The following is a 142861-nucleotide window of genomic DNA, read 5'->3' as shown; positions in this document are numbered from 1 at the left end:
AATGTCAGAAACCAGTGAGTTCAGAAACTGGTCACCTGGACAACCAGATAACCAATTCACTATAGAAAACTGCGTATATATGCTTGATGGACTGTGGTTGGATGGCCCTTGTGGGAATGGGTACAGATTCATCTGCTCTGATAACAGAGGTGAGCATTTTTCAACAAAGCAGCTCATTTTTTAAATTTTTGTTGCCGAGCTTTTATTGATGTTTCAACAACGGCCTAATTGTTTAGACTTACAAATGCATTTACGGTTGTACACAGCACTTGAGTATGGTCTGTTTTCAGGGTCGACTAGGACATTTGTCTACATGAATAACAATATTCAGTCATGGGCGAACGCCCGGAGCTACTGCAGACATCATTACACAGACCTGGCCAGTGTGAGGAACATGACAGAGAACCAGAAGATAGATCACCTGGTACCTCTAGGGGTAAGGGTGTGGATCGGCCTTTACAGAGATTCCTGGAAGTGGACAGATGGAAGTAAACCCTCATTTACATATTGGAAAACAAATGAACCCAATAACAATGATGGAGCAGAGTCTTGTGTGGCAGCAAACTTTGGAGAAAATGCAAAATGGGAGGACTGGACCTGTGACTGGAAGAAGGAGTTTGTTTGCAATGTTGGTAAGCATTACTACCTGAAACATTGGCTGCTATTGGTCACAATTTACAAACGACACCCTAATGTAAATAGAGCAGGTTGTAGGTAAAAGGTTCTTGCTGTACATCAACTGTTGTGGTGGCAGCTGCTCAATATGTGAAAGTAACTGTATGTGAGAAAACAGTCCTGTACAGTGAGCTCCTAACTGCTGGCTTCACATTTTGTCACCCAGAAACCTCAAGTGGTCACACGGTTTATTCTGCCAGATCCACATTTGTGTTGTGATGGAAGCTGCATCAACCGTTGTGTTCGGTGCTGTTGGCCTTTGTTTTATTTTAAGTTTTTTTTCCAAAATGACCTTTAACAAGAAAGCCTCCTTTCTGCTGTTTAATAGCAAAGAAATGTAAACGTTTTAAAAGTATGTCAAATTGTGTCTCTAACTAAACCTCTGTAACTTTGGTTTTCTGTATTTTGTCCTCAGTTACTCTGACACAAAAGCAGCTGCTGTGAAGTCTCACAGTGTCAGCTTTGTTTTTATACATAGATATAAAAATATGTACTGATAAATGATCAGAATTATAATATTTCTGACTGAATCAAAATTGAAATCAGTGACGACACCCAGCCCTATTTACTGTGTAGTTATTTTTCTAAAGAGAAACGCTGTGTTCCACCTTATATTGTTGTTTATATTACACATCAGCAGAGGTTTGAAGTGAGCACTGTAATATTATTGTGAATATTAGTATGACAGGATGGGTCATAACAAATGGGCCATTTCTGTGTTCTGGTTGTCGCTTATATATGAAATTAAAACAACAAACCAGGAAGGTTAATCTGAGATTTTGGCACTCATAAGTGTTTTATGGCAAGTAAATTATGTATGTAAAAGCAGAATATGAAAATGCAAGTGAAAGATGATGAAGGATGTAACAATTTGTTCTTATTTTAAAAGCACCTGTTTATGAGGAAGTGGTGAGAGTGAATCTGATCAACTCCGGTCTGGATCTGACCCACCCTGATGTGATGGAAGCCATGCTGAACCAGGCAAGTCATGTTTATTTATTAATATACATGAGAGAGAGATTATACATGCACACATACATCTGTGTATGTGTGCATGTATAATCAGCTTTATCACAACACTGAATGTGGATCTAACAATCTGTCTGGATTCAGTTGCATGACTGTGTGAGCAACCTAAGACTCTCACTGCTTCTGGGTCTGTCCTGGTGATGTGTCACTGAAACTGCCAGTCTACTGTATCTGCTTCACAACAATATAGAAACAAGAATTTGTCTCAAATCAAACTTAAAGCAGTGTATGACTTCTACTTGATCACTAAACAAGTGCTTTATTACAGCATATAAATACATTTTTCTTCAATATTCAAAACACTGAATATTAAAGAGGATTTCATCTGTGTATTAAAGTTGTCTACACAAAAGACACCTCAGGATGTTAAAGTTGCAACTCCATTTGGGGGGATCATGTCTAAGGAAGGACCGTGGTTCCATCCTTGGCTCCTTCAGCTCATGTACCTTAGGCTGAGTCAGGTTTTGAGTTGTCAGTTAGACTATATGTAAGAACTAGGGATGCAACGATACCAATTTTTTCAAACCGATACTTGCCGATACAGAGTACAAAAACCGATACTTCTACCACACACACACACACACACACACACACACACAATTCACAAAATGAATTGGAAGACAGGTTTTATTTTATTCTCTGCCGATAATAAATAATTTCTTAATAAAAATGACCACAAAAAAATTTCAAGTGAAAAATAAGCACTTCTGTTAAATTATTGCAGAGTCTCCACATTGTAATTTTACAAAATATCACTGAACTATTGGCACTGTCTCGAGCTTTCAGAATAATAAATAAACACTTCTGTTTGGAATAAAATAAATACAAATTAGGTTTGAGAATAAAATAAACTTTTAAATTGTTGCAGAGTGTCCATATTGTAAACAAACAAACAAAATAACAAAAGTATTTGGCATTGACGAACTCCTCATCTGCCCGTGGATCATCAGTCCACTGTGCCGTTAAACCAAGGACTGACATCGCGCAAACACTGCTTGTCTTTACCTCTTCAGAAAGTTTTGGCACCATTATCTCCCTGATGTGTGGGCGGTTGGGAATTTCATATCGCAGCTCGAGTATGCTGAGAAGACGGTTCAATCCTATGTTTTCCACGACCGGCATTGGCTGGTCATCCGGAGCGATAAAATGAGTCGAGCCTCTGTTATTTAAACTGCCTGTGGATTTTCTCTTGACATTTTCATCGCTTTTCCAAAACCTGAGTTAAAGTTGGCTGTTCCACACTGCTGACATTTTGTTTAGCCTAGCTACAGCAGCCTCCAGTTTCTCTTTTTTATCTGGAGCCGCCAGTCTCACTCGCCTAACCCTGTGCCTGTTTAGCGCGGGATGTCCCCCTAGTGGCCAATCTAAAAAACTACAACAGAAATGACAAGCCACCCTCTGATTAATGAAATAAGTTGGTATCGGTTCATGGTATCGGCTAACTTTTACGAGTATGAGTACACACATATTTTACAGTATCGGCCCCGATACCCGATACCAGTATCAGTATCGGTGCATCCCTAGTAAGAACCATGAGTCTCAGTCTGTTTCCTCCTGGCGGATGAAGCTGTGGGGAGTAATCCTTTGAGTACTGTGAAAATCATCAGCCCAAAGTGTTCAAGCCAAATGCCTCAGGTTAGGACCATGATCCCGTTTGGCCTCTGGTTTGTAGCTTGTTGTAATCCTGGTTATGAAAATGAGGTTCGATTTAATCCACGAGTGCTTGCTCTGTGCACGAGTTTAAGATCCACTGAAGTCACAGATATAAAAGTACACGTGGTCAGTACGACGCTTGCAAAGAGCGATCAAAAAATAGTAACCTGAAAAGTACACGGTGTTCAAACAGTCCTCCTTTAAGAGTAGCTGCGCCACATTTACATCTGGGATTGTTTTATTTTCATCACACATTATAATAACTTTTATATATATTTCATTTCCAATATTTGGACCAATCTCATGTGCTTTTGTAGTTTTATTAGACATTATTATTAGTCATCAACTCTCTTGTGAAATATTACTGCAAATTTAAATATCTTCTCTTAAAAATAGTTTCTGAAGAATTTAGTGTATATTATTGTCTGAGTAATATTAAGTATTTTTGTGTGTCAGATCCAACAGGAGCTGAAGGAGCAGGGAGTACAGGGGGACGTCAAACTGAGCTGGAGGAAGCAGTCAGATGGATCAGTCTTCCACAAGGACGAGGAAACGAAGAAGAAGAGCATCGTCTGAAAATAGTTCAAGAAATGTTGTTTTCGCCTTTGACCTTTCAAGTGCTATTGTGCCATATTATCATATTATTCTATGCTTTGTGTGAATATCATCATCCAAACAAAACAAAAATCTAATTATGATGTGTTTGCATAGTTTTACATACTTTTATTCTTACCTGTTAACATTTCAAACACAGGACGTTTGCTGGATATTTGGTGACAGTTCACTGTAATTTTAATACATGCGGTTTTTCACTGTTGCGCTTTACAGACAGCCACTGAGTGTTTGATGCAGTAGAAACAGAATTAGAAGCTGATAGAGGCTGTAAAGATGGCGCATTCTTCATAAAAGCAGGTCAGCCCCACGCACCGGGCGAACTTGCTAACGGAGATTTGCCACATTAGTGCGGTTATAGTGTTAGCGTAATTTTAACTAGATTAAAGCTGACAGCACTAATACATACATATATATATATATTAGGGGTGCAACGATACACAAAATTCACGGTTCGGTTCGATACTTTGGTGTCACGGTTTTTTCGATACAAAAAAAATGTTCATGCCTTTTTAATTTGTCATTTATTAAAATTATAAATATATATTTTAACTCAAAAGTACAGTTTTTAAATGTAATGTTGCTGAAACAACAAAGTAATAAAAAATAAATCTATCTGATGGAGAAATCACTCATCTTTGGAAAAGAGAGTTTATTACAGAGAAATGTCTCTTTCCAAAATAAAAGCTCTACTATACGCTTCTTCTGGGCTATATTCTCAGCAGCATATTAAACATATCAGGTCCCCATAAGGAGAATCATGTGCTAACGGCTGTCTAAATGACTCGGGTAAAGTTTGTAGCATGCGTGCTTGTTGTTTTTGTCTGCTTCCACTTGTCTTTGCACTAGGATGATGTCGGCGTAAATGTGTGTTACACCACTCCAGGACAACTTGGTGTAAACAGCAAACCGAGTTTATTTGGGTACTCCAGAACCGTGGCTTTCACATACAGAACCCAAGAATACTCTCTTCTCTTCTTTTTTTACAGAACTTTTATTTTCTTTTTGCCGTGACTGCCCTCTACTGGTGGAAAACATGTAGCAGCCAAAAACCCAAACATATAGCTGAATAGCCCAAATACCAACAGATTTATGCAATGTTTTAGACATATTTTAGCTTTACGCTTTACCAAGTGCTACATTCCCCCCCTGCTAAATAAATGTTGTCCAAACATTGACAAAACATGACAATAAGAAACAAAAATAAACAAATATACTTCTTTTTTTCTTGTGACAATGTAGGGATGGCGTAAGTTGGGATAGGGTTTAGCAGTGCTTTAAGATCACTTTCACGATGCACTATTGAACCTCAGGTGACAGAATCACGTGTTACTCACTTACCAGATAAGCATAGGCTTATAACAATGCTGAGTTGTTTCCAATAGTCCACATAGAAATATTACCCTCTAAGACATTACTATCACTTTATCACGTGCTACGGAGCTCGTCAACTTAGATAGTAACCATTTAATCACAATAAGCTTCATCAAACATAACACAATCCAATGTCTTACGCTACCATCCCAAAAGCATCAAATACTTGTGTCACCATACTGGTAAGACCTTGTAAGTACTCCTACATTTTTGAAAAATAACACCATTTAAATTCAGAAAAACTCTTTCACAGTTCAATAATAACTAACTGGTACATAAGCTGGATAGAAAGGCATTTGTAGAGCTGCCCAAGGTACTCCAAACTGTTCATAGAATGGAGATGCTGTTGCACTGGCATACAATGGGTTAACATTGTAACCAATTACTCTTTGAACTGGTTGGCCAAATGCATCATAAGTCAATATTTTCCGTGGACATCTCTCCCTTTGAGATCTTCTCGGCTGCGGTTCCGACAGTTTTGGGTTCGTTTCACTGGGCTGATCTGCGAAGCAACAGTGTCTGATGATGCTGAGATGCCATGTTCAGTGTTATCCTGTCCATTCACCATATCTGCTTGAAACTCTTCAGCGTCCACGCTATGCTCTTTCGCTGAAAGTCCTGGTCAAGTTCAGTAGCAGTTGCAGACACCATCGAATCCCCTTGAGGCTGACAGTGGTGGTGCCTCACTCTTTGAGACCAATACTGCTCCTCATCATCTGAACTCTCTATATGGTTCAATGCATCTTGTAGGTCTCTTTGTTTTTGTGTCTGTGTAGTTTGTTCAGTTCTTGTTATTTTGGGAAGCGGTAATGCATTATAGGGCATTAACATGTTGCAGTGGAGAATACGGCCTCGTCCAGTAGCACGCTCTGGCTTGACCTCATAAACAGGGCTATTTTCCCCCTTTTGACAGATCACTATGTGAACTTGACCCTCCCAATAGGAGCGTAACTTTCCCGGGCCTCCCCTCTCCGACATGTTCCTGACAAGTACCCTGTCCCCCGGTGAGAGTACAGCACTTTGTCTCTTCTGGTCATAATGTGATCTTCCTCTTGAGTCTTTTTAATGTTTTTGGATGCAGTGTCATATGCTTCTTTCATCTGTTGTTGCCATTTGTGAGCATACTCCTCATGTGATTTGCATTTGTTTGTCTCACTCAGTCCAAAAATTACATCAATAGGGAGATGTGGATGTCTACCAAAGAGTAAATAAAAGGGCGAGTATCCTGTCGAGTCACTAGTTGTGCAATTATAGGCATGCACAACTTTGTTTACATAGTCACTCCAGTTTTCTTTCTTTTCCTCATCCAGGGTCCGCAGCATTGACAGCACGGTGCGATTAAACCTTTCCACTGGGTTCCCCTGTGGATGGTAGGGTGTAGTCTTTGAATTAGCTATCCCTGTGTACTTCTGCAGCTGTTTGAATAAATGGTTTTCAAATTCTCTGCCTTGATCATGATGTAATTTACCAGGAAAACCAAATTTCAAGGAAAAGTCATTAAGAATTTTACCTGCTGCTGTTCTGCCAGATTTGTTGAGTGTAGAGTAGACTTGAGAAAACTTGGTAAAGTTGTCCTGTAACACTAAAATATACTCATACCCTCCCCTGCTCTTTTCGAGATGGACATAGTCTATTGAAACCATTTCAAAGGGTGCAGTAGCCGGCACGTGACACATGGGGGCCCTACGCTGAACTGTAGGTATTTTCTGAATATTACATTTGCACACGTGTGATGAAAAACTCAATATCTTTGTACATATTCGGCCAATAAAACCTACTCCTTGCCAGATTCATCACACAGTCCACCCCTGAGTGACCCATTTCGCAGTGAAGGTGTTTGTACACCAGTTCTTTGTACGATTCTGGAATCTGAGTATAAGTCACAGTCTTTCGTATCAGCAACCCATCATCTGAAATAAACAGCTTTTTCCACTCATGTAGTAGCTGTTTTACTTTAGGATTTTTGGTCGCTGATGTTTTGTCAAAGCTTGCACCTGTGCTCTTTAAGTTGAGAACATAAGCTACGGCAGAGTCCTGCTTTTGAGCTCGTAATAGCTCCTGCGTTGTGATTCTCACATCTGGCTGAGTTTCTGTAAGTATTTTTATTTACTTCTCGATTGCACGTTATAGCTGATATCCAATCCAGTTGTTTTTCTTCCTGTGTTTCAATGGCATTCAGTACTGCGAACACAGCTCAGTACATTCTGACATGTATGAGTCCATACTAGAAGGTGTTCTGGACAAAAAGTCTGCATCCACGTTACTTTTTCCAGGTCGGTATTTCAGTGTTATGTTAAAATCAGCCCGCTCTGAAACCCATCTGTGTCCTGTCGCATTCAGTTTAGCTGTGCCTAAAACATAGGTTAAAGGGTTGTTGTCACTGTATACTGTCACTGAGGGAGCATAGAACAAATAGTCTCTAAAGTGCTCAGTCACCGCCCATTTTAGTGCCAAAAACTCAAGTTTCCCTGAGTGCCACCTGTAGTTCTTCTCAGCCTGTGTTAATGTTCTTGATCCATATCCAATTACTCTTAACTTACTGTCCTGCCTCTGGTACAAAACTGCACCAAAGCCTTCTTCTGATGCATCGATGTGCAGAATGAAGGGTTCCTCAAACTTAGGATAAGCCATCACGGGTGGATTAGTCAAAACATCCACCAAATAGTCTGGTGCTTTTTGGTGGCTGTCACTCCATATCATTTTTTGGGTGGGTGCAGCATGCCCGCCTTGGCTGACCACGCTGGTGTTTGGGTGTGGTCAACTGAGAGTAAATCATATAGGCACTTTGCATGTCTTGAAAAATCTTGTGCATAGCTTCGGTAGTATCCTAAAAATCCTAAAAGCTTTCTCAGCTCTTTAATGTTTGTTGGTGGGTTGTCCTTCAAAGCTCGTCCTGCTTGTACCTCTTTTTCATCCATTTTGTAACCGTCTGCTGAAATGATTTTGCCCACATAGCGGACCTCATTTTTAAACAAGTCACATTTATCAGGTCTTAGTTTTACTCCCCAAGCCTGCTGACGTTTGAGAACTGATCTCAAATCTTCAATTTGCTGCTCAAATGTTTGACTGTACACTAAAACATCATCTAAATATGGAGTGCGTATTTTGTCCCTCAAGCCTTCTAAACTTTCCTCCATACTACGTTGGAAAGCTGAAGGCGCATTGGTGAGTCCAAATGGAATTCTGTTCCATTCATACAGCCTCCAGGGTGTTGTGAAGGCGGTATATATTTTCGAGTCTTCGCTGATTTCACCTTGATAGTACGCTTTGTCTTGGTCAAGCACACTAAACCACGTATTGTTGCCAAGTCCATCAAGGATTTCCTGTATTCGTGGAATAGGGTGTCTGTCTGGAATGGTCTTTTTATTGAGGCCCCTATAATCAGGCCTCCATCCCACCTCCTCACACACACTATTAGAGAGGCATATGGTGAGGTTGATTTGCGAATAAAGTCTTTTTTTAACAAGTCGTGAATGTGACTTTTTACTTCATCATAGAGAGCACGTTGTTATGTGATGGCTGCGTGCAGGCAGGAGAAGGACCCAAAGTGCAGACTCCTGAGACAAAACTCAAAACCGCTTTAATCTTAAACTCAAAATATAACATAACTGGAAAAAACAAAATAAACTTACACCGAAGGACTGAAAAACACACAGCTAAATAAACGGTAGATCGCGACAATGACAAACTGAAACACAGGGCTTAAATACATAGAGGGAGCAATCAGGGAATGGACAACAGGAGGGAAACACAGCTGGGGCAAATCAGAACTGACGAGACAAGGAAGCGTAAACTGAACACACTGAGATGAGACAGAAACCTTCAAAGTAAAACAGGAAACACAAAACACAGACTGAACAAAAGACACAGACTCACATGTAGGCACTACAACAGAGGGAACAGAGACGTGGGACCAGGGCAGACACAGACTGGACACGGGGATACAGCAGACAGGGGAGACAGCAACCAAGGACTACACAGAGACAAACCTTAAGACATGACTCACGAAAACCCAAAGACTAGAAAGGTCGCTGGACGGGCCCCTCAGACCCTCCAGCGGAGGCAGGAGGCTGGACGGGTCCCTCGGACCCTCCAGCGGGAACAGGCGGCTGAAGCGGTCCCTCGGACCCTCCAGCGGAGGCAGGCGAAGGCTGGACGGGCCCCTCGGACCCTCCAGCAGGAACAGGCGGTGGAGTAAATGACTGAGGTGAGAACTGAGCAGGTGACTGAGCTGATAGGTGAGCTAAATTCCGAGCTACGGAGAGAAGTTTAATATGTATCGACTGTTGTAAAGATGGTAGTAATGGTGGGTAAGGTGGTGGATTAGCAGTAAGCTGAGCTAGTTCCCCTGAGCCTCCAGAACCTGAAGAAATCTGCTGGACGGGTTCACCTGAGCCTCCAGCGAGGTCAGAAACAGGTGCAGGTACCTGCCGGACACCAGCCACTCCCACCCGAGGAGAAGGTACGGGTGCCGGAGCTAACTGGTTCCCGGTCATCCTCACACTGGGAGCCGGGACAGGCACCGTCAATGGCTGGGCAGCTGCTGTCCCCACCCGAGGAGCTGGCATGGGTGCAGCGACAGGCAGAGGCTCAGCCGGCCTGGACACCGGAGCAGGGACCAGCTGGACCTCAGCCTCCCTCACCTGAAGCACTGAAACAGGTGCAGGGGAATGCTGGGCCCGAGCTGCCCTGGGAGCAGGAACACAACGGTGCAAAGGAGCAGGCTCAGCAAACACAGACTCCTCTAAAATGTTTCTTAGCTTCCTACCACCACCACGTCTAACAGTCTTAACAGTTTTCACAGTCTCAGAATTTACAGTGTGCACATGATTGTCTTTTTCCAGCTCAGAGGGAGCAGAATGAAAACAGTCAATATACCTCACCATGGGGAGTGGCTCAGCAGAGACAGAGTGGCGACCGCGTGAGCGTCGCTTTCTCCGGGAAGTGGGAGGTGGCAAACTGGGCTGCGAATCCTCCAAAAGACCAGGCTGCGATGAGGAAGCAGAGAGTTTGTGAAGCTCAGAACATGGCAGACCCAAAAACAGAGCAAAGGACTGCAGTGGAGTGAGTCTAACGTCCGGCGTCCAGTAATCCTTCTTCCTCCGCTGCTTAACCCTCTTGTCGGACTGGTAATCCAGGGGTGGAGGCGGAGGTGTAGCGACTGGAGAGAATGAGCATGTGCTCAATCTGATCGCCCGAGGCATAGGCGCCGGCTCGGCTGTAGCCATGGCAGTTTGGAGGCTGCGGGGCCCTCCCCAAGCCAAACGTGAACCATAGAAAGGTGACTCGAGCTCCCGGGCATGCTCAGCCTCCTGCCTCACGCTCTCCTTGAGGAAGGCAGAAGCTGCAGGTTGCCGATACCACACGGAGTCTGCTGGGTCCATGTTATGGTCGCGATCTTCTGTTATGTGATGGCTGCGTGCAGGCAGGAGAAGGACCCAAAGTACAGACTCCGGAGACAAAACTTAAACTCAAAATATAACATAACTGGAAAAAACAAAATAAACTTACACCGAAGGACTGAAAAACACACAGCTAAATAAACGGTAGATCGCGACAACGACAAACTGAAACACAGGGCTTAAATACATAGAGGGAGCAATCAGGGAATGGACAACAGGAGGGAAACACAGCTGGGGCAAATCAGAACTGACGAGACAAGGAAGCGTAAACTGAACACACTGAGATGAGACAGAAACCTTCAAAGTAAAACAGGAAACACAAAACACAGACTGAACAAAAGACACAGACTCACATGCAGGGACTACAACAGAGGGAACAGAGACGTGGGACCAGGGCAGACACAGACTGGACACGGGGATACAGCAGACAGGGGAGACAGCAACCAAGGATTACACAGAGACAAACCATAAGACATGACTCACGAAAACCCAAAGACTAGAAATTATAAATAATATAATAAACTCAAAAGCCCTGGGTCAACGACCCAGGCATCCTAACACACGTGGGACCGCATTATAGGATTTGGCTACAAGAATCTGATCAGTGAGTTTGATATCCATTTTTAGATTTTTTATGTAACCAACTTCCTCTTTGTGTTTAACAAATGCGCCTGACTCCTCCTTTAACATTTCCATGACAGCTGCCTGTTGTTCTGTGTTAAGGTGGCCCAAATTGACAGGTGGTTCCCAAGGCTCTTCTGGTAAGCTAGTGAGTTCTGATTGTTTTTTTCTACAACCAAACCTATCTGAGCTTCTTTGAGACTCACAGGATAACTGTGTGTTACCCTCTCTATGTTACCTAGAAGAGTTTTAGGTGGCAAAACAATGTCATGTTTGGTAACATTAGTAACATAGATATTGACTTTGCGGGTATTGCCTGATACAGACAGCAACTGGCAGATTTCAGACCCTCGTCTAAAGACAGGTTTTCATCTGGCTCAGAAAGCATTTCACTTTTTACCTGTAAGTCTGTTTTGATGGAACAACTAAGGCCATACGACAATAGCTTTGCGTCCTGATCTGACAAGATAAGTAACTATCTCGCTGCTGATGGTGTGGATAAGGTTCAACAGTGCTTCCTACTCTTAGAGAGTTTCTAAGTAAAGACAAGCTTTCACTGGACTGAGTAGTGTCTTTTTTTTATCAGTTCCTCAATAGCATTAAACCCTATTATTGGTTTTTGCATCACATCCTGACTTACTAGGATTGGAACCCGAACCTCATTCTGAGCTACAGCTTTTCCTCTCGGATCACAAAGGCTAAGGCTAACTTCTACCCAACCCTGGAAAGGGACTTCAGATCCATTTACGGCTCTCAAGTCTAAAAGTTCATCCTTTCTTAGTAAATCACTGATGGGGTGAACTTCTAAGTGAGGTAAATTGTCTGATTTCCAGCATGCACTCATTATTGAAACTTGGGCTCCCGTGTCCCACAGTGCCTGTGTTTTGCAGTTGTTCATTCTACACCATACTAGACACTTTTCTTTTTTTGGTACTCAGATTGAACAAGTTTGGGGGTTGGTTCCTAATTTTAGGATTTCCCGAGTCAGTTGGTGATGCATGGGATAAGCTTTGGGCCTTGGGAATGTTGTCACACTGGGACACTGGTGCTGAAGCTGTGGCTTGTCCCGCAGTCACAGCCCCGCCCAGTTTCCCTGCTTCTGAGCTCACCTTACTTTACATCGTTTTGCCCAGTGAGAGTCACTGAGTCAGTGAGTGCCACATTTGAAACAATGGTCACAGTCCTTGTTTTCTTGTTGACATGCAGAGCATCGCCTTTTGACAGCAACATCAGGCAGAAGGAAGACGAGAAGCTCGAGAAATACCAAGGGCTCAGAGAAGAGCTTGAGAAGATGTGGAGGGTGAAGGTGACGGTGGTCCCAGTGGTAATCGGAGCACTAGGTGCGGTGACTCCCAAACAAGGCGAGCGGCTCCAGCAGATCCCGGGAACAACATCGGAGATCTCTGTCCAGAAGAGCGCAGTCCTAGGAACAGCTAAGATACTGCGCAGGACCCTCAAGCTCCCAGGCCTCTGGTAGAGGACCCAAGCTTGAAGGATTGACCGCCCGCAGGGGCGAGTGGGGAAATTCCCACTCAGAAATTCCCCATCCGGAACCGCTACATCGATCACTACAGCCGTCTTCTTCTGTTTGTCTACCACCACTATGTCCGGTTGGTTAGCCACCACCATTTTGTCCGTCTGTATCTGGAAGTCCCACAGGATCTTAGCTCGGTCACTCTCCACCACCCTATGGGGCGTCTCCCACTTGACCTCGGGACTTCCAGGTTATACTCGGCACAGATGTTCCTGTATACTATGCCGGCCACTTGGTTATGGCGTTCCATGTATGCCTTGCCTGCTAGCATCTTGCACACTGCTGTTATGTGCTGGATTGTCTGGAGCATCTTTATACAGCCTGCACCTGGGGTCTTGCCTGGTGTGATAGACCCCAGCCTCTATGGATCTTGTGCTCAGAGCTTGTTCTTGTGCTGCCATGATTAGTGCTTCCGTGCTGTCTTTCAGTCCAGCTTTGTCCAGCCACTGGTAGGATTTCTGGATATCAGCCACCTCCTCTATCTGTCGGTGGTACATACCGTGCAGGGGCCTGTTCTTCCATGATGGTTCCTCGCCTTCCTCCAATTTCTTGGGTTTCTGCTGCCTGAGGTATTCACTGAGCACTCGGTCAGTTGGGGCCATCTTCGTGATGTATTCGTGGATGTTCCTTGTCTCATCCTGGACCGTGGTGCTGACACTCACCAGTCCCCGGCCTCCTTCTTTCCGCTTAGCATACAGCCTCAGGGTGCTGGACTTGGGGTGAAACCCTCCATGCATGGTCAGGAGCTTTTTTGTCTTGATGTCAGTGGCTTCTATCTCCTCCTTTGGCCAGCTTATTATCCCAGCAGTGTACCTGATCATGGGCAGGGCGTAGGTGATGATAGCCCGGATCTTGTTCTTACCGTTCAGCTGACTCCTCAGGACTTGCCTGACCCTCTGCAGGTACTTGGTGGCTGCAGCTTCTCTAGCGGCCTCTTCATGGTTCCCATTTGCCTGCGGGATCCCCAGGTACTTGTAACTGTCCTCTATGTCTGCAATGTTGCCTTCTGGTAGTTTGATCCCCTCTGTTCTGGCTACCTTCCCTCTCTTTGTTAATCCAATCAGATCACCGCTCCATCCTGCTCCTTCCAGCCTACAGGCCAAAGCTGAAACAGGAAGCTCCAACCCTGAGGGCGGTGCACCATTGGACGGACCAATCGGAGTCTGCGCTGCGGGACTGTTTTGATCACGCGGACTGGGAAATGTTTCACGTGGCTGCTAATGACATCGATGAGTACACAGACTCAGTCTGCGGATTCATCAGGAAATGCGTGGAAGATGTCGTCCCATCCAGAACAGTTAAATCCTTCCCAAACCAAAAACCCTGGATTAATAGCGATGTTCGCGCGGCACGGAGCGCCGCTTTTGCCTCCGCGAACACATCGGACTACAAACACGCACATTACCAACTCCGGAAGACAATCAAAGCAGCCAAACGTGAGCACAGGGACAGGGTGGAGCAACAGTTTGACAACCCTCGGAGTATGTGGCAGGGACTAAACACAATCACAGACTTTAGAGGGAAAACCAGCACACCGCAGACCACGGCCTCTCTGTGTGAGGATCTAAACGTATTCTACACTAGATTCAACACAGCGAACACCATGAGACCGGACAGTGTGCACACCGCGGATGACGTCAGTGCGCACACCGTGTCTGAGGAGGATGTGCGGAGGTGCTTAAGGGAGGTGAACGCGCGCAAAGCTACTGGTCCGGAGGCGATTCCTGGCCGAGTCCTTAAGTCATGTGCGGCTCAGCTGGCTGGAGTGTTTACACACATCTTCAACCTTTCCCTCTCTCTGTCTGTAGTCCCAGCCTGCTTCAAAATGGCCACCATCGTCCCTGTACCCAAATCCTCCACCATCTCCTCATTAAACGACTGGTGACCTGTAGCCCTGACCCCCATCGTGAGCAAATGCTTCCAGAAGCTGATCAGGGACTTCATCTGCTCTGCACTACCCGACTCACTGGACCCTCTACAGTTCGCATAAGGCCACAACAGGTCCACCGATGATGCCATAGCCCTGACACTACACACTGCCCTGTCACACCTGGAGAAGAGAGACACGTATGTGAGAATGCTGTTTGTAGACTACAGCTCAGCATTCAATACCATCGTTCCCTCGAAGCTGGACAGGAAACTGCAGGATCTAGGACTGAGCAGCTCCCTCTGCAGCTGGATCCTTAGCTTCCTGTCTGACAGACACCAAGTGGTCAGGCTGGGCAGCATCACCTCATCCCCCATCACACTGAACACTGGTGCTCCACAGGGGTGTGTACTGAGCCCTCTCCTGTACTCACTCTACACCCATGACTGCACGGCCACTAACAACTCCAACATCATTGTGAAATTTGCGGATGACACTACAGTGGTGGGTCTTATCACCAACGGTGATGAGGCGGCTTACAGGGAGGAGGTCAGCGCCCTGACCCACTGGTGTCAAGACAACCATCTCACCCTCAACGTCGCAAAGACAAAGGAGTTGATAGTGGACTTCCAGAGGTGCAGAGAAGTACACACCCCCATCACCATCAACGGCGCTGCTGTGGAGAGAGTGAGCAGCTTCCGCTTCCTTGGTGTACATCTGGCTGAGGATCTTACGTGGTCAGGACACATAAACAAAACAGTGAAGAAGGCGCAGCAGCGCCTCTTCTTTCTCAGGAGACTGAAAAGATTCGGCATGAGCCCCCGCATCCTCAGGACCTTCTATCGCTGTGCCATTGAGAGCATCCTCACTGGATGCATCACCACCTGGTACGGCAACAGCACCGCTTACAACCGCAAAGCTCTCCAGAGAGTAGTGCGCTGCTCTGAACGGATAACTGGAGGTGAGCTTCCCTCCCTCCAGGACATCTACAGGAAGTGGTGCCTGAGGAAAGTGGGGAGGATCATCAAGGACTCCAGTCACCCCAGCCATAAACTGTTCAGACTGCTTCCATCAGGAAGGAGGTTCTGCAGCATCCGGTCCTGAACCAGCAGACTGAGAGAAGCTTTTTCCACCAGGCCATCAGACTGCTGAACACTTCATAGACACCTCAGCTCCACTACTGGAACTTCAACATTATGCACTCCACACTGTACATTAATGCCACTGTTTTGCACAATATCCAACTACAAACCTCTGTATATTTTATATATTTTATTGCTTACTCTATTTAATTTGTAAAATATGTATACACACACACACATAGAAAAACATATTTAGTATACACATCCAGAAACGCATATACTATTATATATTGTACATATATTTATTAGTCTCAGATTTAGCCATTCTTATATTTTGCTTGTTTTATGTTATTGTATTTTTGCACAACTCTGTTGCTTGTGAAGCTCGCACACAAGAATTTCACTCACATGTACTGTACCAGTGTACCTGCACATGTGATGTGACAATAAAAGTGATTTGATTTGATTTGATTTGACTTGACTCCTGCCTGATGATGTATACCTTCTATAAAAAAAGTTTGCATAAATACTTTGCATTAAGGTGTGGACAGTAAAAATCCATTTCATCAACAGTCACAAAGTGAAGGTGACAACCGATGCACAATGATGGACAAAGTTCTTCTGTACATTATAGCTACATCAGGCAAGTTTTCTCTAGAAATTATTAAATTAACCTTTAATAATTTGATCTATGTGCTGTCTTTATGATGTGTATACAGCAGTGAGACGTCAAACATCATTACTGTAAAGAGAAGTGTTTTTGTTTCTTTCCTCAGTGCAGAAGAAATAATGCATTGTTGCTGTGTTGTATAATTACAAAGTTTTATCTCAAATATAATTCATTTCTACATCTGTCACTGCAGGGCTGTGTGCCATCACCTTGAATGCTCAACGTGAGTACCATATCTTTACTTTTAAAAGGAACTGGACTGAAGCACAGAGTTACTGTAGAGAGAAATACACAGACCTGCTTATTGTTAGAGGCACAGAGGATGTGAAGACCCTGAATGACATAGCAGTCGCAAAGAAGCTTCTCAACTTTGTAAGTTCTGTTAGAGTTTTTACACACACACACACACACACACACACACGTACGTGTGTGCTGTCAAAATTAACGCTTAAAAGTAAATTAATCCCACATCATGGTCAGCGCGATTAAAATTATTAACGCAAAATTATTATTAATTATTAAAAAAATAACAACCGATATATATATATATATATATATATATATATATATATATATATATATATATATATATATATATATATATATCGGTTGTTATATATCGACCGATATAAAGTATTATGCACATTGTGCAAGAAGGAGTTTCCTTTTCACTGAAGCACTTCCAGCTTTAAATATCACATTGATGTGAAGCATACGATAGTCGGGGATGCTGCTTGAGACAAACCACTCACGGAGCATCGGGGGCTCAGTAAGTCTACCTCGGACATATTGACTGACGCCAAGTGGATTGCAACAAACTGCAGACCTGTTAATATCATTGAGAACACGCGCTTTATATAGCTTTGGTTCCTTGTTTCAAGGACTTGAAGTGCCTCCCCAAGAGTGACAGAGAGATTGGATAAATGTTTACAGAGTTTTTTGTTAACATGAATGTTCAAGATGTTCAATAAACATGTTAAGTTTGTATATTTTTCCCTTTTATCTCGAGTCTGTTTGCTCATGCAAAATGAAATGTGATTAATATAGAATAAAAGTGAATAGTATTTAATAGTGATTAATACAAATTAATCCACAGTAACCCTGTTATGAATCTGATTAAACATTTTAATTGTTTGGCAACACTAATATATATATTATATATTAGTGTATACTTAACTATTATTATATAGTTTTTTTAAGTTGTATTTCACAGGAGAGAACCTGTGCTAAAAGATTGAAGAAAGCTATTCAAATTTTCTTTGAATTTAAGCATTTAACATTCTTTGAGTTTAAAGTTGAAAAAATGTAATTGCAACCAGGCTATTGATCAAGTAATTGCAATTAATCGTGATTACAGAATATTCTGAGAATAATTAGTTAATTTTTTAAATCTAAAAACAGCACTAATATGTATCCCTCAAGCTCGGGTCCTCTACCAGAGGCCTGGGAGCTTGAGGGTCCTGCAGTATCTTAGCTGCTCCTAGGACTGCGCTCTTCTGGACAGAGATCTCCGATGTTGTTCCCGGGATCTGCTGGAGCCGCTCGCCTAGTTTGGGAGTCATCGCACCGAGTGCTCCGATTACCACTGGGACCACCGATACCTTCACCCTCCACATCTTCTCGAGCTCTTCTCTGAGCCCTTGGTATTTCTCGAGCTTCTCGTGTTCCTTCTTCCTGATGTTGCTGTCATTGGGAACCGCTACATCAATCACTACGGCCGTCTTCTTCTGTTTGTCTACCACCACTATGTCCGGTTGGTTAGCCACCACCATTTTGTCCGTCTGTATCTGGAAGTCCCACAGGATCTTAGCTCGGTCACTCTCCACCACCCTATGGGGCATCTCCCACTTGACCTCGGGACTTCCAGGTTTTACTCGGCACAGATGTTCCTGTACACTATGCCGGCCACTTGGTTATGGCGTTCCATGTATTCCCTGCCTGCTAGCATCTTGCACCCTGCTGTTAGGTGCTGGATTGTCTCAGGGGCATCTTTACACAGCCTGCACCTGGGGTCTTGCCTGGTGTGATAGACCCCAGCCTCTATGGATCAGAGCTTGTTCCTGTACTGCTATGATTAGTGCCTCGGTGCTGTCTTTCAGTCCAGCTTTGTCCAGCCACTGGTAGGATTTCTGGATATCAGCCACCTCCTCTATCTGTCGGTGGTACATACCGTGCAGAGGCCTGTCCTTCCATGATGGTTCCTCGCCTTCCTCCTCATTCTTGGGTTTCTGCTGCCTGAGGTATTCACTGAGCACGCTGTCAGCCATCTTCGTGATGTATTCGTGGATGTTCCTTGTCTCATCCTGGACCGTGGTGCTGACACTCACCAGTCCCCGGCCTCCTTCTTTCCGCTTAGCGTACAGCCTCAGGGTGCTGGACTTGGGGTGAAACCCTCCATGCATGGTCAGGAGCTTTTTTGTCTTGATGTCAGTGGCTTCTATCTCCTCCTTTGGCCAGCCTATTACCCCAGCAGGGTACCTGATCACGGGCAGGGCGTAGGTGTTGATAGCCCGGATCTTGTTCTTACCGTTCAGCTGACTCCTCAGGACTTGCCTGACCCTCTGCAGGTACTTGGTGGTTGCAGCTTTCCTAGCGGCGTCTTTATGGTTTCCATTCGCCTGCGGGATCCCCAGGTACTTGTAACTGTCCTCTATGTCTGCAATGTTGCCTTCTGGCAGTTCGATCTCCTCTGTTCTGGCTACCTTCCCTCTCTTTGTTATCATCCGACTACACTTCTCCAGTCCGAATGACATCCTGATATCCTGGTGGTGTGGATCAGTGAATCTATGTCTCGTTCACTCTTGGCATACAGCTTGATGTCATCCATGTACAGGAGGTGGCTGACAACTGCTCCACTCCGTAGTTGGTATCCGTAGCCAGTCTTGTCAATGATCTCACTGAGGAGGTTCAGGCCTATGCAGAACAGCAGTGGGGACAGAGCATCTCCCTGGTAGATCCCGCACTTGATGGGGACTTGTGCTATGGCTTGATGTTGGCCTCTAGTGTTCCCGCCACATCCCCATTGAGTTCCTGATGAATACTCTTAGCGTCCTGTTGATCTTACATAGTTCTAGGCATTCCTGGATCCATGTGTGGGGCACTGAGTCATAGGCCTTCTTGTAATCAATCCAGGCAGTGCACAGGTTGGTCAGTCTGGTCTTGCAGTCTCGGCTGATTGTTCGGTCTGCCAGTAGCTGGTGTTGTGCGCCTCTGGTATTCTTGCCCATCCCTTTCTGTGCCCCACTCATGTATTGACCCATGTGCCTGTTCATCTTAGCCGCTATGATGCCTGACAGGAGCTTCCACGTGGTGCTAAGGCAGGTTATTGGTCGGTAGTTTGAGGGGACCAGTCCCTTCTGGGGGTCCTTGAGGATCAGGACCATCCAGTCTTTGGTTAGCCATTCCGGGTGTCTCTCGTCAACTAGCAGCTGGTTCATTTGCGCTGCCAGACGCTCGTGGAGTGCAGTCAGCTTCTCAGGCAGTAGGCGTGAACCATGTCGGGCCCTGGTGCTGTCCAACTCTTCATACTGGAAACCCTTTCTTGGATATCTGCCACTGTGATGGTTACTGGAACCTGTTCGGGGAGGTCGCTGTGGTCTGCCACTGAGCATTGCCGTTATGGGTTGCGTCCTTCTCCCATATGCTCTTCCAGTATTGTTCCATCTCCAGCCTTGGTGGTGCTGTTCTCATATTGTTCCCCTGCCACTGAGAGTACACCTTGGTTCGTTGCATGAAGAACAGATTTATGTTGTAACTCATCAATCTCTAGCTGTGAGAGCAGTCCCTTCTTTCGAATGTTGGAACACTGAGCTACTAGTTGTTTCGCCGTCATTGTGGATGTTGGGTATCAAAGAATCCATAGGTCCCTCATCCTATTCATGTAGCCCCTTCCGCCAGGGTTACTTGCGTAGTAGCATTCCAACAATGCCCTGTTTTCGTCTCTTGCCCACCGATGCCTTCTTGTTCCAGTAGCCCACTTCTCGTCAGGGTGCCCTGGTTCCTCAACACCTGACGCGGACCTTGTTGATCAGGGCGACGTCCGAGCTGGCATGCCTTCATATTTATGTCTTGCTCATGTCTGCGGTAGGCTCGCATTGCATGGGGGGTCTAGCCTTAGGACCCTTACTGGATACAGACACCCCAGGCGGGAATTGAACTTGCCATCTTGGGGTGGCTGTAGCAGTGGCAGAGCAGGTCAGCCACTAATCAGAAGGTCGGTGGTTCGATCCCAGGCTGCCAGGCTACCCTCCTGGCTGCATGCCAAATATCCTTGGGCAAGATACTAACCCCATGTTTGCCTACTGGTGGTGGTCAGAGGGCCCGGTGGCGCCTGTGTCCGGCAGCCTCGCCTCTGTCAGTGCACCCCAGGGCAGCTGTGGCTACAATGTAGCTTTCCATCGCCAGTGTGTGAATGTGAGTGTGAATGGGTGAATGACTGAATGTAGTGTAAAGCGCTTTGGGGTCCTTAAGGACTAGAAAAGCGCTATACAAATGCAGGCCATCCTCCACTCCAAAGGCCTATATATATATAACTTTAATATACTGTGTGTGTGTGTGTGTGTGTGTGTGTGTGTGTGTGTGTGTGTGTGTGTATTCATATCTTTGTGGGGACGAGAAATAGGAAGTTTAATATGCATGGGGGGACCAAACTCCCACTCCCCACAAGTTTGAAGGCATTTTTGAGACTTAAAATATGGTTTTATTGTCAGGGTTACAATTAGGTTATGGTTAGGTTTAGGGTAAGCGTCAGGCATTCACTTTTGATGGTTAGGGTAAGTGGCTAGGAAAAGTATTATGTCAATTTGATGTCCCCACAAAATATGAATATGCAACATGAGGGGGGGATCGAGACAGATGTTAGCTATGGAGGCTAAAAAAGTCATTTTAAAATTTGTCTTTGCAGTATGGCTGGATTGGGTTATACAATAAGAAATGGTGGATGACAGGCACAGACGTCTACAAAAACAGTGAACTTGAGTTCAGAAATTGGGCACCTGGTGACCCAAACAACCAGAACGGTAATGAAGAATGTGGACAGATGATCGGTACCGGAGAATGGAATGATGTACCTTGTTATCTAAATGTTATGGCAGTCTGCTCCAGTGTCAGAGGTGAGGATTTAAACTGTTTAAAGACCACAACACAAACCAGTTTCAGCTCTTCATCTATGAGTTATGCCTGTTGCTGCACAATTTTATCTCTTTTCATACAGCTCATATTGATAACTAAAGATCAGAGAGTTGAAATGTAAGCAATAAAACATGACTTGTGCATGTAAGAAATTAAGTGCAGCCTGTCTAGGACTGAGGACTGACACAAGTGGATGTAAAATATTATGATGGCTCAAAGGAGCAAAGAAAAGCGTCTGGACTTCTTTAAGTTGCTTGAAGACGTTTCACCTTCATCCGAGAAGCTTCTTCAGTTCTAAGGTCAAATGGTGGAGAGTCCCAGATTTAGAGGGAGACCTTAAACACTTAATATGATTTATTTAGACTGTAATGCTTTTTGTTTTTTTGTTTTTTTACATATTAATGTATTGCAAAAATATTTTATGATATTATATGGCACTTCACTTTGATCTGTTCAGGGGCTGATGTGACTTTTATCTTAATCAACAATCCCATGACATGGACGGAGGCCCAGAGCTTCTGCAGAGCTCATTACACAGACCTGGCCAGTGTGAGAAACATGTCAGAGAACCAGAAGATAAAGGAGCTGATACCTGCAGGACAAAAGGTCTGGATCGGCCTTTTCAGAGGCTGGATGTGGAATGATGGAAGTAAAGCCTCATTTACATACTGGATGGTCAACGAGCCTAGACGTTACGCGTCGTATAATTGTGGAGCACTATACTTTGGAGATGCTGGAAAATGGGAAGCCTATAGTTGTGATTTTCTGAGAGGATTTATTTGCTACAATGGCTCAGGTACCCTCCAGGTTTACTTTGATTGCAGTTGCTGATATAACAAAACCCGCTGCACTAACAAAAAGTGACTTATTCTTAAGAAAGTGAGAAGATGGATTTGTTTGTGTTGTTGTGAGGTTCACGCTAAGTTACACTAAGCTTTCTCTGCAACTAACAGCCAACTTCAAAAGGTCTCACATTAATATCCAAACAGTTATCGTCCATGTCACTGATAAATCTGCTTTTTGTTAGATGAAGAAGAAAAGCAGAAGGAAGTCGTGCCAATCGTTTCAAAACATGTGGTGAAAGTGAGGCTGGAGAAAAGCCCGTCTCTCAGTCTGAAGGACTCTGCGGTGCAGGATGAGATGCTGCAGCAGGTAATCATATCTGTAACAGATGTTTTATGGATTGATTAGTTGTCTGTATTTAATGTGGGGGGGGGGGGGGGGCATTTTCACAAATCATACTGAAAACAGGTAGAGTCCTAAGTTTCCAGTATCAGCAAACTTAACGGCGTACACATGTTTCATTCTTCCTACTTTGATGTCTTCATGGGCTCTGAAAATGGGATGTGAAAAAAAAGAGATGCTTGAGAGAAGAAGTATGATATTTCAATTTTTTATGCAATTTATTTTAAACATGTTCCAACCATGAAGAGTGATGCATGGGACCAGGGCTGTGCAGAGATGTTTGAAGGGGCTTAAAGTTAAAAATGGGCCCATAGAACCAGGCTGAACAACAACACACATTCATCTAGAATCTAGTATGGAATCGCATCGTACTATATCACTGTCATCGGGCGGGGACAATGCAGAGCAAACATAGACTATGTCTGCCTGTTGGGTACAACGTTGCTGCTGCTCCTGCTGCTGATAGTGCTGGAGGGCAGGGCTGTGCTGAGACTGCAGACATGAAGAAGTCCATAGGAGAGATGGTAGCTGATTAAACCATAAGGCAACAAAACTGTAAGACATAAACGGGGCTCTGCCTGTGAATCACTCTTTGCCTCTCTTCCTCCTTCATCTCCTCATCTCATCTATCACTCTGAATCTGAGAACAAGGCACAATCTGCTATTGCATTAATCTGTTATTTCATTATTCATACTAATCCATAATAAAGTAATGATAGAAAAATGTTATAGAACCAAAACACTGCATCATTGTTTTTATAATAAAATATCTTCGCAATGCAACAGCTGGTACAGGTCTTATTGTTACCTGTGCGCTTTGTAATCCAGCTGCTGAGGGATCCACAGCCTTTAGCTCCTCCTCGTGTCCTTACAGGGCATGTCTGGACTATGTTATAACATGAATAATAATTTTGAAACTCTATACACATAAAACACGCACACGCACACACACACACACACATACATACAGTGACATTTTATACCTTCTGCAGAATACTGGATATACTTTCCATACTGATCCAGAATCCTTCCCTTCTTATTTTTTCCTAGTGCTTTAATAATAAAGTGATGAGAATTTTAAAAAGCAATAAATATAAAATAATGTATTTATGATGAATCAGTTTGTTTGACTATCCACTCTGTGCAGGCAGAAATCTTATTAAATGCTTAAAGTGCAGAGATACAATAATGTTGCTGCTGTAAAAATCAGCATTTTGTCATTTTGTAAATCTAATATAATCTCTTTCTTAATGTATTTTCTTTAAAACACAATGTTTGCATTTTCTAATATCACTGTTATAATAATCCATAATTATGTGGATTTGCATATTAGATTGTTTTTAGTGAAATATAAGCCCTCCAGAAAGGCAAACTTACTTTAAAATTAAATATGTTCCCTACAAAATGCAGTGAATGAACTAAGGTGAAATCTAAATCACATCACAGTTTTTGAAGGATCTTGGCTGGTAGGTCGTTCCATCTTGGAGAACTTACCACAGATCTTCTGTGGATGTAGGCTTCTCACATCCTTCTGCCTCGTCATGTAATCCCAGACAAACTGCATGATGTTGAGATCAGGGCTCTGTCGTACCATCACTTTCAGTACTACTTGTTCTTCTTCACGCTGAAGATGTTTGGGGTTGTTGTCCTGCTGCAGAACACATTTGGGGCCAATAAACAATCATTTACATTTCTGAAAGCATTTTTTGTTTACAGCATTTTTACACATCTGCTTGAAACTTTTGCACAGTACTGTGTTAACATTTCACCTTTGAACCCTGAGTTGTTTGACAGTTCATTAAGAGCTGTAATCGAACTCTTAGACAAACTTTCTTTTTCCGTCTTTGTTTCAGCTCAAAAAGAAGCTGAAGGACCAGGGAGTGAATGGAGACATCACAGTGAGCTGGAGGAAGCAGTCAGACGGAGAAGTTTTCCATGAGGAGGAGACGAAGAAGAAGAAAAACGAACATGATGAGTGTCAAATGTTGGTAGAAAATCAGCCTTAACGAGCGATTTGTGTCCTTTAAAAGTAAAAGAAGATTCTGCAGTTTGTCTTTTTTTTGTTGGAATCTTGGATAATCTTGGTTAATGCTAATGTGTGCTGTTTCTTTAATTCTGTTTATTTCACAACTCAACAGGAAGTTGTTGAATTTTTTGGCAAAATTAGTAACGTAATGTTGGGTTTTTTGACATATGTACACTGTACTTACATATAATAGAGAATAATGTCTTTATACAGCTCTTTGTTTTTCCACTGTTGTCGCACCGGTGAGTAAAACGGCCTCTTGTCAGTTCATACATCTGGTTAATGAAAGTTGAAGACAACAACATCAGGGAACTTAAACCGCTGCTCCTCTGTGCTCTTCCAAAAATTGGAAAAAGGTAAAACACGACTGATTGCCTCAAAGATAGTAAACTCAATTTGTAATCCACAGCAGGTTGGAGAAAGAAGACTTCACACACTTTTAACAATCACCCACTGTGCTGTGCAATCGCCTGATTCGAGCTATAACTTCACTATAACTACCCGCCCTCTCCTTTTCTCTGGAGCAAAAAAGAATAGAATAGAATAGAATTCAACTTTATTGTCATTGCACATGCACAGGTACAGGGCAACGAAATGTAGTTTGCATCCATCCAGAAGTGCTTTAGTGATATAGATATATTACAATATATATTAGCAATAATATAGATATGTAAGTATATTACAGAAATGGGTCAAAAGCTACTTTATCATATAATCATATTTATTGAACATATTTCACTTCAGTTTGCATAATTTCAACATTTTCATTTTCAAATTAGTTACTCAAAAATGACTTATTTAGGTTGTTCATGCATAATAAAATATAATAATATCAAAAACTTTTGTTTCTGTCTTTTTGTCTGCTCCACTTTTGTCACACAGGCACTTTATTAGCTCTCATTAGATTTCATATTTGATCAATTCAATTACAGCAGGAACAACTATCAGCAAAAGCACATATTAAACTGTCGCCCTGCATTGCACCCATAAGGGTGGGATTTTAGGCCTTTTACTCGTGGGAGTGATAACTGCTAATAATGACCTGAAGCAGGTGGTCCTTCCTCTCCTTCACGTTTCCATTCACTCTGGGAGAACAGCACATCCCTCACTCTTTCACAGCAAATGTCTGACAGTCTATAAATGCACCTATGTGTGAAATGTTTGGGTTTCTATTATAAATCTATATTTTTTAATAATATATTTATAAATTATAAATGATATAAAGTAGGAGGAATGGAGGGCTGATTCTGTTCTTCCACATTCTGCCTAAGAAGCAAGTCCATGTATTCTACAGTAATAATTCATGGCACTGTCCTTCCCCATTTAGCGTGGTGTGAGACAGGGCTGTGCGATATGACCAAAATCTCATATATCGCCCTGATAACGATATGTATCGCAAAATAGTGCATTTTGTGTTAATCCTGTGAATCTCGGGCAACTAGTCTTGTGTGAAGTGTTTCCAGCTGGGCGTCGTGTACCTGGATTCGAGTTTTTGACCAATGCATGAAATGATACATTTTTAGACATAAGTTGTAACGGCCGCCGTTTTCTTTGTGAGTATTACACGGCCTGTTCTAACGTTTGAGTCTTTATTTTTAGCACCTGGCGGCTCTTTTTTGCTCCTCACCCGTAAACTCTCTCCATACTCTTTCACCTGATTCCTGCACAGGTGGTTGAAGAGGTTTGTCTGAGTCTGGTGGGGACGAGTTTGCGGGATAATTTGCATAGTACAGCTTTATGGTCAGTGTCAGACTTTTCATAACCAAACCACGTCCATGCTACAGAGGGCAGGCTTCTTCTAAGGATTTGATGGTTATTATCTAATTCCAAAATATGTTTTCTTTTTATTTGATGAGAATGACATTATCTTACCTCACATCACAGCTTTGTCTGCTTCCGAGAGAACAGACGACGATGTTCCAGGTCATTATAATCTAACTATAAAGCCAAATTTAAAAATAAATATGTAATAAAATCCTCATCTTTAAGCAATGGAGTGTTAAATCTGCAGTTTTTATGGTTTAGAATTAAAGATACAAGCGTGTGATCACTGACAGCTATGGGTGTATCTCAGTGTCTGAAATGTCACTCGACAATGAGCTGCTCACTAGGAAATAATCTAGACAATATTAGGAGTGATGGGCATGTATATTCCTTACAGTTGGGGTGAAGGAAACGCCTTGTGTCACAAAATCTAAAACAGCTCATGTAGTGTTTAATTACATGTGGCACGGGTGTGGTCTCTGGCGTGGTCTCCAGGAACAAGAGAGCAATCTAAGTGTTCAGAGAGTGCACAAAAAACCATAGAAGAATGAGGGGTCATCAACATCTGGGCCGTATATGCTTACAATACCTACTTTATGTAGCGGTTGGCCACCCAGCAGTGGATAAACTAGTATCCTTCTGAGCCCCACTTACTGACAACACTATACTGGAGCCTAGTTATTTCACTGGTGCCTCATTACTCTCCTCTTTCTCCTCACTAATCAGTTTCCTGTGTACAACAACTGCTGTTGTGTAATTTAGAGACCATAGGTTTGACTGCAAAGGGACACATTTTGCATACTTCTTTGTAAGCCAAAGAGCAGCTCCATTTGCATGTAATGGTAGACAGATTGTGTTTTACAGGAAAGGCCACACCGTACAAAGCTCTGAACTACACAGAAACATGTAGATTATTGGTGCTGAAAGCATGCTGTGAAAACCAAACACAACTACTCACTGAAAGAGTGCAATACACTAACAAATAACTTATGACTCCATTAGCCACAGGTAAATATTGGCTTCATATATGATATTGTCTATTGCTGTATAATTGAGAAAGAGACGCCTTGTGTACTGGTCTAAATTGTGCTGTCTTTACAATGTAGCGCCATCACAAATCACTGTTTTACTTCCCTTTCCATGTTTGTCAGAACAGGTGCTTCTCTGTGCACAACTTGTTCTCTGCATTGGTTGATTCTGTTCATCTGGACGCAGCGTTTTCAGTAGGAGAAATGTTTCGTCCCTCAGCCAGGTGACTTCTTCAGTCTCATTTGACTGCAGGGTTTTCTATCCTTATAAACAGTACATTTGGACAATGACTGAAAGCAGCCCACTGAATGAACAATGGGCTCTGAGGTCAGTTCCTTGATGATTAATATGCAAATTGTTTGACTTGATCAAACGGCACTGATCAATAACCATGAGTACCATTCACACAGAGTTGGGGAATGGCTGCAATCACAGCATGTAAGATGGTGACAGATGGACCCTTAGGCCCCCTCCTCGATTCAGAGATGGTCTTTCCCTTTTCACGTAAATGGCCTCCTTGACTCCGCCTTCAAACCAGCGTTCCTCCCTGTCCAGGATGTTACATCCTCATCCTTGAAAGAGTGTCCACTGGCCTGTAGGTGTGAATAGACTGCAGAGTCCTGGTATGACGAGGTAGCTCTTCTGTGTTGTGCCATCCACTTTGCCAGAGGTTGTTTGGTTTCCCCGATGTATAAATCCTACACTATGTTACTCTGTTTGTGTCGGGGGACCCGATCCTTGGGGTGGACCAATTCTTGGAGCGGGGTGTTTTGGGGTTTAAAAGCCACAGAAACCCGGTGTTTAGAAAAAATGCGTCTCAACTGCTCCGATACTCCTGACACATATGGGATCACTACAGGTTTTCGCTTGGGCAGCGGTTGCTCTTCTCTCCTGGATCGGCTGGAGCTTTCTTTTGGCGCCTTCTCAGCTTTGACATATGACCACCTGGAAAAACCACATTCACTCAGAGCCTTTTTGGGTACGAAATTCCTCCTCTTCCCTGGCTGTGTCTGTGGGGATGGTTTTCACGTCCTGATGACACCCAGTTTGTGCTCCAGTGGATGATAAGAGTCAAACCTTAAATACTGTATATACCCTATGTCAGTGGTTCCCAAACTTTTTTTGCTGGGCCCCCCTTGTTTTACAAGAAAAATGTTCGCGCCCCCCCTCGCGCGTGCGCACACACGCACGCACGAACACATCCTCCAACCACACAGACCCATATTTTGCTCCATTGCGGTTTATTTTACACCTCAAACATTTAGTAAACAATTAAGCAAATACAAGTAATCTGCAATAAATTACAGGTAGTAAGAAAATAAACTACTAACTCTTTTACGCTATGTCCACACCTACATGGGTATTTTTGAAACGGCGTTTCGAATCACCGAGAACTGAGATTTTTTAAAACTCCTTTTTTGTGGTTACGTGTGGATGAGGAATACAGAGTTCGTCATGCAACATCAAAGGTATGTGCCTTTTTCCACGTCACGCTGTGTGCACGTTATTGTTTACATGAGATGAATTGCAGAATGGCAGATAGAGACAAATACTGTTAATCTGACTATCTGCAGGTTTTACACACTTACATATACACACAGTTACTGTCCCTCCATTTAGAAAGGCAGAGGGGTCACGGTGTAATTATTTTACATGTAGTTGTTTTTTTTCCTGTGTAATAATATTCAACATTGCTATCAATACATTTTTCAAAAAATCCCTCTGCAAAATGGGTTCAAAAACATAAACAACTGTTGGATGCTGTTTGTCCGTGATTTGAACCGAGAGAACAAATTGTGGCAGGATGAGCCTGATGTTATTTGTATCCTGCTGTAACTTTACTGTATAAAGAGCTAACATTTCCAAAATGTCAGGAGTAGTTAGTCATTACAACAAGTGTTTGTGAAATACAAATCAAGAATGTGGGATACTGTTTGTCCGTGATTTAAACAGCCCAGCGCTGCTCCCAACGAAGGGAAAACCAATTCTGCAGGGAGACCTACCTCGGCACTTGTGCAGGTGAAACCAAAGGGAAGATATGCTTCACCATATTTTCTAGTCTTTGGCTTAGAATGAAGTTGGTTTGGAAACATATTCAGCTATGCTTCATCTCCTGCTTTGCGTTTGCGTGGGCGCCCGTGCTAGCAGTGTCCAAGTGTTGTTGTTGTTGTTGTTTTTTTCCCTTTTCATGCCGCGCCCCCCCCTGCAATGGCTCTGCGCCCCCCCCTAGGGGGCGGGCCCCACACTTTGGGAACGTCTGCCCTATGTGCAGGTTTACGGTACACATCCTTTTAGATGTCCCCCACTACTGATGGAAATCTCACAGTCTAAGAAGGCTAACCTGACACATTTCATATCCTCCCTGGTGAATTTGATGTGTTGATCCACCGAGTTAATGTGATCTGTGACTTGTGGTACGTCCTGAGATTTGATTTTCACCCAGGTGTCATCCACATATCTGAACCAATGGCTTGGTGGTGTTCCAGGGTAGGATAGCAAAGCCCTCTTTTCCACTTCTTCCATGTACAAATTGGCCACGATGGGTGAAACTGGGAGCCCATGGCACACCCATGTTTCTGCCTGTAGAGCTGACCCTTGTATGTGAAGTAGGTGGAATGAAGACACAGTTCAAACACACTTGGTCGATGCTGAGAGCGGTCCTGTTGCTGAGGTTGGTGTCATCCTGTAATCTCTTACGGACTACCTCCAACGCTTCTGTGACTGGAACGCAAGTGAAGAGAGATGTAACGTCGTACGAGACCATGGTTTCGTCTTTCTAAATTGTTTCTTGTTTCCTGTTTTACTTTGAAGGTCCATGTCTGATGTCATTGTGTTCACTTTACTTCCCCCCTGTCTGTTAGCCCTAATCTCTCCCAGCTGTGTCTCCCTCCTGTTTCCCATTCCCTGATTACTCCCCTGTGTATAAAAGCCCTGTTTTCCTTTGCTCTCTGTTGTGTTGTTGCCATCTGCTCATCCTACGCTGTGTGTTCTGTTTACCTGCTTGCCTGTCTGTTAGTTTATGTCTCCCCAGTATAGCTAGTTTTCTGTCCTGTCTGCAACCCTGAATAAAGCTGTGTATTTAGAGTTCACCTTTGCCTCCGTGAGTACCTCCTCTTTGACTCCCATCACCCTCTGGAACACAAACTTGGAGTAATTAGGACCCTACACCATCGGGCAGAACATGTTCCCTCTAAGCCTGAAGGAAAAAAGAAGGAACACAGGGGGAGGATAAAAAGGACAGACGCAACAACATTGTCATCCCCTATGTAGCCGGTGTATCAGAAAAACTCAGGAGGGTTTTCTCCAAGCATGACATCCCGGTGTACTTCAGACCCAGCAACACACTCAGACAAAAACTGGTTCACCCGAAAGACAAAACGCCAAAACACAGACTTAACAATGTGGTGTATGCTGTACAGCAGCGAGGAATGCCCAGACCTCTACATCGGAGAGACCAAACAGCCACTTCACAAACGCATGGCACAACACAGAAGAGCCACCTCCACAGGACAAGACACAGCTGTCCATCTGCATCTAAAGGTCAAAGGTCACTCTTCTGAGGATGCCAATGTTCACATTTTGGACAGAGAGGACAGATGGTTTGAAAGAGGAGTGAAAGAAGCATCTATGTCCACTGTGAGCGACCATCTTTGAACAGAGGCGGTGGTTTACGACACCAACTCTCTGCCATCTATAATCCAGTTTTGAGTTCCCTCCCCAGACGCCTTAACGCCCACTCACATCCTGGGCCATCTGACCTCAGGAAATCACATGATAGGGTGGGGCCAGGTTTCACAATGAACTCACCTGAAACTCTGGCTGATTGTGACCCACACCCGCTTTCACACCTTGGCTCATGTGATTAGAGGATCATCAGGGGGTCCTTTGACCCTCTTTGGGGGGATACTCCCACAGAGTTTAAATCTGGGACTCTCCACCATTTTAAAGAAGTCCAGACACTTTTCTATCCAAGCTCCTTAGACTACAATGACCTGGATGACTGAGGGACACATTTTTACATACTTCTTTGTAAGCCAAAAGAACAAGGCTATTTGCATGTAATGAGAGGAAAATTGGGTTTTATTCGAAAGGTCACAGAACAGAGCTCTACACTAAACAAAAACATGCAGTGAAAAGTAAACACAACTACTCACTGCAATAGTGCAATACACTATATTTATAATACTGACTTCATATATGATTTAACAACAAAAGCAATTTGTTTATGGTTCAGAAAAGATCTTATCTTGGGTTAAGTTTTCTCTGTTAAATGCATCTTCTGGTATACTAGTAGATATATTGGGCTGCAGAATAACAGTGTCTGTGGGAGTAATTACAACTAACAACAGGTTCTCCTCAGTGTTATTACCGTGGTACATAAAAGGATCAAGTCTGAGCCCTGTCTACAAGGATTCATATGTAGAATCAATGAAGCTAGTTTAACGGTCAAGTGTGTAAGAAAGTGATGTAAGCAAATCAAAGACAAATTTACTATCAGTCTTTGCACAAATATAATATATTTAACTTTTTTTGTAACAATCAGAATTTATTTTGTATTCTGGAGTGGAGGAATTAGATGTCAGGAAGCATAAAAGCAATGCTAAACATGATATTCATGCTTTGTCTTTTCAGTGAGTGGTATAAAGTGTATATAAAAAATCTAAGAATCGTATTACTTCTGTTCCATCCTTCTTTTTCCCTCGTGTGCTAATTAGCTAAAGCTCCCCTCATGCAAATGAATGAAAGAAGGTAAAACTGATTTGACTTGTTTTGGATTGAGTTCTGCATACACACATGCATCCATAGCCTCTGAGGAAGAGGAGGAAATCATTTAATTTGCTAAATATCAACAGTTGGACCAAAGGAGAAAGCAGGGAATGTACAAGGATGGAAAAGGCTCTGTTCATCATAGTGGCATCAGGTAAGTTTAAATTATTATTATTATATATAAGTTTCCATTATCATATTTACGTATTATCCTACAGGAAACTATTACTGTAGATCTAAAGGATTCTCCCTTTCAGTGTTTTTCTTGTTGGAAATGAAAAAAAAAGAGTGCATTTTATTTAATATTGACATAAATTTTCTGTTAAAATAATAGATTACACAGAAATGTAATGTAACAGTGAGGCTAAATGTTTGATCCTAAATTGAGTCCATAAACTCGTTTATTTACTGTGTTTGCAGGGCTGTGTTCAGGCTCCTCATATGTTAAGCGTCAGTACCAGTTTGTTTATGACTGGAAGAACTGGACTGATGCTCTGAGTTACTGCAGAGAGAGATACACAGACCTGGCCACCGTAGAAAACATGGAGGATGTGAGGATCCTGCAGAGCATGGCAGACTCAAGTAAAATGAACTACATACAATACAAAAATGTGAGTACACTTTTTCTTCATCTTTTTCTTTTTGCCTGTCCTGTTTGGTTCTTAAGCAATCAGAATTATTGTCTGAAGGCCAAGAGAGATGCCCAACAGATTTACTTTACCAAATGGATCATCACAGCCTTTCTGTATTGGTCCATTTGATTGACCTTTGTTATTATTTTATTTTATTAATTTTGCAGAAATGGGAAAGACATGACGGAGGGATTGGAAAGGGAGAAAGAAAGAAAGAAAAAAGGGAGAGGAAGAGGGACAGTGAGAGAGAGAGGAAGCTTTAAAAAAAGAAGAAAGAAATCACCTGGGTTACCTGTTGAGAGAAAAAAAAGAGAAAGCAAGCAAACAGACAGCAACACAATACACACAACATCATTGCAATAAACTAAATAAATGTAAGTAACAGTAAATACTGAATGTTATTGTGCAGCACGCAGGACCAACAGTGCACAACGTGCTTTGAGGTAGCAACCAAGAAAGGTGTCGTTTTTGATCACGTGTGTGTTCACCTGTATGGATCAACACGTTTATATTCAAAAGGTTCGTCCATGTAATGATCTGCTTGAGGGTGTGAGGAGCATGAAGCAGGCATGCAGGAGATCCAGGCCCCAGAGTGCAAGAGCCAAAGAAGGACCAACAAAAGGGGCTCCTCAGCTTTTCTTTTTTTTGTAACGGTATAAACAATGAAAGGTGGTGGATTGGCCAGATGCTGGCAGATGTGTAAAAATAACTCAGTTGTTTGGTGGAGGCTATGGCGGAGCTTCCACGGAGGGCAGCAGGTGGATGAGGGAAAGGGGAGGCAGGAGGAGGAGAGACCCGAGGCGGATCAACTGGTCCCGTAACGGAATTGACACCCTGCTGGGCTCGGGAGAGCCCGATTGTCCTGAGGAGACGTTTGCTGCCGGATACTCGATGGTCGGTTGCGTGGCGACACTCTCGATGGAGGACATTGAACGACATCTACCAATTCGGAACCACGATAACAGAGTTCTGGCTGATTGGAGCTTATCGAAGAACAAGAAGCGGCTACAGCTGTTCAAAATCCCACAAGGCTGTTCGACATGATAGACGATGGGCTGTGAGTACTCAGACTGTGTTTTGAACACAATATGGATAACATCTTGAAGAAGAACAACAGGAATTGAGAGAATTAGACCAACTGTAAAAATTGGATGCAGTCGTTCGCACTGGCACCAGCTGAAGACCTGCCAAGGTTGAAGCTGACCGAAACAACCAAATTCTCCATGATAACAGGATTGTTGTCCTTCAAGGCCGTCCGCGTTGATCGAAGATTGTTGACTTTTGCTTAACCGTGTAAAGAGACACTTTCTCTCGGTTGAACACGGAACACACACACACATGAACACATACATGTACACTGACACAGACCTACACTCACCCCCCACCCCCTCCGAACGCCTTCGAAGCTTATGTCTTCTGTGTTGTGAGATGTGATGATTCATGTGCTGAGGTGGTTGTTTCTGTTCTCAGACTGATCTCCCTGTTGGAGCTCAGTCTGGGGGGGAGTTATTTTTTCTCCTCGTCTTTCCTCATGTGGTGCATTTTCCATTGTTATACCTCCCTGACCTGTCTTCCCCATGTGATGTTTGTGTAATGTATGTATGGTCGGAAGGGTATGATGGCGCTGGCAAGGCTGGCAGCCTTAACCCAATTTCCCTCGGGATGAATAAAGTATGATCAATCAATCAATCAATCAATGTTGCCACCACCCCTCCGACTTGGGCACCATGTGAAGTGGAGAGGCCCAGGCACTGTTCGAGCGCTGCGCAATGCCCAGGCGCTCCATGGCCTCAAACTCCTCCTGGGTGATGGACAGTTTCGCAGGGTAGCGGCTACACGCGCACGCAAACACCGGGGGACCAACCATGGCGATGTAATCCTCAACCCTGTATTTTGCTGCCGTGCTGGAGAAATTAGGAGTTGACAGCGACAGAAACTCTTACAGCAAACGCTGAAATACGTATCCAGAGGCCACCAAACTGGCCCCAATAAGGGAGTGAGCGGCCCGGGTTAGACAGGGTAGCGAAAAGAACGACAGAGCATCAATCAAACGTCTGTGAGCAATGTTGACTAACAGTCCGTGGGCACAAAAAAAATCGGTGCCGAGCTGGCAGCAACAAAAAAGTTCCACTGGAATTCCCGGCCGTGGAAACAAACAGTCACTAACCTTTCCCCATTAGTTGCAATACTAGAACCGTTAGCCGCAATCAGCTGCAGTCCGTGGCTTGCCGCTAAACTGTCCGCAGTGGTGGGTGGGATGAGGCTCTTCTGGGAGCCAGAGTCAACCAGCAAGAGTCTTCAATGAAGAGCATTGTCAGCGGCCGTGGCCGCTCCTGCACGGCAGCCCCGTTTCACTGAGCCAGAAAAAGAGCAGGATGGCAGGCAGCGATGTGCTCTGGCGCCAAAACCGCCATACCAAGCATGTTGCTGAATTTTGCAAAGGATGGATGGAGGGAAGGGAAGCTGGCAAGGATGATTGTAGCGAATGGAAGTGTGAGTAAAATTATGTTACTCCTGTGAGAAAGCTGTGTTTAAAGGTATCCGCTGAGAATGGACCCTGTTTGCACGTAAACGAGAATGAACAGCTAGCAGAACTGGAGCAACCTATATAGATGACAGCCGGAAGGAGCGTGTTTGGAGGCGTGGTCCTGCTCCTGAAATTCCGATACATAATCTCCAATAAAACTTTATTGACCCCGAAGGAAATTGGGTTAAGGCTGCCGACCTTATGCCAGCACCATCCGTGGTTTGTATCATATCTATCTAATAGACTCCAGTTTGTGCATGTAAATGGAGAGTCCTCTTCACACACTGAGGTTAATTATGGAGTTCCACAGGGTTCAGTGCTAGGACCAGTTCTGTTTACATTATACATGCTTCCCTTAGGCAGCATCATTAGAAGACATAGCATACATTTACACTGCTATGCAGATGACACCCAGCTCTATCTGTCCATGAAGCCAGATAACACACACCAATGAGTTAAACTGCAGGAATGTCTTAAAGACATAAAGACCTGGATGGCCGCTAACTTTCTGCTTCTTAATTCAGATCAAACTGAGGTCATTGTACTCGGCGCTGAAAATCTTAGAAATATGGTATCTAACCAGATTCTTACTCTGGATGGCATTACCTTGGCCTCCAGTAACACTGTGAGGAACCTTGGAGTCATTTTTGACCAGGACATGTCCTTCAACGCACATATTAAACAAATATGTAAGACTGCTTTCTTCCATTTGTGCAACATCTCTAAAGTTAGAAATATCCTGTCTCAGAGTGACGCTGAAAAACTCGTTCATGCATTTATTACTTCCAGGCTGGACGACTGTAATTCATCATTATCAGGAAGTCCTAAAAACTCCCTGAAAAGCCTTCAGCTAATCCAAAATGCTGCAGCAAGAGTCCTGACAGGGACTAGAAAGAGAGAGCAGATTTCTCCTGTTTTGGCTTCCTTTCATTGGCTTCCTGTTAAATCCAGAATTCAAAGTCCTGCTCCTCACATACAAGGTCTTAAATAATCAGGCCCCATCTTATCTTAATGACCTTGTAGTACCATATCACCCTATTAGAGCACTTCGTTCTCGCTCTGCAGGCCTACTTGTTGTTAGAATAGAATAGAATAGAATTCAACTTTATTGTCATTGCACATGCACAGGTACAGGGCAACAAAATGCAGTTTGCATCCATCCAGAAGTGCTTTAGTGATATAGATATATTACAATATATATTAGCAATAATATAGATATGTAAGTATGTTACAGAAATGGGTCTATTATGGTATGTTATAATGTACACGGTATGAAGTATGTTATGAATATTCTATAACTATAAGTATGTACAGGCTGTAGTGAGTACAAGCTATGTACAGGCTATGAACAGGATATAAATATGAAATAAAAAAAACTATACAGAAATCTGAGATATACAGTTATACAGAAATGTGAACTATGCAAGTTATAAACAGTTGTAGGATTAAAAATTATCGTATGATTATTTACACAGAACTATACAGTAGTGCAGTTAAGATAAGTGAGATATGTGGATAATTTCTACAGAGGTATATAAAGTGCTAGTGATTGTGAATGGTGGTTCAGTCCATGTTATTATTGTGTGTTTGAGGGTACGGTTGTCCATTGTATGTGTGTGTGTGTAGGTGGTTGTGGGTGTGTGTATGTCCAGTCCATGAGTTTAACGTGGGTCAGATGTCAGGAGGCAGAGTTCAGGAGTCTGACAGCTGTGGGGAAGAAGCTGTTCCGGTACCTGGTGGTCTTAGTCCGGAGGCTCCTGTAGCGCCCCCTAGAGGGCAGGAGGGTGAAGAGTCTATGTGATGGGTGACTGGGGTCTTTGATGATTTTCCCAGCCCTTTTCAGACACCGCTTCCTGTATATGTCTTTTATGGCAGGAAGTGGTGCTCCGGCGATGCGCTGGGCAGTTTTCACGACCCTCTGCAACGCCTTCCGGTCCGAGGCAGAGCAGTTCCCATACCAGACTGTTATACAGTTGGTCAGGATGCTCTCGATGGTACAGCGATAGAAGTTCACCAGGATGTCTGAGGACAGGTGGTTTTTCCTCAGAGTCCTCAAGAAGAAGAGGCGCTGGTGAGCCTTCTTGACCAGCTTGGAGCAGTTGGTCGTCCAGATGAGATCCTCGGAGATGTGGACTCCCAGGAACTTGAAGCTGCTCACACGCTCCACAGCCGTCCCCTTAATGTGGATGGGTGGATGTGGGTCAGCATTCCTCCTGTAGTCCACGATGAGCTCCTTGGTCTTCTCTGTGTTAAGCAGCAGGTTGTTTCTGTCACACCACTCAGCCAGACGATCCACCTCCTCCCTGTAGGCGGCCTCATCGTTGTCACTGATGAGGCCAATCACCGTGGTGTCATCTGCAAACTTAATGATGGTGTTGGAACCATCAGCAGGTCTGCAGTCGTGGGTGAAGAGGGAGTAGAGGAAAGGGCTCATCACACAGCCTTGTGGTACACCGGTGTTCATTGTGATTGTAGATGAGCAGCGGTTATCCAGCCGGACATGTTGGGGGCAGTTGGTCAGGAAGTCCAGTAACCATTTGCAGATGAGGGAACTGATGCCCAGGTCTGTCAGTTTCCTGATGAGTTGTGAGGGGAGGATTGTATTGAATGCTGAACTGAAGTCTATAAACAGCATTCTGGCGTATGTGTTGTTGTTGTCCAGGTGTGAGAGGACAGAGTGCAGTGCGATGGAGACTGCATCCTCTGTGCTCCCGTTCTGGCGGTATGCGAATTGGTGGGGGTCCAGGGTGGGGGGGAGACAGGATTTGAAGTGTGCTAGGACCAGCTGCTCTAAGCACTTAGTGATGATGGGGGTGAGTGCTACTGGGCGGTAGTCATTGAGGCAAGATGGGTTGGAGTTTTTGGGTATCGGGACGATGGAGGTGGATTTGAAGCAGGCCGGTACCACAGCGTAGGCCAAGGACAGGTTGAATATGTCTGTGAGCACTCCTGCAAGCTCCCCAGAACACGCTCTGAGAACACGCCCGGGGATGCCATCAGGACCTGCAGCCTTGTGGACATTGATCCTGCTCAGCACCGCTCCTACATCGGTGGGGGAGAGAGTCAGAGGTTGGTGGTCTGGCGTCATGTCTGTTTTGGTTGTGGTTGTTGGATTCCCTCGCTCAAAACGAGCATAAAAGTTGTTGAGCTCGAGGAAGGAGACATCAGAGGATGCGGGGGAGGGTTTGGTGGTCCTGTAGTCTGTAATGGTCTGGAGTCCTTGCCACATGCGTCGGGGGTTGGAGTTGGAGAAGTGTTCTTCTACCTTCTTTTTGTAGTGGTGTTTGGCTTTTTTGATGCCCTTCTTTAGATTAGCCCTGGCTGTACTGTAGGCGTGTGCATCTCCTGACCTAAAGGCAGTGTTGCGGGCCTTCAGGAGGAGACGAACATCCCGGTTCATCCAAGGCTTCTGGTTGGGGTACATGGTGATCCGTTTCTGGGTGGTGACACTGTCTGTTGTTTCGGAGATGTAATCCAGTACAGATGAGGCGTACTGGTCCAGGTCTGTGTGGGTGAACATATTCCAGTCTGTGTTTTTAAATCTGTCCTGGAGCACTGCGTCTGTCCCCTCTGGCCACACTTTAATTGTCCTCACAGCAGGTTTCACACGTTGGATGAGTGGTGAATACCGAGGTGTGAGGAACAGGGAGGGTCCGATTGTCCAATGTGGGGGAGGGGAGTTGCTTTGTAGGCTCCAGCCAGGTTGGAATACACATGGTCTAAAGTCTTGTCTCCTCTGGTGTGGCAGGAGACATGTTGGTGGAATCTGGGGAGGACTGTCTTTAAGTTGGTGTGGTTGAAGTCGCCAGCAACAATAAAAGCAGCCTCGGGGTGTTTATTCTGGTGTTTGTTAATGGCTGCAGAAAGTTCTTTCATGGCCAACCTAGCATTAGCGTCAGGGGGTATATACACTGCAGTGAGTATGATCGAAGTGAGTTCTCTGGGGAGATAATAAGTAGGGCTGGGTATCGTCACTGATTTCTAGAATCGATTCAATTCCGATTCACAGGGTCCCGAATCGATTCGATCCACGATTCGATTTAATTCGATTCGATTCGATTTAATTCGATTCGATTCACTTTGATTTGAATCTGGGAAATTTTGACAGTCAGAAATATTATAATTCAGATCAGTACATTTACATATTTTTGTATCTATAAAAAGGAAGCTGACACACGCAAGACTTTATTAAAGGTGTGAGCATCACAGCAGAGGCCTTTGTGTCAAAGTAGCTGATGATAAAACAGAAAAACATGAAGGTGATTTTCCTGTTCTGGGATTTTATAAAAATTTTCTGCAGTAGATCAAAAACGAAAGAAAACCGTTAATCAACACATGAACATCACCTCTGAAGTTACAGCGGTTTGATTAGAGACACAGCTGAGTGTTTTGCATTTTGCATAATTTTAAAAAGTTTAAATTTGTTCGGTATTGAAGGCAGAAATGAGGCTTTATTTTCGGAAGTATATAAAACGGAAAAAAAAACCGTCGGCCGACAGCCTGTAAACAACGGTAGACTTGTGCGTAACAAGCAAGCGAATAATGCAGAAAACAGTACAGAGAGAGAGAGCGCAAGAGAGCGAGCATGAGAGAGAGAGAGCTGTGCATCGTGGTCGAAGCAAAACAATAAACGTCAGAGTGAATTCATGACGTTGTTTATGTGAAGCCTAGTTTGGATCTTCTTTTGCTGCTGGTTCGGTCAATATTGTTTGGAGAGACATCAAACTAACAGCTTTAGAATCGGCGCATAAAGGGCGTGAACACAAAGCGCGGACCCGCCGACAGATCAGAATCAGCGTGCTGTCGGCTTTCAGCCCCGACTGTGAGAAAGGCAACATCTAACTGATTCTGATCCGCGGTCGCGCTGTGTTTACATCTTTGTGCAGAATCCATGTTCCTGCTCTCATTTACTGTCTTAGCTGTTTGGTGGTTGTTGAAATTTTGTGAGGTTTCACCTGAGATTCTGGCATTTCGGGCAAAATAAATTTATATTAAAAAATCGATTCAGGATTTTAATGAATCGATTTTACGTTATCCAAGCCAGAATCGATTTTAATCGATAAATCGATTATAAAAACCCACCCCTAATAATAAGGTCTGCATTTGACCATCTCTTGTTCCTAGAGTATTTAAAAGTAGAATGGGAGGCAGAGCCTTCAGTTTTCAGGCCCCTCTTCTGTGGAACCAGCTTCCAGTTTGGATTCAGGAGACAGACACTATCTCTACTTTCAAGATTAGGCTTCAAACTTTCCTTTTTGCTGAAGCATATAGTTAGGGCTGGACCAGGTGACCCTGAATCCTCCCTTAGTTATGCTGCAATAGACGTAGGCTGCCGGGGGATTCCCATGATGCATTGAGTTTTTCCTTTCCAGTCACCTTTCTCACTCACTATGTGTTAACAGACCTCTCTGCATTGAATCATATCTGTTATTAACCTCTGTCTCTCTTCCACAGCATGTCTTTATCCTGTCTTCCTTCTCTCACCCCAACCGGTCGCAGCAGATGGCCCCGCCCCTCCCTGAGCCTGGTACTGCTGGAGGTTTCTTCCTGTTAAAAGGGAGTTTTTCCTTCCCACTGTCGCCAAAGTGCTGCTCATAGGGGGTCATATGATTGTTGGGTTTTTCTCTGTATCTATTATTGTACGATCTACTGTACAACATAAAGCTTCTTGACGCGACTGCTGTTGTGATTTGGCGCTGTATAAATAAAATTGAATTGAATGGAGATGCTTGCCCCCCACCCGAATCATACGGCGGGTCAGCTGGACTCCTCAGAGATACCGCGACCCAATGCTGCTGTCTACATTGCCTTACTGTAACCCTACTCACCCACCCCTGTTGCTTGTCACGTGTTTTCATGGTGTTACGGTGTGAAGATTCATGTGCTTGTGTGCTGAGTAGTTTTTGTTTTCTGTTCTCCTAGTGACCCCCTGTCAGGAGCTCAGTCTGAGTAGACTTCTATTTTTGCTCCTCCCCTTTTGTGTTGTACATTTCATTGTTTTTCTTTATGCTACCTATTCTGACCTGTCTCCTCAATGTGATGTTTGTTTATTATATGTATGGTTTCACTGCAAGTGACAAATAAAGATCACCATCATCAAATGCTGTTTGACCACGATCCAAAGAAATAGCAACTGATGACCTGATAATCACCCAGTTTACACTGAAATTAAAATATATGACTCGAAAGTAAAAAAAAATACCATTTTAGTTTCAAGGCTTTTTATGAAACAATTGAGATCAATAGTTTATGTCACAACACATTTCAATTGTTCCTTGCAGCGAGCTTGGATTGGACTGTACGATGATATCAACAGCTGGAGATGGTCAATGTCAAACACAGATTTATACAAAAACAGTGTGGCTTTCAGAAATTGGGAGCCTGGAGAACCAGACAATTGGGGGAGCAAAGAACACTGTACTTTGTTAAGGTGGACTGGATCATGGACTGATGAAAACTGTAATAATACATTTAAAGCACTCTGCTCTGACATCAGAGGTGAGGATGTTAATTCATACAGAACCCTAAAACAAAACTGTTTAAGTTCTACAAGTCTTTTCAATGTCTTTGGATTTTACATTTAAATATGTCTTCTTCTCCCTTCACTTTGGGTATTTTCCAGGACTGAATGTGACATTTGTCTTAATCAACAATTTGATGACATGGATGGAGGCCCAGAGCTACTGCAGAGCTCATTATATAGACCTGGCCAGTGTGAGAAACATGTCAGAGAACCAGAAGGCAAAGGAGTTGGTACCTGCAGGACAATCGGTCTGGATCGGCCTTTTCAGAGACTCCTGGAAGTGGACGGATGGAAGTAACTCCTCGTTTAGATACTGGAATATATATGAACCCAATCATAATCTCAAACATGAATCTTGTGTGTCAGCAAACTTTTGGGTTACTGGAAAATGGGAGGACTGGAACTGTGACCGGGAGACAGCATTTGTTTGCTACAGTGGTACGTTCTGATTCATGTAGCTTTTAGTTTTTGAATTTCAAATGGAGACAAGGCTGCTACCATCATCTCTGATCCTCACAGACTGCACTGCAGGCTGCTGTTTAACATTACAGACAACGTATGTTTTTATGACAAAGGTCAATACGGTTAGCTTAGCTTAATATAAGAAAGTAAAAACACAAGAGCTTTAGTGCAGTGTTGTGAAACTGATGTTGCTTCATTTCTGAAATAACAAATCCCTTTTATTTACCCTGAGAACGTTCAGGGCAGCAACAAAGTGCTACTGTACTGTGCACATGCAGCATTACTTATTTACCTTTACAATTAAAGCCGTACATTTGTTCATTATTTACAAAGAGCCGGCTTACAAGCAAGTGGTGAGACTGAGGATGGAGACAAACAACCATCAGGATCTGAATGACTCTGCAGTGATGGAAGCCATGCTGGAACAGGTAATTATACAACTCATGATCTCAGTGCAGGGGTAAAACTAGTTCTGGGGTAACGCGTTACTGTAATCCGATTACTTTTTTCAAGTAACGAGTAAAGTAAGGGATTACTATTGCAAAAACGGTAATTAGATTACCGTTACTTTCCCGTAGGAACGCTGCGTTACTGCGTTACTAAAACCGTGATTTTTTGCGAGAATGTCTCATGACAGTGACGTAAGCGAGTGCGACGTTCGTGACAACAGCTGTGTGCAGATCAACAATGGATCATATATCGAGTGCAGAGAGAGTATGAGCGTGCAGCGTTTAAAGCGTGGAAGTACTGACCTTACTTTGAGTTTGATTCCATAAAAAGTGACAAAAACATTAGTGTCCGTTGTGCGTGGGAAGAAAACTTCTTTTTACAGCGAAAAAACCCTAAACTTCCAAACAAGCACCGAGTAGCTACGACGTAATGGGAAACTCACAGAGAAACTCGCGGATTCTTCCACTGACCGCTGCACACCTGCACCAGGGTAACCCTCCGCCTACCCCACTCCTGCTTTACAGGTGAAAATAGAGCAACAGGACCGCTAGTCTTTGACTTTATTTATTTTCTGCTGTGTTTTACTTGCATCTATTTGAAAGACTGAGTGTAAACACACAAAATATTTTATGTGCTGGAATGTGCAGAAAATAGGTTTAAGTGTTAAACTAATTTCTTCCAGTCAGAGAATGTTGCAGATAATTAAATTTTTGCTTGATGCATAAAGTTAAAAGATTAAAACTAATAAAACAAGTTTTAAAAAAGAGACTTTTCCATTTGATTACATTTTGTATGATGATTATGCAGAAAAAGTAGAATTGGGCTGAAAGATCTATCACTTTATCACCTATTCAGGTTGTAAATCGTGCTTTTAAAAAGTAACTAAGTAACTAAGTAATTAATTACTTTACTGATGACTTATTTTCAAAAGTAACAGGATTACTTTTTTGGGGAAGTAATCAGTAATTAGTTACTGATTACTTTTTTCAAGTAGCTTGACCAACACTGTTCATAAGTAATTAGTTTGGAGCTGCCTCGTTTTTTGGCCCCACCCACCTCTTTACTGCTGTCTGCCCCTCAGATCTTCACCTGATACTGAGAGCTTTGGGGGAGGTGTGAATAAACACTGACCAGCAGTTGGTTGCTTTTGTTCAATAAAGACAAATGTATTTGAGGAGAGTTTTGTGTTACGCCGCTGTGAGCCTTCACACATCAAACCGATTTGAGTTTGAACAGTGACACATGAAAGGCTTCTCTGTTCATTAATCACCAGCGGATGTTGCTGCTGATTCGTTTTTTTCACACCACACCAGAACGGATGTCTGCAAGTTTCGGTTGTGGTGCTTCTAGCTCGCCCTACAAAAGAGTAGCAAGTATAAAGGGAGCAAGTGTTGGGTAATTTGTTTCTATCAGCTCAGCAAACACACAAACTGTTAGTGTGCTGTTTGTCTCAGAGTGTGTTGCTAACTAAAGGTCCAGCTGCTGCATGTCACAGGGAGAGAAAAGAAACAGCTGACTTCAGTCAGAGATGGAGAAAGATAAGAAAGACAGGAAGGGAGAGGAAACGAGCTTAACTGTAAAGGGAACGACTGCTCATTCAAAGCTTACATGTAACTTATTTAAAGGCTGCATGAAAATCCTGCAGGTTAGTGCAGACAAACAGGTTACTTTTCTGAACTGTGATGGATTTAAAATAAAGAACTGTGTGTGAGTGGTGCACAGTAGCTCTCTCCTATAAAGACAGCAAATACTGTCAGTGTCGAGGGTGGAAATCAGCCAGGGCAGCATAAAACATCTGCTGACATCTGGTTACAATCAGGTGTAGAAACCTGCAAACAATATTATTACAGTAATGCACTAATAGAGCACAAGGATCAGTCAGTTTGCACAAAAATATCTGGTAGAAATGTTATTCAAAGAGTTACTTTTTACATTCATTACTTACCCAAAGTAATGATGTAAAAAGTAACTCAAAGTAATGGAGTACTTTGAGACTGTTTTATCTGTTTAATTTGTTATGGAATAATAAGGGAACAGACATCACCTGACTGAATAATTCATTACCTCTATTAGCTCAAACTGTAGTCCTCTGAATACTGCCTGCCTTTATGTCACCCTTTTTAACTGAGTAGTCCAAAAATCAGTCAAATCCACAGTAATCTGTCATACAAAGTCAAGGAAAAGAACAATATTTGAGAATCTACTCATTGGGTTCAGTTAGGATCGTAAGGAGACTGGCAGTGGTAACTCAACTTAAAGAAGGAATATCCCTCCACTCAGAATGAGGCACTGAAAACAACTTAAAGGAAGAAAAGTGATTTGAGTGTATTCAACATTTAAATGGTCCAAAATATAGACATGAACAAAACATTTAAATAATCTCAAACATGTAAATCTCAACAATGTACAATATATCACTTAAAGTGTCCATAAATGGTTTAGGTAGGCTGTCCATTTCAGTTCAGTGCACTTAGTATTCAGTGTTCTTAGTAAGTGTTAATTGTCTTTAGTCACTGGTTTGCTTTTTTGATGCATCAGTTTTTTTGGTGTTAAGTGGAATCAGATCTGACCCAAAAAGGAAAAAAGTAACAACATAAAGCGTCCTGAGATCTCAGAAAAAATGTTAATGCAAATAAAAATGGCAAATCGTTGCATCCTACCACCCTCCGAGTGAACAGGTGGCCTTCAGATTGAGAACGTCCTTTCTAGGCACCTCCAGTGGCATCCAGTCCTTAGATGGCACCGCTCGGTCCTTGCAGCAGATTTCTACCACATAAAAAAACCAGCTTGCACACAACGTGCAGTGCAATCACTCCACTTGTAAAATAAAACACGAGTTTCACTAGTATTATCCCTTTTTTTCCTCTCACACATCACACATCTATACAGTTCTTATTGGCCAATAACAATTTATCAACAACAAAAATACATTTCACTGCAAATCATGAAGCATGAAAAGTGTCTCCGTGGTGTGTTAGCTAAAACGTCACATGTAAGCGCATTAGCCCAGGGAGCACATGTGGATACGCTAGCATACCTTCCACAAGCTAACACAGCTAAGCAATCGTTAGCAGGTTCTAAGACAAATATCACATTTCCGACAAGCAGAGTATCCTGACTGGTTTTATGCTCAGAAACTGGACTGTGAATCGCACTTAAACTGCAACTGTGAGACTCACCAAGATATTCTTCAAAGAAAACATTAATTCCGTAGCGCAACACGTTACAGGACTGAATCTCCACACAGCTTTGCGCATCTAGCTCCGTGCAGGCGGATGCAGTGAAAGAAAGTTACCACGCACGCTCTATGGTGCATTCACGGTACATGGGAAAACTCAGAACTTAACAAAACAGTAACACAGTAATACAATTGGCAATAAAATAACCATGGGTTACATTTATTTACCAATCAAGAGATGTATAAGCTGTCCACAAACACTGGAACAAAGTACAGGGTTAAATCAGTTACAGATGTGTGATCCTGCATCCTTCCAGAGCAGAGCGGTAAGCATAACGAGCTTTTAGTGAAGAGTTTTGTCTAAATGATATTCAGAAAAGCACTTTTTGTGTGTTTCAGTTCAAACAGGAGCTGAAGAACAAGGGCGTAAAAGGAGACGTCAAACTGAGCTGGAGGAAGCAGTCGGACGGGGAGGTCTTCCTCAGGGATGAGAAGCAAACCAAGAAGAGCACGACCTGAAAAAATGAGTTTTAAATGTTGATCAGGGCTCATGTGTGGTTTGGTGTTGGGTTTTTTCATAGAGCACATTATAGTAATACACGTGTTCTTGTTTTACCTTTATTCTGCATTTAGGATTTGATTTGTTTGTGTGTTTCTATCTTTACTCTGGTAGATTGGAGTAGTAAAGTTCAGAGTAGTAAACTGTGTTTGTTAGGACCTGACTGAGACTTAAGTTTTGTTTTCATGTTCTGGTTATTGATGCGTTTAAGTTCCTGTGTTCTGGTTCATGTCTGTAAGGAGTTCAAGGTTTCTTTCATGTATCTGTGGCTGTTCCTCTCGTGTCTGTGTAAATATCTCAGCACGTCGGTGTTCTCTACTCAGGCATCTTATCGAGGCCACGTCCACACTTTCGTTTAAAGGCATCTTTTTCTCTCCGTTTTGGCCTCCTGTCCACACTGAGACGCCGTTTTCAGTGTGGATGAACAACTGTTCAGAAACGATTGAAAACGATAGAGTGGACGCCCATTTTCAAATGTATCCAGATTAGTGTAGACGTAGTGTCAGTGTTCAGTCTGTTACTTCTCTGGTTTATTTCCTGTTTAAAATTGAAAGTTGATTTTTCTTTTCATGTTAGTTTTACTTCCTGCTGTTTGGTTAGTCTGACTGTATTCAAAGTCCGTGTAAACTAAAACAATATTGAGATAAAAATAAAACAAAAGTCTGTCATCTTGTTGTAAAGCCCTTTTTGTTTTGGATTTACTTCATCAGTGGGATTAACACTTTCTTGAATTTTGTAAACAAATATTGAAAGTTGAGGAAAATACTTCTGAGTGATCTGTCCACATCTTTCAAATACATCAAAATATGTAATAATCAGGCTGTTTGGAAAATCCCAAAGCCCAAATTAGGGCAGCAAGCAGTCTGGCCTAACGTTACTCCCACTAACGTTACTCCCACTAACGTTACTCCCACTAACGTTACTCCCACTAACTCTACTCCCACTAACGTTACTCCCACTAACGTTACTCCCACTAACGTTACTCCCACTAACTTTGCTACCCTTGAGCCAGATACCGACAGGTGGTCACGGTGTGGATATTTGTTGACATTTGTCATGTGGTGGAGCCACTGCAGGGGTGAATGTTCCAAAGAGTGGGTGAATGGGCATCTCAGGAGGAAATAACACAGGGTGTTGGTCGCCCACTTGTTAGCACTTCTCTACAGTGCTGTAGCATGGCTCATCCTCTGATGTACTGGCTGATGTACAGTACTGGGGGGTCAGCACCACACACCCTAAGGCAGCGGTCTCCATCCTTTTTTGCGCCACAGACCGGTTTATGCCCGACAATATTTTCACGGACCGACCTTTAAGGTGTCGCGGATAAACACAACAAAATAAAACTAGTACCGGTACCGAAAAATTTTTCTATTCATAACACACGTGAAAAGACCCAGGAAAACCGAGTAAACGATAAAACGATAACAAAATAACCCTGAAAACTATACATTTCACACCTGAGCCTCAACTCTCGCGGCCCGGTACCAAACGACTCATGGACCGGTCCGAGGCCCGGGGGTTGGGGACCGCTGCCCTAAGACACCCTTTTTCACATGACAGGTGACCCAAAGCGTGACGTTTTGTCCATTACGTGCTGAATTCTGTTTTTTTGGAGCTTGGCTCTCCCAGTTTTACATTTGTAGGTCCAGAACCCCATGTGGCTTCCTGCCAAACAGGAAATTAAAAAAACGCAGTGAAAAAAAACAGGATCTATTCATTGGTTCCAATCATGTTCATCATCATTAACCAATGAAAGCCTTATTCAGATGCTGCACCAGACCATCAGTCTGTGGGTGATACACTTTAGTCCAAATAGACTTCATAGCCAGCAAAACATGACATGAAGGATGTGCTCTGGTCCATCAGAATCTCTTTCAGGATTCTGATGCAGGAATTCTGTGTGCGGCTGTTGTAGAAGCTCCTGTTGTCGTTTTTGAGTTTCATAAGTTTGCTGCTTTGTTTTCTGCTAAACAGACCAGCATTTCTTTAAGTTTGAGCCAAAAAAGGTGTTCAACACTTGGAATCATCTTAACATCATTTATCTGCAGAAATGCACGTCCAAACTGAGAACGACTTTAAATATCAATCAACTGTCCAGTTACTTCTCAGTAATGGGAATACGACTAAATGACTGTAGTTCCTAAACAGTTAAACACTTTTGTTAAACTCCTCGAATTAAAGCTGAGAGTCACTTCAATCACATCCTGATATTTTTATTTAAAATCCACTGCAGAGGACTTTGTCCAAACCTTGTGGCAGATCCACTCAGTGTAAACTGTGCGTGTGTTACAGATGGTGTGGGCAGACACACACAGAGTGGGCTGTGCCTTCATCTCTGTGACACTATGGAGGGACTGGACTGGGACAGAGTCTCCTTCCTCGTCTGTAACTACTACCCAGCGTCAGTACCACGACTCCTTCCAGTGTTACTGCTGCACAATACTACAACAAGTGCTCCCTCTTGTGGACAGTAGTAATAATGACACTTTATGTTTGACTGAAGGCAGGAGACGTCATTAAATGTGGCTTCTATTAAAAGAAGTTATCTCACAATAATGTAGACAATACAGTATAATACACTTATACATCAGTGGTGCTTCGTGTCAGTTCTGTTGGAAAATGACACTAAGACTAAAACCAAACACAGTTTATTCAATCATTCAGGAAATCCCCCAAAGTTGATTCTATTCGTCTGATTTCCAGTAAGTTTGGCGCTTCCTAAAAGTTTCAGCTGTTCCTTTAACGACGACTTTACACGCAGATTGCCATTCAGTTATGGTACTGAACTATATTTGAAAGATCACATTTCTTACAAATATGTTCATTGGAGACTCTGAAAAATCCTGCTGCTTGCTAGGCTCCTGCAGTTGGAGCCTCCACTCATTGGCCAGATCTGGGGTGGGAAAAGCATGATAAAATACTGGAAGAAGCTGCTGTGTTCTAGAGAATTTACATTCATTTCATGGGTATTTGCTGCAGCTCGATGCTTAATTTCTGTACAAACTAGTAGCCCATACAGAGCGCTGCACATGTCTAGTATCTTCATGCACCGAGAATTAAAACTTGGGGACATTTTTTAGTTAAAACTTGTAATGTATACGTCGTTGTTGGTTCGGATCAGATCACATCTCACCATAAACAGACCACTCTGGAGTTCCTTTGGGACCATTGCGAGACAACCTCCTCCAAAGGGTCTTGGGTTACGTCCACACTAATGCGTTTTTGCTTGAAAACGCATTGTTTTCTCTCTGTTTTGGCCTCCCGTCCACACTGAGACGGCGTTTTCCCCAGAGGAAAACACAGCGTTTTGAAAGCGTCACAGTGTGCACAGCGAAAACGGAGACTTTCGGAAACATTTTTTCTCAACATTTTGCAGCAACGTTTCAAAGAGCTGGAAAGTAAATAAGCGGCAGACAGAAATGATGCAGGTCGAATCTTCTTGTGCTTCACGCATGCGCAGGACTGGAACATAAGTGTTTTCGGCCGTTTCAATGTGGACGCACAACTCTGTGAAAACGACTGAAAACGCTAGTGTGGACGCGGAGTGTTTTCAGATCTATCTGGGCTATTGTGGACGTAGTCTTGGTGCGGTTGTTTTTGTCTACACCTGAGTGTGATTACTGTGTTCACACCTGAACAAACGAACTGCAGCACGTGGGAAAACTAACCTGAGTTTGATTTGAATCGACTAAACACTGCGGCTGTGAAAAGACCTTTACTCTCTGCAGCTTCTCTCTTTCCATTATCTCCTCTCCCACATCCCCTCGCTGCTACCGGATAATCAGTCACCACAGGTGATCACCAAAAAGTTATTTTAAAAATTATTTAAGCATAACATTTTATATTGACAAAGACAGAACAATTTAGTGTCGTCAGCTGCACCAAAAAAAGAAACTGTCCAAAGTCATTTAATCAGACATTAGTCCTTGTTACAAAACTGTTTAATAATTGATTTATTAAACATCACTTAATATCCCCCATGTTGATTCTGCCTTAAAGAGATCTGGTCACAGCAGGAGCAATACTGAATTCAGGTTAATTAGATGAACTTTTATTTATATAGGCACAAAAAAACAACAACAATACAGAGAAAACCAGAATAATCAAACGAACCAAACGAACGTAAATCTTTTTAACTGAAAAATCGTAACGCAAACATCTAGTAAAGTAGAGTATGATTCGTATTAATCTTAATAAATACAAACACATTTTTAAAAAGCAAACTATGCAATTTCACAAAACATCAAATTATTACTACAAGTGCTCACCGATAATCTGACAGCCTAACTCATATATTTTACGCCTAATGAAACAAACCCACTGGTGCTTTCAGAGAGTCTGGATCGGGCTGTATGATGACATCAACGGCTGGAGGTGGCCAATGTCAGAAACCAGTGAGGCTGAGTTCAGAAACTGGTCACCAGGACAACCAGATAACCAATTGATTATAGAAAACTGCGTATTTATGCTTGATGGACCGTGGTTGGATGGCCCTTGTGTGAATGTGTACAGATTCGTCTGCTCTGATAACAGAGGTGAGCATTTTCAACTTAACTAGAAGCTTAAAACAGCGCAGGTCCTGTTCTGTGCTTTTATTGATGTTTCAACAACGGCCCAATTGTTTAGACTTACAAATGCATTTACGGTTGTACACAGCACTTGAGTATGGTTGGTTTTCAGGGTCGACTAGGACATTTGTCTTCATTGACAATATTCAGTCATGGGCAAACGCCCAGAGCTACTGCAGACATCATTACACAGACCTGGCCAGTGTGAGGAACATGACAGAGAACCGGAAGATAGATGACCTGGTACCTCCAGGGGTAAGGGTGTGGATCGGCCTTTACAGAGATTCCTGGAAGTGGACGGATGGAAGTAAACCCTCATTTACATATTGGAAAACAAATGAACCCAATAACAATGATGGAGCAGAGTCTTGTGTGGCAGCAAACTTTGAAGAAAATGCAAAATGGGAGGACTGGACCTGTGACTGGAAGAAGGAGTTTGTTTGCTACGTTGGTAAGCATTACTACCTGAAACATCGGAGTTTCAGCCAGTCGTTAGTTCTGGCCTCTGATCTTCTGAGCTTTTCCTCCAGGTTGCTATTGTTCACAATTTACAAACTACACCTTAATCTAAATAGAGCAGGTTGTACGATCAGGTTTCCAAACCCAGTCAATAACCAGATTATCAGACTTTGAATCATATGTGTTACTGGTGAACATCCACTGTTGTGGTGGCAGCTGCTCATCATGTTGTTTATATTACACATCAGCAGAGGTTTGAAGTGAACACTGTAATATTACTGTGAATATTAGTATGACAGGATGGGTCATAACAAATGGGCCAGTTCTGTTTTCTCAGTGTCATTTATATCAAAAATATAAACAGCAAACAACAAAACGGGAAGGTTAAAATGAGATTTTGTGACTCAAAAGTCATTTACTGCACATAAATTACTGCTGCATATTAGCAGCAGTAATTTATGTGCAGAATACAAAAATGCAAGTGAAAGACAGAGCTGATGAAGGATGTAACAAACCGTTCCTTATTTTAAAAGCACCTGTTTATGAGGAAGTGGTGAGAGTGAATCTGATCAACTCCAGTCTGGATCTGACCCACCCTGATGTGATGGAAGCCATGCTGAACCAGGCAAGTCTTGTTTATTTATAAATATATCATAAAGAAAGTAAATCTGAGATACTCACCGAGTGTTAGGCCGATCTACTTCTAGGTCACCAAAACTGCCAGTCTACTGTATCTGCTTTAAATCAATATATGAACAATAAGTTTTCCTGAAATCAAACTTAAAGCAGCGTATTACTTCTACTTGATCATTAAACAAGTGCTTTATTACAGCATATAAATACATTTTCCTCCAATATTCAATACACTGAATATTAATATTCACAATTAATATTCAGTGTAATAATTAATCGTTATCTGCAAAGAATTTTATAGTCCTTTTCTTTCATGGCATGGCCATTACCCAATTTTAACATCCAATCATCTATTGTGCTGTGAAATCACCTGATGCGAGCCATATCTTGTTGTTCTCTCGCCCTGTCTCCTTATCTCTGCAGCCAAAGTTACTTTATCAGTCACATTTATTCAACACAATTTACTTCAGTTTGCATAATTTCAACATTTCTTGTCGTCTCAATTAGAAACATTTTGTTTTTGTCACAAACTGGAAACATGAGAGAAGTTTGGACCCAAGAGCAGACTTAATTTACAAGATTTATTTACAGGAGTAATCAACTCAAACAAGAGCACGGATATTAACAGAAACTATGAACAGATGTCGTGGGAAACCAAGGGATGGAGAAAGGTTCGGGCACGTGGAGAGCGGCAGGAACTTCTGCAACCGAGGAGAGAAGTATCACTGGACTGCGAAACAAGTGAGCGGGTTGAGTTCAGTAGTACTTGTGGATGGTATGTGCTTACCTGTAGATGCAGGCCGACTGGCATAGGAGGGGTAGCCGTGAGAGTGTCCAGGGGAGGAGCGCGACGGGAGATTGCTCTGGAGACGACTGGAGATGGAAAAAACGTTAATCCAAAAACAGGGGAGCATGAATAACGAACACAAGGAAGTCCGAGTTACCGCCAATGGTAGCAGGGTGGCAGAGGGTGGCAGGCAGCGCTGGTTTAAGAGACCCTCCAGATAATGGCCCGGAAATTAGGAACAGGTGATGTGCTGACGAAACTCCACCCCAGAAGACGAGGACGTGGAACTGGTCTCACACCCAACCAGGCACAGTTTGATCCTTCCATATACTTTTCATTTCTGATTACTTTCTCTAAGAATGTGCTTTCTCTTGTTGTCTCTTTTCACTCAGTAAACTTCAGTATTTATCAATCACAGTTCAAAAGTTGGTTTCTCAAAAATGACTTATTCTGGGGGTTTTCAGCGTAATAAAATCAAAGGTTTTCTGTTTCTCTGTCTTTTTGGCTGCTCCACTTACCTCATACACAGGCCCTTTGTTAGTTCTGATTAGATTTAAGATTTGATAATAAATTAAATTATAGGTAGAATATCTATCATCCAAAGCACATAGATTAAACTCTATCACTTTGGGGTACATTACACCCACAAAAGCTGGGTTTTAGGCCTTTTAATTCACCTCTGGTTGGAGCTGAGACGAGGGATCTCAGTCTTCTTGACATTTTCAAAAAGTATGCAGGTTCAAAGGGCAATAGCTTCACTTTCCAGGCCAAGCACACCATCTGTAGGCACACATGTTCATCTTCGAAGTGTACTTTTATATAATTAAAGGGAGGATATTGGAGTGGTATTTTCATGCGATAGCTTGACTATCATACTGACTTCAGATCAAACTGGCCCAGGAAGCAGAATAAATTTGACATCTCTGTTTCAAAGATCTTCTGAAGTTTTGTTCTGTTCTAATCCTATTAACTCCGAGGGTAAGTGAATGCAGCTTACCTTCACGTCGTGACGTGTGGCTGTTACCATGGACACGAGGCAACGACAACGCTTAGGAGTGAGCGTCAACGGATGTGAAGTAGCTAAAAACAGTTAGCGGAGCCCGGGTGAGAAAAAGTTTATCCAATTTTCAAAAAGTTTGTTTGTTTACGTCTTTAGTTTGATAGTTACCGGAAATTAAAAAGCACGTTTTAAACGAGGTTACTTCTGTGTGTGGGACTGCAGACATGGGCTGTGTCCCAATTCAGGGTCTGCACGCTTGAAGTACACGCACTACCCGTACGGTGCATACTATAAGTACCAGAAGTGCGGAAGTGAGAGGCTTGTGAAATGGGACCAGTGTTGCCAACTTAGCGACTTTGTCGCTATATTTAGCGAGTTTTCAGAGCGACTTTTCTTCTAAAAAAAGTCGCTAAAAAAAGACGTGAAAGCGCATATGGCTTTTACTCTCAACAAGCAGCGGGTGCTGTAACACAGTCAGTTCTTCTTTTACTCTTTTACTCTTTTGCTGTTTTGTGGATCAGGTTTAAAACTACTTATAAACACACACACACACAAAGTAACTCCACCAGAGCGCCTATTTCGGGTCACTTTTGCCGGTCCAAGCCCGGGTAAAGGAGCAGGGTTGGAATTGTGACATTACAAAAAACAATAATTGCTAAAAGAAATTTAATTTGTAGTTCTAAATAAATTCTAAATGCATTTAGGACGTTTTTTGCTCACTTTATGTCTCTTACACGATGTTATTTCTCTCTCCAGCAGCGTAGGTTACAATTACATTAGCATGACCAATTATGCAAATTAGGTGATGACGTCATTTAGCGACTTCTAGCGACTTTTAGGACAACCAATAGCGATTTTCCTTACTGAGGAGTTGGCAACACTGAATGGGACGGTCTAGGTCGCGCTGTTCAGGTTGCCTAGCAACCATGATACTAACCGCCAGACACGTTACATACAGCTTTGTGTGACAGAAATGAAGGAGAAAAATGTTTTGTTGGTCAATCATTTTTGTCATGACATCACTGTGATTAGTTGAGTATCTGAGGCTGAGACCACAGGACTGTAAAACATGATTGTTGGGCTTCATTTCTGTACCGAACAGTTATTTCAAGAGTAGTTAGTAAATAACAATTAGCTCTTGTTGTTCATGAGACTAAAATCATTTTACTGTGGTAATGTAAATATAATATGGCCAATATTATAGTTATTGTCAGATTATTATGATATATATATATATATATATATATATATATATATATATATATATATATATATATATATCATAATAATCTGACAATAACTATAATATAGCCAATATTATAGTTATTGTCAGATTATTATGATATATATATATATATATATATATATATATATATATATATATATATATATATATATATATATATATATGGCTTTACAACTAGGTTAACGCTGAAAGTATAAACATCACTAATGTCACACAACTTTGCCGGCATGTGGCCAACAGCAATGTTGTAATGTTCTTCATTATTAAACATTCGCACATAAATAAGTGACGTCATATTCAGTACTTACTTTTGACAGTTCACTCTTCGGCCGCTCCCTTCTGCCATATTTTGCGGCAAAATTATCCACACCCACCGCCGCGCTATGAATTGTGGGATATATGGGACCACGAAGGTGCACCGGACCACGCTTGATATTTGGGGAAATCGACGGCGCATTTGGAGTATGCATTTGAAGTACACTTCGAATTGGGACAGCCGTTGTCGCGTGGCGGTGACGTAACCGCACTTAAAATGCGTACTTCAAGCGTGCAGACCCTGAAATGGGACACAGCCAGCCATGGTTACTACAGGGAACTAAAACTGAATGGAAACGGAAATAGATGTGAATTTTTTAATAACTTAAATCTTGAATCTTTGAAAAACACACAGAAAAATAAAAATATAGAGCTGATATAAACTCAAAACGACATTTTAAATAAAGAAAAGTGGAATTAATGAATAACGGGGGGACTACAAGAACTGTTGGCTTCCGTTTATTCTTAAAAATAAATTAAAACGTTTTATATAATCGCACCAAAGCTGCAGAGCGTGGTCAGAAGGTCCCACACAAACAGATGTTTCGACCCACGTGATGATAACATGTCCAGAGACAGCAGGGAGATCGCCATGAAACGAAACTATTTATTGTATTCAAAGTTTCCTTACATTTTAAAAGGTAAATGAGGTGTTGTCCAGCTCAATACGCTCTACTCGTTTCTAGAGCTGAACATTTTAAAGTTGTGTTTAAGTTTGTTTTTACAGAAGATTTTTTAGCCTCTTTTTTTAAACAATAAGAAAATACTGACAACAAGATCTAATTTGATTGTATTATTTTAATTATAAAATTGTTTAAAAAAAAAAAAGTAGACAAGATGCTATCACAAAGTGCTTCACATGAGAATGTAAAATCATATCAAACAGGCAATATAACAACATAAAGAAGGTATAAAATCAAATAAACATATTACACATGAACATTACCCAGATGCCTGTCTAAGCAGATGTGTTTTAAGCTGTTTTTAAAGAAGGCACAGAGTCGATGGTGCGTAGTGGGGGAGGTAAACTCTTCCACAGCATTGGAGCTGGTGTGCTTTCCTCGTGTTTTTTTTCATGTGTGTGTTTATGTGTAAACTTCAGGCGCACATAAACGTAATTAACCTTAATCCAGGAGGAGCACAGCACTGATGGAGATGGAGGAAGCTGCTGCTTCCGAGAAGCTTCTGTAAGTTTTTTACACTCATTCAAAAACTACACACACAGCTGAAGAAAATACAAGACAAGCAAAGAACTAGTTGTCTAGACAAGACTGTCAGGGAGTTCTGGAGGTTTCTTCCTGTTAAAAGGGAGTTTTTCCTTCCCACTCTCGCCAAAGCCTTTGCTCACAGAGGGTCGTCTGATTGTTAGGTTTTCTCTTTTTCTCTTGATTATCCCTTTAAAGTCTGAACCATGAAATAACTGACAGAAAAATCTAATTTATTTAAAATGGAGGTTTAGTTTTGTTTGAAATCTATTCTGCAATTTATTACGATTTTTCTGAGGGAAAAATTCCCACCAATGATGTAGAAGTCTCAAAAGCTCAAATACGAAACATTAGATGTTCAGGGGTTGATGTAGGCATTAATGTAGGGTAAAGCTGGTGGCTTTGAGGTCGTGTTCACCTGCTCTCCTTCTTCAGGCCCAAGTCCTACAGGAGCAACTCTCCAGAAGAGATTCGACTGTTAGCCATCGCAGAAAACTTCCAGCGTCAGTACTCGCACTTGTGTCCTGACCGCAAACTGCTGCTGCTCTGTCCTGTAAACGAATGTGGAGTAAAGGTAGGTTTATCTCACTCAGCCTTTCTGTCTCTGAAGAACAGATCCCATTGGACCTTCACGTCTGCAAACACCCTAAATACTTTCTGCATCGCCGTCTGTCTCTTCTCATATTCAGAAGTTTGTGTCGACGTCTCTTCGTCCAACGCCGACCATCCACTGTGAACTGTTCGACTGGCAGGGCTGTGCCTCTTTTGTGGCCGACTTCCTGTCGTTGGTCCCTCTGGATCCGCCCGAGGAGCTGGTCAGAGAAATGTTTGAGTTTCAGGAGCAAACCAAATATTTTTTGTATTCTGTGGTTGAGAGTTAAAGCACATGTTAGAGAGGACGTCTTTTATTCTGCTGTTTCTGATTTGTGAAACCGTCATTTTCATAATTCAGATAATTAGTGCATATAACGTAATTCTAATATGACAGGCTGCTTGTGTTTAGCTGCACATTAACTGCGTCATCCTGTCATGTCTGTATGCAGACACCTCACATGACCAACAACTGATGATGTCACACTCAGAGAAATGTGTTTGTGAGAAGCTGAAACTGGAGCTGGACTTGGTTCTGTTCGTACTCTAACAGAGATCATTTAGCAGACAGATCGGTGCAGCATCTGCAGGGATGAGGAGTGTTTAGGTGAAGAGAGAGTTCAGCCTGAAGGCAAAGAAAGTTCATCTACACCCAGCAGCCTCTCAGCTGCTCAGCTCCATGTCAGACAAACACAAGCTCAAGACTTCCTCGGTCCTTGTAGATGAGATCAGAGGAGAAAGTTCAGACTACTTTAAGCTGATAGAAAAGAAACAGCAACTCAGATGTTGACTTGGTGCAACCAAAGAGCTTCTCTGAGCACCTTGAAGCAGCAGAAGTCCACTCCAGCTGCCCGTCCCGTCAGCAAAGAACAGCAAAGTGAAACTAAAATTGATTTGGAGCACAGTGACCCAGCCTGTGCTAACAGCCGCTGCTCCTGCACATTGAAAGGAGCCTCTGAGAGACTCAAGTGCAGATTTTAGAGAATCAGGATATTTTCCACAGCTTCACTTGTCAGACCTGAAACCCTCTTCTTTCTTTTATATACAGTCATTGTTCTGAACATGTTTCAGCTTTTCAAGATGGTGGATGACAAAAGAAACAAGGCTGCAGAACATAATCACCTTCACATCAATAAACGCACGCATGCGTGCGCCTTCTCTCGGTGTGTCTGATTGTGCGTGTCTCCCATTGCAGCCGAAGGCCCTTTGCTCTCCCACCTCGGTGCTGCAGAGTCAGAGAGCCACGTGTTTTGAGTATGCCGCTCTGCTGTGCAGCCTGCTGCTCGGCGAAGACTACGATGCCTACTGCGTCAGCGGCTACGCCGTCAAAGAGATGTGTCTGCTCGATCAGAGCCTGCAGCAGTGCCCCCTGCTGGACCCCGAGGTCAAGGTAAGCGCGTGCAGCGTGCACGTGTGGTCGACGATCAGATTGTTGACTGCCAAATGTGAAAGTGACTTCTTGGTTGTGTGTTTGCGTGCAGGCTGTGCAGGATGTGAGCCCAGAACAGAAGGACCAGGATGATAAATACTCAGTGAAGCTGCAGCTGCAGCTCAAGAGTCGTTTTCTGGCCGAGCAAGAGAAGAAGAAGCAGGAAGCTGAAGCTGCGCTGCTTGTAAAACAAAAACAACAAGAGGTAAAGTGATCTTTGCTCTGTAAGAGCGACTGCATCTACGCTACAACAAAGGCTCTCATGAGATATGACATTTATAGGCTAAGAGTCACTAAACCGGATCTATGTAAGAAAGTTTACAAGACGAGGTGGTGTTTACCCTGCAACAGCAGCTCATCCTGGGTGCCTTTAACATACCTTTGTCTGTCTTTTACTTTCTGTTAATTAAAATTAAATGTAAGATCATATAAAAGCATTTACATAATTTAATCTGACTTTTAAACTGTAGCTATTTTTCGTCCTTTGCGTTTTTCATGTTCATCGATGTATTTGGATTTTTATGAGACTGGTTTGAAGTGTTAAACAAATTGACTGCTTTACTTGCATGAATATTCTGACTGAAGATCAGTAACGATGGTGTATGTTGTGTCGTCACTATGAATTCTCTGTGCGAGCAGGAGAAAGATCAGCAGCTGGCCGACCCGCTGCGAGGCCTGCGGGTGCACTGCTGGGTGCTCGTGCTGTCGGGCTGTCAGGACGTCCAGGAGAACGTCTTCATCGACCCTCTGACCGGGATCGGCTACCCCACCAACAGTGACAACTTCCTGGGCATCGAGAGCGTGTGGAACAACCTCAACTACTTTGTGAACATGCAGGACTGCAGTAACGGCTGTGCTGTGAGTCCACGTGCACGCTTAGAGTCAAAACAGCAGAGCCAGAACGGAGCAGGTTTGATGAAATATTCTCCATGTGCAGGACATGATGTTTGACCTGGATGATCTGAAAACGTGGGAGCCAGTCCTGTTTGGAGCATCAAGCAAGAAGCAACTGATTCAAGAAGTCCTGAAGAGAAAAGAGGCTAAAATGATGGGCAAAGGGAACCTGGTGCAGGTACCGAATGTGTGTGTGAATGTGCTTCCAGGCTGTGATACACAAATGGCAGCAACAAGCATGCAGCAGGGGTCAGCTGTGTTTCAGTATATTTGATCCACAGTTAATATCATCAAAAAATACCACATATACCCCAGAAGAAGTCAGAATACTGCTGTAGAAGCTGTAAATAGATTCATGATGTTACGTCTCCTGGCCTACGGGCTAAGAGGGACTCACATAAAGTCCTAATTTAAAGCTCTGGTTCAGACTGACATTTATAATATAACAAACTTTTATTTTCTAAATCCCTAATAGAAAAAACTCCAAAGAAAATCAAATATACAAAGATAATCTACCTAACGAGCACATAAACGTGAGGAAACGAGGGATCACAAAACAAAAGGAGCCCACAGAGACAATCACAGCTCCACAGACCGGCTCTGATGACTGATCACCCAATCAGGACAGAGGAGGTGGAGCCTAATACCTCATTTGGGATTTAACAATAAATACAACAATATAATGTTAATTTTTTTTACACATGATCTTGGATATTTAATTTATATTTACTTTTAAAGAGGCGTCGCCTTCTTATGTGTAAAATCTGAATGATTGACCTTTTTCAAACATCCAGAAAACAACAAAATACAGTTAATCACAGATCAATACTGATTGGTTGGTCAGATATGAACCTAACAGAGTGACACCACATTAACATATTAGCTTTACTTTTTTATTAATGTTTTAACTCTGCTGTAAGATCACATCATCGTGTGGATTATTAAAGGACCCAAGATGCAGGCAGCTCAGATGCAAGTGAGTTTATTCATCAGATGGTGATACAAACAGATACGGCGAGGGTGAGAATGGAAACGAAACAAAACCTAAACTGGGAAAACTGAGAAACAGGGAAATACACAGAATGACGTAACGCAGACGAACTAACAGACGCCAACACGAGGCTAAAACACACAGAGGATAACGAGGGAATGAGAAGGAGGGCGCAGCTGGGAGTAATCAGACATGACGGGACAGGAGAAACGTAACGTGAACACACACCTTCAAAGTAAAACAGGAAACACACACACGCAAAGACACAGACTCAGACACGTGGGCTTAACTCACTGACTACACTAGACACCAAACAGAGGGAGCACAGAAAACACTGGGAAACCAAAACACTCATGATTCATTAGAAAATCTAAAGTGAAAGTACACAAACGAAAACACTGGGTCACCGTGACAACCGTACATTTCTACTTCATTAAAGGAAATTTAAAGGAAACATTTGACCTCTGACTGAATGACACATGAAAGGACGAAGCTCTTAAACAGTCAGTACACACTTACTTCCTGTTATCAACAACTCTGTTAACAACAGCTCCTCTTCTTTCAACATTAGTCATTTAAACACTTAAACGAGACTCAGAGTGAAACGCTGTGCTGCAAAAGTTATGCTGATATTTTCAGCTCTGTGTCGTCATTTCACTTCTTTAATTTATATTTAGTACATTTCTATTCGTTTCCTGCACATAAACAGATTTTTATTTTCAGTCTCGTCTCTTGATTTCAGGTAAATACATCTGTGTTTCTGACGTTAGCCTTAAAAAGAATGAAAACGTTGGTGGACACAATGTGTCGAGACGTTGTTATTGCAGAAATGAGCAGTGTTAACAGCTGAGACGAGGCTGAAACTGCAAATCTCTGCAGCATCTTCACCTCCGTGTAGCTGTTAGAGCACCTGAGGAGCCAACTGGTCTACTCTTTGTGATCAGGACTGTGGTCAAAGGAAACAAAATAACAATAATAATAACAATTCCCCCCATTTTTGTGCTTATTACCTCTAAAGGAAGCTCCGTTATTAGCCGTGGTTTTGGAGAATTGTGGCTTAGACGAACTGATTCAGGTCATTTTGTGAATGCAAATGAAACACGATTTTACTGTGAATACAATAAATGTAAATTGAACTTTCTTTGTCTCAAAGGTGGACGTGCCCAAAGTTTTGGAGATGCCGAGATCCTGGGTCAGCTACATTTCCATCTCCAGAGAAGGTGGGCTCTGTTTGCACGAACATCACCTCGTACATTGTTCACCAGTTTTACTTCAGCTTTAGGTTTCATGTGTTGTTATTCAGTTCAAGATTTAACCTCTAGAACCCAAACAGACGTCACCCGATGCTGTCGAACCTGCACAAATACTGCCTCTTCTTTATTATTCAGCCCTGAAGAACCGCTGGCCAGGAGGAAAGAAGGTGATCCGCTACAAACAAGCCCAGCTGGAGAGGTTCGCAACGTCCAAAAGGTTATACGGCGTCGTCACACGACTGAGCAAATACAAAGACCGAGACTGTGAGTGCCAGAGAAACACGCTCTCCTGTCTTCACGTAGACGTGAATGTGCTTTTCTTTACAAGGAAAAAAGGGGAAGTTCTCCAGCAGGAACGTCTCTCAGCGGCGCTCCTCATGCACTTCTCAGACGTTCTCAGATTTCTGAGATTTTCTCAGCGTGCTAATCTTTTTAAAGTTGGTTTGTAAAATATGTAGTTTTTAATATTTTTAAGAAATTAGACACCTTCTTTTATATTTTTAGTTCGTTAGTGAGATGATTTATGGTTGTGTTGTTTGTAATGAGTAACCTGTGAGTGTGCGTTGAAGGCACTGAGGTCGCCACGGTGAAGGAGTGGTATCAAGACAGGAGCGACTTCCTGGAGGAGAAGGAGGTGGACAATATCAACAAGGTCACCACAGAACGCTTCGGACACGGAAGAAAATGCCACCTGCTGTGTGAGCCTGCTTTCTGCAGCCATCAGAGGCACTGCGTAGAAACATTTTCATGTTAGATTTTAATCCAGTGCAGCCGAAGGCACCTAAAATACATCTGACGAACACCAGCAGCTGAGTTTTATTCTGGAAATCATCCGTTTAAGGAAGTTTGACTCAGCTAACATCACAGCTCGGCTCAGGCTGAACATCTTTAATGTGCTGCTACACTCATCAGACACACACAACGCAATGAAAATTTGGTATGTAAGATTTTTAGCCTATTGGTAGATGGTTCCTAGGTAACACGATGGCGTCATAATCTGTGATATAGATAAGAGCCGATGGGGCCTTTTTAGCTGCTCAGCGTCTGATTGTGGAGTTTGCAGACAAACAGACAGAGACAGACTTCATGTGTTATACCATCAGTCTAAGTCGGGGGTATTACTCATGACAAGCCGTTAGCCAATGAGCATGCAGTTTGATGGCCATACCCTCCCCCAAAACAGAAACAGCATCACGAGCGCTCAGTACGGGACTTCGTAGTCCAGTGGGCAATGTTATGATGGCGATGTCTTTCACAGTCTATGATTTTTACTGACTGACTGATTTTGGCGTCAGCTGCAAGCTCCCGAGGAGCTCAGAAATGCAACTGAACGTTGTCACTTGCTCCATGTGTTTGAGCCTCCAGCAGCTTTGGAGTGACTCGTTCTAAATGATAATGTCAGAGAAGCGATGAACGAGTAAGCTGAGAGGAGGTGTGTTTCTTTTTCCTTCAGTTTTGAGGGTCAAATCGCTTACTCTGGGCACTGAGGTTGAAATGCACTTCAGCGGCGCTCGCGTTGACGACCTGGTGCGGAGGGTGCTGTCGCCGAAAGAATTAATCGAGCTCTTCGAAGGCCGGAGCGACTTCCTCCATTACCGGCACGTCTACTTCAAAAAACATGTCCAGCTGCTCAGCGAGAACTCACAAAGGGAGGAAGTGCCCGTACTGGTAACAGGAAACAAACACACAGATCACTTCATAAATCGTACTAATTATTTGATAGTTTGGTGCTTTTGATAGTCACTTCACCCTATAACCACACTTTTGTGAACTCTGGAGAAACAAGTACTCTAGACTTTAAGCCACATTTAATTATTCATTCAAATAGTGTAAGGGAGGGGTCCCCAATCCCAGTCCACGAGGGCCGGTGTCCTGCAGGTTTGAGATCTCACCCTGGGTCAACACACCTCAATCACATGATTAGTTCATTCCCAGGCCTCTGGAGAACTTCAGGACATGTTGAGGAGCTAATTTATCCATTTAAATCAGCTGTGATGGATCAAGGACACATCTAAAAGCTGGGGACCCCTGGTGTAAGGGAGGTGATGCAGGCCGTGCAGGCTCATCATACGAGCGCCCCAGCCAGGGTTTAAACCAGAAAGCTTCTTGCTGTGGGGCGTCAGTGCTGACCCACAAGCTTGGGCCCAACAGACAAACTCTTTCCTGATTAGCGCTGGTCCTCAGCAGGTTACGGGACTCTGCTCAGTGACTGAAAGAAGAGGATTGCAGACGTAAAGCACATCTGGGCATTGTACGGCCCCCAGTCCACATCTGGGCCTTTGGTCAGGATGTCATGTTTCAAAGTTTTTGGAAAACTTGATTGAAGAGTAAAATGTTGGTGGTTTTACTGTACCCAGTTTTGTTATGTAACCAGACGTAAAGTCTCATTTTACACGTAGCAGATTACAGATGAGCTCCCTCCACTACAGTCCCAGTTTTTCATGGTCGAAAGCAGCGGTCCTCAACCACGGACGGTTTAATGTCACACAATATTTTCACGGAGCCTTTAAGGTGTCGCGGATAAATACACCAAAATAAATGATACGACCGAGACAAAAACATTTTGTAAATTTATTAATAAACGTGAATTCACTGAGTAATTGTGTAACTTTATTAGCAGCGTCCTCCTGAAACGCGCCAACAACACTGAGAGTAACGTCCTCCTCTCTGCCCCTTAATGCTCTCTGGTCGCTATGGTAACGTGTAAATATATCTTTCAAAATAAGACACACAACTACAACACGAGAAAAGACCCGGGGAAACCGAGCTGACATAAACATCACACCCGAGCCTCACCTCTCGCTGGTCGGGGACCGCTGGTCTGAAGCCCCCTGAGAGGAGGAACCAGCTCGGGCTACATTGTTGCTTTGTTTTTAAAAGCCACAGGATGCTTACGTGGACGTGTTTTGTTTGTTTTGTTTATTGCTCATTCAGAAAGTGGTGGAGCGTTTCCATAGAAACGACTCCAAACCAGCCAATGAAGACGTGGCTGAGCGAGTGTTCCTGATACCAGAGAAACTGATTGAGTTGACCTACCACGTAACGGAGGACCGATTGATCCCTTCAAAGATTGGCTTCATCAATCCACTGGGCTCAGAAAAAAGGAACGCACAGGAAATCTCTCTGGACATGATCTCCACCTTCCAGGTACTCGTCACAAATGCATGACAGCAGATATCACAGTTACATTCTTTCAGTCTAAAAGCTTCTAATCTGCCTCTGGGTTCATGCACTCCACTCATACTTAAGGTGGATCTATCTGCGAAGCCGTTTACAACCGTAACCCTGCATAAGATGCTGGTGGAACTGATGGAGGTTGAAGAGAAGGTGACTGATCATATTATGCGGTCGGTGAAAGAGGTAACCACACCCTGGACTAAAAGAGTAGTCCCCACAACGCCTTCATTCTTAAAGTTTTCCCAGGGTGATTAGGAAAAGTACCTGTAGGTTCAGTTAAAGATGTTCTGTTCTGTGAACAGATGAGAGACATTGTGACGCTCCGTGAAAAGGAGAGTAAAGAAATGAAGCTCTGGAGCCGAGCAGCTGCCCTCGTCCGCAGCAGGAAGCAGAAAAAGGTGACACAAGCCGTTTCTTTCTCTGCTGCTCACACTCCCCGACTTTTGTTGCCCCCCTTCCACATTTTTGAGATGTGTTGCTGCCATCAAATTCAAAATAAGATGTCAGTGAAATGCATTTGGATTTGATTTGGATTTCACGCAACATTCGACCTCCTTCACAACAGGGGAAATCTAACAGTTTTTACAATCTTCGACTACTTTAAGAAAGTTCAACATTTAGTAGATTAAATATCAAATAAAGACTTTTACAAATATTTACACACAGAAAGAAGACCAGGTCCCTCGAGATTCCAGATGATTCACATCCGTTAGTTTGATTTTTTCTTAAGTACAAGTAACACAAACAGTTTACATCCAGATTGTGCTCAGGCTTGAATCATGGCTAAGAACTTCCTGGTATAGTTTTTTAATGTGTAATAGACAACGATCTGTTGAATAAGATTGTGCGACTGGCTTTCAGAACTTCAGTTTGTAATGTGTAAATGTTCACATATATACAGATCTCTGTACTAGTGATGGGAATTCCAGCTCCTTCGGCTCCCAACCGGCTCTTCAGGTTGTTTTGTTGCTTTAATTAATTTATTATCAACCCAAACACGCTGCCAGTGCAGGAACAACATAGGTGGGGAGGAAATCACCCAGTGGGTCAGTATCAGTAGTGGACTGGCCTCACCAGAGCCTGGATCTCATCCTTACTGAAGCAGTGTGAGATGGTCTCCAGAGAAAAGGACTAAAGGCAGAAACGTGGAGTCTGCCTCAAGTGGCCATTAGAGGAACTGCAGCTTTTGATACTCAGGCGGGCGTTTCATTTTTCAGCTCTGGAGTTTAATGATGGATGAGGCCCGTTGTCTATCTGTGGAACCTCTTTAATATCAAAACAGCATTTTTAAAAAAAAGAATTAAACATCTATCTTTTAATTTGGAGTAATATTGTCTAAATCTCTTGCTGCTGTTATAGGTTTTGATCTTCTTTGTTATTTTTTTATCTCAGGTGTTTGTTGCAGTTTATTTTTTTTAAATGATTCTTGTTGCATCAATCCTTTTGACTCTTTGTGCTTTTTTCAGGAAAATAGTGAACTTAAAAACATTTTGCAGAAGTATCTGTCTGAGGAGATCGACCAAGACCAAGATGTGAAGAAGGAAGGCCTGGATCCAAATTTTGACATCGAAACAGAGGAGAAAGTCAAAATCATTCAAGACCAATACATGAAGGTACCAGTGAAGCCTCACACAGTGACTCTGGGTGACCAGTCTTGTTTGCTGCACAGGTGGGCCTGTATAGTAAAATGGTAAATGGCCTGTATTTGTATAGTGCTTTACACAACCAGTCATCCACACATTCACACACTGGTGATGGCAGCTACATTGTAGCCACAGCCACCCTGGGGTGCACTGACAGAGGCGAGGCTGCCGGACACTGGCGCCACCGGGCCCTCTGACCACCACCAGTAGGTAACAGGTGAAGCGTCTCGCCCAAGGACACAACGACCGAGACTGTCCAAACGAACCGGCAACCTTCTGATTACAAGGCGAACTCCCAACTCTTGAGCCACGATCGATAGTTCTGTTGTCTGGCTTAACAGAAGTCATTTTTATTTTTGGATGTTTGATAAGTAAATTCAGGTAAATACACTTTACAGAAACTTGTTACAATCCGTCCAGGTTGTTGTCCTTTGGTGGACGGTAAAACCTTCTCGATGGGTGCCAGAATTCTTTCCTGTAATAAAACCCTGGACAACATCTCATCTCAGACTAAATCAGGCATTTGATGTACATCAGTGTTTTCTTTTAGTTACATTTGTAAGTACATACTGTCCATCGATGGAACAGGATCCAGAATCTGGGGTAAAAATGTGCCAAACTGAACATGTGACCCGGCGTGCTGCTTTAACGGAAGATAAAGGCGATAACAGCTTGTTTTAGGCAGATAAACTAAGAGGCTGTGCAAGATAAACAAGGACTGTTTGGACTGTGAGTCACACAAAGCTCTTCTAGTAAAGTACAACAGTAATATGGAAGTCAGAGTGGTGACAACAGAAGCAGCGAGGGTTCAGACACAAACTGACGCGGTTGTTAAAAATGTGTTCAGGACATAGCAGAGATGGAGAAGACGCAGGAGGAGTTAAAGATGAAATTGCACGAACTGAGAAAACATCGGGAGCGAGACCAGCAGCAGCTCCGTGACCAGATAAGAAGCCAAGTTAAAGCCGCCGCGGAGCAGCTGCGCATGTACCCACACCCACCTCAGCCCAACTCTCCAACCCAATGATTCACGTTCAAAAACACAAACTTAGTGTGTGTGTGTGTGTGTGTGTGTGTGTGTGTGTGTGTGTGTGTGTGTGTGTGTGTTCAGGGATATGCGGAGAGGAGAGGAGACACACACGGATCTTCAGGAGGATCTTCAGGAGGATGTTCAGGAGGATGTTCAGGAGGATCTCTGCCAGGAGCTGCAGCTCTCCTCTCTGATGAACAGCTGAGCCTCACACACCTGTCGCCTTTTTGTTTTAACAGTAAAAACAAATATTGGTGTTTATTAGTTACACAACCAAATGATACGACTACACACGTGTCTGTGTTTGTTTGCTTTGTTTTTCTTCATCTTGTTCTTGTTGACATTTAGATTTTTCAGACCGTGTGTAAGACTTCACACATGCAGGAGGGTCCTCTGTACACTACGGCCTCTACAGCTGATATTTATGGTTGTTGCTACAAAATCAATAAACAAATAAATACAAATCATAAGGTATCTGGGGCTCCTGCAATTTCATGATTCAGGTGAAGTAAATATAATCAGAGAAGCAAAGAAAAATGGAATATGTGTGTTTGAAAGAGAGGGAGACAGATGGAAACATTCAAGGAGTGAATGTGGATGAGTTTAAATACTTGGGGTCAATTTGCACAAGAGAGGTGAAGAAGAGAGCACAGGCAGGGTGGAGCGGGTGGAGATGAGTGTCAGGAGGGATTGGTGACAGAAGGAGAGCAGCAAGAGTGAAAGTTAAAGATGGAAGTGAGACCTGCTGTGATGTTTGGTTTGGAGACGCTGTGTCACCAGCTGCCGTCGCTCCCGATTCTTGGATTCTGACCTGGTGGAAACACGACTGAGACGGGCGTCTCAGTTCAAGAACTTCCTTATTTACCCACGTATGAGAGATGTTCACAGCATGAAGCCTCCTGCAGGTCTGAAGGGCAGTCCCTCGATCTGTCACATGTATACTTTTTCAAAGTTCCTCGTTCAGAGCTACTTTTCCTGTTACTCTGTGTTCCTCTACCCTTCATAAACATCTCCTTATCTTTTCCTTTTATGGTCTTACACATCAATTCATCTCTGCTTCTCTGCATGTCCTCAGTTTCTATGCACGTGGGTGGCTGCATGTGGGGTCTCTGGATGCGCTGAGCTCTTCACATAGTTCAGCTTCTTTCATCTATACTTATCAGGATGTGTTAGTGGCAGTTAGTGCTGCCCTTTGCAGCCACACTGTAATGCTACTTCTGCACTCTTTCCTGTAATGCTGTTTTTTATTTGTAACTACTTACAGTTACACAGAGGCCTGCTAGCAGTATAATAGTATATACAGTTCCACAGGTGGCACAAAGATGTTGAGATCCTCGGTGTGAGAGAGCAAATACACACAAATAGTTACAAACTATGGCTGAAAATAAAGGGAAAAATAAATAAAAAATACATACATATTGGACAAAGGATGTTAAAGATGAAGCTGATTGACAGGAGGAAGAGGAAGGCCTCAGAGGAGATTCATGGACGTAGTGAAGGAGGACTGCAGAGGTTCTGAAGGGAACAGCTGAAAGAAGAAGGCTGAGAGAACCAGCATCCCTGTGTGTCAGTTAGAGAACGACGGATCTTTAAGATAAATAAATGTTCCTTCAGTGCAGCAGTTTGCAAATAAAAGTCCGATTGCACTGTGAGAGTGTATTTCACAGGTTTAAAGAAAATAAGAACTTTAAAGACCAAAATCAGTTTTTTTTCTTCTTTTTAACAGTAAATGTCAACAGGAGTGTAAATAGTAGGGGTGCAACGATACTCGTATTGATATTGAACCGTTTGATACAGTGCTTTCGGTTTGGTACGCATTAGTGACGTGTCCTGTGTGTCGAAGCGTCGAATCGTGTGTCGGGTAATCTCGGGGGCGTTTCTGTGAAGCGCGTATCGAGGCTTGCTTTGATTACGTATGCAGTGACGTTCGAGGCCTCGCGGGCAGTCCGTACCACGTGACTGATTCAGGGACTGGTTCACCGGTTCGCGCCAGATTCGAAATAAAATGGGCAGAAAAACACAGCTGATTTCCCGTCACACTGTGTTGTGGAATTGGATTACGTACGTGTTACATAGTTACTTGAGCATTTCTTCTTCGATGGAACCAGGAAGGAAGAGATTTTTATTTCATTTTATCTCTCCTAATAAAGTATGCACACAGTAATAAATATCGCAAATGATAAGCACCATAATATAAATAAACAACACTACAGATCCTATAATCTGATTTCTGTCTTTTAGTTTATTAAAAAGTGAAGCGCCAAATACTAGTTTGTGTCATTATCCAGATGTACATAAGCATGATTACACAGGTACTAGCGGGTTTTGATTATCGATTAAAATCGATTCTAGCTTGGATAACGTGATATCGATTCATTAAAATCCTGAATCGATTTTTAATATAAATATTACTACATTTCAACCACCACCAAACAGCTAAAACAGTAAATGAGAGCAGGTACACCGATTCTGCACAAAGACGTGCAGACGTGCAAAAACACAAAGCGCTGACGCGTCAAAATCAGTGAGATGTCGCCTTTCTCTCCAGACAGCACAGACACGGTCGGGGCTGATAGCCGACAGCTCACTGATTCTAATCTAAGGCATCTGCTGTGATGCTTACACATTAGATAAAGTCTCGAAAGTGTCAGCTTTCTTTTTATAGTTATAAAAATATGCAAATGTACTGATCTATGATCTGAATTATACTATTGACTGACTGTCTGAGGCTAACAGTTACACAAACATACCAAAACTCTGTCCTGATAGTTTCCACTTTCACTTTTGTATCACACATACTGAGACAATATTCGGGATAAATAACCAAGAAAACAATTTACTTATTCAGTTTAGAGGTTTACACATCATTATAATCACAGAGCCCGCTTCACTTGAATTGTCCACTTGATGGCGCAGTAGAGCAAATGAATCATCACAATGCTTCAAATCATAAGTCGACCAATTGGGTGGAAAGCTTCAGTTCATCATGAGGCTTCATCTCACCATCACTAGTACGCATATGTATCGAACAATACAAAATTTTTAATTTATTTTATCAACTTTTCTTCTGACGATGCTGTCTGTGTTGAGCGCTCAGTTTATCTGCGTTCGACTACTCCGCCTAGGCTGCACTGTCGAGCGCAGATCCACCGAGCGCAGATCCACTGAGCACAGCACAAGCTAGCAGGCAGAAGCTAAGCTCGTTGCAACATGGCAAATTGAACCTCCCCCACCCTCATTCAGATCTGGCGTTTGGAACTATTTTGGTCTTCATGTGAAGTATGACCCTGAAGGTAAGCGCGTCATGGACTAAAGTAAAACAGTATGTTGGATGTGCCAGCAATGCTCAATTACATTGGTGGGAACTAGTGTGTTAGCGCAGTTAGCTCGTTAACGTGTTGGCCGTCCAGCCCCACACACGGGGATCTGTGGTAGCTCGTTAACGGAGATTTGCCGTGTTGTGGCGTTAACGTCATTTCAGATTAACGCTGACAGCACTAGTGGGAACACAACGAATACGACTGCACATTTACTCCGACATCATCCTCGTGCAAAGACAAGTGGAAGCAGACAAAAACAACAAGCAAGCATGCTACAAACTTTACCCGAGTCATTTAGACAGCCGTTAGCACATGATTCTCCTTATGGGGACCTGATATGTTTAATATGCTGCTGAGAATATAGCCCAGAAGAAGCGTATAGTAGAGCTTTTATTTTGGAAAGAGACATTTCTCTGTAATAAACTCTTTTCCAAAGATGAGGGATTTCTCCATCAGATAGATTTTTTTTTTATTTTGTTGTTTTAGCAACATTAAATTTAAAAACTGTACTTTTGAGTTAAAATATATATTTATAATTTTAATAAATGACAAATTAAAAAAGCATGAACATTTTTTTGTATCGAAAAAATACCGAACGTTGCACCCCTAGTAAATATGTGTAACATATAAAGTGGTACACAAAATCTAACTTCAGCAGCAGCTCACACACATGACGCACAGATGGATGTAGAGGCGAGGAGCGTGGAGGAGCTGTGGTGTTTGGAGGAGGGACTCTTTCAGAGACGTGAGTTCCTGGTTTCCAGTGAAGAAGAAGAGAGGCAGCAGTAAAGCATCAGAGCCTCATCATGACAGTGCGTCACTCTGACCTGTGAGTACATTCACGTCTTTGTTCTGTCATGAATGTAAAAACTGCAGCACTGAAAATGGGCACAAACCTTCAGCTACATGGTGGATTTTATTAAAGTCAGACGTTCACGATGCTGCCGAACTTTCAGAGTCAGCGTTTCGTGTTTCACTAAACTGGAGTTACATATAATTCATTTATATTACCAGCGGGCAATGAGTCGCATCTGAATCTATGTTGTAGAGTAATGAAGTTGTAACTGTGCCTGTGTGTGTGTGTGTGTGTGTGTGTGTGTGTGTGTGTGTGTGTGTGTCAGCGTCCCGAGGAAAAGATGGAATTATGCGATTGTTATTATTTTTTTTCATTTGGGCTTTTGCTTTTATTTAACAGTTGAGCAGTGAAGAGCAGCACACATCAGACTCACAGCCTTCAGAAATAAGGCGTATGGACACCTGCTCAACCAGTGAGCTAAACTGGCCCCCATTAATATTCTTATCAAGCGCTGACTTGTTTGGCCTCAACCTTCTCCTGGATTAATAAAAAAATCAGCGCTTGTGTTTTTTCTTTTTTAAGTTGGCCACAAAAAATAAACCTTCAGTTTGAATTACAACTCAGCACTGCAGCCTTTACAGAAAAACTTTGTTAGCAGATGCTAAAAACACTCTGTCCTAACTTCTCTACTTTCAGATCGAACGGTGATCCTGACGGGTCCACAGGACGTTCGCGCCCTCCAAGGTACCAGCGTCCTCCTGGACTGTTGTTTTGTTGTAGATCCTCGGCTGAGCGGTTACCAGGTGGTCTGGAGGCAAGGCGACCAGAAACTATCAGAGTGTCGATAAAAAGTAAACAAAAGCACACACTCGCTGTTTCTGTCCATTCTCAGAACACATTGCTGTGTAAATACTCGGCTCAGATTCTGTCAGAACTGACTGCACAGAGCTTCACATCCAAAAGTAAGACAAAGTTTCAAGTTGCTGAGCCAGTTACCTGATTTCTGTTCAACAGAAAAAACTGAAGACAGAGCGAGCCACAAACAAGCAGCAACTGAAGGCAGCTGCAGGAAAGTGAAGGAGAGCATCTCCAGAGAGGAAGCAGCATTAGTGTGGTTCAAACGTCAGATTATTTTTATTATTCAGCTAAATCCTTCAAAATCTGTTAGTTTGTTCAGTAGTCACTCTTATTAGAGAAATTGCAGATTTTTTGTTTCCGGGCACTTTCAGGTGTCACCAACAGTCACTGTTGTGAAACAGCACAGCTCTGCTGATGCTTCGTTTTTATCATCAGTCACTGAGAAACTCTGCCTCTCAAAGAAGCTCTTATTGTACCGAGCCATGTTACCGACCTGCTGGCAATTAAGCCAATGAGATGCAACATGCTCCTCCCACGTTCACCCTTTCGTCTGTTCTAACATCTCTGTGTTGTTCCAGCAAAGTCAACATCAGCATTTCTTGATCTGGGTTGTACACGTGTGCTTCTCCGTCTGTGTGTAGGTACATGATCTTTGACAACGGTACGCTCAGAGTAACGGACGTCCAATTAAACGACACCGCTGAATATTCCTGTGAGGTCATCACGGATGTGGACAAGGTTACCGCCCAGGCCTCCATCACCGTCATCGGTGTGTGTGTGTTTCTGCATATTTTGTAAAGGGGTGGACCCTCAGCACCTCTGGACCCACACAGAGTCTAATATTGTTTTTAAAGACTCACCTTCTATCGTCTCACTTCAGACCCTGATTCTCCACAAAAACCTGGCTGATAAGCACCTGCACCATCGGCCTGTTGCTTCTGATAGTCTTCATCCTCACATGGTGCAAGCACAGCAAATACAGAGGTTCTGTTACCTGCATATTCACAACGTGTCACAGACACAAAAATTATTTTCAAATGTTCACATTAGTTACATATGTTCAATTAAAAAAAGAGCTGCAATGAAATACAGTTTATTAATTCAGCAGATTTCAGCAGGAGGAAGCATCCACATCCCACAGTATACAAAAAAGAAACTGGAACAGTTTTCAATGCTTTTTACACAACGAGTCAACAGTCGCTATTTATTCAACTGGATGACGTTTAAAGGTTTCACAGCATAACTGTTACCCTGCTTTACTGTTGTCCTCCAGCCTCACGTGCACTTTGAATGATTGTTCCCTCTAACAGAGGAACATCCTTTGAAAGTTGAAAGTTTAAACTTGTCTGACCTTGAAGAAGAGGTCAAAGGTCAAAACTAATGTGATATTGGGAATCCCCTAATATCATTCACTATATGACTGTATGTAATCAGTGTTGGGTAAGTTACTTTAAGTTAGTAACTTACTTACATTACTAGTTACTTCTATCAAAAGTAAATCAATTACTTCAAGTTACTCGTTACTTTCAAAGTAACTAGTTACTCGGGAAAGTAACTTTGGTTTTACTCAGACTTCTCTTGTTAATGTGTTGCTTCCATAACTTTGCCAGTCTTCTAGCTTGCTTACTTGCCACAGTGCACTGTGCCACCTACCAATAGAAAGGAAAAGATAATGTGCATATTTCCACGAGAGAAATCCCACGCCTGGACCGTCGTTGACCGCCGCCATGATTCTAGCCTACGTCACAGCGTCATGTGCGCCTTTTACATCCAACACAAAAACTGCAGTCGTGGTGCTTTGATTGTACTCAGAACTCTGAAATTCTGCCTTCTGAATAGGAAGATGTAGGTAACAGCAGACTGCAGATGAGCTGCATACAGGGCTGGACTGGGACAAAAAATCGTCCCGGGCGTTTTGACTAGAGACCGGCCGCCATTATAGGAAAAATCATAAAGCCTTTGAATGAAAACAAACACTGTTGTGACAGTGATGTTCACTGTTCTGATGGTATATATGCATCAATCTATCAATCGTTTGTTGTAAGATTCCGATAATTATTTATTAAAAGTGAGACATTTTAAATGAGAATAAGAAAGTATGTCTTTGTGCCCCCCTCTCCCTGTTAATGCCCTACCTGCCCCCCTGGCAACACTTTGCTAGACCCGCCCCTGCACAGTTACCAGCTGTCAGCTACTTAGAAAAGGATCCTGGTGTTATTTGTCTCTCAGAAACAGTTCATAACTTCAACTCATCCATGTCACCTAAAAGGTAAACCTGTTTCTCCATCACAGCTCTGATGGTTCAGTAAGGACGTCTCCTGGTTTCATCTTCATGTTTCCCTCTCACCACATATCCAAACCAACATCATGACCAGCAGCTTTACAGCTGTGGCTCCAGCAAACATCAGCTGATACTAGAAATTAATATTAAATCAATTCTAACAACAGCTGATCAAGCTTAAACGTGCTGCTGTTGTTTATCCCTCATCCACCTGCTGCCTCCACCACTTGCTAATGTTACTGAATCTGTGGAAGCTCCACAATAGCCACGGCAAGAAGTAACGAGTAACAACTCTATCTAAATCCCAGTAATGATTAAGGAGTTCCTGATTTTGGCATAATAACTAGTTACCTGCTCGTTACCACAGTAATAACATAGTTACTGTAACGCGTTACTTAATAACGCGTTACAGTAACTACACTGCATCTGAGATTTCAATCTGAAAAAATGTCCAATAAAAGAAAAGCTATCAAATGTTCACTCACTGCTGTGATGCAGCATTCATGTTTGTTTCCTTCTTCAGGCGCACGTTAAACTCAGACTGGTGAAATGTGTTTTAACAGGAAGCTGAGCTGTTGCAACTGTTTCAGACAAATGAGGAGTGTAGAGGTGCTGTGGTGTTTGGAGGAGGGACTCCTTCAGTTAGAGAAGTGAGGCGTCACAAGTTCCTGGTTTCCAGTGAAGAAGAAGAGAGGCAGCAGTAAACCATCAGAGCCTCATCATGAAAGTCCATCACACTCTGATCTGCTTCTTCTTCCTTTGTGAGTACATTCACTTTTTCTTTCTGTCACTCTCGTTCTTCAACATGTTTCTGTTGTTAAACATGATGATCAGAGTCAGCTATGAGTCACTTTCATGGACGCTTCTTCCATTCAAACTGCTTTTATTCATGATTTCATGGATGTGTTTGTGGCCAGTATGGACAGAAGAAACCATCACAGTGAGACATTCATGGACATGTTGCTGCTCACTTTGGCTTTAGGATTCGTCCTTTCAAAGATGGTTTCTTACAAGTGTTTGTTACTTCCTCAAAATAACCTGTAACATAAAAGTAAAAACTCCACCTGATACTTTCAGTTATTATTTGAAAATACAAACTTGTTGATCAAGTCAATGAATTTTTCTTTGAAAGACAAAAACACATCATTTACATAAAGTAACTGACTCACATCAGCTGCTGAGTTTGGCTTTAGAGCTTTAAATTGAGTCATAAATTACTCAATAACATGTCGTTCATTGCAAGTATTTGTTACTTCCTCAAAAAAAAGAAGAAGTGTCTTGCCCAAGGACACAACGACCGAGACTGTCCAAGCCGGGGCTCGAACCGGCAACCTTCAGATTACAAGGTGAACTCCCAACTCTTGAGCCACGATGAGCCTCAGTAAAACAAAGTTACAAATAAAAACTTCATCACTGTTTTTGTTGTTGCTTCCTGAACTTTGACACCAGCAGTACATTTAAAGTAAATGATGACATCACTTCCTGTGGATGAAACACATAAAGTTGAATGAATGACTGTTCGAGCTGAACAGAAATATTCATGGACATGTTGCTGCTCACTTGATAACATGTGAAACCATCGTTTCAAACACAGCTCATTACAAGTGTTTGTTACTTCCTCAGAATAAACTGGACAGTCAGTAAAATAAAGGGAACAAACTCAGCCTGCTGCCTTCAGAGTTTATCGACTCGGCTGAACTTTAATTTGACTAAACTAAGAAAATCTGCCTGCAAACATTTAGTTCCTGATAGCTCAGATGAAACAGAATAAACTGCCTCACATCCTGCAGACAAATATAAAACTGTGAGTCATCGCCTAAAACCAAAGTGTGAATAACTCAGTGATGTTAAACTTTTCGTTTCCTCTTGATCACAAACAGTTTAGTGTCAGAGCTCTAACACGACTGAATCTTTGTTCTGATCAATGAGGAGAGAAAAGTGAAACAGAAGATGATGTTTAAACTCTCAGTGTTTCACATTCAGACGTTAGTCTCAGTGTGTCTGTGTGTGGATGCTGTGATCAGACTGCAGCTTCTTACAGGAAGTACAAACAGTAACTGTTGATGGTTCATGTTTCCAACAGCTCTGCAGGAGGGAAACGCTGAAGTCAACGACAACAAAAACATTTCATTTGGAGTCGTTGGAGGAAATCTTACAGCTGGATTCTCCTTTCGTGATGGAACATGGAAAATATTCTGCAGAGAAGAATGTGAAGGAGAAAATGTTCTTATTAATACAACAGATGAGAAGCATCGACGTCACAGATACAGCACTGAATATATAACTGCAGAATATTTTCCTGCTTTGTCTGTGAGCATCACACAGCTGATCATGTCTGATGCTGGACAGTACAGCTGTGCTGTGGCTGAATCTCCATCATCAGTTTCATACAAACAGTTTGAAGTTGTTGTTGCTGAAGGTGAGTTTCAGTTTAAACTGTGGAAATGTGGATTTCTCTGTTTTGTCTCTGAAAGCCTGAAGAAATGTTTTATGAAACTGAGTTTTTTACTTAATCTTTTTATCAGTTTTCACAGTCAGTGACTCTCTGAACAAAACTTCTCTTTACTAAACTGTTTCTTTAACTCCAGTTATGTATTTAACTGTGGAAAAGAACATTTGTGCCATAATCTCCATCATGTCAGGATGATGTGAGTGAATCGTGCACAGAACAGAGCAGACAGACACATTTATTTCATCACAAGCTGTGGTGCAGGGTTGTGGACAGGAAACACTAACAGCTCTATATGAGATTGACTAATATGATATCTGAGGCATCGTCTAAGTGATCAGCTGATCTGCTTTCTGTGGTTGAGCTGGACTTCATGAGCATGAACTAAACTGTGTTCAGAATTTATGTGTTTGATCCATATTTGTATTGCACAGTGTTCACTGAGGGGTTTTTAACGTCACGTTATTCTCATGTTGCTGGATGACATTTGAGGCTCTGCTCTGTTGGCACAGTGAGTCCTGTTCATGGTTTCAGTAATGATGTTGGGTTTTTGCTTTGATCACCTGCACAGGAACTGAAGCGTTCAGGGTTAAAGTCTGAGTTTCCTGAACCACAGTCCTGTGTGGACTCACTGAACCTGACATCAACATTTAGCATGAAGCTTTTTACCAGCTCGCTAAGTTAACCCATTCGTTGCCAGTGTGTTCACATGAAAGAGGCGGGAACAACATCTGACCAATCAGAAACACGGAGACATCAGAGCAGCTGATTTTACAAAGAAAGTTAAAACTATAAAGAGGTTAAACACAAACAGTAATACAGACTGTTGCTGCCGTCAGTAAGACTGTGAACGAGCTACTGGATTAATAAAGTTTATGTTTTTGAAGCGATCAATGTCTCAGCTCATTAAAACACAGAGAATCTGATGGATCATAATCAGCATTTCATTAAATTCATGTTTCAAAGAAAGGTTTTAGTTTTTACTCTTTCAAATGCATCTCTTGTTAGAGTTGTTAGACTGTGCAAATCTGATGTGAGGTCATCGAACAGCTGCTTGTTTTAGGATACTTTGATTATAAAACAATAAAACTGCAACAGAAAAAAGAATCAGGGAATAAATTTGTATTTAATAATTAATATTCTTCAGGGATCAACAGGGAGAAGCAGAGACATCAAACACCACTATCTGCTCTCAGAGGTCTCGGGTCCAGCGATCTGATTGGACAGTAGGTTGTGGTTTCCTGGTGATCTGTGATCAGGAACATAACCTGTGGAGCAGATTAGCTTAGCATATATATTAGCACAGTGATGTAAACAGGCAATAAGTGAACCAGCTTCATATTAAAAAACAGGATTAACCCTGAAGTTACAGTAAACACAGTGAAAGCTCCAGAGTGACACTAGCAGAGTGTCTGCATGTGTCCACTGTTTTATGATGATGTCATGATGATGGCATGATGATGGCACGAGGAGGTCGAACTGAAGCTGAAGGATTCACTTCAATCACTGTTGAACTCACTGTTCCAGCCACAGACTGGTTGAACTGGGCAGCTCCCAGTGTAACTGTGGATCAAACTGGAGTTATTGTGATCAGACTGCATCATCTTCAGCACTGATAGTAACTATTGATCGTTTGTGTCTTTAACAGCACTGCTGGATGGAAACGATGATCAGCTGAAACTCTTCGATAAAGAAACTGGAAGCTCTCTCACAGTCGGATGCTACTTTGAACAGTCTGGAGGACAAAAGTTCTTCTGCAGAGGAGAATGTGGAGAGCATGAGGTTCTTCTTCAAACTGATGGTGCAGATGCTTCCAAAGACAGATACAGAATTGGATTTAGAGGAACTTCAGAGGAGGAATATGAAGGAGGAGGAATTCTGTATGTGACGATCACACAGCTGACTGAGTCTGACTCAGGATGGTACAGATGTTCTCTGAATCCAGATGCTGCTCAAGGTTCATTCAGAGACTTTGAGATCAGCGTCACAGACGGTGAGTTTCCCCTGAAAATGTTTTTAATGTTGCTAATTCAGTCATTGATAGCTGCTTTCAGATAAGCAGACATGTTATCTTACAGCCACACTGTAGCTAATGATTTGCACTTTTTCTGCAACTAAAATCTAATCTGACAGTTTTTCTCCAGCAGCATCAAAACTTGATGCTATTTTAAAATCTGAATTTCAGAATCTTTCTTTACACTTTTATCCCAGATGTCAGAAACTGCAGATCGATGAGACGCTGCTGGTGTCTCACCTTTAACAATGAGCTGTTCTTTGACTTTGGTCATTTCCAAACTGGCTGCAGGACTGATGTGTCCTTTTTGTTAAAGTGCTACAACATCAGGAGATGGGAAAGGTCACGACGTTTGAAGACAGCAGTCTGAGTCCACTCTGAGGGACTTTTGTGTTTGTTTCTTGGTTTCATGCACTGGTTTGGACGCATATTAATGGTTGGCTATAGTACGGAAGAATATTAGGGTAGTTAAAATACTCCCAGCAGACCTGCCTACTGTGATGTCAAAGATGTGATGTGACAAACATCCTGACTCGCAGTGAGACACACTTTGACACACAGTGATGTGTGAGCGGGCTGCTTTTTCTCTGCTTTTAAATAAGAACCACGTCTAAACCAAACTTCACTCTCTGACCTGTTTCAGCAGTCGACCAATCAGCTTCCTCGCCTTCACTCGCCACTGAGCAGCCTGAGAAAACATCTGAAGGTACCACTGTGTCCACAGGTTTCTAAAGATCCTCCTCTGCACACGACCACTGTGGAATTTATATCAAAGAATTTTGTTAATTTCAAATATTTAATAATAACTTTCCTCAAATGTTGATGGTTCAGCTGGTGTAACGACCAGAAAGAGTGAACAGTATTTATTCTGGTAGTCAAATATTTAAATACTATTTAAGAACTCACACCATTAACTTTCTAAGAACTGTTTTTGCTGCAGAACTTTTTTTTCTGCTCTTTTTTCTGGTTATTCATGAAATTCTAGGCTTTTCCTTTAATGGTCATCAGTGGAACAACTTCACCTCTTTCTACCTGCAGTAAACACGAGTTGTTTCCACATGCAGAGAAATGCTGGATGCTCGTTGCAGACACTCGTCTGTTAGTTTAGGATGATTCAGTGATTCACAAAGCAAACAGGGAGCCAATCATCAATCAGCAAATCAGACTGAAACATCGTTTTTCTGCTGTCACAGGTGTGCTGCTGCATGTGATCATCACTCCACTCATCATCATCATCATCGTCGTCCTCTCATCACTGGCTGTTCTAATAATCTGCATTAAGAGGAAGCGCGACAGAGGTAGGACAGCAAAGACACAGCAACAACAGAACTTTCCATTTATGATCAAAAACTGAAACTAATTTTACGTCACTCGTCAAAGCTGCAGTGAAACATAAAAATATTTTCCCTGACTTGTTCTTTGTGACTCGTCTGCACGCTTTGGTTTGAGGACAGTGGAGAGACTGATGGACGTTCGGCTGCACTGAGGGCGATTTCAGGAGGACTGAGTCCTTCTGTTTCAGTTCTGACTGCTCAGTACTCTGATTGGCTTAGTGAGAGGTGGAGCATTCAGGAGGAAGGACACGATTCACTGCTTTGTTAAATTATTGATTTAAATGCAAAGAAATATTAAGGGACCGCCCTTCATTTACTGGTGCAAAATGCTGTGGTACGGTTTTAACTGGTAAAAGTTAAGCTGGATATTACTCTGGTTCTGGCCTCCTTACACTGGCTTCCAGTTGAATTTAGGATCTAATTTTAAGTCCCTTTACTGGTTTTTAAATCCTTAAAAGGTCTGGTGCCTGTATATTTGTCAGATCTGCTCGTTCTCTCCTCGTTCACTCAGTCAGCTGCTCAGCTGTTGCTCTCAGAGGAGACCGAGCGTTCTCCATCGTGGCCCCGAAGCTTTGAACTGTACTCTGCTACTATGCCGTGTGCTTCAGTGTTGGTCTTTAAATCCAGGCTAAAAACTCATTTTTATTAACTGGCTTTTGACTCAGTGCGTAACTGACACTGTGTTTTTTTTATATTTATTGTTACGGTAACTGGAGGGACTCAAACGCAGGACTCCTCTGCTCAAAGGAAGAACAGAGGCTTGATTCACCAACACCAGGTGAAATGTGCGACAGTGACAAAGTGCTATACAAGGGTGCAGGGATCAGGGCTCCAGGGAGTCCACAGGGAAAAGCAGGGGAACACTCTCACTCCTCTCTCACACCAGAATCTCTCTAAGCACCAAGGACAGGTCCAGAGTGTCCGTACATAGGAAATGATGTGTTAACACAAGAAGCAAAAACCAAGGCAACTAGATTAGTAGTGTCCTCGCCAGGATTTCACTGGCACAAGTCAAGCAACAGTACAGCCAAGAGCATTAATATGAGTCAAAGGCGGGAGCCCAGGATGAGCTCCGCCCAGGTGATGGAGGAAGAGAGAGAAAAAACGATAGCAGAATATTTCTCAGGCAGATCTGCTGAACTGATGTACAGCACTTTGGTCGAGCATGTGATGATTTTACAGTGCTATATAAATGAATTATGGTATTGTCCAATGATGTTAATAAACATGTTAGTAAGGCAAGGCAAGTTTATTTGCATAGCACAATTCAACAACAAGGTGATTCAAAGTGCTTTACAGAGACATTAAAAAACAAAAACAATAAAAAGCATGATTTAAAATTGATTAAAAAGTAGATAAAATCAGAACAGTAGATAAAATCAGTAGTTAAAATGTAAGTTTTGAAATTTAAGCTTAAAAGTGTGGATTTGGTGTTTTATTCAAATGCAGCTGAGAACAGGTGAGTCTTCAACCTGGATTTAAATAAACTGAGTGTTTCAGCTGATCTGAGGCTTTCTGGGAGTTTGTTCCAGATATAAGGAGCATAAAAGCTGAATGTAGCTTCTCCGTGTCTGGTTCTGACTCTGGGAGCTGATAAAAGACCGGATCCAGATGACCTGAGGGATCTGGAAGGTTCATACTGGGTCAGGAGGTCACTGATGTATTTTGGTCCTAAACCATTCAGAGCTTTATAGACCAGCATCAGAACTTTAAAGTCTCTCCTCTGATGGACAGGCAGCCAGTGTAAAGACCTCAGAGCTGGACTGATGTGGTCCACTTTTTGGTCTTAGTGAGGACTCGAGCAGCAGAGTTCTGAATGAGCTGTAGTTGTCTGACTGAGTTTTTAGGTAGACCTGTAAAGATGCTGTTACAGTAATCAAGCCTACTGAAGATAAATGCATGGACTAGTTTTTCCAGGTCCTGTTGAGACATCAGATCTTTTATCCTTGATATATTCTTGAGGTGATAGCAAGCTGACTTTGTTATTGTCTTAATGTGTTTTTCTAAGTTTAGGTCTGCATCCATCACTACACCCACATTTCTCGCCCGGTTGGTGGTTTTTAGGTGTATAGATTGAAGTTCTCTGGTGACCTGTAATCGTTTTTCTTTGGCACCAAACACTATTACTTCAGTTTGTTTTTGTTTAGCTGGAGAAAATTGTGGCACAACCAGTCATTAATTTCCTCAATGCATTTACCAAGAGCCTGTACAGGGCCTCAGTCTCCTGGTGACATTGTGATATATGTTTGTGTGTCATCTGCATAGCTGTGATAGTTTATTTTGTTGTTCTTTATAATCTGTGCCAGTGGGAGCATGTAGATGTTAAACAGAAGGGGTCCCAAGATGGAACCTTGGGGAACTCCACATGTGATACTTGTCTGCTCAGATGTGAAGTTACCTGTTGATACAAAGTATTTCCTGTTTTCTAAGTATGTTTTGAAGTAAGCACAAAAAATACAAAAATGAAAAATCCCTTTAAGAATGCATCATGTATTCGTCTTTTCCTGTAGAAGAGGAGACTGTGCACAGTTTTCATGAGTTTAAAATAAGATATTGACTCAGGTATTAGTAAAGCAGAGAGGTGAAGAAGAAGTGGATCAAAAGTATCAGTAAATATCTGGGAAACTTCAAGGTCAAAGAAACATCACAGAGAAAACAGGAAGACAAACAGGATCTGACGTTCAGGCTCATTCAACAAAACACAGGCGTTCGCCACAGACGACTAAATGAGCCTCCGATTGAAACAGTGACCTGGTTATATCTGCTTGTATCTATGAGCTGACTGCTCACTGTGACCTCAGTAAACTCTTTCCTGCTTCAGCCAACATGCTGAACTGAGCCTTTTAAAACAGGAGTGCACAAAGCAACAGCTGACATTACAGCAGATAATTCCATCTTTAACATACAGTCTATGCTTTTTACTACTGAGCTGATAGAGTGAAGAATAAATAAATTGATAGATTTATAAAAATCCAGATGTCAGACTGCTCATAACCAAAATAATAATAATTATTAATGATCTCTCGTATTTCTTTGTCGCGTGCACTTTGAATGATTGTTCCCTCTAACAGAGGAACATCCTTTGTTTGTTCCACAGGTTTGAGGACCAGAGCAAACTCAGAGGGCACAAACATAGAGGTGACTTTCTTTCTCTTTGGTTCCTCTCACTGTTGACAGACTGCTACTGTAACAAAGAAATAAAGCAGTCACAGTGTGATGGTTCAGTGTGTAGACTGTTCCACAAATTACAATCCAAGAAGGTGAATTCAAACAGGTAGGTGACAAAAATGGCCGCCCAGACGGAGAATCCAACAACAAACAGAGACACTGTTGTCTGAGAGGTTCAACGAGGCAACACGGAAATATTTACCAGCACAAATGATTTAACCAAGTCAGAGTCTCTTCTTTTTATGTGAAGAAGACAGTTTGTCTCTGTTTCAGGACGTCCACTACGAGAACTGTACTCCAGGTTCTACACGTGAAGACTCGACCTACCAGAGCCTCGATCCAGCCGGCAGGGACCAGGACCAGACCTACTCTACACTCACACATCACACATGAGACTCTCTGGATTCACACCTGGGTTTGTTTCAGTGCCTCAGGTTTAAAGTTTGAACACAAACCCTGAAAACTGTAAATATTGACTCACTTTGGAGTCAGCTTCAAGTGGCTGTTAGAGGAACTGCAGCTGCTGGAACGTCTGCAGGAGGAACCAGCCCCACCAGCCCCCATCATCCTACACGAGTGCCCCGTGGACACTGTGAAGTCTTTCTGCTGCAGTGTGTCATCCATTTGTCTGAGAAGGTGTCTGCAGTCTTCCTTCTCTCCAACACCTCGACACCTCCAGGACCCTGAGACTGACACAAAAATGTCTTCTGGCCCCTCCCACCCTGGACAGAAACAGTCGCTCCCCTCAGTATCATGAAACTGCCAATATTATGTACATGTTATTAAAAACAACAAAAAACATTACCTGATCAGTCTGTTTTTGTACACTAAGAAAAATAATTAAATGTTATAGATTTCATATTTTACTCAACCCTAAACAGAGACAACCGTAGCTTTGGATTCTTCTATTTTATTTGAGTGTTTTAAGTGAATCCATTGCATTAAATGTTCATTTGGAATCACTTGATGGATCTGCATCAGACATAACTGAAGTTAATCAGCTGGTTAGCCACACAGAGCTAACAGCAAACCATATAAAACCTTAGCATACGCAGCACGCAGCAGCTACAAGGATGCTGTTCTTATTCTATTATTATTACAGTGGTTGAAACATAATAAGTCTGCCTTCACTTTGTAATCCACATCAGTCCTGCTGCAAATCCCACATTTCCACAGCGTTCCTGTGACTGTTGGTGTTCTTCAGGTCAGCACAATGTTGGTGTTTGTATTGAATCAGATTATTTGTATGGAACAGACTTTGGTGTCACACCAGTTTGTACTACAGGATGGAGTAGGGAGCTGATGTGGGGTCCAGTCTGTGAAAGAGCAGCTGTTCCAGTTACCCTAACTTACAACAACAACACAATCAGTGGATGTGATGAGCACGTTACCTACTGAACTGTAAACGGAGGAATTTCTGATCATCTGTGGATCATTTTTGTTTACTGCTTATTCAGCTGAGGGTCACAGGGGTGGAGTCTGTCCCAGCTGTCACAGGGAGAGAGGCGGGTCCACCTGCACAGGTCGCAAGTCAGAAAGGACAGAAACCACGCTCTCTCATATACACACCTATATGCAGTGTTGGGGAGTAACGGAATACATGTACCGCCGTTACGTATTTAAAATACAAAATATGAGTAACTGTATTCCGTTACAGTTACCGTTTAAAAAGGTGGTATTTAGAATACAGTTACTTTGTTGAAATAAATGGATTACACGGCGGTACTTCCCTGTTTCATATTGTGGCGGGTCAGGACTGTTTGGGTTTGTTTGACAGCTTTGTTCCAGGCAGCGTTACGGTTGCCATGGTTACAAGGCAACGCTCTCACTCTGCGTGTTTCCTGGGTGAGAGAGCGACTTTTTGTTGTTGTTGTGCTAAGCTAACAGGCAGAATGCTACAGGTATAGCTCTAAAGAATGTAGCATCATGGGCAGTGTAGTCCGTGCTGCAGGGAGAATGGACTGCCATACACGTTATGTGTCTGTGAGCGAGGGAGGGAGAAAAAGGAAAAGTACGAGCTGTCATCGAGCAGAAACGGGAGCTGGAAGCATGTAAATATAATAATAACCACTGCAGCCAAGAAGAGAGCCTGACGAGCCCAGCTGTAAGTAAGCTATTAAGACTCGACTGTACACCGTGTTCGTGTTTTCCTCCAAAAACAATAAGTTCTGTTGGAGCAGCCTTTCAACGCCTCTCTCTGTCTCTGCTAGCAAAGTTGACCCAGACAACAAAGTAAAGCTAGTTTTCAGCTACGAGCCGACACAGAACCCACCGTATTAGCCAGAGGTCCCTTTACTACGGTTCGGAGCCGCGGACCTTCAGTAACAGTAATAAATCACAGCAATAGTACATTCATGTAGTTGTAAACAGCATGATAATATATTAAGTAATCCAAAGTATTCAGAATACGTTACTCTCATTGAGTAACGTAACGGAAGTTTTAGTTTAGAACTCCTGTTATCAGATACATGGATATCTGTAAAGTCTTAACTTTTTATGTCTTTATGCAACACACATGGATTCTGTCAACTCAGTATTAATATTCAAGTCAAGTCAGCTTCATTTGAACAGCACATTTTAAAAATAATTACTCCATTACTAAAATAATCAATAGCTGCAGCCCTACAGCTGTCCCCACCTGAGGAACTGGTGCAGGGCTGGGCCGGGCCCTGGTCGCTCTCACCCCGGGAACAGGGACGGGTGAAGGAGCAGGTTCAGGAGAAGCCCCAGGAACTGGAGGATAGACTGTGCTGGGGTGAAGCTGCAGAACAGGAGGGCCAATCTGAGCCATACTTGGCAGTGATAACTGCTATTAACAGCCATTGGATAGAGTGATAACCATGGTGAGTCTAGTCAGTATAATCAGCAGTAAATGAGTGTGTGGGTGAAGAAATGCTGCACACAGTGCTGTTTGATTCAAGAACCCAAAGCAAAACTCAAAAAGTGTCTCAGGGAGGGGAACCAGCCAGATGTTGTCAGTGTCACTGGTGGAAATCGAGCTGCACTAACCCTCCAGTACCTGCACATGAGACCTGCCACACAAACAGGCCTACAGAAAGACAGGGTGGAGTGATTCAGCACACAGTAAACAGGCGTCTGCTGGCTGCAGACAGCGTCATTACATACAGAGAAGTTCCCTTCACACCGATGCAAATAAAAGAAATTAGTGGTCCTATGACAGATTTTACAGATGTATTTAGCAGTCAGTCAGCACTTTGAGGTTTTTGATTTTGTGAAATAAGAGGAAGAACAGTGGGCTAGACCTGTCTGGGACATTTGTCTCAAACTGAGAAAGAGCTCCATCGTCATACATTAGTCTGAAGGTAACAATGTTGAGAAATGCGAGAGCTTGTAGAATATTTAGAATGAGTTTGATTTGTTCCTTCATCCTGTTGATTTATAAAATTCATAACATATGTGCTTAAACAACATTAAACTGTAGGTCTCCTGTCATAATCAGTTCAGTTTCAATCATACTGAAATACGATCGAAACTTTTTTTACCATGAAACATGAACCTGGGACAGTTGCCTACAAACACCAAGCAGGTAGTCCTCTGATTACATCAAACAGAAAACAGGCCGTCTGGTTTTAGGGAAAGAAAATCCGAGCGCACAAACAACAGGAGGCGTCATTTCTAGAGGCAGTCGTAACTTAAACACTTTTCAGTGTATCTGTATTTTTAGCAGGATTCAGATAACCTGGTCACAATTTGCTGGCTCCTAATCATGGCCAGTTCAATAAGTTGAGACAAATTCTTCAAGATTAGACAGTCCATCAAAGTAACCATCACAGTGAGGTCTCCTTTCAGGGGGAAAGAATAAAGTCTTTAACAGAATGAAGCCAGGCAGCAATAGGAAGATGATTCCCTTTATTGCCTCATTCAGAGTGTATAACAGTGGGTGTGGTTCTGGAACAAACATCAGGTACATCAACCGTGGAACATAATGCGAACACAGACGAGGATAAACAGATAAACAGATAAACCCTCAGCCTTACACTGGAATTCAGCAACACTTCAAAATACAGCAAATGTTTCCAAAAACACAAGTTGCTCTCTCTCAGTCTCTGGTATGTCACAAATATCAGATTACTGCTGATTTAAAATGTAATCTAGTCAAAGTTGTAGCTGACAAACAGATGAGCATGGACGTTATTGCGTCAAAACATTTTTTTTTAACATAGTTAAAGGCGAGAATGTAGCTGTGTAAACTGTGTGACTTTATCAAGACATCGCATATTTGCCAAAGTGCTCCAACGTTTTCGACGTCTGTTACCCACCAGCTCGATAGCTGACCTGGAGGTCAAGGGTCACTAGAGCTGGCGAGAACAGCGAACTCCTGGCATGTTTCCCCATTTCCCAGCTCGCACTTCAGCCCTTCTCAGCTTTCGGAGGACCCGACCCACGTAGACCGAGAAGGCCGGGTCCTCCGAAGGATGCAGCCCCCTGAATGGAGACAAAGCTACTGACTCATGTATCACCTTGTGGTTCAAAGTGGTATTACATGAGGCTGTGCTGTCATGTAATACCACTTTGAACCACAAGGTGATTGAAATGTTTGATATAATATCAGAACTGTTGTTCTTTCATATTCTGTTAATAGATGTATTTAAATGTTCAAAGATTTGAAACTCATGTTAAACAAACTGTGAGAAGAAAGAAAGTCTGACTCTTTTCTAACATTTGACCCAAACTGTTTTTCTAAATGATCCCAAACTAACGTTCATTATCTTCAGATACAGTAAGAGAAATGATTTCATGATGAATGATGATCATTGTTGGAGGTTTTGGTCACTGTGCTGAATTTAACAGAGTCAAATGTCATCGTTGTATTTCCTGCAGCACTTTGCACATAATACTATAAATATAAGGAGGAAGCCTGAGGCCCTGCAGCAGACTCACAGACGGATGCAGAGGGGAGGAGTGTAGAGGTGCTGTGGTGTTTGGAGGAGGGACTCCTTCAGTTAGAGAAGTGAGGCGTCACAAGTTCCTGGTTTCCAGTGAAGAAGAAGAGAGGCAGCAGTAAACCATCAGAGCCTCATCATGAAAGTCCATCACACTCTGATCTGCTTCTTCTTCCTTTGTGAGTACATTCACTTTTTCTTTCTGTCACTCTCGTTCTTCAACATGTTTCTGTTGTTAAACATGATGATCAGAGTCAGCTATGAGTCACTTTCATGGACGCTTCTTCCATTCAAACTGCTTTTATTCATGATTTCATGGATGTGTTTGTGGCCAGTATGGACAGAAGAAACCATCACAGTGAGACATTCATGGACATGTTGCTGCTCACTTTGGCTTTAGGATTCGTCCTTTCAAAGATGGTTTCTTACAAGTGTTTGTTACTTCCTCAAAATAACCTGTAACATAAAAGTAAAAACTCCACCTGATACTTTCAGTTATTATTTGAAAATACAAACTTGTTGATCAAGTCAATGAATTTTTCTTTGAAAGACAAAAACACATTTTGTTGCTTTTACTGTTACATGTTCGTGTTTCTTCACTGTGACTATTCACAGTTCACTCCCACAGTGCACATAGATTTGACAAAATGACATCACTTCCTGCAGACAAATATAAACCAGTGAGTGAAATCTGTCAGCATCTTCAAACCCAGAGTTCTGTGGAAAGTTATTTCCTAATTCTTCCTGTTTGTCGTGTTCGAGCTGAACAGAAATACGACTGCACAGAGTTTAAATGCTGGAATGAACTGAAATCATTTACATAAAGTAACTGACTCACATCAGCTGCTGAGTTTGGCTTTAGAGCTTTAAATTGAGTCATAAATTACTCAATAACATGTCGTTCATTGCAAGTATTTGTTACTTAAAAAAAAAAAAAAAAGTAGTGTCTTGCCCAAGGACACAACGACCGAGACTGTCCAAGCCGGGGCTCGACCCGGCAACCTTCAGATTACAAGGTGAACTCCCAACTCTTGAGCCACGATGAGCCTCAGTAAAACAAAGTCACAAATAAAAACTTCATCACTGTTTTTGTTGTTGCTTCCTGAACTTTGACACCAGCAGTACATTTAAAGTAAATGATGACATCACTTCCTGTGGATGAAACACATGAAGAACTTGCATGTTGAGCTGTTGCTTCAATCTCTCAACATATAATTACTACAAGTACCACACAGAGGAGTTATGAGTCATTTACATGTCATATTTTGTTTATCTTCATCTTTTATTGTCATTTTATTCATGCATAGGAAACATGTTCAGATATATTTTGAGTCATGTCGACTGGAAGAAGATTTTCCACCACTTTAGACAATAAAATGTATTTGACATGAATCATTGTTGTTATTCAGACTTTAGTCTCAGTGTGTCTGTGTGTGGATGCTGTGATCAGACTGCAGCTTCTTACAGGAAGTACAAACAGTAACTATTGATGGTTCATGTTTCCAACAGCTCTGCAGGAGGGAAACCCTGAAGTCACCGATGCTCAGATTCTTCGCTATGGAGTCATTGGACGAGATTTTAAAGCTGGATTTGCCTTTATTTCTCCAGGAACATGGAAGATGTTCTGCAGAGAAGAATGTGAAGGAGAAAACATTCTCATTAATACAACTGATGTCAGAGCTCAAACAGGCAGATACAGCATTGAATATGAAAACAATTTTTTATCTGTGAGCATCTCAAAGCTGACTGAGTCTGACTCTGGACAGTACAGCTGTGGTTTGGCTGGATCTTCATCATCAGCTTCATACGAACGGTTCATGATCGTTGTTGCTGAAGGTGAGTTTCTGTTTCAGCTGTGGAAATGTTTCGTTTCTGTTTCTGAAGCAAAGTTTTCACTGACAGCTGCTGACGGTTTAAAGAAGCTGAAGTTTGTTCTTCTGTAAACTGTTGGTTACATTTGGACTCCTCGAAGTAACCGATGAACTGCAGCTGGGACACGAGTGTGTGTGAATATTAGTGAGTGTGTCAGCTGATAATGATGTGAATGAAATGTCAGAAACAGACGCTGATGAATGAAAGAAGATTTTCTGATGTAACTTTGATTTTCTTTGATGACTTTTTGCTTCTGTGTCATCAGTTTGATCTTTCCAAGAGTTCCCCTCACAGCAAAATGTTTTATTCCTCAATGAATGTGTGAAAATCACATTCAGAACACAAAAGTCCATCCAGACTTTAAATGTACTTAAAACCATGAAGTGTTCACATTTTAGAGTCTATACTTGTCATAAAAGCTGATTTTTCATGAATCCAATCAGTCTGATGATGAAGCCGTTTAAATCTCAGTTAGTTCAACAGTTCCTCTGTCAGACTGGTTGAACTGGGCAGCTCCCAGTGTAACTGTGGATCAAACTGGAGTTATTGTGATCAGACTGCATCATCTTCAGCACTGATAGTAACTATTGATCGTTTGTGTCTTTAACAGCACTGCTGGATGGAAACGATGATCAGCTGAAACACTTCGATAAAGAAACTGGAAGCTCTCTCACAGTCGGATGTTCCTTTAAACTCTATGGATACAGAGCGTTGTTCTGCAGAGGAGAGTGTGGAGGAGAAAACACTCTTGTTGACACATTTGGTAACAGAGCTCAGAGAGGCAGATACAACATTAGATATGATCCAGGAGTTGTGTATGTGAGCATCACACAGCTGACCAAGTCTGACTCAGGACGGTACAGATGTTTACTGGAGAGATCTTCCAGCAGGTCATTCAGAGACTTTGAGGTCACTGTCACAGACGGTGAGTTTTTACTGACGTTAATCAAATGTTGTCAGAGTGGAGCTGTTCAGCTGTTCCTTATTTCCTGTCATATATCTGCTGTTCCTGTGGTGGATGTTCATGTTAAACACGAGCAGAGTTTCTAATAATGAGCTCAGTGTCTGTACAGTAATCCCTGTGAGCCAACAGCTCAGGCTGCTCTCAGCACTCAGTTTATCTCAACATAGAAACAGAATTATTTAGAAACAAAATGATTTTGAAGTGTGAGTTTTGTAAAGTTACTGTGATGGAGAGCAGGAATAAGAGTGTGGAGCTGGAAATGAACAGGTGACCATTAATGTCCCGAAATGTCTTTATTGTTTCCAAGAACCTGATATTTCAACATACATTCATATTTTATTTCATTGTTAAACTATTTTAGTGCATTTTTTTCATCTAACACTAAATTTGCCAAACTGTTTTTTCTCAATCAGTGGATCCATTTAAGGCTCGTTTGATTTCTCAGCTGATTTTTGAATCTTTGTGTTTTTCTTGTTCACAGCTCCAAACATTTATAAGTCAAACTTTCCTCTCTGCTCTTGTTCAGCAGCTGGACCATCAGCCACAACTACAGGAAGCTCCACACCTTCATTAACTTTGACTGGAAGCACTGAGCAGCCTGGAAGAGCAGCATCTACAGGTACATCCATCTATGAGTCTGAGAGTAGAAACACTGACAGATTTTTTATAACCTGAGTGAAAACTGGTTGAATTATTATCAGAATTACTCCTTAATGTGTCCTGTTATATGCTTTTCATTTAGTTTGACAAATGACATTAGCAAACAATCTGAAGTGAATATGTTCTTTACAAGCTGTGAAATGCTAAAATAACACAAACTCTATTTCATATTATTTCAGTCTGTAGCTGATGAGTTCTTACTGTACAGCTCTGTATACTGTACGCATGTCTTCAGCTTGTTGTTCTTCTCAATCTGCTGCAGATGTGCTGCTGGTTGTGGGTCTGACTCTGGCTCTCATCATCATCCTGTTATCACTGACTGTTCTAATAATCTGCATCAAGAGGAAGAGCAGCAGAGGTAAGATAACAGAGACACAGAAACACACAGAACGTCTCGTTTCTAACCAAAAACTCTTTTTTCACTTCACTTGAAGTCTGTTCAAACAGCTGCAGTCAAACATCCAAATATTTCATCCTGCTCGTCCACTTTGGGCTCTAAGAGGAGAGTGGAGTGACTTGTAGAGATGATGTTAAACACTGGAAGTAACTGAATCCTAAACTGTGTCACACATGAAGTCTGGACACTGTCAGCAGGCTCAGATCCAGATGTTCTCTGCTTCAGACGTGTGAAGTAAAAACAGGACAAATATTCTGACTACACGACCCATGAAAACTGTAAAATAGAATAATTATTGTGGATCACTTCTTCAGTACACAGGAGGAGACTCGAGCAAATGTGAGTCTTTGATTCTGAAGGCAAAGTCTAAAGTGAAGCCTGATAAAGTCCAACTAAGCAGAAGAACAGGAGGGGCAGCAGTGATCTTCAGCCTCATGTGCACTTTGAATGATTGTTCCCTCTAACAGAGGAACATCCTTTGTTTGTTCCACAGGTTTGAGGACCAGAGCAAACTCAGAGGGCACAAACATGGAGGTGACTTTCTTTCTAGCACAAATGATTTAACCAAGTCAGAGTCTCTTCTTTTTATGTGAAGAAGACAGTTTGTCTCTGTTTCAGGACGTCCTCTACGAGAACTGTACTCCAGGTTCTACACGTGAAGACTCGATCTACCAGAGCCTCGATCCAGCCGGCAGGGACCAGGACCAGACCTACTCTACACTCACACATCACACATGAGACTCTCTGGATTCACACCTGGGTTTGTTTTTGTACTTGAAGACTTCAGTCTTTTTACAGACCCTGGAAATTCACAGCAACTACACCCATAAATGTGCACATTTTAAGCCTCAATACAACTTAATAGGTTACGTTTTAGAAATAAACAACTCCCTGAATGTTTGTTATAAAGGAGGAAATTGCAGATAGAAAGACAAAAACGTCTTGGTCTCTGTCTGTCACCCTTGTAAAACGTGTTTATTTCTGGTGTAAAGTTGGACATCAAGTCTATGGTTGACTCACTGGAGCCTCAAGTGAACATTAGTGAACTGCATTTTTATCATTTTAATTTGCAACAAGACTAATGAAAACACGCCAGATCAGCTCATTTTTGCACGCTTGTCACTTCCATTTACTTCACTGCTCACTCCACTGTGCTCCCATGCATTCATCAGCTGTCTCTTATGCTCTGCTTAGCTGTGGTTTTGATCTACTCTGCAGGTTATGTCCAAGTTACTGTCCTAACTTGCAGGTTTTATCTCAGGTTCACTGCTAGTGCATGTTTCTGTTTGTGAAAAGTGCATTTAGTCCCAGAAGTTCACAGCCTGATATGATTTTCAATAAGATTTTTGCTGCAGTTTACTTTGCCCTGTCGTTGACACAGTAATATGCATGATATGCAATTGTACAACTTCAGGCTTAGCTCGGTTTTCTTTATGAATGCCATTAAGTGTTATTGAACATATCTTATTTTCTTTTGTAATTAATTGATTTCTTTTAATAAACAGGCAGAACTTGTAACTGAAGCCACGTCTCTTCTTCTCCAAACCTCACTGTGTGCTGGTTAATGGCAGCGATGTGCAAAGCGAGGCTTCATGAAACACTGAAACACGCCACGCATGTGTGCTGGAATTTACGGAGCCCCGCAGGGGACATGGGAGAAAAAAAAATTAAGACGGACTTTTGCGAGATCTCGCAAAACTTTTGCGAGATCTCGCAAAACTTTTGCGAGATCTCGCAAAACAAACGGGGGGGGAAAAAGAAAAAAAAAAAAAAACAAACTCGGGATCTCGCAAAACTTTTGCGAGATCTCGCAAAAGATCCCGCTCCTTTTGATAGCGTTTCAGTTGAAGGGTGCGTACGGAGCCCCCGTAGGTGCAGACATGGAGGAGGATTTAGAACATTTCTTGCGGTCAAGAGAGGTCCCACACGACGACATCATGCACATGCAACAAGACAAAGTACGTATAAACAACAAAGCATTAAACATCGCGGTTCAAAAGGCGAGAAACTTGTTGAAAAACCCAGGTCGTATATGCAGGCCTTTAATGTTAATTCTTGTAAATATGTTCAGGTTCATTAAACATAACTGTTAAGTGCACATATGTTTTGAAATTTCAAATCGTGTCCAAATTCATGGGCTGCATCCTCCCGAGGACTCGGGCTTCGTGGTCTACGTGGGGCGGGTCCTCAGAAGTAGGCCGGAAGTAAACGGCTGGGGAAGTTGGACGGTCTAGCCTTCTGATTAGCGTCTCACGCTGTGTCCCATTTCGGGGTATGCACGCTTGAAGTACGCATTTTAAGTGCGGTTACGTCACCGCCACGCGTCGACGGCTGTCCCAATTCGAAGTGTACTTCAAATGCATACTCCAAATGCGCCCTCGATTTCCCCAAATATCAAGCGTGGTCCGGTGCACGCTTCGTGGTCCCATATATCCCACAATTCATAGCGCGGCGGTGGGTGTGGATAATTTTGCCGCAAAATACGGCAGAAGGGAGCGGCCGAAGAGTGAACTGTCAAAAGTAAGTACTGAATATGACGTCACTTATTCATGTGCGAATGTTTAATAACGAAGAACATTAAAACATTGCTGTTGGCCACATGTCGGCAAAGTTGTGTGACACTAGTGATGTTTGTACTTTCAGCATTAACTTGGTTTTAAAGCCTCTACTTGTAAATATACATATAGTCGACCTTAATCTTACAGAGAATCTGATGATTTTATGGATAATTAAAGTCAGTCATATATCCACAAACACAACAAGCTGAAAGTCAGTGATATATATATATATATATATATATATATATATATATATATATATATATATATATATATATATATATATATATAATCTGACAATACTATAATATTGGCCATATTATATTTACATTACCATAGTGAGATGACTTAAGTCTCATGAACAACATTAACTAATTATTGTTTACTAGCTAATCTTAAATGACTGTTCAGTACAGAAATGAAGCCCTTGAATCATGTTTTACAGTCCTGTGGTCTCAGCCTCAGATACTCAACTAATCAAAGTGATGTCATGACAAAAATGATTGACCAACAAAACAGTTTTCTCCTTCATTTCTGTCAAACAAAGCTGTATGTAACGCGGTTAGTATCATGGTTGCTAGGCAACCTGAACAGCGCGACGAAGCATATACCGTCCCATTTCACAAGCCTCTCACTTCCGCACTTCCCGTACTTATAGTACGCACCGTCCGTAGTACGCGTAGTGTGCGTACTTCAAGCGTGCATACTGTGAAATGGGACACAGCCACTGTCACTACCCGATCCGTACCGGAAACCCGATCGGTACCCCGCATGCGCAAATCTTACGTCACTTCCTCTCTTTGCCAACATTTCGACATTCAATATATTTGAATGATACGGTTAGCGCCCAGTTAGCTCCTAGCATTTCTCAACAGCTCTGCCTCCTTTTCGACTGCCCGGGACATTTAAACAATGGATAATCCGTATACAAACAAATTCATGCTTTTCTCCTCAACAGAGAGCATTCCCCGATTGAACAACAGCGCCGTAAAATAAGAAGAATGGCGCCTAATTACAGACTTAATAATATTGATTTAGCAATGTGTCACGTGAAGATTCATCAGCCAGATTAAGTGTTTACTGACAATTGACAGTGATAGTGGACATCATCATCACTATTCCAGTCAATCCTCTCAACACAGACAAGCATAAACATACTCGACTATCACTAAATCAAATTTAACACGCGTTTGTAATGACGCCAATTCAGTTTACAATAGTGTTCATTCGCTCGGTCAGCAGGTGGCAGTATCCTCATACACTGGGGAGTAAACTGCCATTAAACCAACAGAAGAAGAAGAAAACATCTGCACATGCGCGGTACGGATCGGGTAGACCCGATTTGTACGGTCCGACTTTGCACATGCGCAGTAAGGATCGGGGAGTCCCGATCCGTAACTATCTTTTTATTTTTCGTTTTTGTCTACATTGTACTGAAATGCTTCATTATTGCAAACATTTTAAGATATACTCATTATTCTTAACATCTTAACTGATACGCTGACCCATAACTATCGTAAAACGCTACGACCGGAAGTAGACACCTTTCGCGCATGCGGGGTACCGATCGGGTTTCCGGTACGGATCGGGTAGCGACAGTCACCACTGCGTTGGTGGAGTTTATTAAACTCGTCCGTCTGCTCCTTTCTATCTAATGCTGGGCTCACACTGTGCGATTTTTACAGTCGCGCGATTCAGCTCCTGCTCAAACTGTACATTGACTCGCAGGGGTTAGAAGTTCGTAGGTCACGATGCAGGTCTCACACTATACGACCCGATGCTCTGATGCGACCCGAGTGCTCACACTGTGCGTCCATAACATGAAGGTTATAACAGAAATTCTGTCGCTCGCTCTCCCTCTCTGTCTTTCACTCACACAGACACACACCACCACCATCAACTTTGCTAAATTGCTACAAACAGGTTTGAAATCCTCACGACCAAGCGATTGATGATCGGGAGCTGGTTGTGAGGTGTTAATCGCTTCTCGTTACCCCAGGTATACTATACGATGCACGACGAAGGCCAAAATCGGGCCATCGCAAAAACAGTCGCACGACTCAAAAATCGGCTCAAAATGGGCCAAAAATCGCACAGTGTGAGCCCGGCATAAGCGGTGTAAAAACCAAGGAGGAACCCACCCAGGGGATTAATAAAGTTTTATTTTATCTAATTTAATCTAATAACTTTAATCTCAGCCAAACCGGTTTACTCACGAACAAATAAAACACTGAAAAAAGCCAAACATTAACATTTTTAGGTTGTCTAAGTGTTTTATATATTACGTTTAGCCTGAGTAGCAAAAGTCCGAGGTGAGCTGAAAATGATGTGCCGGGAGTTGTGCCGTTCTCGGCGGCTTTAGTGACCGTTGAGCTCTAGGCTGGCTATCGAGCTGGTGGGTAACAGACATCAACGAAAACGTCGAAGCACTTGCAAATATGTATATATCTTGATAAACCGAGCAGATATTTCAAGTTTACACACCCACGTTCTCGCCTGAAATATGTTAAAAGTTCATTTTGTGACCCAGAAGGATTAATAACAGTCATTTTAAAACTTATTAGCGGCTGCCATTACCGGAAACTGAGTTTGGCTGGGCCGCACTTTGAATTCTGGGATATGGTGGGCCACGAAGCACACCCCCGACCCATCCTTCAAATTCGGTGAAAAGTGAATGTATGTAATTCTTTGTATTACACCCCCTGGTATATGTTAATTTTGTTCTGGTTGTATACATGTTCTGTATACTGTTTCTTAATGAAGTTTAATAATTAAAAAAAAAAATTCGGTGAAAAGGAGGACGCATTTGTCCGCTGCTTTCGGAGGAGTCTACGAATTTAAAATAGAATCTTTGTAGAGATTGCCATAATTGTTGTACATTTCTGTGCAAATAAAAAAAAACTAGTACGGATTTTGGATAGCCTTCGGCGCATCGCTGTGACGTAATCGGTCTACAAAAGCGTCCTCAGGAGGATGCAGCCCATGAATTTGGATGTTGTTATCTGGCTGTGCCATTACCATGGTAACATGGACACCATAGCACAAAATACTTGGTGGAACTTACCTTACTTATACCTTACTAGCAAAATATTTTTTAGTAACGTAGTATATAAATATCTACTACTATTACTATACTAATACTAACTGAGCAACAGTAAGGTAATAAGACACAAGTTGTCAGAGTAACTTTTGATAATGATCATGAACAGTGATTAAGAACTCTATTTCTAATACAGTTAGTATTCCATGTGTGCTAGTGTGGCTTCCTAGAATAAAAGTATATTAATAGCATTTCTCTAATGTTTTATGTCTGCAGGTGGATAAGGCAGTGCTGTCCGTCATGACTGATGTACAAATGGCAAAATACATAAGGACATATGGTGACAGAGTAGCTGTCCAGTCCTTCTGTCAACAAACTAAGTACAGCACAGATAAAGAGACTCTTCTGCAGAACCTAAGAGATAAAATTGCGGCACGGAAAGTAAGATCAAAAACCAAAGGAGTGCTGTGTGGTTCATCAGGTGTGTTCCACAAGCAAGGTGAAGGGACGGCAAGACAGAGAAATACTGCAGGAGAGAAGACCTGCAGAAAAATAGAAATCGGATGGCTTCATTTAAGCAGTAATGAATACCGTCAAGTGAGAACCAGAAATGGTGGAGGAACAAGACATGCAACTGTGGAAAAAACTACAACTGTAGCTAAGATTTTGGAAATGGGAAAGGACCTGTTTTTTCCAGATGGGTACTCGCCAAAAGGGAGAGTTGAAGACTTTGTCATTGATGTCTGTGATTTTAAAAGAAATCCGATTGCTTTAGATGACACTGTTGGCAAACTTCATGAACAAACCAAATTGAAGCTCATGAGATTTTACATTTGCACAAAAGATGAAACACCATCAACAGTTCAGTCCTCATCTGAAGAGGATTTTTCTGTCAGCATAACTGAAGAAGATTCACCGGTGACATTACTTGGATTTGACAGTGAGACAGATGATTTTGTCCCAGATCTACTTGACCATGGGGATTCATCTGACAGTGACACTGGCAAACAGGTTTGTTAAAATAAGAAAGTTATTATTACAAATAATGATCACTTTAAAGTTACTGTATTTTGTTGTGTTTATTAGTGCTTGGTGGTAACATGCGACATGTTCTAATTTTGTTGTACTATTGTACTAGGTATGACTGTGCAACGGCAATAAAGAGTTGTCTTATTCAAGTGCTTTATGTACATCTACGAATATTTGCACTTCTGTAGGATGAAATTATTCAAGGAATTTGTTGTTGACTTGTGTGGTAAGGTACATTTAATACATCTGTGAAAGACTTACAGCTTTGTATTCATTAACATGTACTAAATGACTGGCTGCTGAAAAAATAATTGAGTTATTTTCGTTTGTTTCTTGTGTTTGTTTTCTGGTTCACAGATTCACAATTTCCAGATGGGACACAATCCAAAAAAACTGAAATCACTCTGCGAGGCAGTGACAACACAAAGTCCAGGAAAATCACATCATATGCATTCAACCCCAAAAGACATTAAAAACACTGCTGTGGGACAGCAGCAGCAGACTGACTCAAGTGATCATGATTTCCCTGACCACTGCTCTGAAATTATTGATCTGACCAGTATAGTTCCTAACAAATCCTTCAAACTAGAGTCCCGGGAGAAACTTCCAGAAGATTTGCAATTTCGTTTTCCAGACACAGACGAAGTGGATACGGTTCTATGGAATCCTGAAGAGGATCTTGTCAGAGCAGATGGTGATGACACGGTCGTGATAACCCTGAATTATGTCAACAGTGAGGATCTCAGACAGGTAAGACCATGGACAGTTGTGGTTGATATGGTTTATGTAAGTGTTACAAAATATGGAAATTTATTAATAATCAAATTCAATAACTTGCATAGTTCTGATTTTAAAAAAGCTGATCATGCATTCCTGCTTGGACAAAATTTAAGCATGTATGTTATTTTCTGTAATATTATTCTTTTGGATCTTAAAAGAAATAACCTACAGTACTGTGAAACACTTGCTCGATTTCTATTAATCAGAATTCATCTCTTGTTTGTTTAAAACTTGATTTTGTTGCAGCAATAATACAACATTTTAAGTAGTAAGAAGTACATCAAGATCTGATAAAAACCTGTGGAATTCCACTGTAATATGTCTTTTTACTCTTGTAAGTGAGACATGTAGGCTGAAAATAAAGAGGTGTATCTTTTTTCTATTTCTTAAGACCTATTGACATATTTTGCAGACTTTTTAAGAACATTCATGATTTAGAATAGGCCAAGGTAGAAGATTGAAGAAGAGTCTTCTAATCTTGAAGGGTTAAGGTGTCTGTTGTCAGTTAATGCAATACTTCCTTCTCAGAATGCCGACACAAATGGATTACCTATGGATGGTTTCCTGCTACCATTGTCTTCAGCTAATGGCTTGCCCACACCCCATATGCAGTCAATACAGGAGGAAGCACCCCAGATTACACAGGTAAGATGGATCAATTCGGGCAACCATAAACACCTATCTTTACATACTGTAGAGATGCCAAAATTTCATGCTATTTTCTGAGGATATGGCAGTTTGTGGGTCCATTTGAATTAAAAGGATATTGTCAGTTGAGAGACAATTCCAGTGTTTAACATTAAGATAAGATTAAACAGGAAATTTAGTCTTGAAATTAAATTATTTACATAACACAGCAGTGAGACATTGTTTTGGTGTCACTATTGTGTTCTCTACCTTTTTTGCACAGAAGTGAGTCTTCTCATACATGTAAAGAACACTTGTATAATTTTCTGTGAGGCATACGAGGACATCCATCAGGCCAAAATGTGAATGTTATACATAAATTGTCAGTGCAACCATGGTTTGGGAATGTACAGCCCACTAAAATTAGACAAATAAATTTCAAACTTTTTCAGAACATTGATATTGTGTAATCTGTACAATTCATTTGCATTTCTTATGGAATGTGCATGTTTTGTCTTTTACTCAGGACCATGGACTGAATTTCATCGCACAAGGTTTGCCTTTAGATTCAAGCAACCAACTTTCCCCATCAAATTCAGGAGACCCACAGAGCCCCCTACATGTATCAATTCGCAGGATAAAAGTTGTTGATGATCTTTTGGCTGTATTTATGGACAGTAGCATTCTGAATGAGACTTTACAGATGAACTTTGTAAATGAAAATGCTGTTGATGATGCTGGGGTGTCAAGGGAGGTTTACACTGCATTTTGGGAGCAATTTTTGGAACAGTGTGAAGGTGAAAATGAACGAGTTCCAAGGCTGAGACCAGACTTTAGTGAGGCTGAATGGCAAGCAGTTGGGCAGATATGGGTGAAAGGCTTACTAGACCATGGTGTCTTTCCAGTGAGGCTGTCAAAGGCTTTCATTTTAGCTTGCATCCACAGAATGGACTCAGTTGATGTAGACATTCTGATTGCATCGTTTCTCAACTATCTCCCTCCTGTTGAGAGATCAGCTGTTGAGAAGGCTCTCCAAGGCACAATGGATGAAAATGATGAAGAGGACCTGCTTGACCTTTTTACAAGGATGGGTTCCCACTTCCTGCCACCTAAGAACAACATGCAGCCTGCCATTGAAACAATGGCTCATAAGGCCATTCTCCAAGAGCCAAAGTATATAATGGATTGCTTCTCCACACCCATGGCACATCTGCAGCTGAAACTGGCAGACAAGGAAAGTGTGTTATCTCTGTATGAGACAAAGAAGGCCACAGGCAAAAGACTAGTGCAGCTATTTGAAACAACAAAATTGATGCTGTCTCACGGAGAACAGACAACCTTTAACCATCTTCAGCGTTATGTTAAAAACGCTGATGAAACCAAAGCTGAAAAAATCCTGCGCTTCTGCACAGGATCTTCTGTGATATGTGTTGACAAAATTTTGGTGTGCTTTAATGCTGAAACTGGGCTCAACAGAAGGCCTGTTGCTCACACCTGTGGAGCTACCCTTGAAGTGCCATGCACTTACAGTTCTTATCCTGAATTTCGCACAGAGTTCGACAATGTCCTTTCCAGCAATTACTTTGAAATGGACATCATTTGAACTTGATGAGTGTACTAATGGTTACAGCTGTAATTGTTATATGTATGATTATCCTTGAGTTCATAAATTCTGTCTTGTTTCATTTGTCATTGAAGCATTTGATCTATTCAGCCGTATAATAAGCAGTCACAAATGTAATTTTCTGATGGTTTAGTTGTATGTTAGCTCAGATTTCACAAGGACTCTTTATTGTTTAAAATTCTTTGAAAATGACCGCATCTTTAACTTCTGTTGAAAACAAGGTTTGTGTTTAGCGTTAGAGGGACAGATCACATCAAAATCTGCTGTACACATTGTCATTGTTTCCTTTTACTCCTGCCATCAGCCAGAATAAAGGCTCGCTTTTACCGTTTAAAAAGGTGGTATTTAGAATACAGTTACTTTGTTGAAATAAATGGATTACACGGCGGTACTTCCCTGTTTCATATTGTGGCGGGTCAGGACTGTTTGGGTTTTGTTTGACAGCTACGTTCTGTTGTTCCAGGCGGCAGCGTTACGGTTGCCGTGGTTACAGGGTGACGCTCTCTCTCTGCGTGTTTCCTGGGTGAGAGAGGCCTTTTTGTTGTTGTTGTGCTAAGCTAACAGGCAGAATGCTACAGGTATAGCTCTAAAGAATGTAGCATCATGGGCAGTGTAGTCCGTGCTGCAGGGAGAATGGACTGCCATACACGTTATGTGTCTGTGAGCGAGGGAGGGAGAAAAAGGAAAAGTACGAGCTGTCATCGAGCAGAAACGGGAGCTGGAAGCATGTAAATATAATAATAACCACTGCAGCCAAGAAGAGAGCCTGACGAGCCCAGCTGTAAGTAAGCTATTAAGACTCGACTGTACACCGTGTTCATGTTTTCCTCTGAAACAATAAGTTCTGTTGGAGCAGCCTTTCAACGCCTCTCTCTGTCTCTGCTAGCAAAGTTGACCCAGACAACAAAGTAAAGCTAGTTTTCAGCTACCAGCCGACACAGAACCCACCGTATTAGCCAGAGGTCCCTTTACTACGGTTCGGAGCCGCGGACCTTCAGTAACAGTAATAAATCACAGCAATAGTACATTCATGTAGTTGTAAACAGCATGATAATATATTAAGTAATCCAAAGTATTCAGAATACGTTACTCTCATTGAGTAACGTAACGGAAGTTTTAGTTTAGAACTCCTGTTATCAGATACATGGATATCTGTAAAGTCTTAACTTTTTATGTCTTTATGCAACACACATGGATTCTGTCAACTCAGTATTAATATTCAAGTCAAGTCAGCTTCATTTGAACAGCACATTTTAAAAATAATTACTCCATTACTAAAATAATCAATAGCTGCAGCCCTACAGCTGTCCCCACCTGAGGAACTGGCGCGGGTGCAGGGCCGGGCCGGGCCCTGGTCGCTCTCACCCCGGGAACAGGGACGGGTGAAGGAGCAGGTTCAGGAGAAGCCCCAGGAACTGGAGGATAGACTGTGCTGGGGTGAAGCTGCAGAACAGGAGGGCCAATCTGAGCCATACTTGGCAGTGATAACTGCTATTAACAGCCATTGGATAGAGTGATAACCATGGTGAGTCTAGTCAGTATAATCAGCAGTAAACGAGTGTGTGGGTGAAGAAATGCTGCACACAGTGCTGTTTGATTCAAGAACCCAAAGCAAAACTCAAAAAGTGTCTCAGGGAGGGGAACCAGCCAGATGTTGTCAGTGTCACTGGTGGAAATCGAGCTGCACTAACCCTCCAGTACCTGCACATGAGACCTGCCACACAAACAGGCCTACAGAAAGACAGGGTGGAGTGATTCAGCACACAGTAAACAGGCGTCTGCTGGCTGCAGACAGCGTCATTACATACAGAGAAGTTCCCTTCACACCGATGCAAATAAAAGAAATTAGTGGTCCTATGACAGATTTTACAGATGTATTTAGCAGTCAGTCAGCACTTTGAGGTTTTTGATTTTGTGAAATAAGAGGAAGAACAGTGGGCTAGACCTGTCTGGGACATTTGTCTCAAACTGAGAAAGAGCTCCATCGTCATACATTAGTCTGAAGGTAACAATGTTGAGAAATGCGAGAGCTTGTAGAATATTTAGAATGAGTTTGATTTGTTCCTTCATCCTGTTGATTTATAAAATTCATAACATATGTGCTTAAACAACATTAAACTGTAGGTCTCCTGTCATAATCAGTTCAGTTTCAATCATACTGAAATACGGTTGAAACTTTTTTTACCATGAAACATGAACCTGGGACAGTTGCCTACAAACACCAAGCAGGTAGTCCTCTGATTACATCAAACAGAAAACAGGCCGTCTGGTTTTAGGGAAAGAAAATCCGAGCGCACAAACAACAGGAGGCGTCATTTCTAGAGGCAGTCGTAGCTTAAACACTTTTCAGTGTATCTGTATTTTTAGCAGGATTCAGATAACCTGGTCACAATTTGCTGGCTCCTAATCATGGCCAGTTCAATAAGTTGAGACAAATTCTTCAAGATTAGACAGTCCATCAAAGTAACCATCACAGTGAGGTCTCCTTTCAGGGGGAAAGAATAAAGTTTTTAACAGAATGAAGCCAGGCAGCAATAGGAAGATGATTCCCTTTATTGCCTCATTCAGAGTGTATAACAGTGGGTGTGGTTCTGGAACAAACATCAGGTACATCAACCGTGGAACATAATGCGAACACAGACGAGGATAAACAGATAAACAGATAAACCCTCAGTCTTACACTGGAATTCAGCAACACTTCAAAATACAGCAAATGTTTCCAAAAACACAAGTTGCTCTCTCTCAGTCTCTGGTAGGTCACAAATATCAGATTACTGCTGATTTAAAATGTAATCTAGTCAAAGTTGTAGCTGACAAACAGATGAGCATGGACGTTATTCCGTCAAAACATTTTTTTTAACATAGTTGAAGGCGAGAATGTAGCTGTGTAAACTGTGTGACTTTATCAAGACATCGCATATTTGCCAAAGTGCTCCAACGTTTTCGACGTCTGTTACCCACCAGCTCGATAGCTGACCTGGAGGTCAAGGGTCACTAGAGCAGGCGAGAACAGCGAACTCCTGGCATGTTTCCCCATTTCCCAGCTCGCACTTCAGCCCTTCTCAGCTTTCGGAGGACCCGGCCCACGTAGACCGAGAAGGCCGGGTCCTCCGAAGGATGCAGCCCCCTGAATGGAGACACAGCTACTGACTCATGTATCACCTTGTGGTTCAAAGTGGTATTACATGAGGCTGTGCTGTCATGTAATACCACTTTGAACCACAAGGTGATTGAAATGTTTGATATAATATCAGAACTGTTGTTCTTTCATATTCTGTTAATAGATGTATTTAAATGTTCAAAGATTTGAAACTCATGTTAAACAAACTGTGAGAAGAAAGAAAGTCTGACTCTTTTCTAACATTTGACCCAAACTGTTTTTCTAAATGATCCCAAACTAACGTTCATTATCTTCAGATACAGTAAGAGAAATGATTTCATGATGAATGATGATCATTGTTGGAGGTTTTGGTCACTGTGATGAATTTAAAAGAGTCAAATGTCATCATTGTATTTCCTGCAGCACTTTGCACATAATACTATAAATATAAGGAGGAAGCCTGAGGCCCTGCAGCAGACTCACAGACGGATGCAGAGGGGAGGAGTGTAGAGGTGCTGTGGTGTTTGGAGGAGGGACTCCTTCAGTTAGAGAAGTGAGGCGTCACAAGTTCCTGGTTTCCAGTGAAGAAGAAGAGAGGCAGCAGTAAACCATCAGAGCCTCATCATGAAAGTCCATCACACTCTGATCTGCTTCTTCTTCCTTTGTGAGTACATTCACTTTTTCTTTCTGTCACTCTCGTTCTTCAACATGTTTCTGTTGTTAAACATGATGATCAGAGTCAGCTATGAGTCACTTTCATGGACGCTTCTTCCATTCAAACTGCTTTTATTCATGATTTCATGGATGTGTTTGTGGCCAGTATGGACAGAAGAAACCATCACAGTGAGACATTCATGGACATGTTGCTGCTCACTTTGGCTTTAGGATTCGTCCTTTCAAAGATGGTTTCTTACAAGTGTTTGTTACTTCCTCAAAATAACCTGTAACATAAAAGTAAAAACTCCACCTGATACTTTCAGTTATTATTTGAAAATACAAACTTGTCGATCAAGTCAATGAATTTTTCTTTAAAAGACAAAAACACATTTTGTTGCTTTTACTGTTACATGTTCGTGTTTCTTCACTGTGACTATTCACAGTTCACTCCCACAGTGCACATAGATTTGACAAAATGACATCACTTCCTGCAGACAAATATAAACGTGTGAGTGACGTGAGTGAAATCTGTCAGCATCTTCAAACCCAGAGTTCTGTGGAAAGTTATTTCCTAATTCTTCCTGTTTGTCGTGTTCGAGCTGAACAGAAATACGACTGCACAGAGTTTAAATGCTGGAATGAACTGAAATCATTTACATAAAGTAACTGACTCACATCAGCTGCTGAGTTTGGCTTTAGAGCTTTAAATTGAGCCATAAATTACTCAATAACATGTCGTTCATTGCAAGTATTTGTTACTTCCTTAAAAAAAAAAAAAAGAAGTGTCTTGCCCAAGGACACAACGACCGAGACTGTCCAAGCCGGGGCTCGAACCGGCAACCTTCAGATTACAAGGTGAACTCCCAACTCTTGAGCCACGATGAGCCTCAGTAAAACAAAGTCACAAATAAAAACTTCATCACTGTTTTTGTTGTTGCTTCCTGAACTTTGACACCAGCAGTACATTTAAACTAAATGATGACATCACTTCCTGTGGATGAAACACATGAAGAACTTGCATGTTGAGCTGTTGCTTCAATCTCTCAACATATAATTACTACAAGTACCACACAGAGGAGTTATGAGTCATTTACATGTCATATTTTGTTTATCTTCATCTTTTATTGTCATTTTCTTCATGCATAGGAAACATGTTCAGATATATTTTGAGTCATGTCGACTGGAAGAAGATTTTCCACCACTTTAGACAATAAAATGTATTTGACATGAATCATTGTTGTTATTCAGACTTTAGTCTCAGTGTGTCTGTGTGTGGATGCTGTGATCAGACTGCAGCTTCTTACAGGAAGTACAAACAGTAACTATTGATGGTTCATGTTTCCAACAGCTCTGCAGGATGGAAACCCTGAAGTCACCGATGCTCAGTTTCTTCACTATGGAGTCATTGGAGGAGATTTTAAAGATGGATTTCGCTTTAATTCTCCAGGAACATGGAAGATGTTCTGCAGAGAAGAATGTGAAGGAGAAAACATTCTCATTAATACAACTGATGTCAGAGCTCAAACAGGCAGATACAGCATTGAATATGAAAACAAGCTTTTATATGTGAGCATCTCAAAGCTGACTGAGTCTGACTCTGGACAGTACAGCTATGGTTTGGCTGGATCTTCATCATCAGCTTCATTCAGACAGTTTAGAATCGTTGTTGCTGAAGGTGAGTTTCTGTTTCAGCTGTGGAAATGTTTCGTTTCTGTTTCTGAAGCAAAGTTTTCACTGACAGCTGCTGACGGTTTAAAGAAGCTGAAGTTTGTTCTTCTGTAAACTGTTGGTTACATTTGGACTCCTCGAAGTAACCGATGAACTGCAGCTGGGACACGAGTGTGTGTGAATATTAGTGAGTGTGTCAGCTGATAATGATGTGAATGAAATGTCAGAAACAGACGCTGATGAATGAAAGAAGATTTTCTGATGTAACTTTGATTTTCTTTGATGACTTTTTGCTTCTGTGTCATCAGTTTGATCTTTCCAAGAGTTCCCCTCACAGCAAAATGTTTTATTCCTCAATGAATGTGTGAAAATCACATTCAGAACACAAAAGTCCATCCAGACTTTAAATGTACTTAAAACCATGAAGTGTTCACATTTTAGAGTCTATACTTGTCATAAAAGCTGATTTTTCATGAATCCAATCAGTCTGATGATGAAGCCGTTTAAATCTCAGTTAGTTCAACAGTTCCTCTGTCAGACTGGTTGAACTGGGCAGCTCCCAGTGTAACTGTGGGTCAAACTGGAGTTACTCTGATCAGACTGCATCATCTTCAGCACTGATAGTAACTATTGATCGTTTGTGTCTTTAACAGCACTGCTGGATGGAAACGATGATCAGCTGAAACACTTCGATAAAGAAACTGGAAGCTCTCTCACAGTCGGATGTTCCTTTAAACTCTCTGGAAACACAGCGTTCTTCTGCAGAGGAGAGTGTGGAGGAGACAACTTTCTTGTTGACACAAATGATAACAGAGGTCAAAGAGACAGATACAACATTAGATATGGTCCAGGAGTTGTGTATGTGAGCATCACACAGCTGACCAAGTCTGACTCAGGACGGTACACATGTTACCTGAGTGGATCTTCCAGCAGGTCATTCAGAGCCTTTGAGGTCACTGTCACAGACGGTGAGTTTTTACTGACGTTAATCAAATGTTGTCAGAGTGGAGCTGTTCAGCTGTTCCTTATTTCCTGTCATATATCTGCTGTTCCTGTGGTGGATGTTCATGTTAAACACGAGCAGAGTTTCTAATAATGAGCTCAGTGTCTGTACAGTAATCCCTGTGAGCCAACAGCTCAGGCTGCACTCAGCACTCAGTTTATCTCAACATAGAAACAGAATTATTTAGAAACAAAATGATTTTGAAGTGTGAATTTTGTAAAGTTACTGTGATGGAGAGCAGGAATAAGAGTGTGGAGCTGGAAATGAACAGGTGACCATTAATGTCCCGAAATGTCTTTATTGTTTCCAAGAACCTGATATTTCAACATACATTCATATTTTATTTCATTGTTAAACTATTTTAGTGCATTTTTTTCATCTAACACTAAATTTGCCAAACTGTTTTTTCTCAATCAGTGGATCCATTTAAGGCTCGTTTGATTTCTCAGCTGATTTTTGAATCTTTGTGTTTTTCTTGTTCACAGCTCCAAACATTTATAAGTCAAACTTTCCTCTCTGCTCTTGTTCAGCAGCTGGACCATCAGCCACAACTACAGGAAGCTCCACACCTTCATTAACTTTGACTGGAAGCACTGAGCAGCCTGGAAGAGCAGCATCTACAGGTACATCCATCTATGAGTCTGAGAGTAGAAACACTGACAGATTTTTTATAACCTGAGTGAAAACTGGTTTAATTATTATCATAATTACTCCTTAATGTGTCCTGTTATATGCTTTTCATTTAGTTTGACAAATGACATTAGCAAACAATCTGAAGTGAATATGTTCTTTAGAAGCTGTGAAATGCTAAAATAACACAAACTCTATTTCATATTATTTCAGTCTGTAGCTGATGAGTTCTTACTGTACAGCTCTGTATACTGTACGCATGTCTTCAGCTTGTTGTTCTTCTCAATCTGCTGCAGATGTGCTGCTGGTCGTGGGTCTGACTCTGGCTCTCATCATCATCCTCTCATCACTGACTGTTCTAATAATCTGCATCAAGAGGAAGAGCAGCAGAGGTAAGATAACAGAGACACAGAAACACACAGAACGTCTCGTTTCTAACCAAAAACTCTTTTTTCACTTCACTTGAAGTCTGTTCAAACAGCTGCAGTCAAACATCCAAATATTTCATCCTGCTCGTCCACTTTGGGCTCTAAGAGGAGAGTGGAGTGACTTGTAGAGATGATGTTAAACACTGGAAGTAACTGAATCCTAAACTGTGTCACACATGAAGTCTGGACACTGTCAGCAGGATCAGATCCAGATGTTCTCTGCTTCAGACGTGTGAAGTAAAAACAGGAAAAATATTCTGACTACACGACCCATGAAAACTGTAAAATAGAATAATTATTGTGGATCACTTCTTCAGTACACAGGAGGAGACTCGAGCAAATGTGAGTCTTTGATTCTGAAGGCAAAGTCTAAAGTGAAGCCTAATAAAGTCCAACTAAGCAGAAGAACAGGAGGGGCAGCAGTGATCTTCAGCCTCATGTGCACTTTGAATGATTGTTCCCTCTAACAGAGGAACATCCTTTGTTTGTTCCACAGGTTTGAGGACCAGAGCAAACTCAGAGGGCACAAACATGGAGGTGACTTTCTTTCTAGCACAAATGATTTAACCAAGTCAGAGTCTCTTCTTTTTATGTGAAGAAGACAGTTTGTCTCTGTTTCAGGACGTCCTCTACGAGAACTGTACTCCAGGTTCTACACGTGAAGACTCGATCTACCAGAGCCTCGATCCAGCCGGCAGGGACCAGGACCAGACCTACTCTACACTCACACATCACACATGAGACTCTCTGGATTCACACCTGGGTTTGTTTTTGTACTTGAAGACTTCAGTCTTTTTACAGACCCTGGAAATTCACAGCAACTACACCCATAAATGTGCACATTTTAAGCCTCAATACAACTTAATAGGTTAAGTTTTAGAAATAAACAACTCCCTGAATGTTTGTTATAAAGGAAGAAATTGCAGATAGAAAGACAAAAACGTCTTGGTCTCTGTCTGTCACCCTTGTAAAACGTGTTTATTTCTGGTGTAAAGTTGGACATCAAGTCTATGGTTGACTCACTGGAGCCTCAAGTGAACATTAGTGAACTGCATTTTTATCATTTTAATTTGCAACAAGACTAATGAAAACACGCCAGATCAGCTCATTTTTGCACGCTTGTCACTTCCATTTACTTCACTGCTCACTCCACTGTGCTCCCATGCATTCATCAGCTGTCTCTTGTGCTCTGCTTAGCTGTGGTTTTGATCTACTCTGCAGGTTATGTCCAAGTTACTGTCCTAACTTGCAGGTTTTATCTCAGGTTCATTGCTAGTGCGTGTTTCTGTGTGTGAAAAGTGCATTTAGTCCCAGAAGTTCACAGCCTGATATGATTTTCAATAAGATTTTTGCTGCAGTTTACTTTGCCCTGTCGTTGACACAGTAATATGCATGATATGCAATTGTACAACTTCAGGCTTAGCTCGGTTTTCTTTATGAATGCCATTAAGTGTTATTGAACATATCTTATTTTCTTTTGTAAGTAATTGATTTCTTTTAATAAACAGGCAGAACTTGTAACTGAAGCCACGTCTCTTCTTCTCCAAACCTCACTGTGTGCTGGTTAATGGCAGTGATGTGCAAAGCGAGGCTTCATGAAACACTGAAACACGCCACGCATGTGTGCTGGAATTATATTCAGGCTTCGAGACGATCTGAAAACATCTCCACAGTGACACCTGCTGGACAATTGTACTATCGCCACATCTTGGAGATGCTGTTTATGAGATACTCGCAGCAGAAGCGTCAGTGAACTTAAAAAGATGAAAGAAAAAAACGCATGTCGTGAAAATCGTTAAGAAGTAGGTCACCTGTATTCATGTGTTTTTTCTAACATTTCTTTTACACTATAAGCGCCGACGTCTCTTTCTTTGTGGATGCCCGTGTTTAAGTAATTAGATAATATCGGTCTCCATTAACCACAATGAAAATAATAAAGAGAGAGGGCCTTGTTTTCTGTTACACATGCGCGTGTCATAAATACAAAAACATTAATTCAGTAATTACAAATGACTCTGGCTCATTAAAAAAATGTGAATCCTGACGCCTCGCAGTGCCCGGAAGCAGCAGGTACACCACCTGTCGGAACTGGGGCACCAAAGCCTCGTTTATTCGTGGTCACGTGATCTCTGTGTTCGGTGCAGTATTTTGAAACGTCTTCGCGTCGGAGGCTCGACACAGCGAAGAAACGCTTTTCAAGCATCCCATCCCTGCCAGAAACTCGGCCCCCTTCGCGCATGCGCTCTATATTCATCACAGTATGAGGAGTGCAGAGAACAAGTAACGTCAGAGGTAAACAAGCTTTTGTGTTTCTCGTTTACATATTCCACGCTCATTTTTGTAATTAAAGTGCAGATACATTTTATTAAATATTCCGCTGGCCGACAGGAGGCCTGCGGCTGCTCGCAGCAGTCAGTGAGACTTGTCAGCTGTTGAGAATAGATTCCTTAATGTAGATCAGAGTTAAAGAGAATGTAGTTTGTAATTGCTTGCAACATTATAATATTGTGGTAATGGATGTAAGGATACAAAATAGAAAATAGGCCTTGGATGGGAACAAAGAACTGAGGTGCAGGGCAGGAGGACCAACCCCCACCCCCAGGGCATGAAGCAAGAGTTACTGAGGGTGAGGGGCAGACAAAGGGCAAATGGGCACTACCATAAAAGGAGATGGGGGTCAGGGTGTCAGCACCCTTGGCCACTGTACTAGTGTATTTCCATTGTGGGGGTGTTTACTGTAGGGGGAGGAGACCAGAGGTTATAACTGTAACTGTTGTGTGGAGTTCTTTAGATCAGCCTTTAGCATAGGACTGCATAGGAATGCAGTGTGCTGATCTCCAGATGCATCTGTAAGAATAATGGGTAATAAAAGGATTGTGTAAAACATGGAAACATCTCAGCGTGATCTCTACCAGGACCAAAAGAATCGCAGAGACCGGTATTGTCTCGACAATTTGGTGCCAGTGACACGGATCTTGGTAGTTGATCTCCATTTGGACCTTGGCTGAAGCGGAATGGACACTGAGGGTATTGCCGGCAAAAAAACAAGGTAAGCAGAACCTGTTTAATCGAATCTGCATATTGGAAATAAGCTAAATTTCACCCAAAAGTGTCCTGAACGCAGAAGTCCATAAATTTTGATAAGAGATGTGTGTAGAACAGAGCTGGTTTCTCTAAAAGTGAGGGTTTGAGGCCCAGAAAGCAGGACTTTCTAAATTCTATTGTCCTTGGATGTGGCTGCCCCTCCTATGAGTTGACGAATTCATAGGCCCAGACGGCGTTTCTGGAGCTAGGTTTGAGGCCTGGGGAATTCAGGACCCCCTAATTCTACTAAAACAGTTTGAGGCCGAGGGAGTAGATTGGCTAAATATTCCTCCCTAAATTCTACTAAAACGGTTTGAGGCCGAGGGAGCAGATTGGTTAAATATTCCTCCCTAAATTCTACTAAAACGGTTTGAGGCCGAGGGAGCAGATTGGTTAAATATTCCTCCCTAAATTCTACTAAAACGGTTTGAGGCCGAGGGACACGATTGGTTAAAATTCCTCCCTAAATTCTACTAAAACGGTTTGAGGCCCAGAAAGCAGGACTTTCTAAATTCTATTGTCCTTGGATGTGGCTGCCCCTCCTATGAGTTGACGAATTCATAGGCCCAGACGGCGTTTCTGGAGCTAGGTTTGAGGCCTGGGAAGTTCAGGACCCCCGAATTCTACTAAAACGGTTTGAGGCCGAGGGAGTAGATTGGTTAAAATTCCTCCCTAAATTCTAATAAAACGGTTTGAGGCCGAGGGAGAAGATTGGCTAAATATTCCTCCCTAAATTCTACTAAAACGGTTTGAGGCCGAGGGAGCAGATTGGTTCAATATTCCTCCCTAAATTCTACTTTGTTGTGAGTTTGTGTTTTAAGAAAACTTAGGTTTGCAAAGTGTGATTGTGCAGAGAGTAGCATGTGGCTGAATCTGAAGAACAAAAGGTGTGTGTGTGGGGGTGCTCCTTTGAGGACAAAGGAAAGTTGTGTAGGTGTGTGTTTAAGCTACCCGATGACCAAAATGGAGGAGGTGTGTGTAAGTGCCCTGAGGGGCAAAATGGAGGTGAGGAGCAAAATGGAGGTGTGTGTGTGTGTGTGTGTTCCTTTGAGGGACAAAAGGGGAGACAGAGCGAATTACAGGGGATTATTGACAAAACAATAATAGTAATAATATGGAGAATTTGATCAACAACTAGATGAAAGCAGTTGGGGAGAAAGGAAAAGAGAGGTTGGAGAAGTGGATTGAGAGGTTGAGGTGCGGGTGTAAAACAATGGGGTAAAAAAAAAAAAAAAAAAAAAAGTAAAAATTAAAAAGAAAAAATACCAAAACAAAAAAAGTGTGGAATTGTGAGAGGGGAACTGTCTCCAATTGGGGGAGCGGGTGATACTGCAGGTCACCAGCTGCCCTTAGTGGAAACAAAAGAAAAACAGAATAGGAGTGTGGTTGATGAAAATAAGTAATAATAATACTAAGAGGGTTTTGTTTTTCTCAGTCAAGAACAACTAAAATCTTACTTTCTGGGTTTTTAAGACAGGAGAGAGACACGGCTGGAATTAATTGGACATTACAACACAAGGGGAAGTGAAACTAGAAACACTGAAAAGAGACACGGACCTTCAAAATAAAACAGGAAACACACCAACTGAACTCTAACACAGACGCAAACGTAACACAGACTGGGGAGACAGAACATAGGAACCTGAAATGTGGAACAGGAGGGCACAGAGGACACAAAACACTAGGGATAATTAGAAACAACCCAAAATAAACAAAACCACAGAATGTTAATAAACTTAAACATAAACACGGAGTCCACAGACTCCGGACCAGGACAGTGAATGATCAAGTTGTCTCAGTGTGTCACTTGCAGGTGGGGAGATGGACCTGGATCAATTCTCCACAAGCAGCAGTCGGAAGATAATTATAGGTAAAGATCATTAGAAATACCCAGCCCGAGTTTTGGCTGAATTGTTTTGCAGCTTTCCTTCCTCATCCTGAAAAAGCAAGCTCCAAGGAAGCTAATCGCTTCTTGAAGACATGGAGTGCAGTTAACATTAACAGTGGACAGCAGTCCAAGAGACAACAGCGGAGTCCTGAGCATAGAGGTCCAGCAGCGCTATGGGCAAACGACATCAGAGAAAGGAAGAGAAGATCCATCATCACGACTGGATGGATGGAGAGATGCGGTTCCAGGAAGCTGCAACTTCACTGTGGGTGAAGGACTTTTGAAGAGACTTTCTGAGTTTGACATTTGCCATGTTTGGAGCAAAATGGCAGTGAAAGAGACAGTGGGAGAATACACAGGACAAAGCTGAAAAGAACTGCCATTGGACTGGTGGGGAAGAAGAGACCACAGTGAAAGAAGGAGCAAGTGAGGACAGAGGCTGCTGTTTTAGTTTGGGGAATCAAATTGGGTTAAGGAATCCAGGGAGACAAACGACTGCCTTGAAGTGAAGAATTGAAAAAGTGTCCAGACCACCACAAAAGGGGGAGGAAGACAAGCACTGAGGTATGCAAGTGCACTGCTGGACAAAACGGAAAGGCAACACCTCACATGCACACAACATGTACTGGGGGTAGCACAAAAACATACAGGAAGTGCACACATCACAAGAGGGTACCTGTAGAAGGGGTTAACAACACAAAGTGTGGTTGCCTATGGTAACTCGCAAGCATTAGGATTTAGCTGTGCCTGACTATGATTGAGATTTTTTAATTTTTATTTAGGTGTTTCTGAAACAAAAGAAGTTTTGTTTCAGAAAAAAGGGGGAAGGTAAATAAAATGACATACATAAGTACAAAATACATGAATATGAAAGGTTTGGGGATTTAATTGGCTGATGCATTTTTCTTTTGTTACCAAGTTGAACCTGCCAATTAGATTTGGTGTGTTTTATTTTTTAGAGAAGGAATATTCTGGGACAAGTCCTAAGACTACGATTTTATATATTTGGTTATTCTGGTATTTTTATTTTTTAACAGTGCACTGACAGTTTTGTTTGACAATTTTCTCTCTTTCAAGCAGGCCTGCACGATTGGATCTGAAAGCACTATACTAAATTTTTGCTTGAAAATTATCGCAAACTGAGCTTCTCCACTTTACAATGGGCTCTGGAGAAAGTCACTTATTTGGGACGCAATCAGATAATGAGTCCCTGCCTAAAAGGATTTCGCGAGGTAATCCATTCTAAAATTCTTTTTTTGTTCTTTTTGAAATGTCGTCGTATTGCTGGCAGTAGAAACTTAATGCGACACAAGAGGTTCTGCTATCAGCAATAAACACGGGGACTGACTGGACTGACAAAAACTTGACTGACTTGACACCAATATGCAAGATTGCACCTCCACCCACAGAGCAAAAAGGGTGGATGTTTCTTTTTTTTACAGGAACAGGAGGATGAAAGCAACATCATAGTTTTGCATGTCTTGTAGGCCATGCAGATCTTTTGGTTGCCAGTTTTTCTGTCTATTTACAAGCAGTGTATTCATGACCTTGTATTATTTACAGTGCAGAGGTCACTGTGAGAAAGTGTGCATACAAGATGCACTGGGCTAACATCTACATGTACTTTTTCTACAGCAGAGGGTTAATCATATGATTTAATCACATGATTTGCAACAGGAAACACCACTGGCCATTTTTTTAAACACAGGTTTACAGGCCTGGAGCAGAGCTACTCTATGGGAGAAGCCCTGGAATTTTTAAGAGAGAATGGGCAACTTTATTGTGCATCTCTAATTGTTTTGAATTGACACATGGCAAGGACCATGTGGCAAAAGGGGTTTGCTGGGGTAGTTTAAATTTTTAATTACAGGTTATGTGACCAAACTGACGGAAGGAGATCAATCATAAGATGCAGATTGAGACCTGGAGAGAAGGCTTCAAGAGCGAGCAAGAGAGAGAGCACAGCTTGCTGCAGGAAGCTCACTGTCGGAAGCCTGGTGGGTACGTCAGAAAGTGATCAAAAGAAAGTGGTTGGAGCCAAGGTGGACAGGACCAATCGAGTTGGTGGACAGGACATCGCACGCTGTTCGACTGAAGGGCAAACGCGAAGCCGGGTACCACTGGAGACAGTGTGCAATAACCAAGGAGCCAGGAAGGTCGGTGAAGGAACAAGGAGCAACTTGAGCACCAAAAGGGGAATCGAGCCCTGACTCAGACGAGTCAAAGAACACCCAGACCTCAACCACAGGGGCAGAATAATCCTCTGGTCTGTGGCAAGGTCTCAGGGTAGTCTACCCCTGAGACTGAAGAAAGAAGAGACGGAAGAATGCAGAGACTCACCCCACGCTGGAAAAAGAAGACTGAGGGAATAGATGTTGAAGGCTATCTACTTCACACCACCCTTCTCAAGCAGTTAAACAGAGATTATCTCAGGAAGTGAGGAAAGCATTCACACCAGGTCTGGTCAGGTTTAGGAAACTAGTTATGCCCTAGGATGAAGGAGAGGTGTGATGTGATCTCTCATTGGAGAGATCAAAAGGGGGATTGTTGAGAATAGATTCCTTAATGTAGATCAGAGTTAAAGAGAATGTAGTTTGTAATTGCTTGCAACATTATAATATTGTGGTAATGGATGTAAGGATACAAAATAGAAAATAGGCCTTGGATGGGAACAAAGAACTGAGGTGCAGGGCAGGAGGACCAACCCCCACCCCCAGGGCATGAAGCAAGAGTTACTGAGGATGAGGGGCAGACAAAGGGCAAATGGGCACTACCATAAAAGGAGATGGGGGTCAGGGTGTCAGCACCCTTGGCCACTGTACTAGTGTATTTCCATTGTGGGGGTGTTTACTGTAGGGGGAGGAGACCAGAGGTTATAACTGTAACTGTTGTGTGGAGTTCTTTAGATCAGCCTTTAGCATAGGACTGCATAGGAATGCAGTGTGCTGATCTCCAGATGCATCTGTAAGAATAATGGGTAATAAAAGGATTGTGTAAAACATGGAAACATCTCAGCGTGATCTCTACCAGGACGAAAAGAATCGCAGAGACCGGCGTTGTCTCGACACAGCCTAAGCTGCTTCAGCAGGAGCGAACTGTTAGCTGTGTTAGCTTCTGTATTCACAGTCAATGGAGAGGCGATCCAACTCCGCTGAACTGCACCAGCTCAGGGGACAGCTTTAAACATGCGACTGTATCTTCTCTTACGCTGGTGTCTTTTACTGAAGTGTTCTTTTAAACTACTTTCCGCTTCGTCCGGTGTCATTCTGTGCTAATATTTAGAGCTAACATTGATAGCATTAGCATCTTAGCCGCTGTCAAATATCTGTTAAGCTAGACAGGGGAGGGACATTTAGAGCGACTGACGACCGAGACAGCCAATAAAATTGAGAGTAGGCGTCCTTAGGAGTCTTCAAGACCAATTATCTTCTTCTACTAAGAAAGCTAAGGAATATCAAGCGGAAAGTCAAAACAATGTCTGTTTCATTCATTACAAACCGTTCGAGTTTAACATTCGCACATTTGTTCAGTCGAAATTCAGACTGCACCCCTGGAAAGCTGATAATAACTACACTAAAAAAAGTTGGGCTGCAACCGTTATCAGAGACGGGCGCAACGTCATCATATGTATGCCGTCATCACGCAACGTGACGTACAGTAGCGTTCGCGACCTTTGACCTTTATGTGTTCTTGCTTATTTTTTTTTAACTTACAACGATAGTTTGCAAAAATAGAAGAAAAAAGAAAATTCAAACATTTATTTGTTAAGGTAATAAATACAATATGGGGGAAAACTGTAAAGAAAATAAATCTTTGGCATATCTAGAGTTTGAGTTTATTTAGGAATTTGCTTAGTTCAACCTATACTCTGTTTTTAAGTTATTAGAATGGACCGCCTTTGAGTTTTTATTCACCTTGTCCATTTACACTTGTTGTTCCACAAATAATGAAACATAGCAAATAGAATATTTATATCCAACATCGAAGATAACCGCTGTGCTCCATCAAAACAAAAGAAAATGGCTTACAAATATTGAACTGTCAAATAAACTCCACAGTAAAATGACAGAAAATGCTCACATCAACACTTCCTGTGTTTTTGTACCAGATGAAGACGCCTCCGGACCGATCAGGCATCACATTTGAAGTCGGAGCCAAGCTAGAAGCTCGAGACCGCCACAAGAACTGGTCAGAAGACTCCTCCCCACCACCACCTTCCACACACACACACACACTTATTCTTTCCCTTAGGGTTCGTCACAGCAGATGATCTGCCTCCATCTCACTGTGTCCCTGCATCCTCCTCTGTTACTCCAACCACCAGCTCCATATTCAACAGCCTTTGCCCAAGATATCCACTCTCACTCTCTTACACACATCATAACCACCTCAGCCTTTCCTCCCTGACTCTGAGCCCTCCCTCTGATGCACTAATTTCTAATCCTGTTCATCCTGCTCACTCCTAGTCAACATCTGAACATCTTCAGCTCTGCCTCCTGTACAACCAAACATCACAATGGGCCTCACTACGATCTTTTAAACCTTCCCTTTCACTATTGCTGCTCTCCTTCTGTCACAAATCACCCCGACACTCATGTCCACCCTCCTTGCACTCTCTTCCTCACCTCTCCTGTGCACTAACACACTCAAAATAAAACCCTTTCTGATTCTGGAAAAAAAAGATTAATTGTTTGTTTTACTGAGCTTCTGCTGTTATGATGTACCCACTCATTCAAGCTTTTAAAGTAAAGTGTGGGTTAGCGATTTCTTAATAGTATTACTTAAAAGTATGTTTTGAAGTAAGCACAAAAAATACAAAAATGAAAAATCCCTTTAAGAATGCATCATGTATTCGTCTTTTCCTGTAGAAGAGGAGACTGTGCACAGTTTTCATGAGTTTAAAATAAGATATTGACTCAGGTATAAGTAAAGCAGAGAGGTGAAGAAGAAGTGGATCAAAAGTATCAGTAAATATCTGGGAAACTTCAAGGTCAAAGAAACATCACAGAGAAAACAGGAAGACAAACAGGATCTGACGTTCAGGCTCATTCAACAAAACACAGGCGTTCGCCACAGACGACTAAATGAGCCTCCGATTGAAACAGTGACCTGGTTATATCTGCTTGTATCTATAAGCTGACTGCTCACTGTGACCTCAGTAAACTCTTTCCTGCTGCAGCCAACATGCTGAACTGAGCCTTTTAAAACAGGAGTGCACAGAGCAACAGCCGACGTTACAGCAGATAATGCCATCTTTAACATACAGTCTATGCTTTTTACTACTGAGCTGATAGAGTGAACAATAAATAAATTGATAGATTTATAAAAATCCAGATGTCAGACTGCTCATAACCAAAATAATAATAATTATGAATGATCTCTCGTATTTCTTTGTCGCGTGCACTTTGAATGATTGTTCCCTCTAACAGAGGAACATCCTTTGTTTGTTCCACAGGTTTGAGGACCAGAGCAAACTCAGAGGGCACAAACATGGAGGTGACTTTCTTTCTAGCACAAATGATTTAACCAAGTCAGAGTCTCTTCTTTTTATGTGAAGAAGACAGTTTGTCTCTGTTTCAGGACGTCCACTACGAGAACTGTACTCCAGGTTCTACACGTGAAGACTCGATCTACCAGAGCCACGATCCAGCCGGCAGGGACCAGGACCAGACCTACTCTACACTCACACATCACACATGAGACTCTCTGGATTCACACCTGGGTTTGTTTCAGTGCCTCAGGTTTAAAGTTTGAACACAAACCTTGAAAACTGTAAATATTGACTCACTTTGGAGTCAGCTTCAAGTGGCTGTTAGAGGAACTGCAGCTGCTGGAACGTCTGCAGGAGGAACCAGCCCCACCAGCCCCCATCATCCTACACGAGTGCCCCGTGGACACTGTGAAGTCTTTCTGCTGCAGTGTGTCATCCATTTGTCTGAGAAGGTGTCTGCAGTCTTCCTTCTCTCCAACATCTCGACACCTCCAGGACCCTGAGACTGACACAAAAATGTCTTCTGGCCCCTCCCACCCTGGACAGAAACAGTCGCGCCCCTCAGTATCATGAAACTGCCAATATTATGTACATGTTATTAAAAACAACAAAAAACATTACCTGATCAGTCTGTTTTTGTACACTAAGAAAAATAATTAAATGTTATAGATTTCATATTTTACTCAACCCTAAACAGAGACAACCGTAGCTTTGGATTCTTCTATTTTATTTGAGTGTTTTAAGTGAATCCATTGCATTAAATGTTCATTTGGAATCACTTGATGGATCTGCATCAGACATAACTGAAGTTAATCAGCTGGTTAGCCACACAGAGCTAACAGCAAACCATATAAAACCTTAGCATACGCAGCACGCAGCAGCTACAAGGATGCTGTTCTTATTCTATTATTATTACAGTGGTTGAAACATAATAAGTCTGCCTTCACTTTGTAATCCACATCAGTCCTGCTGCAAATCCCACATTTCCACAGCGTTCCTGTGACTGTTGGTGTTCTTCAGGTCAGCACAATGTTGGTGTTTGTACTGAATCAGATTATTTGTATGGAACAGACTTTGGTGTCACACCAGTTTGTACTACAGGATGGAGTAGGGAGCTGATGTGGGGTCCAGTCTGTGAAAGAGCAGCTGTTCCAGTTACCCTAACTTACAACAACAACACAATCAGTGGATGTGATGAGCACGTTACCTACTGAACTGTAAACGGAGGAATTTCTGATCATCTGTGGATCATTTTTGTTTACTGCTTATTCAGCTGAGGGTCACAGGGGTGGAGTCTGTCCCAGCTGTCACAGGGAGAGAGGCAGGTCCACCTGCACGGGTCGCAAGTCAGAAAGGACAGAAACCACACTCTCTCATATACACACCTATATGCAGTGTTGGGGAGTAACGGAATACATGTACCGCCGTTACGTATTTAAAATACAAAATATGAGTAACTGTATTCCGTTACAGTTACCGTTTAAAAAGGTGGTATTTAGAATACAGTTACTTTGTTGAAATAAATGGATTACACGGCGGTACTTCCCTGTTTCATATTGTGGCGGGTCAGGACTGTTTGGGTTTGTTTGACAGCTTTGTTCCAGGCAGCGTTACGGTTGCCATGGTTACAAGGCAACGCTCTCACTCTGCGTGTTTCCTGGGTGAGAGAGGCCTTTATGTTGTTGTTGTGCTAAGCTAACAGGCAGAATGCTACAGGTATAGCTCTAAAGAATGTAGCATCATGGGCAGTGTAGTCCGTGCTGCAGGGAGAATGGACTGCCATACACGTTATGTGTCTGTGAGCGAGGGAGGGAGAAAAAGGAAAAGTACGAGCTGTCATCGAGCAGAAACGGGAGCTGGAAGCATGTAAATATAATAATAACCACTGCAGCCAAGAAGAGAGCCTGACGAGCCCAGCTGTAAGTAAGCTATTAAGACTCGACTGTACACCGTGTTCGTGTTTTCCTCTGAAACAATAAGTTCTGTTGGAGCAGCCTTTCAACGCCTCTCTCTGTCTCTGCTAGCAAAGTTGACCCAGACAACAAAGTAAAGCTAGTTTTCAGCTACGAGCCGACACAGAACCCACCGTTTTAGCCAGAGGTCCCTTTACTACGGTTCGGAGCCGCGGACCTTCAGTAACAGTAATAAATCACAGCAATAGTACATTCATGTAGTTGTAAACAGCATGATAATATATTAAGTAATCCAAAGTATTCAGAATACGTTACTCTCATTGAGTAACGTAACGGAAGTTTTAGTTTAGAACTCCTGTTATCAGATACATGGATATCTGTAAAGTCTTAACTTTTTATGTCTTTATGCAACACACATGGATTCTGTCAACTCAGTATTAATATTCAAGTCAAGTCAGCTTCATTTGAACAGCACATTTTAAAAATAATTACTCCATTACTAAAATAATCAATAGCTGCAGCCCTACAGCTGTCCCCACCTGAGGAACTGGTGCAGGGCTGGGCCGGGCCCTGGTCGCTCTCACCCCGGGAACAGGGACGGGTGAAGGAGCAGGTTCAGGAGAAGCCCCAGGAACTGGAGGATAGACTGTGCTGGGGTGGAGCTGCAGAACAGGAGGGCCAATCTGAGCCATACTTGGCAGTGATAACTGCTATTAACAGCCATTGGATAGAGTGATAACCATGGTGAGTCTAGTCAGTATAATCAGCAGTAAATGAGTGTGTGGGTGAAGAAATGCTGCACACAGTGCTGTTTGATTCAAGAACCCAAAGCAAAACTCAAAAAGTGTCTCAGGGAGGGGAACCAGCCAGATGTTGTCAGTGTCACTGGTGGAAATCGAGCTGCACTAACCCTCCAGTACCTGCACATGAGACCTGCCACACAAACAGGCCTACAGAAAGACAGGGTGGAGTGATTCAGCACACAGTAAACAGGCGTCTGCTGGCTGCAGACAGCGTCATTACATACAGAGAAGTTCCCTTCACACCGATGCAAATAAAAGAAATTAGTGGTCCTATGACAGATTTTACAGATGTATTTAGCAGTCAGTCAGCACTTTGAGGTTTTTGATTTTGTGAAATAAGAGGAAGAACAGTGGGCTAGACCTGTCTGGGACATTTGTCTCAAACTGAGAAAGAGCTCCATCGTCATACATTAGTCTGAAGGTAACAATGTTGAGAAATGCGAGAGCTTGTAGAATATTTAGAATGAGTTTGATTTGTTCCTTCATCCTGTTGATTTATAAAATTCATAACATATGTGCTTAAACAACATTAAACTGTAGGTCTCCTGTCATAATCAGTTCAGTTTCAATCATACTGAAATACGGTTGAAACTTTTTTTACCATGAAACATGAACCTGGGACAGTTGCCTACAAACACCAAGCAGGTAGTCCTCTGATTACATCAAACAGAAAACAGGCCGTCTGGTTTTAGGGAAAGAAAATCCGAGCGCACAAACAACAGGAGGCGTCATTTCTAGAGGCAGTCGTAACTTAAACACTTTTCAGTGTATCTGTATTTTTAGCAGGATTCAGATAACCTGGTCACAATTTGCTGGCTCCTAATCATGGCCAGTTCAATAAGTTGAGACAAATTCTTCAAGATTAGACAGTCCATCAAAGTAACCATCACAGTGAGGTCTCCTTTCAGGGGGAAAGAATAAAGTTTTTAACAGAATGAAGCCAGGCAGCAATAGGAAGATGATTCCCTTTATTGCCTCATTCAGAGTGTATAACAGTGGGTGTGGTTCTGGAACAAACATCAGGTACATCAACCGTGGAACATAATGCGAACACAGACGAGGATAAACAGATAAACAGATAAACCCTCAGCCTTACACTGGAATTCAGCAACACTTCAAAATACAGCAAATGTTTCCAAAAACATAAGTTGCTCTCTCTCAGTCTCTGGTAGGTCACAAATATCAGATTACTGCTGATTTAAAATGTAATCTAGTCAAAGTTGTAGCTGACAAACAGATGAGCATGGACGTTATTCCGTCAAAACATTTTTTTTAACATAGTTGAAGGCGAGAATGTAGCTGTGTAAACTGTGTGACTTTATCAAGACATCGCATATTTGCCAAAGTGCTCCAACGTTTTCGGAGACGTCTGTTACCCACCAGCTCGATAGCTGACCTGGAGGTCAAGGGTCACTAGAGCTGGCGAGAACAGCGAACTCCTGGCATGTTTCCCCATTTCCCAGCTCGCACTTCAGCCCTTCTCAGCTTTCGGAGGACCCGGCCCACGTAGACCGAGAAGGCCGGGTCCTCCGAAGGATGCAGCCCCCTGAATGGAGACACAGCTACTGACTCATGTATCACCTTGTGGTTCAAAGTGGTATTACATGAGGCTGTGCTGTCATGTAATACCACTTTGAACCACAAGGTGATTGAAATGTTTGATATAATATCAGAACTGTTGTTCTTTCATATTCTGTTAATAGATGTATTTAAATGTTCAAAGATTTGAAACTCATGTTAAACAAACTGTGAGAAGAAAGAAAGTCTGACTCTTTTCTAACATTTGACCCAAACTGTTTTTCTAAATGATCCCAAACTAACGTTCATTATCTTCAGATACAGTAAGAGAAATGATTTCATGATGAATGATGATCATTGTTGGAGGTTTTGGTCACTGTGATGAATTTAACAGAGTCAAGTGTCATCATTGTATTTCCTGCAGCACTTTGCACATAATACTATAAATATAAGGAGGAAGCCTGAGGCCCTGCAGCAGACTCACAGACGGATGCAGAGGGGAGGAGTGTAGAGGTGCTGTGGTGTTTGGAGGAGGGACTCCTTCAGTTAGAGAAGTGAGGCGTCACAAGTTCCTGGTTTCCAGTGAAGAAGAAGAGAGGCAGCAGTAAACCATCAGAGCCTCATCATGAAAGTCCATCACACTCTGATCTGCTTCTTCTTCCTTTGTGAGTACATTCACTTTTTCTTTCTGTCACTCTCGTTCTTCAACATGTTTCTGTTGTTAAACATGATGATCAGAGTCAGCTATGAGTCACTTTCATGGACGCTTCTTCCATTCAAACTGCTTTTATTCATGATTTCATGGATGTGTTTGTGGCCAGTATGGACAGAAGAAACCATCACAGTGAGACATTCATGGACATGTTGCTGCTCACTTTGGCTTTAGGATTCGTCCTTTCAAAGATGGTTTCTTACAAGTGTTTGTTACTTCCTCAAAATAACCTGTAACATAAAAGTAAAAACTCCACCTGATACTTTCAGTTATTATTTGAAAATACAAACTTGTTGATCAAGTCAATGAATTTTTCTTTGAAAGACAAAAACACATTTTGTTGCTTTTACTGTTACATGTTCGTGTTTCTTCACTGTGACTATTCACAGTTCACTCCCACAGTGCACATAGATTTGACAAAATGACATCACTTCCTGCAGACAAATATAAACCAGTGAGTGAAATCTGTCAGGATCCTCAAACCCAGAGTTCTGTGGAAAGTTATTTCCTAATTCTTCCTGTTTGTCGTGTTCGAGCTGAACAGAAATACGACTGCACAGAGTTTAAATGCTGGAATGAACTGAAATCATTTACATAAAGTAACTGACTCACATCAGCTGCTGAGTTTGGCTTTAGAGCTTTAAATTGAGTCATAAATTACTCAATAACATGTCGTTCATTGCAAGTATTTGTTATTTAAAAAAAAAAAAAAAAAGTAGTGTCTTGCCCAAGGACACAACGACCGAGACTGTCCAAGCCGGGGCTCGACCCGGCAACCTTCAGATTACAAGGTGAACTCCCAGCTCTTGAGCCACGATGAGCCTCAGTAAAACAAAGTCACAAATAAAAACTTCATCACTGTTTTTGTTGTTGCTTCCTGAACTTTGACACCAGCAGTACATTTAAAGTAAATGATGACATCACTTCCTGTGGATGAAACACATGAAAAACTTGCATGTTGAGCTGTTGCTTCAATCTCTCAACAGATAATTACTACAAGTACCACACAGAGGAGTTATGAGTCATTTACATGTCATATTTTGTTTATCTTCATCTTTTATTGTCATTTTATTCATGCATAGGAAACATGTTCAGATATATTTTGAGTCATGTCGACTGGAAGAAGATTTTCCACCACTTTAGACAATAAAATGTATTTGACATGAATCATTGTTGTTATTCAGACTTTAGTCTCAGTGTGTCTGTGTGTGGATGCTGTGATCAGACTGCAGCTTCTTACAGGAAGTACAAACAGTAACTATTGATGGTTCATGTTTCCAACAGCTCTGCAGGATGGAAACCCTGAAGTCACCGATGCTCAGATTCTTCACTATGGAGTCATTGGAGGAAATATTACAGCTGGATTTCGCTTTAATTCTCCAGGAACATGGAAGATGTTCTGCAGAGAAGAATGTGAAGGAGAAAACATTCTCATTAATACAACTGATGTCAGAGCTCAAACAGGCAGATACAGCATTGAATATGAAAACAATCTTTTATATGTGAGCATCTCAAAGCTGACTGAGTCTGACTCTGGACAGTACAGCTGTGGTTTGGGTGGATCTTCATCATCAGCTTCATACGAACGGTTCGTGATCGTTGTTGCTGAAGGTGAGTTTCTGTTTCAGCTGTGGAAATGTTTCGTTTCTGTTTCTGAAGCAAAGTTTTCACTGACAGCTGCTGACGGTTTAAAGAAGCTGAAGTTTGTTCTCCTGTAAACTGTTGGTTACATTTGGACTCCTCGAAGTAACCGATGAACTGCAGCTGGGACACGAGTGTGTGTGAATATTAGTGAGTGTGTCAGCTGATAATGATGTGAATGAAATGTCAGAAACAGACGCTGATGAATGAAAGAAGATTTTCTGATGTAACTTTGATTTTCTTTGATGACTTTTTGCTTCTGTGTCATCAGTTTGATCTTTCCAAGAGTTCCCCTCACAGCAAAATGTTTTATTCCTCAATGAATGTGTGAAAATCACATTCAGAACACAAAAGTCCATCCAGACTTTAAATGTACTTAAAACCATGAAGTGTTCACATTTTAGAGTCTATACTTGTCATAAAAGCTGATTTTTCATGAATCCAATCAGTCTGATGATGAAGCCGTTTAAATCTCAGTTAGTTCAACAGTTCCTCTGTCAGACTGGTTGAACTGGGCAGCTCCCAGTGTAACTGTGGATCAAACTGGAGTTACTCTGATCAGACTGCATCATCTTCAGCACTGATAGTAACTATTGATCGTTTGTGTCTTTAACAGCACTGCTGGATGGAAACGATGATCAGCTGAAACACTTTGATAAAGAAACTGGAAGCTCTCTCACAGTCGGATGTTCCTTTAAACAACCTGGATACATAAAGTTGTTCTTGTTCTGCAGAGGAGAGTGTGGAGGAGACAACACTCTTGTTAACACAACTTTTTACGGAGCTGAAAGAGGCAGATACAACATTGGATATGATTCATTTACAGATCCAGAAGTTCTGTATGTGATCATCACACAGCTGACCAAGTCTGACTCAGGACGGTACAGATGTTTACTGGAGGGATCTTCCAGCAGTTTATTCAGAGCCTTTGAGGTCACTGTCACAGACGGTGAGTTTTTACTGACGTTAATCAAATGTTGTCAGAGTGGAGCTGTTCAGCTGTTCCTTATTTCCTGTCATATATCTGCTGTTCCTGTGGTGGATGTTCATGTTAAACACGAGCAGAGTTTCTAATAATGAGCTCAGTGTCTGTACAGTAATCCCTGTGAGCCAACAGCTCAGGCTGCTCTCAGCACTCAGTTTATCTCAACATAGAAACAGAATTATTTAGAAACAAAATTATTTTGAAGTGTGAATTTTGTAAAGTTACTGTGATGGAGAGCAGGAATAAGAGTGTGGAGCTGGAAATGAACAGGTGACCATTAATGTCCCGAAATGTCTTTATTGTTTCCAAGAACCTGATATTTCAACATACATTCATATTTTATTTCATTGTTAAACTATTTTAGTGCATTTTTTTCATCTAAAACTAAATTTGCCAAACTGTTTTTTCTCAATCAGTGGATCCATTTAAGGCTCGTTTGATTTCTCAGCTGATTTTTGAATCTTTGTGTTTTTCTTGTTCACAGCTCCAAACATTTATAAGTCAAACTTTCCTCTCTGCTCTTGTTCAGCAGCTGGACCATCAGCCACAACTACAGGAAGCTCCACACCTTCATTAACTTTGACTGGAAGCACTGAGCAGCCTGGAAGAGCAGCATCTACAGGTACATCCATCTATGAGTCTGAGAGTAGAAACACTGACAGATTTTTTATAACCTGAGTGAAAACTGGTTTAATTATTATCAGAATTACTCCTTAATGTGTCCTGTTATATGCTTTTCATTTAGTTTGACAAATGACATTAGCAAACAATCTGAAGTGAATATGTTCTTTAGAAGCTGTGAAATGCTAAAATAACACAAACTCTAGTTCATATTATTTCAGTCTGTAGCTGATGAGTTCTTACTGTACAGCTCTGTATACTGTACGCATGTCTTCAGCTTGTTGTTCTTCTCAATCTGCTGCAGATGTGCTGCTGGTTGTGGGTCTGACTCTGGCTCTCATCATCATCCTCTCATCACTGACTGTTCTAATAATCTGCATCAAGAGGAAGAGCAGCAGAGGTAAGATAACAGAGACACAGAAACACACAGAACGTCTCGTTTCTAACCAAAAACTCTTTTTTCACTTCACTTGAAGTCTGTTCAAACAGCTGCAGTCAAACATCCAAATATTTCATCCTGCTCGTCCACTTTGGGCTCTAAGAGGAGAGTGGAGTGACTTGTAGAGATGATGTTAAACACTGGAAGTAACTGAATCCTAAACTGTGTCACACATGAAGTCTGGACACTGTCAGCAGGATCAGATCCAGATGTTCTCTGCTGCAGACGTGTGAAGTAAAAACAGGAAAAATATTCTGACTACACGACCCATGAAAACTGTAAAATAGAATAATTATTGTGGATCACTTCTTCAGTACACAGGAGGAGACTCGAGCAAATGTGAGTCTTTGATTCTGAAGGCAAAGTCTAAAGTGAAGCCTAATAAAGTCCAACTAAGCAGAAGAACAGGAGGGGCAGCAGTGATCTTCAGCCTCATGTGCACTTTGAATGATTGTTCCCTCTAACAGAGGAACATCCTTTGTTTGTTCCACAGGTTTGAGGACCAGAGCAAACTCAGAGGGCACAAACATGGAGGTGACTTTCTTTCTCTTTGGTTCCTCTCACTGTTGACAGACTGCTACTGTAACAAAGAAATAAAGCAGTCACAGTGTGATGGTTCAGTGTGTAGACTGTTCCACAAATTACAATCCAAGAAGGTGAATTCAAACAGGTAGGTGACAAAAATGGCCGCCCAGACGGAGAATCCAACAACAAACAGAGACACTGTTGTCTGAGAGGTTCAACGAGGCAACACGGAAATATTTACCAGCACAAATGATTTAACCAAGTCAGAGTCTCTTCTTTTTATGTGAAGAAGACAGTTTGTCTCTGTTTCAGGACGTCCACTACGAGAACTGTACTCCAGGTTCTACACGTGAAGACTCGACCTACCAGAGCCTCGATCCAGCCGGCAGGGACCAGGACCAGACCTACTCTACACTCACACATCACACATGAGACTCTCTGGATTCACACCTGGGTTTGTTTCAGTGCCTCAGGTTTAAAGTTTGAACACAAACCCTGAAAACTGTAAATATTGACTCACTTTGGAGTCAGCTTCAAGTGGCTGTTAGAGGAACTGCAGCTGCTGGAACGTCTGCAGGAGGAACCAGCCCCACCAGCCCCCATCATCCTACACGAGTGCCCCGTGGACACTGTGAAGTCTTTCTGCTGCAGTGTGTCATCCATTTGTCTGAGAAGGTGTCTGCAGTCTTCCTTCTCTCCAACACCTCGACACCTCCAGGACCCTGAGACTGACACAAAAATGTCTTCTGGCCCCTCCCACCCTGGACAGAAACAGTCGCTCCCCTCAGTATCATGAAACTGCCAATATTATGTACATGTCATTAAAAACAACAAAAAACATTACCTGATCAGTCTGTTTTTGTACAGTAAGAAAAATAATTAAATGTTATAGATTTCATATTTTACTCAACCCTAAACAGAGACAACCGTAGCTTTGGATTCTTCTATTTTATTTGAGTGTTTTAAGTGAATCCATTGCATTAAATGTTCATTTGGAATCACTTGATGGATCTGCATCAGACATAACTGAAGTTAATCAGCTGGTTAGCCACACAGAGCTAACAGCAAACCATATAAAACCTTAGCATACGCAGCACGCAGCAGCTACAAGGATGCTGTTCTTATTCTATTATTATTACAGTGGTTGAAACATAATAAGTCTGCCTTCACTTTGTAATCCACATCAGTCCTGCTGCAAATCCCACATTTCCACAGCGTTCCTGTGACTGTTGGTGTTCTTCAGGTCAGCACAATGTTGGTGTTTGTATTGAATCAGATTATTTGTATGGAACAGACTTTGGTGTCACACCAGTTTGTACTACAGGATGGAGTAGGGAGCTGATGTGGGGTCCAGTCTGTGAAAGAGCAGCTGTTCCAGTTACCCTAACTTACAACAACAACACAATCAGTGGATGTGATGAGCACGTTACCTACTGAACTGTAAACGGAGGAATTTCTGATCATCTGTGGATCATTTTTGTTTACTGCTTATTCAGCTGAGGGTCACAGGGGTGGAGTCTGTCCCAGCTGTCACAGGGAGAGAGGCGGGTCCACCTGCACAGGTCGCAAGTCAGAAAGGACAGAAACACACTCTCTCATATACACACCTATATGCAGTGTTGGGGAGTAACGGAATACATGTACCGCCGTTACGTATTTAAAATACAAAATATGAGTAACTGTATTCTGTTACAGTTACCGTTTAAAAAGGTGGTATTTAGAATACAGTTACTTTGTTGAAATAAATGGATTACACGGCGGTACTTCCCTGTTTCATATTGTGGCGGGTCAGGACTGTTTGGGTTTTGTTTGACAGCTACGTTCTGTTGTTCCAGGCAGCGTTACGGTTGCCATGGTTACAGGGCGACGCTCTCTCTCTCTGCGTGTTTCCTGGGTGAGAGAGGCCTTTTTGTTGTTGTGCTAAGCTAACAGGCAGAATGCTACAGGTATAGCTCTAAAGAATGTAGCATCATGGGCAGTGTAGTCCGTGCTGCAGGGAGAATGGACTGGCGTACCCGTTGTTAGTGATGTGCGATACCACTGATTTCCTTTCCGATCCATCCATCCATCCATCTTCATCCGCTTTATCCGGGACCGGGTCGCGGGGGCAGCAGCCTAAGCAAAGAGGCCCAGACCTCCCTCTCCCCAGCCACCTCCTCCAGCTCATCCGGGGGAACACCAAGGCGTTCCCAGGCCAGCCGAGAGATATAATCTCTCCAGCGTGTCCTGGGTCTGCCCCGGGGCCTCCTCCCGGTGGGACATGCCTGGAACACCTCACCCAGGAGGCGCCCAGGGGGCATCCTTACCAGATGCCCAAACCACCTCAGCTGGCTCCTTTCGATGTGGAGCAGCAGCGGCTCTACTCTGAGCCCCTCCCGGATGGCCGAACTTCTCACCCTATCTCTAAGGGAGATGCCAGCCACCCTTCGGAGGAAGCTCATTTCCGCCGCTTGTATCCGCGATCTCGTCCTTTCGGTGACTACCCACAGCTCGTGGCCATAGGTGAGGGTAGGGACGTAGATCGACCGGTAAATTGAGAGCTTCGCTTTTACACTCAGCTCCCTCTTCACCACGACGGACCGGTGCAGCGTCTGCATTACTGCAACTGCAGCCCCAATCCGTCTGTCGATCTCCGGCTCCCTTCTCCCATCACTCGCGAACAAGACCCTGAGATACTTGAACTCCTCCACTTGGGGCAGGACCTCATCCCCGACCCGGAGTGGGCACTCCACCCTTTTCCGGCTGAGAACCATGGCCTCAGATTTGGAGGTGCTGATCCTCATTCCCGCTGCGTCACACTCGGCTGCGAACCGCTCCAGTGCAAGCTGGAGGCCCTCACCCGATGAAGCCAACAGAACCACATCATCCGCAAAGATCAGAGATGAGATCCTGAGGCCACCAAAGCGAAAGCCCTCCGCCACTTGGCTGCGCCTAGAAATCCTGTCCATAAAAATTATGAACAGAACCGGTGACAAAGGGCAGCCCTGGCGGAGCCCATCACCCACCGGGAACGAGTCCGACTTATTGCCGGCAATGCGAACCAAGCTCTTGCAACGGTTGTATAGGGATCGAATGGCCCGTAGCAATGGGCCAGACACCCCATACTCCCGCAACACCTCCCACAGGACACCCCGAGGGACACGGTCGAATGCCTTCTCCAAGTCCACAAAACACATGTAGACTGGTTGGGCAAACTCCCATGCACCCTCAAGTATCCTCGAGAGAATGAAGAGCTGGTCCAGTGTTCCGCGACCAGGACGAAAACCGCATTGTTCCTCCTGCATCAGAGGTTCGACTAACGGACGAACTCTCCTTTCCAGCACCCTGGCATAGACTTTCCCGGGGAGGCTGAGGAGTGTGATCCCCCTGTAGTTGGAACACACCCTCCGGTCCCCCTTCTTAAAGATGGGGACCACCACCCCGGTCTGCCAATCCACGGGTACTGCCCCTGATCTCCACGCAACATTGCAGAGGCGTGTCAGCCAGGACAGCCCTACAACATCCAGAGCCTTCAGGAACTCGGGGCGGACCTCATCAACACCAGGGGCTCTGCCACCAAGGAGTTGTTTAACTGCCTCAGTGACCTCGCCCCCAGAAATTGGCGGGTCATTCCCCTCATCCCCAGACTCTGCTTCCTCCTTGGAAGACGCGTCAGTGGGATTAAGGAGGTCCTCGAAGTATTCCTTCCACCGCCTGACAATTTTCTCAGTCGACGTCAGCAGCGCTCCGCCAGCACTATACACAGTGCAGGTAGAGCACCGCTTTCCCCTCCTGAGACGCCTGACGGTTTGCCAGAACCTCTTCGAGGCAGTCCGAAAGTCTTTTTCCATGGCCTCTCCGAACTCCTCCCACACCCGAGTTTTTGCTTCAGCCACTGCCCGAGCCGCATTCCGCTTGGCCTGTCGATACCTGTCGGCTGCCTCCGGAGTCCCACAGGCTAACCAAGCCCGATAGGACTCCTTCTTCAGCCTGGTGGCTCCCTTCACCTCTGGTGTCCACCATTTGGTTCGGGGATTACCACCACGGCAGGCACCAACCACCTTGCGGCCGCAGCTCAATGCAGCAGCTTCGGCAATGGAGGCGCTGAACATGGTCCATTCGGACTCGATGTCCCCCGCCTCCCTCGGAATGCTGTTGAAGCTCTGCCGGAGGTGTGCGTTGAAGATCTCGCGGACTGGGGCCTCTGCTAGTCGTTCCCAGCACACCCTCACTACGCATTTAGGTGCACCGGGTCTGTCCAGCGTCCTCCCCCGCCACCTGATCCAACTCACCACCAGGTGGTGATCAGTTGACAGCTCAGCCCCTCGCTTTACCCGAGTGTCCAGAACATATGGTCGCAGGTCTGGTGATACGATTACAAAATCGATCATCGACCTACGGCCTAGAGCGTCCTGGTGCCACGTGCACTTATGGACACTCTTATGTTCGAACAAGGTGTTCGTTATGGCCAAACTGTGATTTGCACAGAAGTCCAATAACAAAGCACCGCTCCGTTTCAGATCAGGGAGGCCGTTCCTCCCAATCACGCCCCTCCAGGTCTCGCTGTCGTTACCCACGTGAGCATTGAAGTCTCCCAGCAGGACAACAGAGTCTCCAGGTGGAGCACCTTCCAGCACCCCCCCCAGGGACTCTAAGAAGGCTGGGTACTCCGAACTGCCACTCGGCGCATAAGCGCAGATGACAGTCAGGACCCGTTCCCCGACCCTAAGGCGCAGGGAACAAACCCTCTCGTCCACCGGGAAAAACCCCAACGTACCGGCAGCAAGCCGAGGGGATATTAAAATACCCACCCCAGCCCGCCGCCTCTCACCAGGGGCAACTCCAGACTGAGACAGAGTCCAGCCCCTCTCCAGGAGACTGGTTCCAGAGCCCAAGCCGTGCGTAGAGGTGAGCCCGACTATATCTAGCCGGTACCTCTCAACCTCACGCACTAACTCAGGCTCCTTCCCCACCAGAGAGGTGACATTCCATGTCCCTATTGCCAGTCTTGGCAGCCGGGGGTCAGTCCGCCAGGGCCTCCGCTCCTGGCCGCCACCCGGCACACAATGCACCCGACCCCTATGGCGCCTCCTGCGGGTGGTGGGCCTGCGGGAGGATGGGCCCATGTCTCCTCTTCGGGCTGTGCCCGGCCGGGCCCCATGGACTAAGGCCCGGCCACCAGACGTTCGCCCTCGGGCACCCTCCCCGGGCCTGGCTCCAGGGCGGGGCCCCGGTAACCCTATCCCGGGCAGGGTAAACTGTTCCCTCTGTGTTTTTTTCATAGGGGCCTTTCCGATCCGATACCAAGTAATATTCAGGGTGGTATCGACGATACTGATCCGATACCGATACTTTGTAAAAAAATGTATTTTATTTATTGTATCTCAAATTATAGCGTCCTAATGATTACAGGACATCAGATTACTTGTTCTTATCACTTAATAATGCAGAGTTAATCACATAGAAATAAAAAAAAAACTGAAGTTGTGTGCTATTTGAACATGTTGCCTGCCTACAGCACTAAAGGACTCCGTGAGAGACGTCTGTCTCGCCCTAGCAGCACCTGTCCCTGTCCTCCTCTTCAGTTCACCTCAACATATGCTCGTCATATTCTGTGATATGATTTGCTCTGAGGTGTTTGACAAGGTTTGTGATGTTGCCACCACCATACATGCCAACCCTCTTGATTTTTCCAGGAGAATCCCAAATTTCAGTGCCCCTCCCGAAAATCTCCCGGAGCCACCATTCTCCCAAATTTCTCCCGATTTTCCACCCGGACAACAAAATTGAAAAACCATATTGCAGAATTCATAGCACGGCCCAGCCAATTCCAGTCTCTAACAATGTCGGCAGCAACTTAGCTTTAATATTACTCTTATTTCTCTTCCTGGGTCGTAAAAAACTTTTAACATATTTTCAGGTGAGAATGTAGCTGTGTGAACTTCAAATATCTGAGCCGACCGACACATCGTTTTCAAACCCCGCGGTCTTTCGCTACTCGGGTTTGTTACGACCCGTCTAGGGCCAGGCAATAACATGAGTGAGGCACTCGCTTTCCCCCCAAGACCCAAGCAAGGTTAAGCATGATATATAAGTCACTTTGATAGCTTAAAAATGTTATTGTTTGGCTTTTTCAGTGTTTTATTTGTAAATCAGTTTGGCTGAGATTAAAGTTATTAGATTAGATCAAATTAAATTTAACTTTATTAATCCCTCGGGAGGGTTCCTCTGGGTTTTCACACAGCTGAATAAACGTCAAACAGAAAACTGATTAAACAAAGTGTGAGACGGTCGAGAGTTTACGCCAGTGCCCGGTTATATTTTAGATAGCAAGGAGCAGACTGCAGAGTTTCACTCCACCGAGGGAGCTCATGACGTACTACCCGGCTGTCTTTAGACCGCGAAGGCCGGGTCCTCAGGTGGAAGCAGCCTCTGAATTTGGACACCCCCGCTGTTTCCGGACATTTAACGTATTTTATCCGATAAATAAACACTGTAAAATGTATTTATCCCCCCAACAGCCCTTTTGAATATCTCCCTAGTGTGGCCACAACACCTCACGTTTTTGCCACATGTATCGCAAACCACGTTTCAGCTTTTGTGGAGGTAAAATACGTTCGCACATGACTCCAATTACGCTCAGCCATTGTTGTGAGTGCGCACGCCAAAGGGCTGCGAGACAGACAGCCATATTTCGCACATGACTATGAAAGGCGGAAGAGGAAGTAGTTCCTTTGAATGTAGACAATCCGAATGTTATAGTTTCTTTCCACTGTGTTCCTGTTAATGATAAACTACAAATTTACCCTAAATTACTAAAATATCGATATTTTAATGTGAGAATCGATTCTAGAACATAAATGATTGGTATCGGAGGAATCGATATTTCAGGATCGATCCGCACATCACTACCCGTTATGTGTCTGTGAGCGAGGGAGGGAGAAAAAGGAAAAGTACGAGCTGTCATCGAGCAGAAACGGGAGCTGGAAGCATGTAAATATAATAATAACCACTGCAGCCAAGAAGAGAGCCTGACGAGCCCAGCTGTAAGTAAGCTATTAAGACTCGACTGTACACCGTGTTCGTGTTTTCCTCTGAAACAATAAGTTCTGTTGGAGCAGCCTTTCAACGCCTCTCTCTGTCTCTGCTAGCAAAGTTGACCCAGACAACAAAGTAAAGCTAGTTTTCAGCTACGAGCCCGACATGAACCCACCGTATTAGCCAGAGGTCCCTTTACTACGGTTCGGAGCCGCGGACCTTCAGTAACAGTAATAAATCACAGCAATAGTACATTCATGTAGTTGTAAACAGCATGATAATATATTAAGTAATCCAAAGTATTCAGAATACGTTACTCTCATTGAGTAACGTAACGGAAGTTTTAGTTTAGAACTCCTGTTATCAGATACATGGATATCTGTAAAGTCTTAACTTTTTATGTCTTTATGCAACACACATGGATTCTGTCAACTCAGTATTAATATTCAAGTCAAGTCAGCTTCATTTGAACAGCACATTTTAAAAATAATTACTCCATTACTAAAATAATCAATAGCTGCAGCCCTACAGCTGTCCCCACCTGAGGAACTGGCGCGGGTGCAGGGCCGGGCCGGGCGCTGGTCGCTCTCACCCCGGGAACAGGGACGGGTGAAGGAGCAGGTTCAGGAGAAGCCCCAGGAACTGGAGGATAGACTGTGCTGGGGTGGAGCTGCAGAACAGGAGGGCCAATCTGAGCCATACTTGGCAGTGATAACTGCTATTAACAGCCATTGGATAGAGTGATAACCATGGTGAGTCTAGTCAGTATAATCAGCAGTAAATGAGTGTGTGGGTGAAGAAATGCTGCACACAGTGCTGTTTGATTCAAGAACCCAAAGCAAAACTCAAAAAGTGTCTCAGGGAGGGGAACCAGCCAGATGTTGTCAGTGTCACTGGTGGAAATCGAGCTGCACTAACCCTCCAGTACCTGCACATGAGACCTGCCACACAAACAGGCCTACAGAAAGACAGGGTGGAGTGATTCAGCACTAGGGATGGGTGTCGAAAACTGGTTCTTGTTGAGAACCGGTTCCCACTGTTTCAATTCCTTGGAATTGTTTGCCATTTTTGCAAACGATTCCCTTATCGATTCCAGTCGCCCCGAATGACGTCACCATGTTGCGGAGCGTCATTTACCTGGCAGGAAACATGGCGGCTCAAACGCTAAAAAGTTTGGTTACACTTTACGAGAACGGATGACAACAGGGCAACTTGCAATACTTGCAAAGTAGATATTTCATTTAAGGGAGGAAACACTACGAATATGCAAAAGCATTTGCTCACAAAATACGCGATGACCTTAAATGAATGTCGTGTTTTTAATTCCGCTCCGGACTCGTGAATCTCAACCCAGCAGCAGCGGTAACGTTTGCACGTCCTCTCCCGTTAATGCGGCAGGTAAATAATCAACAACAGTGTATATTATGTTAGCGCGATGAAAAAGGTTAACAATCGTCCCTTTGTTGCCAGGCTAAATCCCGTAAGCCCGATTTCAACCTCTCTGCAGAAGGAGTGTCCAGATGGGCCAAAAAAGGGTCCCATATGCGATAGAAAAGGAAAGGTTTGTCCTTAAGTGCTGTAGAGAAGGCTTCCATTGGCACAATACATATCACAGACTGTAGCCACTGGTTGACAGATGGAGCCTTATCAGAAATCCACAGTACCATAATGCACTTTCGAGCATAGTGTAGCAGTATGTGAAGGAGATCTTTGCTGCGAAAGCCGGCAGGTAGCTCATCATTTAGTCCTAACAAGCAAGTCCTTGGACCCAGATGCAGTCGGCAATTAAATATAGTACATAGCTTATCTATGAGTGATCTCCAAAACTGTAGAATAACAGGGCAGCTCCACAGACAATGAAAAAAGGAACCAACAGCAGACTGATTTGTTACAGAGATTAGGCAAAGCTGGAAACATTCTGTGTCTCTTCTCAGGTGTAATATAAAGCCTATTTATAAGTTTAAACTGCCTTTCCCAAATAGAATTAGATGCCAAGGCTTTAAAAGGACGACAGCACAACTCATCCCAAGCTTCAGCATCTATAGCGCCTACGTCTGATTCCCATTGGCCCTTGATTTTGTTAGAGTTATCCATTCTAAGATCAGACATAATGTTATAAATCTTTTTAGTGATACATTTTAGTTGGGTAGTTTTTACCATGAGTGATTCTATAGGAGAAAGACCAAACCCTCCATTAAAATCCTTCAATTTAGAAGTAATATAGTGCTTTACCTGAAAGTACTTCAAAAAATCCTTATTGGTCAGACCAAACTTGCTTTTCAGTTGAGTAAAAGTAAGAAGAGAGTTCTCATGAACAAGATCACCCACTGTATTAATCCCTTTTTGAGACCAGTCCGCAAAACCAGCCCGAAGACCAGGTAAGAAGTCAGGGTTTTCATGAATAGGAGTAAGAAGGGAGAAACAATTATAATATCCTTCCAGGCGCCTGACTTTGCGCCAAATAATGAGCATATTCTTTAGCACCATATTGTCTCGTGTTAGAACTGTGGCTTTACCTGAGGAAATATATAGCAGGTTCCGCAACGGAAGACCCTTTAAAGAAGTGGACTCAGCGCTGAGGTAAATGGAATCCTGATCGTCCATAAACCATTCTGTAAGAAATTTAAACTGTGCAGCCAAGAGGTATTGTAGGAAGGAGGGAGCGGCAAGACCGCCTTTCTGAACAGGCAAACACAGAAAACGGTATCTCAGCCTAGGTCTTTTCTTACGCCATATAAAAGAAATAATTGAACCATTTAATTTCGACAAAACCTTTTTGGACAGAGCAAGCGGTAACATCTGGAATAACTACAAGAGGCGAGGGAGGATATTCATCTTGACCAGATGAATACGACCTAAGAGAGACAGAGGGAGGCTGCACCACCTATCCAAATCGCGATTGATGGTCTGAATTAAAGGGGTGCAGTTCAGACTATACATTTCTTTTAGATTCGGTGAAATATTTACTCCTAAATAAGTGAAACCGGAGGGAGACCAACGAAAAGGCTGAGAAATGTTTGGATCAACCTCATTCAGAACAGAGAGGGGCATAGCCTCACTTTTAGAAAAATTGATCTTGTAGCCTGAGAAGGAGCCGTATTGGGAAATTAACGCAACTAATCTAGGAATTGAGTGAGCAGGAGAATTTAGAAAAATTAAGACGTCATCTGCATAAAGTGAAATCTTATGTTGAGAATTGTTCAAACAGAGTCCTTCAATAGCAGCATCCTTCCTAATGGCTGTGGCAAGGGGTTCCATAGCCAGGGCGAATAACAAAGGGCTCAGCGGACAGCCCTGCCGACTGCCACGTTCAATACTGAAATTGTCCGACCTATAACCATTGGTAATCACTGCCGAAAGAGGAGAAGTATAAAGGATCTGGATCCATTTAACAAAGTTGTCACCTAAACCAAATTCTTGAAGTGTGAAAAGAAGAAACGGCCATTCCAGACGGTCAAAGGCCTTTTCAGCATCAAGTGAGATGACTAGAGCCTCAGGGTTAAACAAAGATGAGTGCTGAATAATGTTAAGTAGGCGCCTCACGCTATGTGCGGAATACCGCCCCCGTATAAAACCAGTTTGATCATTCTTAACGATCGAAGGTAGTATTGGCTCAAGACGTATAGCTAGGACCTTAGCAAGTATCTTCAAATCAAGATTTAAAACAGATATAGGCCTATAAGAAGCGCATTCTTCAGGAGGTTTCCCCTTCTTCAAAATTAGCGAAATATTAGCCTCCATTAAGGAGGGGGGGAGAGTGCCTGCCTCAAAAGAGGACAGAAGCATCTTATACAGTGGGGAAGTCAGAATCTTACTAAATTTCTTAAAAAATTCCCCCGTGAACCCGTCTGGACCCGGGGCTTTGTTATTTGGAAGCATCTGAATAACTTTCAGAATTTCACTTTGCGTTATAGGTTTACATAAATCATCCCTTTGGATTTCAGTAACTTTAGGTAAATTTAGTCCTAAGAAGAAGTGATGCATACCTTGTTCCAATGTTGATTTAAACTGGGAGGTATATAACTGCTTATAAAAAGTTTTAAAAGTATCATTAATAATTAAATTGTCATATTTAGGTAAACCAGATGAGTCTCTAACACATGGGATATTACAACCAGCACCCTTATTATGAAGAAGATTGGCCAGATAGCGGTTAGGTTTATTAGCAAACTCATATAACCTCTGCCTCATGAAGAAAAGAGATTTCTCAGCCTTTCTTGTCAATAGTGCCTCCAAAGCTGTTTTAACCACCTGAATTTCATTCCTTAATTGCTCTGAAGGTGATTCATTATGTTCAGCTTGCAGTTTGTGCAATTCCAGTTCTAATTTCTGTTGTTCCATCTGATTTTTCCGCTTCTGGCCTGCTGAATATGATATAATCAGCCCACGGGTGTAAGCCTTCAGGGTGTCCCAAAGCAGGCCTGGAGAAACTTCAGGGGTTGCATTAACCTTTAAAAAATGTTCAAGCTGATCATTTAAAAATATTTCGAATTTTGGGTCGTGAATCAAAAAATTGTTAAATCTCCAGGTATGAGACCGAGGGACAGGATTTAGATCACTTAGCTGAACAAAAACCGGCGCATGATCTGATATAATAATATCGCCTATTGTACATCTCAAAATGTTTCCCAACGATTGTTTGGGGGTGAAGACGAGATCGATTCTACTACTTGTTCTATGAAGACCGGGAAAAAAAGTAAATTCTTTATCGTTAGGATGAAGGGTCCGCCAGGTATCAACCAGATCAAGTTCGTTACAAGTATCTAAAAGTGCTTTGGCCCTCGTAGACATTTGAATTTGTTTAGGAGGGGATCTGTCCTTAGTTGTAGAAAAATAACAGTTAAAATCACCGGCTATCACAGAATTATCACAAACCCAGTCAGAAAAGGAAGAGAAAGTATGAGCAATAAAGTCGTTAGACTGTACCGGTGGAAAGTAAATATTCAGAAATGACACCGCCTGACCACCTAGGGTGCCCTTTAAGGAAACATATCTACCAGACTTATCACAAATTGTTTGGTCAACTATCAGCGGTAGGTGTTTATGTATTAAAATGGATGCGCCGCGGCTCTTACTCGTAAAGGAGGAACTAAAAACTTGACCGACCCAATCATGTTTCAGTTTTAGATGCTCCTGAGGAGACAGGTGAGTTTCTTGCAACAAGGCAACATGGACATTCTCCCTCTTAAGAAAACTCAATATTTTTTTCCGTTTGATAGGGTTATGTATACCTCCTACATTCCAGGAACAAACATTTAACACTGAATTATCACTTATCATACAATATTTGAAATAAGCATGGAACCACGCTCAGGTGACCAAAGCATAGCTGATATGTAGGGCTCCCAAACACTGCTCTACAACACCAGTGGCAAGTAAAATACACATAGAAAAACAAACGTCCTGCTTTGCTAACAATTAACAAAAAACTATTTACAAGAAACAGAACCGTCAAGAAACCAGTGAGTATGGAGGTCAGACAAAGGTCTCCAACGCCCAGCAGGGGGCGCAAGCAAACTTTCCAACTTGGACATAGAAAGATGCTGGACCAGAGTACGAGTCTTTTCTTAATCAGTAACGTGAAATAGCTGCCCACCCGCAGCTAAAACAAGGATTCGGATTATAAATGGCTAAATAAAATAGTCTATATGTATAGGGTTATTATCTCTGTGCAGACCCGAAAAGAAAAAAAGAAAACAAACAGAAAAAATAACAATAATAATAAACAGGAAAAAAGGAAAGGAGGAGACGAGGGATTGGCGAATGCCTCACGTATGGGACCGGAGCACAGATCAACAGTCCGCTGGAGCCACTGAGGATGAGCGCGGTCCCGCCCCTTGAGGCACGTTATCCAGGTAAGCTGAGACTGCTTCTGGAGTTCTAAAAGATTTCTCCTGGCCATCGATCTTGATCCTAAGGACAGCCGGGTACATCATGGCGAAGGGGACACCCATTTCCCTGAGGCGTTGTTTGACGTGGTAGAATCCCTGGCGTTTCTTCAGAACAGCGGCGGAGAAGTCCTCGAATATCATAATAGGAATGCCGTTATGAAATAAGGACTGCTTCCTCCTAGCCGCTTGCATGATCCGTG

General features: G+C 42.6%; 7 protein-coding genes across 19 annotated transcripts; all 7 read left to right on the top strand.

The window, feature by feature from the left end:
- Positions 1-32209: 32209 nt before the first annotated feature.
- LOC146494032 (C-type mannose receptor 2-like) lies at positions 32210-46840 on the top strand. Its single transcript, XM_085145497.1, has 5 exons — positions 32210-33031; positions 41861-42077; positions 42202-42540; positions 42898-42992; positions 46592-46840. The coding sequence occupies exons 1-5, from the start codon at positions 32963-32965 to the stop codon at positions 46709-46711; spliced, it is 840 nt and encodes a 279-aa protein (XP_085001623.1). The 5' UTR covers positions 32210-32962; the 3' UTR covers positions 46712-46840.
- Positions 46841-54190: 7350 nt separating this feature from the next.
- drc7 (dynein regulatory complex subunit 7) lies at positions 54191-68446 on the top strand. 4 transcript variants are annotated; one of them, XM_085145485.1, is made up of 19 exons: positions 54191-54302; positions 56862-56946; positions 57400-57538; positions 57654-57779; positions 58751-58945; positions 59037-59189; positions 59624-59842; positions 59922-60056; positions 62023-62089; positions 62258-62386; positions 62692-62820; positions 63576-63790; positions 65057-65269; positions 65372-65482; positions 65602-65697; positions 66766-66912; positions 67790-67929; positions 68054-68111; positions 68148-68446. In XM_085145485.1, the coding sequence occupies exons 2-19, from the start codon at positions 56909-56911 to the stop codon at positions 68175-68177; spliced, it is 2340 nt and encodes a 779-aa protein (XP_085001611.1). In that variant the 5' UTR covers positions 54191-54302; positions 56862-56908; the 3' UTR covers positions 68178-68446. The 4 variants fall into 4 exon arrangements, with proteins under 4 accessions (XP_085001611.1, XP_085001608.1, XP_085001610.1 ...); XM_085145482.1 differs by having other exon boundaries at positions 68054-68446; XM_085145484.1 differs by having other exon boundaries at positions 54205-54302; positions 56893-56946; positions 68054-68446.
- Positions 68447-69764: 1318 nt separating this feature from the next.
- Positions 69765-85594, top strand: LOC146494030 (polymeric immunoglobulin receptor-like). 4 transcript variants are annotated; one of them, XM_085145487.1, is made up of 10 exons: positions 69765-71265; positions 71948-72121; positions 72785-73715; positions 73827-75988; positions 77311-77646; positions 79325-79669; positions 80337-80414; positions 80884-80988; positions 84122-84162; positions 84466-85594. In XM_085145487.1, the coding sequence occupies exons 4-10, from the start codon at positions 75949-75951 to the stop codon at positions 84583-84585; spliced, it is 1065 nt and encodes a 354-aa protein (XP_085001613.1). In that variant the 5' UTR covers positions 69765-71265; positions 71948-72121; positions 72785-73715; positions 73827-75948; the 3' UTR covers positions 84586-85594. The 4 variants fall into 4 exon arrangements, with proteins under 4 accessions (XP_085001613.1, XP_085001615.1, XP_085001612.1 ...); XM_085145489.1 differs by having other exon boundaries at positions 69766-71265; positions 80337-80396; XM_085145486.1 differs by having other exon boundaries at positions 69768-71265; positions 80334-80414.
- A 426-nt stretch (positions 85595-86020) lies between these two features.
- On the top strand, positions 86021-94512 carry LOC146494029 (uncharacterized). The gene is made up of 9 exons (XM_085145914.1): positions 86021-87035; positions 89035-89275; positions 90606-91035; positions 91464-91489; positions 91579-91893; positions 92414-92551; positions 92855-92950; positions 93483-93523; positions 93608-94512. Exons 2-9 carry the CDS (start codon positions 89236-89238, stop codon positions 93725-93727), a joined length of 1206 nt encoding a protein of 401 aa, XP_085002040.1. The 5' UTR covers positions 86021-87035; positions 89035-89235; the 3' UTR covers positions 93728-94512.
- A 222-nt stretch (positions 94513-94734) lies between these two features.
- Positions 94735-102968, top strand: LOC146494028 (uncharacterized). The gene is made up of 5 exons (XM_085145481.1): positions 94735-94947; positions 98864-99598; positions 99974-100366; positions 100925-101041; positions 101550-102968. Exons 1-5 carry the CDS (start codon positions 94870-94872, stop codon positions 102624-102626), a joined length of 2400 nt encoding a protein of 799 aa, XP_085001607.1. The 5' UTR covers positions 94735-94869; the 3' UTR covers positions 102627-102968.
- A 7-nt stretch (positions 102969-102975) lies between these two features.
- LOC146494027 (uncharacterized) lies at positions 102976-111860 on the top strand. 4 transcript variants are annotated; one of them, XM_085145496.1, is made up of 8 exons: positions 102976-104172; positions 106171-106411; positions 107852-108079; positions 108726-109040; positions 109606-109698; positions 110002-110097; positions 110630-110670; positions 110755-111860. In XM_085145496.1, the coding sequence occupies exons 3-8, from the start codon at positions 107863-107865 to the stop codon at positions 110872-110874; spliced, it is 882 nt and encodes a 293-aa protein (XP_085001622.1). In that variant the 5' UTR covers positions 102976-104172; positions 106171-106411; positions 107852-107862; the 3' UTR covers positions 110875-111860. The 4 variants fall into 4 exon arrangements, 3 of the variants coding, with proteins under 3 accessions (XP_085001622.1, XP_085001621.1, XP_085001620.1); XM_085145495.1 differs by having other exon boundaries at positions 107753-108079; positions 109609-109698; XM_085145494.1 differs by having other exon boundaries at positions 107753-108079.
- Positions 111861-123106: 11246 nt separating this feature from the next.
- On the top strand, positions 123107-130185 carry LOC146494026 (polymeric immunoglobulin receptor-like). Of its 4 annotated transcripts, none has more exons than XM_085145493.1 (8): positions 123107-123253; positions 125255-125495; positions 126926-127153; positions 127800-128132; positions 128698-128790; positions 129094-129189; positions 129722-129762; positions 130066-130185. In XM_085145493.1, the coding sequence occupies exons 3-8, from the start codon at positions 126937-126939 to the stop codon at positions 130183-130185; spliced, it is 900 nt and encodes a 299-aa protein (XP_085001619.1). In that variant the 5' UTR covers positions 123107-123253; positions 125255-125495; positions 126926-126936. The 4 variants fall into 4 exon arrangements, with proteins under 4 accessions (XP_085001619.1, XP_085001618.1, XP_085001616.1 ...); XM_085145492.1 differs by having other exon boundaries at positions 126827-127153; positions 128701-128790; XM_085145490.1 differs by having other exon boundaries at positions 126827-127153.
- Positions 130186-142861: the final 12676 nt, after the last annotated feature.

Source organism: Neolamprologus multifasciatus, chromosome 20, assembly GCF_963576455.1.
Source record: "Neolamprologus multifasciatus chromosome 20, fNeoMul1.2, whole genome shotgun sequence".
Taxonomy (NCBI): Eukaryota; Metazoa; Chordata; class Actinopteri; order Cichliformes; family Cichlidae; genus Neolamprologus; species Neolamprologus multifasciatus.
This window is presented reverse-complemented; position numbering and strand designations above follow the sequence as displayed.

Excerpts from the sequence above, each read along its gene's own strand:
- drc7 (XM_085145482.1), top strand. The coding sequence starts at position 56,909 with ATGGAGATGGAGGAAGCTGCTGCTTCCGAGAAGCTTCT. Across the intron at positions 56,947-57,399 it reads GCTGCTTCCGAGAAGCTTCT|GCCCAAGTCCTACAGGAGCA; the intron begins GTAAGTTTTTTA and ends CTCCTTCTTCAG. Across the intron at positions 65,483-65,601 it reads TTATGCGGTCGGTGAAAGAG|ATGAGAGACATTGTGACGCT; the intron begins GTAACCACACCC and ends TTCTGTGAACAG.
- LOC146494027 (XM_085145494.1), top strand. The coding sequence starts at position 106,372 with ATGAAAGTCCATCACACTCTGATCTGCTTCTTCTTCCTTT. Across the intron at positions 108,080-108,725 it reads TAGAATCGTTGTTGCTGAAG|CACTGCTGGATGGAAACGAT; the intron begins GTGAGTTTCTGT and ends TGTCTTTAACAG. Across the intron at positions 110,098-110,629 it reads CAAGAGGAAGAGCAGCAGAG|GTTTGAGGACCAGAGCAAAC; the intron begins GTAAGATAACAG and ends TTTGTTCCACAG.
- LOC146494029 (XM_085145914.1), top strand. The coding sequence starts at position 89,236 with ATGAAAGTCCATCACACTCTGATCTGCTTCTTCTTCCTTT. Across the intron at positions 91,490-91,578 it reads TGAACTGGGCAGCTCCCAGT|CACTGCTGGATGGAAACGAT; the intron begins GTAACTGTGGAT and ends TGTCTTTAACAG. Across the intron at positions 93,524-93,607 it reads CAGAGGGCACAAACATGGAG|GACGTCCTCTACGAGAACTG; the intron begins GTGACTTTCTTT and ends TCTCTGTTTCAG.
- LOC146494030 (XM_085145486.1), top strand. The coding sequence starts at position 75,949 with ATGAAAGTCCATCACACTCTGATCTGCTTCTTCTTCCTTT. Across the intron at positions 79,670-80,333 it reads TGAGATCAGCGTCACAGACG|CAGTCGACCAATCAGCTTCC; the intron begins GTGAGTTTCCCC and ends GACCTGTTTCAG. Across the intron at positions 80,415-80,883 it reads AGGTACCACTGTGTCCACAG|GTGTGCTGCTGCATGTGATC; the intron begins GTTTCTAAAGAT and ends CTGCTGTCACAG.
- LOC146494028 (XM_085145481.1), top strand. The coding sequence starts at position 94,870 with ATGGAGGAGGATTTAGAACATTTCTTGCGGTCAAGAGAGGTCCCACAC. Across the intron at positions 100,367-100,924 it reads ACAGTGAGGATCTCAGACAG|AATGCCGACACAAATGGATT; the intron begins GTAAGACCATGG and ends CTTCCTTCTCAG. Across the intron at positions 101,042-101,549 it reads AAGCACCCCAGATTACACAG|GACCATGGACTGAATTTCAT; the intron begins GTAAGATGGATC and ends TCTTTTACTCAG.
- LOC146494026 (XM_085145490.1), top strand. The coding sequence starts at position 125,456 with ATGAAAGTCCATCACACTCTGATCTGCTTCTTCTTCCTTT. Across the intron at positions 128,791-129,093 it reads TGGAAGAGCAGCATCTACAG|ATGTGCTGCTGGTTGTGGGT; the intron begins GTACATCCATCT and ends AATCTGCTGCAG. Across the intron at positions 129,763-130,065 it reads CAGAGGGCACAAACATGGAG|GACGTCCACTACGAGAACTG; the intron begins GTGACTTTCTTT and ends TCTCTGTTTCAG.
- LOC146494032 (XM_085145497.1), top strand. The coding sequence starts at position 32,963 with ATGGAGGATGTGAGGATCCTGCAGAGCATGGCAGACTCAAGTAAAATG. Across the intron at positions 42,541-42,897 it reads AGCATTTGTTTGCTACAGTG|AGCCGGCTTACAAGCAAGTG; the intron begins GTACGTTCTGAT and ends TTATTTACAAAG. Across the intron at positions 42,993-46,591 it reads TGGAAGCCATGCTGGAACAG|TTCAAACAGGAGCTGAAGAA; the intron begins GTAATTATACAA and ends TGTGTGTTTCAG.